The 111,167-nt window shown below is 45.5% G+C and overlaps 1 protein-coding gene across 2 annotated transcripts; it reads left to right on the top strand.

The window, feature by feature from the left end:
• The first annotated feature begins 34,977 nt into the window (after positions 1–34,977).
• UBE2H (ubiquitin conjugating enzyme E2 H) lies at positions 34,978–106,853 on the top strand. 2 transcript variants are annotated; one of them, XR_010561398.1, is made up of 8 exons: positions 34,978–35,033; positions 69,634–69,710; positions 70,456–70,530; positions 84,938–84,977; positions 87,232–87,284; positions 92,563–92,691; positions 102,591–103,927; positions 104,846–106,853. XR_010561398.1 is itself a non-coding variant. In XM_065404473.1 (7 exons), exons 1-7 carry the CDS (start codon positions 34,981–34,983, stop codon positions 102,713–102,715), a joined length of 552 nt encoding a protein of 183 aa, XP_065260545.1. In that variant the 5' UTR covers positions 34,978–34,980; the 3' UTR covers positions 102,716–106,853. The 2 variants fall into 2 exon arrangements, 1 of the variants encoding a protein (XP_065260545.1); XM_065404473.1 differs by having other exon boundaries at positions 102,591–106,853.
• Positions 106,854–111,167: the final 4,314 nt, after the last annotated feature.

The following is a 111,167-nucleotide window of genomic DNA, read 5'->3' as shown; positions in this document are numbered from 1 at the left end:
CAGCCCTCCACCACTTGAGCTAAACTGCATAGTCAATTGCTCGACTGCACTTTGACATATGTGCAAGAGCCCAAATAGCCAATATCAGTCAGGTTCATTGCTACAGCCCAATGACAATACGGTGTGACAGAGTGCAGGGAGTGAGTAGGTGAGCCTGCACTCTGATCACTTACAGCCGGGGTTCTCAAACTGTGGGTCATGACCCCTCAAGGAGTCGCGAGGTTATTACATGGGGGTCGCGAGCTGTCAGCCTCCACCCCCAAACCCTGTTTCGCCTCCAGCATTTATAATAGTGTTAAATGTAAAAAAAGTGTTTTTAATTTATAAGAGGCTCGCTGTGCGAAAGGGGTCACCAACACAAAAGTTTGAGAACCACTGACGTAGAGGCTGATTCGGGCTCTGGAAGAAGCTGATTGGGGTAATTATCTGATCGGGCTGGGTGAGGTAAACATTCAATTGGCCCCATCATACCAGTCTCCAAGAAGCCATCTCGTGCCGTGTTGTTACATCCATCTTATGCAGAAGGTGGGCGCCCAAAGTTAGACCCCTAAAATCAACTTTTTATACCTAACCTATTCACAAGTAAAAGGTACAGTGTACATCATCTGAAACTAGATTCAGCCAATCAGCTTTCTGCCTTGTTTTTCTGGGACCTTGGTGTACCCTCTTATCTCTTGGTTCTGAACACATGCATTCCAGGTCCCGAGGGGCGTGAAGGCACCTCCTAGGTCTGTACGGGGGTAGAACAATCATAGTCTTATCCTTTTCCTTCAGGACATTCCAGCACAGACCTGTGAGAATAACTCCCTTTCTGTTACTATGGTAAAGCGCTCATCTGTCCTCATCCTGACAGCTTTGCTCTAGCCAAAACTCACTTCAATGAGTGCAAAGGATTATGGGATACTTAGCAGAAGTGTGCAGGGTTATTTTAAAAACACTGCTATTCTATTATCATTATGTGTTTAATACATACTCATACATGTATGGTGCAGATAATACGTATTGGTAACATGACATAAGAACATAAGAACGGCCATACTGGGTCAGATCAAAGGTCCATCTAGCCCAGCATCCTGTCTTCTGACAGTGGCCAATGCCGGTGCCCCAGAGGGAATGAACAGATCAGATAATCATCAAGTGATCCATCCCCTGTCGCCCATTCCCAGTTTCTGGCAAACAGAGGCTAGAGACACCATCCCTGCCCATCCTGGCTAATAGCCATTGATGGACCTATCCTCCATGAATTTATCTAGTTCTTTTTTGAACCCTGTTATAGTCTTGGCCTTCACAACATCCTCTGGCAAGGAGTTCCACAGCTTGACTGTGCGTTGTGTGAAGAAATACTTACTTTTGTTTTTTTTAAACCTGCTGCCTACTAATTTCATTTCGTTACCCCTAGTTCTTGTGTTATGAGAAGGAGTAAATAACACTTCCTTATTTACTTTCTCTACACCAGTCATGATTTATAGACCTCAATCATATCCCCCCTTAGTCGTCTCTTTTCCAGGCTGAAAAGTCCCAGTCTTATTAATCTCTCCTCATACGGCAGCCGTTCCAGACCCCTAATCATTTTTGTTGCCCTTTTCTGAACCTTTTCCAATTCCAATATATCATTTTTGAGATGGGGCGACCAGATCTGCACGCAGTATTCAAGATGTGGGATTTATATAGAGGCAATATGATATTTTCTGTCTTATTATCTATCTCTTTCTTGATTATTCCCAATATTCTGTTTGATGTTTTGACAACCGCTGCACATTGAGTGGATGTTTTCAGAGAACTCTCCACAATGACTCCAAGATCTCTTTCTTGAGTGGTAACAGCTAACTTAGACCCCATCATTTTATATGTATAGTTGGGAATATGTTTTCCAATGTGCATTACTTTGCATTTATCAACATTGAATTTCATCTGTCTTTTTGTTGCCCAGTCACCTAGTGTTGAGAGATCCTCTTGTAGCTCTTCGCAGTCTGCCTGGGACTTAACTATCTTGAGTAGCTTTGTATCATCTGCAAATTTTACCACCTCACCGTTTACCCCTTTTTCCAGATCATTTATGAATATGTTGAATAGGACTGGTCCCAGTACAGACCCCTGGGGGACACCACTATTTACTTCTGTCCATTCTTAAAACTGACCATTTATTCCTACCCTTTCTTTCCTATCTTTTAACCAGTTACCAATCCATGAGAGAACCTTCCCTCTTATCCCATGACCGCTTACTTTGCGTAAGAGCCTTTGGTGAGGGACTTTGTCAAAGGCTTTCTGAAAATCTAAGTACACTATATCCACTGGATCCCCCTTGTCCACATGCTTGTTGACCCCCCTCAAAGAATTCTAGTAGATTGGTGAGGCATGATTTCCCTTTACAAAAAAACATGTTGACTCTTCCCCAACAAATTACATTCATCTATGTGTCTGACAATTTTGTTCTTTACTATAGTTTCAATCAGTTTGCCCAGTACTGAAGTCAGGCTTACCGGCCTGTAAGTGCCGGGATCAGCTCTGGAGCCCATTTTAAAAATCGGCATCACATTAGCTATCCTCCAGTCATTTGGTACAGAAGCTGATTTAAATGATAGGTTACAAACTACAGTTAGTAGTTCTGCAATTTCACATTTGAGTTCCTTCAGAACTCTTGGGTGAATCCCATCTGGTCCTGGTGACTTCTTATTGTTTAATTTATCAATTACTGTTTAGTTTATCCATTTGTTCCAAAACCTCCTCTAATGACCCCTCAATCTGGGACAGTTCCTCAGATTTGTCCCCTAAAAAGAATGGCTCAGGTGTGGGAATCTCCCTCACCTCCTCAGCTGTGAAGACCAATGCAAAGAATACATTTTGTTTCTCCGCAATGGCCATATATACAGTAGCCCACTATATATTAGTCAACACAAGGGAGCTGGTAGCAGTAGAAGGTTATCATCTTCCATGTGGCCCTGCCACTAAAGGGCAATGGTGATACACACTTTGCCAGTGGGTTTCACATCTATTTACTAGAGCAGAGGAATGTGGAGGCGCATGAATAAAAAGTTCAAGTGCTGCACAGAAGTGTTCACTCGTGGTTAAACCCTTCTGACCTGTCCCCGCAACTTCTGCTCATTCCCCCAGACCGACTCCTGCCTACGTCTCCCTCCTGCCCCTGTCATCTCTCCCAGCCCCTGCCATTGTCCCCATCTCCCTCTCTGCTGCTACTCTCCCTAGCTCTGGCCCTTGCTCCTCCCCCCCATCCCTGCTCCCCTCACCTTCTATCTCTTCCCTCTTCCCCCCATTTCTTGCCCCTCTGCATTCAAGTCAAGCCACTTCTTCAATCTCCTCCATGCTGCCTGGGCACTGGCAAGGGGAGCATTGAGAGACCATCTCCCAGCTCTCTGGTCGGGTCCAGCAGCCCCCAGGAGCAACAATTGCTGGGAAAGTCCTTCTCAGCTGCTGCAGCCCTGGGCTGGAGCACACTCTACACAGATGGAATCTTTGGCGAACGCTGCTGAACGGCAACGGAGATTTTCTGCGGCTCCCAAAAACGAGGTCACATTTGGGCAGATTTTCATGGTGATGACAAAATGCACCTCCTTGGCCCCAGCTACATCGCGGAACCATTTCAGCTGAAATTTTCTCAAAGCATTCAGTCTGAGGGAGACACCTGGCGTGGGAAATTTCGGCTAGAACAGGGTAAGTTTGGCAACATAATAAGCAACTGGGGTCTTAGAATGGAAAGTGTCAGGTAACCTTAACTAAAGGGGTCGTTACCTGCTCTGCCTATAATAAGATGTTTATGAAGCACGTAAAAGCTCATCTGGGGGGTTAGCTTAACGATGTTTCCTGCCTTTTGCCATGCGCCACAATCTCCAGAATCAAACTGAAATGTCACTGAAGCATGTTCTTGGAGAAGAAGGATCATCTTGTGATTAAGAGCCTGGCCCAAGACTCAAGAGATTGGGATTCATTTCCTGGCCATGCCAAAGACTCCCTGTATGACCTGGGGCAACTCACATCATCTCTGTGCCTCAGTTCCCCATCTATAAAATGGGCTTTTAAGTGCTCCCTTTTTTGTCTATTTCGACTATGAACTCTTCAGGAGAGGGATGTCTCTTTCTCAGTGTTTGTACAGCACCTTGCACACTGGGATCCTGATTTTGGTTGGGACCTGTAGGTGCTACCATAATACACATAATTCGTACAGCATCCGCCTAAAGGACCCTTAGCCCCTTTCCTCTTCGGAGCCGCAACAATGCCTTGTACTGGGAGCCAGGACTCCTCAGTTCTATTCCCAGCTGTGCCCCTGACTCCCTTTGTGACCCTGCCCAAGTCACTTAATTCTAGTGCCTCGGTTTCCCCATCTGTAAAATGGGGAGAACACTGACCTAGCTCCCCAGGTGGGAGTGTGAGAATTAATGAGTGCTCAGCCAGTGCTTCGAGATGTTTAGAGGAAAGGATCAGTCCAACTTCATTACCCATTTCCAGGGAGAGCACCCCCCGACTTTCCTGCATCACCTGAAAGTGTCGCACAGGTCTCCCTTGCCAGCAGTGAGTGCTTAGCATCGCAGAGCTGGTAAGAGTACAGAGAAGGGTCTGTTCCTTTGACATCCACCTGTGCCTCTATCCCAGGCTACAGTGTTCAGCCAACTGTGTTGTGTGGGGCTGTTTGGGCGGCCTCTCTTGTCCCAGGGGTAGTTATCATCTGACAATCGGGGCCTGTTTCCCCGTCGCCGCTGAGTCATGGAGCTCATTCAGGCCCAGTGCTGACTGCACCTCGGCTGATTCACCCACCGTAGCAAGTCCTGGTAAGATCAGCCCCTCTCAATGTGCTCCAGGGCCACAGGCTGTGGCATCCCTAGTGGGGACCAGATCAGAGACTGAATGGACTAAGCAAGAGGTCGCCTGAGGTCCTGATTCTCACTGGAGTTTGGGGCCAGCAGAGCCCAGATCTCCCAGCAAAAGGAGATCGCTCCTTATTTTGGCCCCATCAATAGCTCCCCAAGGCACTACAATGTAAACCCAAATTCAGACCCCAGCACATGTTGGCCTTTTGCTGCATCCTGCCCTTCTCGGCCGCGTTTGGGCTCCCAAGGAAGCTCGGCTGCAGCCCTGTGGCCCTGGGGGAGACCCTCTGGCTCCCCATGCCTCCGTTTCCCCCTCTGCGAAAGGAGCAGGATGATCTGGACTGACTCCTGAGGGCTGGGAGGTTCCACTCCCTGATTGTGCAGTGCGTGGAGAGGGTTGGCTGATGGATGCCAGAGAAGGGCAGAAAGGGGGGTCAGGAGCCAGGGGCACGGCTTGAAAAGAGTTGGGGGTAACCCTGGCCTCCTGAAGCAGGTTGTGGTAGCCCTGGCCTGGGTGAGAGGGTGCAGAGCAGGTCTGCGCTGTCTGTGGTGTGGGGTTGTGCAGAGACTATGGGGCGGGGCCGTGGGGCTGGACTGTGAGATAGCCATGGGGCAGGTCTGTGAGGTGGCCACAGGGCGGGGCCATGGGATAGGTCTGCATGGCGGCCGTGGGGCAGGTCTGTGCAGTGGCTGTGGGGTGAGGCCATGGGGCAGGGCTGTGAGGTGGCCAGACAGTGCGGCCATGGGGCAGGTCTGTGAGGTGGCCACAGTGTGGGGCCATGGGTCTGGTCTGCATGTCAGCTGTGGGGCAGGTCTGTGCGGTGGCCATGGAGTGGAGCCACAGGGCAGGGCTGCGAGGTGGCCACAGGGCAGTGCTGTGGGGAAGGCCTGCACGGTGGCTGTGGGGTGGATCTGTGGACTGGCCGTGGCATTGGCAACAAAATCCTGAGTGGCTCCCGCAGATGGAGCGGGTGCGAAACCTGCCGTCTATTTGCCCTCCCAGCACACTGGCCTGTCTGAGGGCGAGAGTGCACTCTGCCCCCTTCTGTACTGCATGGTGGGGTAGAGATTGGGGTCAGCTGGCACAGCAAGTCCGCACACCCCTGGGCCATGGAATTCGAGGGGGCCAGCTGGGCCGGAGTTGTACTGGTGCCACCGCTGCCAGCTCCCCTCCAAATCCACCTCTTCTTGGCCCATCTGCCCTCCCACACTACAGTGTATTCAGGATCCAGCCCTGCAGAGGGTCCCTCAGGTCCAGGGCTGTGGCCTGGAGCTAGAGCCAAGGCATCATTGCAGGTGGTGAGGGAACAAGGGCCAGCCTCAGGCCAGCAGCACTGTTGAGAGCCCAGGGGCTGCCCAGTCAGCCTAGGGGCACAACTCCCCCCTGCCCTGGAGGGGGCCGGTCAGGCAGCACTGGGAAGGGGTTAATAGCGAGAGCCGGGCAGTCTGGCAGTAGAGGGAACTGGGCGCATCTGCAGCAATTGCCTGGCTTTTGTTTCACGTGTGGCTGGGACGGCAAAGGGCGGGGAGGGGGAGCCCAGACAGGTGTTCACGTGGGCGAGAGCTGGGGCTGATTTTGTCAGCACAAGCTGACACAAGGCCCCATATACCCCTCCCCCGGTGACAGCTTAATATCAGGGCCTAGCGCTAGGGTAATTACAGGCGGCGCTGCCACGCGCTGCTCTCCATTAGAAGGGTGTGGACACTTGGTATGTGTACATAGGCTGCGGTCTGACACGCACACAAACGTACATATATAGGTGACCACCACCCAGATCCACTCCCACACAGCAAGCACACCCCCACCCACTCCTGTCGGGGGTGGTCTCTCTCCCTCACACGCCTGTCAGCAGTGATCTCTCTCTCTCTCTCTCTCTCTCTCTCTCTCTCTCTCTCTCTCTCTCTCTCACATGCCTGTCGGCGGTGGTCTCTCTCTCTCACATGCCTGTCGACGGTGGTCTCTCTCTCTTTCATGTCTGTCGGCGGTTATCTCTCACACTCGCATGCTCACACGTATATCGGTGGTGCTCGCTCTTTCTCTCCCATGCACATATGTATGTCAGTTGTGGTCTCACACACGCATATGTGAGCGGTGTTCTTTCTCTTGCACACATGTATGTCAGTGGTGATTGCTCTCTCACACACACACACACACACACACACACACACACACACACACGTATGTTGGTGGTGCACGTTCTGTCTCTCAGACACAAACGTATGTCAGTGGTGCACCTTCTCTATCTCAGACACACACATATGTCAGTGGTGATTGCTCTCACACACACACGTATGTTGGCGGTGCGCCTTCTCTATCTCAGACACACACGTATGTCGGTAGTGATTGCTCTCACACACACGTATGTCGGTAGTGCACGTTCTCTCTCAGACACACACGTATGTCGGTGGTGATTGCACTCACACACACACACGTATGTTGGTGGTGCATGTTCTCTCTCTCAGACACACACGTATGTCGGTGGTGGTCTCACACACATGGCGCAGTGGTCTCTCTCTCTCTCACTCCCACACACTCATGTAGGCAGGGCCATCCTGGGGTGTGTGTGTGCAGGGCCCAGGACAAATCAGCCTGTATGGGCCCCCCTTAACATTTTTTATACAGGTGAAATCTGGTGTGGGGAGGGGACACCAGTGCTGGGGGGGCGAGAGATGATGGAGAGTCACAGAGTGGCATCTGTGCTAGGGGCAAGGGGGCCCCCTGTGCTGGGGGGTCCCGGAAAAAGGAGGGGTTCGGGGCGGAGGGGCAATGAATGGGGTCAGCCTGGCGCTGGCGTGTTCTGGCGGCGCTAGGACGCTGGCGGCTGGTGCGGCGGCGGGCGAGCAAGAAAACGAAATACAACACGTGCTTCCCACCAGTGAGTGCAGGCCAGACCCCTGCTACTGGTGCCAGGCCCCCTGCTAACCCCCTGGGCCGGCATGGCCCCCTGAACCCCTAACCCCACCCCCTTGGGCCGGCCTAGTGCCCCCCACATGACACACGCCCATTGAAGCGCGTGGCCCCCCAAAGCACGGGGCCCGGAGCGGTCGCCCTGATTCACCATACCCAAGGGACGGCTCTTCATGTAGGTGTGGGTCTTTCTCTCTCTCACACCCCCGCATATATTGGCATGTGATGGGGTGTCCCAGCCCCATGCTGGGGAACAGAGAGTTATGGAGCAGCTCTGGGCTCGGGAGGCTCTGCCCGGCCTGCTCGCAGTGGAGGGGGAGCTGGAAAGAGCAAGGCACAGCTCGGTCAGGGTGGGCAGTGCCAGGGAGCAGAGCTGTGCAGGTAACTCCTGTAGAGACCCAGCAGGATTCCCTCACTGCCCGGAGCAGACCCCAAGTGGGAGCTGGGGAGAGATGGTGTAGAGCAGCCAGACCCTCTCTGGGCCTCTGGAGAGGCAAGGGTGTGTGTGGTAGGAAGTGACCTGGGGAGCCGGCTGAGGGAAACCATTGCCCCTGGAGACACATCTGAACTGCAGCCCCAGGGCCCTGGGCTGGAACCCGGAGCAGTGGAAGGATCTGGATTCCCCTACTGCTCACCCACAGGCGTGGGCCACTAGGCGCTACTGTCAGACCACAGAGTACAGCCACCAGAGGGAGAGTGAGCTAGTGCTCCGATCACTAGGAGCCACTCCCCTCGCACACGTGTGCAGGTGGCGGTCTCTCGCACACACACACGCACGCAATTGTAGCAGTGGCTTAACAATACTCCAGTTCCTGGTGCACACCGGCCCGGAATAGCGACACGGTTAGAGGAGAGGATCTTCACCCTCCGGCAGGGGCCCTGGCAGATCTCACCAGCTGGGCAGTGCTGAGCCTGGGAGGCCTGGAAGGAGAAGCCAGGCGGTACGGGGAGGCGAGGGTTGTGCGTTTTCCCGAAATCAGCTTTGCCTCCCTCTAGCACCTTCTGCCCAAGGATCCCAAAGCACTTCGAAGCCAGGGGCCAATTCAATGAATCCCACAACCCCCAGCAGGTACGTCAGCATTATGATTCCCCTATTACAGATAGAGAAACTGAGCTTCCCCCATAGCTCCCTTGATGTCTCTCAGTCCCAACCCACAGCCCCTCTCCCTGCTCCCCAGTTATTCCAGTGCTGGGCTTTCCCCACACGCAGCTCTGCTGATGCCCCTCAATCCTGACCCGCATCCCCCCTGCTAGTCTAGTCCTGGGCTTCCCCCCGGCCCAGTTCTGTCGGTGCCAGGCTGAGTGAAATGCAGATAGCAGTGATTTGACCCAACTAGTTGGAGATGCAGCACGAATAATCTTCTCAGAGGGACCCTGACTCGTGCTGCCCTTTCAGGCCAGGAGTGGGGTTTCAAAGAGGAAAAGACCAGTGTCAAGGACTGAAGACCCTGACAGCTTTTCCACTCAAACCCTCCCGCCTGTGCCCACCAGGGAATATGGGGCAGGTAACATCCCCATCACCAGAGCCAACAGAACCTCCCTCATCCTCTCCGCATGTCCCCAGCCCAGCCACATGGCAGGATGTGACATGCCCGCCTGGCCTGCTTTGCAGCTTGTGCCAGCTGGGTGGAGTTTCCAGCCCGGTTGGTGACTCATTTGGGTCTGACACTGTGAAAGTTACCTGGTGCTGGGACAAGGAGAAATACAGGAAATACAGGCGCTTAGACAGGAAACTGGCTGCAACCAAACCCCTGGCTTCAAACCTCCTTGGGCTTTGGGGAGTTTGGAGCCAGAGCTGGTCCCAATCCAAACTTTGTGGGATGGACCCATTGGTGGGTTAGAGTGAGCTCCCGGAGGAGAGAACGCACTATGGAACAAACAGCCTGCATGGGAGGAAGTATGGTCTAGTGATTAGAGCCGGTGAGTGGCTGTCAGGACTCCTGTGATCCACTCCCAGCTCTTCCACTGACTCACTGTGTAACCTTGGGTAAGAAACTTCACCGCTCCCTGCCTCGGTTTCCCCATCTGTAAAGGAGGGGTCATGATACCGATCTAGCTCCCAGGGGAGTTTTGAAACGTGGTGAATGTTTGCCAAGTGCTGGGGCACCCTCAGCTGTCTGGTAGGGAGAACTAGGCCAGAGAGAAGGGAAAGGGCTTTGTAGGCCAAAGCGGACACTCAGAACAGGGCCAGCTGGAGAATCCATTCTCCTATCTTCCACTCCAAGGAGGAGTAGCTCAGGGGATTGGGTGTTGCAGCTGAAGCCACCATGGGCCTTTAAATCATAGATTTGATCCCTAGAAAGGCTCCCTCATTGCTATGGAGATAGACTGGCTTCCATTCTGGGGGCGGGAGAGCTCAGTGGTTTGAGCATTGGCCTGCTAAACTCAAGGTTGTGAGTTCAATCCTTGAGGGGGCCACTTAGGGATCTGGGGCAAAATCAGTACTTGGTCCTGCTAGTGAAGGCAGAGGGCTGGACTCGATGACCTTTCAAGGTCCCTTCCAGTTCTAGGAGATAGGATAGGATTCAGTTTAATGTATTTGTTACGTGAGGCTTTAAAAACACAGCCGTGTCCACTCTGTAAGAATGGTAAGGATCCCTGGGCTTCTCTTTATAAGGGATTTGCCCCACTGTTCTTGGCTAAAATTCTCCTTCCTTCCCCCAACGCTTGTGTTCTGCACTGGCGATAGCACTCCACCCCAGAAGTGGCTGCATTTCAAGGGTGTTCGGCTACTGCCGTGATTGCGGCGATGTAAGTACCTAAATAAATAGGTCAAAATCCAACCAGGCCGTGATTCTGCGTGGTGCTGAACGCTCCTAAAGCTCAAGCCCTTCGCTTGTGAGAGGCCTAAGGGCCCCAGCGAGATAAACATGAGCTTATGTGGAGCAGCTTTTGCTGCCATACCTTACTGCTAGTAAGATTGCTGCTCAAAGGATTTCCTGTGGGGCACTCCCAGCAGAGAGTCACTGTGGCTGTAACTAGAATGGCACCAGCACCACCCAATATTTACTGCTTGGGACATGGAGGGTCTGGTATGTAGAGCAGTGAGCTGGGAGCCAACATAGCAGGGTTTTCGGGCTGGCTCTAGGATAGGAATGTATGTCTAGTAGTTAGAGCAGGGGGTTGGGAGCCTGGGCTCCTGGGTTCCGTTTCAGACTCTGCCACCGGCCTGTTGGGGGACCTGGCGCAAGTTGCTTCCCTGCTCTGCACCTCAGTTTCCCCACCTGTAAAATAGGGGATGGTTTTACATCTCCCAACTTGCCGGAGGGCTTTGAGATCCTTTGAGGAGGGGCCTCGAGAAGAGCAAAGCACTGTTCTAGCCCGTCCGCCCAATCTGTCCGGGCCGAGACCCCACTCCATGTGCTCTGCCTTCTTTTATTGTGCTCCACATGGAGGCTAAGGTGTCCCTTTCCCACAGACTGGGTCTCTCAAAGCTCCTTAGAGACCTGCCTAGTTTCCCACCTTTGCTCCTGGTGTGCAAGCCTCCCCCCAAACTGTGCTTGGAGGAGCACCCAGTGCATGGCCCCTTCCCCATGCCCGCTGCCTAAGATCCCAAAGCTGGGCAGAATATTCCAAATAACTCAGCTCCTGCATCCGGGGCCAGATGTTTCCCCAGAGCTCAGGACCCTAGCTCTGAGCTTCCCCATGGGGAGCCAAGGGACGGTTGGCATGTCTGGGGGTCGCAGCTTTCTCTGGAAAGTTTCCAGGCTCTGCAGCAGATCGGTGACTCATTTCCCCCCCCAGGAAGGGGAAGGAGAAGATGAGCAAGTGCTGGAGCTGTGTCTATGACTCATCCTGTTCCTGCCTTTCTCGGGGCGGGAGCGGGGGGTCCCGCCTGGGACAGCGCAGCTTGCCACGGGGATGACCTGCCACGTAGCGAGTCCCCGGTGTTCGTGGCGCAGCAAGGCATCCCCACAGGAGGGCGCTGCGCTGGCTCAGGACGCAGTGCCAGGCTCTGGAGGGGCAGGTGGCTGGGTTTGCTGGTGGCTGGAGGGCGCCTTCTCCCAGCAGAGATTCCTATGGGCATTAAGTATCAGAGGGGTAGCCGTGTTAGTCTGAATCTGTAAAAAGCAACAGAGGGTCCTGTGGCACCTTTAAGACTAACAGAAGTATTGGGAGCATAAGCTTTCGTGGGTAAGAACCTCACTTCTTCAGATGCAAGTAATGGAAATTTCCAGAGGCAGGTATAAATCAGTATGGAGATAACGAGGTTAGTTCAATCAGGGAGGGTGAGGTGCTCTGCTAGCAGTTGAGGTGTGAACACCAAGGGAGGAGAAACTGCTTCTGTAGTTGGCTAGCCATTCACAGTCTTTGTTTAATCCTGACCTGATGGTGTCAAATTTGCAAATGAACTGGAGCTCAGCAGTTTCTCTTTGGAGTCTGGTCCTGAAGTTTTTTTGCTGTAAGATGGCTACCTTTACATCTGCTATTGTGTGGCCAGGGAGGTTGAAGTGTTCTCCTACAGGTTTTTGTATATTGCCATTCCTGATATCTGACTTGTGTCCATTTATCCTCTTGCGTAGTGACTGTCCAGTTTGGCCAATGTACATAGCAGAGGGGCATTGCTGGCACATGATGGCATATATAACATTGGTGGACATGCAGGTGAATGAGCCGGTGATGTTGTAGCTGATCTGGTTAGGTCCTGTGATGGTGTTGCTGGTGTAGATATGTGGGCAGAGTTGGCATCGAGGTTTGTTGCATGGGTTGGTTCCTGAGTTAGAGTTGTTATGGTGCGGTGTGTGGTTGCTGGTGAGAATATGCTTAAGGTTGGCAGGTTGTCTGTGGGCGAGGACTGGCCTGCCTCCCAAGGTCTGTGAAAGTGAGGGATCATTGTCCAGGATGGGTTGTAGATCACTGATGATGCGTTGGAGAGGTTTAAGCTGAGGACTGTAGGTGATGGCCAGTGGAGTTCTGTTGGTTTCTTTTTTGGGCCTGTCTTGTAGCAGGAGGTTTCTGGGTACACGTCTGGCTCTGTTGATTTGTTTCTTTATTTCCTTGTGTGGGTATCGTAGTTTTGAGAATGCTTGGTGAAGATCTTGTAGGTGTTGGTCTCTGTCTGAGGGGTTGGAGCAGATGCGGTTGTACCTCAGCGCTTGGCTGTAGACGATGGATCGTGTGGTGTGTCCGGGGTGGAAGCTGGAGGCATGAAGGTAGGCGTAGCGGTCGGTGGGTTTTCGGTATAGGGTGGTGTTAACGTGGCCATGGCTTATTTGTACTGTGGTGTCTAGGAAGTGGACCTCCTGTGTAGATTGGTCCAGGCTGAGGTTGATGGTGGGGTGGAAGCTGTTGAAATCATGGTGGAATTCTTCCAGGGTCTCCTTCCCATGGGTCCAGATGATGAAGATGTCATCAATGTAGTGTAGGTAGAGAAGGGGCGTGAGTGGACGAGAGCTGAGGAAGCATTGTTCCAGGTCAGCCATAAAAATGTTGGCATATTGTGGGGCCATGCGGGTGCCCATAGCGGTGCCACTGGTCTGGAGGTATATATTGTCACCAAATTTGAAATAGTTGTGCGTGAGGATAAAGTCACAGAGCTCGGCAACAAGTTGTGCTGTGTCATCATCAGGGATACTGTTCCTGACAGCTTGTATTCCATCTGTGTGTGGGATGTTTGTGTAGAGAGCCTCTACATCCATGGTGGCTAGGATGGTGTTTTCTGGGAGGTCACCAATGCATTGTAGTTTTCTCAGGAAATCAGTGGTGTCACGGAGATAGCTGGGAGTGCTGGTGGCGTAGGGTCTGAGTAGGGAGTCTACATAACCAGACAGTCCTTCAGTGAGAGTGCCAATGCCCGAGATGATGGGGCGTCCAGGATTTCCAGGTTTGTGGATCTTGGGTAGTAGATAGAATAACCCTGGTCGGGCTCTAAGGGTATGTTGATTTGTTCCTGTGTTAGTGTAGGGAGTGTCCTGAGTAGATGGTGCAGTTTCTTAGTGTATTCCTCAGTGGGATCTGAGGAAAGTGGCCTGTAGAATTTGGTATTGGAGAGTTGTCTGGCGGCCTCCTTCTGGTAGTCAGACCTGTTCATGATGACAACAGCACCTCCTTTATCAGCCTCTTTGATGATAATGTCAGGGTGGTTTCTGAGGCTGTGGATGGCATTGCGTTCTGCACGACTTAGGTTATGAGGCAAGCGATGTTGTTTTTCCACAATTTCTGCCTGTGCACGTCGGCGGAAGCATTCTATGTATAGGTCCAGACTGTCATTTCGACCCTCAGGAGGAGTCCATGTGGAGTTCTTCTTCCTGTGGGCATTGTGTCTCAGGCAGGCCCCAGGTCCAGAGGCCCCTGCTACACTCTATTACAGGGTAGAGTCTGCATTTCCCCCCCACTGCTGGCCGATGTCTCCTCACCTGTGGGGGGCTGGAGGCCTTCCCCGCTTCCCTCCCTAGCACCATTGCCAGTCCCAGACTGGAGCAGACCTGGTGCTCCGAGAGCAGGGGGACTGGCCCTGGTTCAGAGGCCCGAGCGGGAGTGGAAGGTGCTTGCTCCTCCGTCAGCTACACGGCTTCTCCGAGGGGCACCACAGAGCATGCGGGGATCAGGCGGGCTGCTCCCAGCCATTCCCATCCACTCGGCAGGGCAGGGAGGGCCAGGGGACGTGCTTTTTCCAAGGCAGTCCCTCCCCTCCTACTCTTTTCCTGCCCAGGGGACAGAGGTGACTCCCTGGAGGTGGGAATCGTCTGTTTCTAGGGCCCATCAACGCAGTGTCTATGCACTGCCCGTGGATCTCAGCTGCCTTTCCCCATGGCTTTTCCTGCTCTCATCTGCCCTCCACAATGTCTGGGGGAGGGGGTATTGCAGCAAAGGGGTTATCGATACCAAATGCAGCGCAATTTCTATAGCACCGCCAGGGCCGGCTCCAGCTTTTTTGCTGCCCCAAGCGGCGAAGAAAAAAAAAAAAAGCCGCGGCCGCTTCATTCTTTGGCAGCAATTCGGCGGCCGGTCCTTCCCTCCGAGAGGGACTGAGGGACCCGCAGCCGAATTGCCGCCGAAGACCCGGGCGGGCCGCCCTTTTCCATTGGTCGCCCCAAGCACCTGCTTCCTGTGCTGGTGCCTGGAGCCGGCCCTGAGCACCGCCACCAGGGACATCCCTAAGACTGCTGACAACGAAAGATCCAACAGAGAGACTAGAACCCCTCCGAAACCAGGGGCCCTTCAGTCCTTCCCCCTTACAAGGGCATGTGGGGCAATACGTGGCCTCAGAGCCCATCACTCCAGTGCTCTGTTCCTTCCGTTGGTTCCCAGCTGGCTTCTCTAGTCAGTCCCAGGTTCTACTCTGCAAAGCCTTCAGTGCGGCAGAAACCAACGTACAGCAGCATTTCCACCCACGGCCTGCTGTGCTCCTCCAGGCCAGAACGAAACATGTAGGAGCTGGAGATGAAGTGCAGCCCACAGGTCAGGGTATGCTAGGGGTCCCCACCTGAGCCATCAAGGATATGAGTACTGCCCCAGCTGCAGAGGCTGTCTCTTTAGCTCAAGCGGGGGGTGCTGGCTCTGCAAAGACGGGTGCTTTTAGCTTTGGAACTCCCTGGTTCTATCCCCAGCATCAGCCAAGCTGGTGGCCACAACTGCTGCCGGGTTGGGGAATTCAGCTGAGCAATACGTTTCCAGAGGAGGTTAGCCCAGGGTCAGAATCCCTTTAGGTCCTGTGGCCAAGACCTTCCTCTTTGCCAAAGCCTTTTTCCCCCTGGCAGGAATAATTTATAATTACCCTGATATTTATACACACTCCAAGCAGAGCGGCTTCTAAGCAGGGAAGGGAGAAGAGCTGAGACTTCAGCGGGTCCACCAGGGACCTAATTACAGGCCAGTCTGGTAGCACTGCCTATTATTAAGATGCCTAACACTTCTCATTATAAGACTCTGTTTTCATTTATGTATAACTTCACCAAACTTTAACCCACTGGACTGAAATTTGCCACCCGAGGTGTCTGCCTTGGGCTGAATTTTGTGGAAAATTTCAGCCACAGTGGTTCCGCCATTTCTGAGAACGAGGCTAGGGAAAAACACACTTTATGGCCTGTGTTAAAAAATTCTAGTGACCTTTTATTTGAAAAGCTCTAGTGCCCCCATGCTCTGGAGCAGGGCATTGACATTTGGCAGGAGCGGGACCTTTGGGTGAGGGATGTGCCTTGTGCCATCCCCATGAAAATCTGGCCAAGTTAGAGGCCTTTGAAAAACTGCAGTTTACACGTGCTCAGTAGAGATTACTTAGACCAATTAAACAGTAATATGTCACCAGGACCAGATGCTATCCACCCAAGAGTTCTGAAGGAACTAGAGTGAGCAGATGTTCCAATTTTATAGGGACAGTCCTGATATTTGGGGCTTTATTTTATATAGGTGCCTATTACCCTCACCCCCATCCTGATTTTTCACCCTTGCTATTTGGTCACCCTAGAAGGATCTCAAATATGAAATTGCAGAATCACTAACTGTGGTATGTAACCTATCACGCAAATCAGTTTCTGTACCAGGTGACTGGAGGATAGCTACTGTAATGCCTATTTTTTAAAAAGACTCCAGAGGCGATCCTGGCAATTACAGGCCGGTAAGCCTAACTTCAGTGCCAGGCAAATTGGTTGAAAGTCTAGTAAAGAACAGAATTATCAGACATAGATGAACACGATATGTTGGGGAATAGTCAACATAGTTTTTGTAAAGGGAAATCATGGCTCACCAATCTACTAGAATTCTTTGAGGGGGTCAACAAGCATGTGGACAAGGGTGATCCAGTGGATATAGTGTACTTGAGTGTAAGCCTTGCACGAAAGGAAACAGAGGTTAACAGTGGACAAAGCATGAATTCACAAGTGGCCTTGTAAATAATATGTTGTTAGAAGATAAAGAAATAGTAATCAGAGTAGTGTGTGCTAAACTTACAGCAGCAGTTTTGTTTACTGGCACACTTTGTAACACGTTGACAGCTCATGATCTATACAGGGATTTTTTATAAACGTAGTAAACCAATCATAAAGCGTGTCATACAATATAGAATGAAATGCACATGTGTTAGTCTGTTTTAGAATATGTATATAATCTGATTTATTATGTACTGTGGAGTTGTGGTGTATCCTAACCTACTTCCCCCCCTCTCCCTACCTGAGCCTGATCACTCAGGTTTAGCTTTATGAAATGCCAGTAAAAAAACCTCAGTGATGCGTCCAGATTTGAAGTGAGTTTTTGCATTCCAGAGAACTGGATATAGTGTTCTCCCAGAACTGAACAAGGTGTTCTGGATAAACTGAGTGGAAAAGGTCTTGTAGGGAATCCCAACAGAGCAAAGGTCCTCTCATGGATCAATAACCGGTTAAATGATAGGAAGCAAGAATAGGAATAGATGGTCTGTTTTCACAATGGAGAGAGGTAAATAGTGGGGTCCCCCAGGGATCTGTACTGTACCTCACTAGGACTGGAACACTTAGAGGTTGACAACTGCTGTCACTTACTCCAGTAGCTCAAGTGACAGAGGTCCGTGTGGTGGATCTAAAGGTTCCAACCCTGTTGATGACCCAGGTGGGTGCCAGGGTGATGCCACATGATGAAATTTCTGATTTTTCAGTTTGCTTTTTTAAATAATTTAGGAAATTACGCCCCAAACCCTATGTCCTTTTAACATCATTGAGGTTGTAAAGTCTAGCACTCAAATTAGGAAATGCCAGAATTAATGTTGTCTGGACAACCTTAATTTGCCCGCCCCCCAGGTGCAGATGCATCATGATACTTTAATTCCATGATCACGTGCTAGTTTTTCCACAGCCTGGAATCCACTGCCGTTGACACGGACAATTCACGCTGTGATCCTTCTGGACCTCTTCTAGCCTCATTGTTACGTGTTTATAATGGGAAAGGAAAACAATCACAGTAAAAGCACTGAAAAACACAAAACCCTCTTGCAAGATTAGAGATGAGATGGGTCAAAATCAGACTCACCATTGTGTGGGGGAGACGCTTTCAAACTAAAAAGGGCTTTAGATCCCTTCAGAAATGTAGGCAAACAGGAGACCTCTCTAGGAACATGGGAATGGCCAGACTGGATGCACGGTATGCACCCCATGAGAGGTCTAGTCCAGTGTCTGACAGGGGCCAGCCAGGGCCGGTGCTTCCATTTAGGCGACCTAGGGCAACAGGATTTGGGGGGCGGCAATTCTGCGGTGGGGGGTCCTTCCGCGCTCCGGGTCTTCGGCGGCAATTCTGCGGCAGGTCCTTCACTCGCTCCGGGACCCGCCGCCGAAGTGCCCCGAAGACCAGGAGCGCGGAAGGACCCCCCGCCTAGGGCGATACAAACCCTTGCGCCGCTCCTGGGGCCAGCATAAGAAGCCCCATGGACAGTTATGATCCAGAGGCCTGGGACTGCAGGGGCTGAGATAGCTGCTGTCTGTTTTAGGTATTTTTATGACCCCTATTACCATAGGATCTGAGAGCTGTACAGTATACAAGTGATTTAGCTGCACAACACCCTTGTGATAGGCAGCGTTGTTATAGCTGTGTCAGAACCAGGATATTAGAGGCCAAGGGGGGTGATATAATATCTTCTATTGGTGAGAGAGACAAGCTTTCAAGCTTACACAGAGCTCTTCTGCAGGCAGGACTGTTATCCCCATTGTACAGATGGGGAACGGAGGCACAGAGATCACGTGATTTGCCCAAGGTCACCCAGGGGGTCTGTGGTGGAATTGAACCCAGGTCTCCTAACTCCTTACCGAGTGCTCTAACCACTGGACAATGCTGCCTCTCCACATGGACCCCTGGTGCCTCTCCAAACCCTCCAGACCAAAAGCCCTGCTCTCTCTGGCCCCGGGAGAGGTCAAGACAGCCCTGGGGCTGGTTGAGGGCCTGAAGCTGAGAGAGGTGCAGCACTTAGGAGCCAGACGATTCAGAATTCAGACAAACAAAAGCACAGGGGACTGGCTGGCTCAGGGAGCGACACAGGCCACTTTGCCTTGAGCCTAGGCTGGCAGTGACAGGGCGCCGGTTCCCTCTGCGGTGGCCCATGTGAAACTGGGTGGTGAGTCTCAGCCCAGATCCCAGGGGGACCTGAGTCCACCTCACAGAAAGCACCAGCACAATTGGCTCCCTTTGTCGGCAGCCTCAGCAGAGAGGCCAAGGGCTGCACGGGCCTAGAGGGAGCTCCTCCTCTCCTTGTCGTGCATGGCCAGGGGTGGGGGCTGCCCAAGGGCGGCTTGCTTTGCTGCTATCAGCGCCGCCGTGTCTGGGGGAAGAGCTGCCTTCCCACATGGACCACTGCTCTGACTCAGGACAGCAATTACTCCAGGCCAGTGGTTCTCAACCTGCGGCCCGTGGGCCATTTGCGGCCCAATCAGCACACAGCTGCGGCCCATGTGACATCCTCAGGGCCATACAGGTAGTATTGGATGCGGCCCACAATGGTAAATAGGTTGAGAACCACTGCTCCAGACCTATCAGGCCCAGCCCAGCGCCTTCTGTGGATCAACTGCTGTCAGCAGGGACAGATTTTCCTTTGTGGTGAGGTGGAGGGCGGCGACTGGCAACCTGCTTTTATCCTGCACCGCACCAGACGAAAGAAACAGCTGGAGGCCGCACTCCGGATTGTGCTGCTCCATCTCTCCGGAAGGCTCTGGCTCCCTTAATTAGAGGAAGGGCTTCATTAGCGGGTGTTTGTACAGATGAGCTTCAGTGGTGATTATTCCTCCCTTCCTCCGAGCTACTGACTCACTTTTCCTGCTCCCTTTCTTCACAGCTCACCTCGAAACCTGCCTTTGCTCCGCAGCTTGAATCGTCTCCTTCTTCCTCCTCGGCTCTCTGTGACACTTAGCAGCTCGGATGTCGGAGACTAGAAAGGGCCTGTTAGCTCATTCAAGCCATCCTCCTCTGACGGGGGAAGAGGACCCTGGCCCCCACCCTGATGGCTCATTAGGATTAGCTCCCTGCAGATCAGACGGATTCTTTGTGCTCAGGTGAAGCGGGGAGAGAAGAGAGAAAGCAAGAAACATGAGTGAGAGGCCCTGAGATAGCCCCAGACTGAAGCAACTGTGGGTAATCGTTAGCTGTATAGGGGACTGGGCAGTGGATTGGGGACTAGGACACCAGGGTTCTACCCCCAGCTTTGCCACTCATGGGCTGCGTGGCTTTGGGCAACTCACTTCACCTCTGTGTGCTGCTGCTTTCTGCTCGCTCTGTGTCAGTCTTGTCTATGAGCCCTTTGGGGCAGGGACAACCTCCCTTGCTCTGTGTTTGTACTGCACCTCGCACAATGGGGCCCTGAACTCAGTTGGGCCCTCTAGAGCAGTGGCGGGCGACCTGCGGCCCATCAGGGTAATCCACTGACGGGCCGCGAGACAGTGTTTATATTGACCGTCTGCAGGCACGACCTCCCACAGCTCCCAGTGGCCGCGGTTTGCCGTTCCCAGCCAATGGGAGCTGTGGGCGGCTGGGCCTGCGGATGGTCAATGTAAACAAACTGTCTCGTGGCCCGCCAGCGGATTACCCGGACGGGCTGCGTGCGGGCCGCAGGTTGCCCACCACTGGTCTAGGGGCTACAAAGTGAGGTTTTTACCCATGAAAGCTTATGCCCAAATAAATCTGTTAGTCTTTAAGGTGCCACCAGACTCCTTGTTGTTTTTGTAGATACAGACTAACACGGCTACCCCCTGATAACTGTGATACAAATAAATAATGACAGTGCGGGGGTCAGGGGTTCTCATGTAGGAGGCAGGGAATGTCAGAGGCCATAGGGGGAACAGAGAGCAGGATCATACCATAGAGCCAGAGATGGCAAAGGCCCACTAGGTAGCCCTGTACGGCCCTAACCCAACCGCACTGTTGGAGGGGACCAGGACTGGAGGATCCATGCCATGGTAGATGCTTTGGCCCCAGGCCACCTATGCACTGCCCCCTGTGCAGTGCTGTACAGGGACCCCTCCCTGGAGCTGCAGAATATCCAGTTCTGGTGCTTCAGGGTCAGTGAGATGGCGGGGGAGGGGGGGAGACTAATCCTGCAGTTTTCACACATACAGACTCCACAGAAGTCAGTGGGCTGCAGGTTCAGGTGCCAGGACAATTACTGCTCTCAGGTGATGAGTTAGCAGATCCACCAGCAGCCTGAGGCAGGATGAAGTTCTTGGGACCACAACCCCGACATTTATACTCTGCTGTGGCCTCTTCATGGCCCTGCCTCGCAGAAGAACAGCAGTGGTCTGGGAATAGACTTTCAGAAAGCCTTTGACAAGGTCCTTCGCCAAAGGCTCTTAAGCAAAGTAAGCAGTCATGGGATAAGAGGGAAGGTCCTCTCATGGATCAGTAGCTGGTTAAAAGACAGGAAACAAAGGGCAGAATAAATGGTCAATTTTCAGAATGGAAAGAGGTAAATAGTGATATTCCCCAGGGGTCTGTACTGGGACCAGTGCTGTTCAATATATTCATAAATGATCGGGAAAAAGGGGTAAAAAGTAAGGTGGCAAAATGTGCAGACAATACAAAATTACTCAAGCTAGTTAAGTCCAAAGCTGACTGTGAAGAGTTACAAAGGGATCTCACCTAACTGGGTGACTGGGAACAAAAGGGCAGATGAAATTCACTGCTGAAAAATGCAAAGTAATGCACAGTAGAAAACATAATCCCAGCTATACATACAAAATGATGGGGTCTAAATGAGCTGTTACCACTCAAGAAAGAGATCTTGGAGTCATTGTGGAGAGTTCTCTGAAAACATTCCCTCAATGTGCAGCGGCTGTCAAAACAGCGAACAGAATGTTAGGAACCATTAGGAAAGGATTAGATAATAAGAGAGAAAATATCATATTGCCTCTATATAAATCAATGGTGTAGTAAGATGAGGCCCTGAAACATAAACCCTTATCAGAGGCCCAGTATGAGGCCTGAACTAAAGTAATGGTCAAGACTTTGCTAACATAAAGCAAAGTTAAGCTGTGAGCCAGAGGCAGGCCCTGCTCACAGAAGTTGGCAAGGAAAGGGTTAATGCTGCAAAAAGAGACATACCTAAAAGGTACTGGACATCAGATATCAGAACATTCGCATACTTGTACATTCCACACACAACAAGGAACAGGCTGACCAATCCCAAAGACAGGGCCAAAAGGGTAATATGATGGATAGAGTTGTTTTGGTTGAACCAACATGTACAAGGTGAGAGGCGGCACCTTGCTACGTAGTGGGGTTGTACCTTGCTATGTAGAGGGGTTGCACCTCAATACGTCAGGAGTGATGTGTAACTTGTTTGTACCTGTGTATAAGAATGAATCCCTGGGGCGGTGTCTTTGTCCAGCCTAGGGGGCAGTGGAAAGTCCCACCACTGACTGAGCTGAGTCCATTGTCAAGGGAGCACATATGTACTGGCTAGCAGCACCTTGGACTTCGTTTGCCGGGGAGCTGGAGACTGTGTATCTCTAAAGGCAATAAACCTGGCCGACGTGCCTTCGTACCTTACTAGAGTCTGTGGTCATTGGGGGTTCTCTCGGGATCTGCTGTGTCAGTGATCTGCGCAGAACTGGGGCAGCACACAGAGGGAACACACGCACGCAGCCGATTGATATCAACATTGAACAGAGCAGAGCACCACACCGGGAGTGTCTGACAACAAATGGTACGTCCCCATCTTGAATACTGTGTGCAGTTCTGGTCGCCCCATCTCAAAAAGATATATTGGAATTGGAAAAGGTACAGAGAAGGGCAACAAAAATGATTAGGGGTATGGAACAGCTTCCATATGAGGAGAGATTAAAAAGACTGGGACTGCTCAGTTTGGAAACGAGACGACTAAGAGGGCATATGATAGAGGTCTACAAAATCTTGACCGGTGTGGAAAAAGTGAATAAGCATCTTAAAGAGCCTCCTTTAGTGCAATTACTAATTTAGGGCATAAAGGGAATGCTGGGGGTGACGTCTGGGTTTCCACCAGGCAGCCCATGCAGAGCCACAGGGGACTTGGATGAACACTGAGGAGATGTATGGCAGAGCATGGGTGAGAATTAAGGGCCTGAGTCTCCTCTCACTTCCACTGGTGAAAATCAGCAGTAACACCTCTGAAATCAGTGGGGCCCTGCCAGCGTCACGCTGGGGTGAACGAGAGCAGATCCGACCTAGCAGAATAATTATTCACGGCACACTGGCCACATGAGGAACAGTATAGAGCAGGGCAATGCAGGGGTTAATAACGGGATCCACATTGTTTAGGGGCACCATCCAAAGCCCACTGAAGTCAATGTCAAGCCTCTAATTGACTTCCAGGGCCTCTGGATTCAACTCTAAGCAGGGAGGCAGGGATGTGATTAGAGTATCCAGCTCCTGGCTTTGTCACTGATGCTCTGCGATGTTGGGTCCAATCCTGCAAGGTGCCCCTGCACACCCTCAACGCCCACTGACATTCACGGAAGTGGGGGGCGCTCAGTACCTCACAGGCAGTGTCAGGGCCGCCATCTTGGGATTGGTCCTGCTTTGAGCAGGGGGTTGGACTAGATGACCTCCTGAGGTCCCTTCCAACCCTGATGTTCTATGATTCTATGATCTCTCTGTGCCTTGGTTTATTGATCTGGAAAATGGGGATAATGTGACCGGCTACACCTCCAGAGGCGGACAGTGAGTTGAACTGAATGAATATTTGTGCCCGGGGTCCACAGGGGAAGGCGCCAGGATGAATGTCGAGGTTTTATACTGAGTTGCTGCTAATCGAAGCTAGAGCTTTTCCTGAGCTGTCTAGAGCATGGGTGATCCAATTTGCCGGTGACTCCAACATTGGAGGAGAAAGAGATGCGAAGGCGCAGGGCAGGTGTAAACCACAGAGGGATGCAGGGGGATGAGACCAGTGGATGCCATCTGGGACAGGAGGAAAGTGGACATGACAGGGCACAGGAGATCCTGCACTCACCGAGTGGGGGCTTTGGTGGCATGGGCACATGGAGTTGTGGGAGTGGGGGAAGTCACCTGAGGGCAGGGAGTGACTCCCAGAAACATATGGGCTGGTAGCAACCAGGCTGCGAACTAAGGCTCCCTCCCTCCCCCCTTTACCTCTACCCTGAAGGTCCCTGGGGTTCCACCTCCTGAGAGTTGTGCGGGGGGGGGGGGGTTGGAATTCCTCCCTAGAGCTTGAGGGTGTCTTGACTTGCCTGCCCCCCCCCACACTGTGGAGCCCCTCCCTCCTTTTGGGGGGGCAGATCTGGGGGAAGCTGTGGTAAGGAGAGCCCCTGGAAGCATGACTGTGCTGACCGGGCGGGGGGGGGGGGGAGGGCAGCGCCAGTGGATCCAGGTGGCAGAGCAGAGGCAAAGGGCATCTGAGCACATCCTCCGCCCTGTGTCCTGAAATCTGGGTGGATCAGCAGATGAAGGGGGCGCAGCCCCCAGCTTCTTGGGCAGGGAGATCAAAACCTGGCCCCCCATGGACGAACTGGAAGGAAACTCCAGGCGCTTTGCTCCCCTACCCAGGCTTCTCCTGCAGAGGGGCCTGTGAGTGCGACTCGCAGGAGAGGCAGAGAAGGTGAATCTGACTAGGAATGCGCGGCGTGACTCTGTCAGTAAGAAGCCAGGGCTGCTCTCTGGGAGAAATTGCCTGGAACAAACTCGAGGCAGGTAATAGCCCTAGTGCAGCCACACCCTGGCATTTCCCACGGCCAGACCAGCTCCCCGTCACCTCGGGGGCATATCGGGACCATGCAAAGAAAGGCAGCAGAATCGATTCATGGAGGGGAGGGAGAGCTGTGGAGCCACGAAGGCAGCTAAAAATATAGTCATGTCTCTGCAGGGGAGGTCATGAGAGTCTATAAATACCAAGAAGGTAACAATATCAATAACGAGAGGAGGGAATAAGACACAGTCTCAGAGGATGAAAAGCAAAGGAGAGGAAAGCTTAGCCAAGACACCAGAAGGCAGGTCTCCGTAGGAGGAAGCGTTCTCTAATGGTTAGTGCAGATGACTGTGCCCCAGGACTCCTGGGTTCTATTCCTGGCCGTGCTACTGACTCACTGGTGACTTGGGCCAAGTTACTTCACTTGCCTGTGCCTAAATTGTTCCATCTGTAATTGTCACTGCACCTGGGGTGGGGGAGGGAGGATAGAAGGGGTGAATTCATATTTGTAAAGCAGCCTAGCCAAATCTTCATGAACATCCTTACAGTACTGACGACGATCATGAAAAAAAAAAAGCGTCATATTCTGCTTGCTTGTTGGGTAAACATAATCATCTGACCACCCTCAGGTTAATGGGACTTTATAGGGCTGCTGTAGAGCCTTTTCCAAGCAGCACTAGTAACGTTTAATTGTTAGCATTATTTTATTATACACAGAAATCTATATTAAGGTTGCATAGTTAAATACACAAAAGTTAGGAAATGCCAAGTTAAGGTGGCCCACATAACCTTAACTCTGCGCCCTTGTATGTCTCCATTACACTACAGTCTGCAATTATGTGATCACAAACTGGACCAGATCTTCATTACACCTACTTTGTCCTTCTCCTGTGGCACAAAGCTACCAGAAAACCAGTGGAATTGGCCAGCTCAGGATTCCCTCCTGCCTCCAGGTAGCATAGAGCCATTGTAGCCAACTCTATATCCCCACCTCCCTGCCTCCAGCACAGGAGATGTGTCTAGGTGGATGGGGAGTGGCCAGCATGAGGGTTTTCTCTGGTATAATTGCATCAATGCAGTACAACTGGTGAGAATTTCCCCAGTGTAGACAGGAACCATAACTGCTTTCCTCCTAGTGCAAAAGTGGATGAGTGGGTAAATGCGAAGGGGATCAGAGAATGAGAAAAATGGCAAAGACAATGGAAAAAAGGAAGGTATGGGGAGAAGCAAAATTAAGCAGAAAGCAAAAGATAAGCTATTGACTGGGGGAGTGAGGTCCTTGTGGTTAAGGAATTAGACAATGGGGGTTCTATTCTGGGTTCTGCCACAGACTCTCTGTGTGACTTTCTGCAAGTTATTTGGAGTGCAGATCCACTCTGAAAAGTGACTCTCTCAAAAGGATGTCGGGGCTCCTGTGTTTATTGTGTCTCCAGAACAAATGCCCTGTTTTGGGTAGTTTATTGTTCTTAGCTGCCAGCCCAGCAACCCCCACATGGGATCTGAGACTCAAGCTGGGTTTTAGCTTCTGTGTGCATTATCATTGCAGTTGCTCAGATACTACAGGAAGGCACAACCTGAAGGACCGTGGCAAGATGTGCTAGATGCTGTGACCCCGTCTCATGCCCACACCAGTGCAGAAGCTGGTGCAGAGATGGAGGTGGATGGCCAGGGGCCAGTTTGGGGGACTTAAGTGATGCATAGGCCTTCTGCTGGACCTCTGCATGGGGTGGATTCCCACAGTGACTGGTGTGAGAGTGTCTGGAGGATGGGAGGCCTGAATGTTACTAGCAGCTGGCCCTGAGTGCTAGGAGCAGTTACAAAAATGTTGGGTGGGATTTTCCAAAGTGCTTAGTCTTGACCTAATTCTGCTCCCAAGGGAGTTAATGGCAAAACTGCTTGAGTATGTCTACACTGCAGCTAGGAGCAAGCCGCCCAGCCCCGGTTAACAGACTTGTGCTTGCAGGCCTCATGCTAGCGTGCTACAAACAGCTGTGTGGATATTGCAGCCCTGGGGGAGGCTGGGGCTAGCCACCCAAACTTACCCCAAAGGGTGGGGTGGGCTTGAGCTCAGATGGCTAGCCCAAGCCTCTGGCTGGTGCTACAATGTCCACATGTGCTTACACAAGCCCTGCTAGCACAAGTCTGTCTATCCAGGCTCACGCAAGCTGCAGTGTAGACTTACCCATTACGACTTCAATGGGAAGATCAGCATCTGGAGATGCTGGATGCTGTAGACTTCTCCCAGCTGCTGAAGAGTGTATGGGAATCTTCCCGAGACAACTTGGATTTGACACATACCAAGCCAAGGAGGCTCTGGAAACACTGCACAGCAAAGCCAAGCTCTGTGGAGTAGGCAGTGTTTCGTGGTGACCACTTTAGGGCCGCAACATCACAAGGTATTTTAACAAATCTGTGGTCACTTTGTGGACCTTCATGCTTGTCACCATGTGCTGCACACCAGGCCCTCTCAGAGGTCCAGAGAGGCCCGGGCCACTTCCAGCTTTTGAGGCCCCTAGCCATAATAAAAATAAAAAATGACGACACATGAAAACAAAATAAGGAACCAAAAAAAGAGTGAGACATAATTTGAATGTTTTTTTATTTAACAAATGCTTTTCTAGCCTTTTTCTGTGCAAATGCACTAATTATTGAGGAAAAAATCTAGCTTTTGTGCAATGTCACAGTTGATATTAAGCATGGCGAGCCCATTCAAATGCTCTTGTCCCATAGTTGAACGGTGATAGTTCTTTACCTGCTTCAACACGCTCACCTGATGCAGGCAAACTGACAAAAATATGCAATGCAATTGTGATATTAGGAAACACCCCAGAGAGTCCAAATTTGAGTATTTCTTGAAGCAATTCCTTTGGCTTGCAATCCAATTTAAAATTCGTGGAATATCATAGAATCATAGACTTTAAGGTCAGAAGGGACCATTATGATCGTCTAGTCTGACCTCCTGCACAACGCAGGCCACAGAATCTCACCCACCCACTCCTGTAACAAATCCCTAACCTATGTCTGAGTTATTGAAGTCCTCAAATCGTGGTTTAAAGACTTCAAGGTGCAGAGAATCCTCCAGCAAGTGATCCGTGCCCCATGCTGCAGAGGAAGGCGAAAAAACCCCAAGTCCTCTGCCAATCTGCCCTGGAGGAAAATTCCTTCCTGACCCCAAATATGCCGATCAGCTAAACCCTGAGCATGTGGGCAAGACTCACCAGCCAGACACCCAGGAAAGAATTCTCTGTAGTAACTCAGGTTTCAGAGTAGCAGCCGTGTTAGTCTGTATCTGCAAAAAGAACAGGAGTACTTGTGGCATCTTAGAGACTAACAAATTTATTTCCATTCTATGCATCCGATGAAATGGGCTGTAGCCCACGAAAGCTTATGCTCAAATAAATTTGTTAGTCTCTAAGGTGCCACCAGGGGCGGCTCCAGGCACCAGCGCTCCAAGCGCGTGCCTGGGGCGGCAAGCCGTGGGAGGCGGCCTGCCGGTCGCTGTGAGGGCGGCAGTCAGGCTGCCTTCGGCAGCATGTCTGCGGGAGGTCTGCTGGTCCCGCGGTTTTGGCGGCAATTCGGCGGCGGGTACGCCGAAGGCACGGGACCGGCAGACCTCCCGCAGGCATGCCGCCGAATCCGCGTTACCAGCGGACCTCCCGCAGGTGCGCCGCCGAAAGCTGCCTGACTGCCGTGCCTGGGGCGGCAAAATACATAAAGCTGCCCCGGGTGCCACAAGTACTCCTGTTCTTTTTGTAGTAACTCAGATCCCACTCCATCTAACATCCCATCACAGGCCATTGGGCATATTTACCGCTATATATATTTGTTTGAGGAAGATGACCTCGTCACTGAGATCTTTTGAGATTTCTTTGTTGTACTGTTGCTGAAATTGTTCAGCTTCAGAAAGTAGATCTTCATTACTCAGTCTGTTGAACTGCCAAAGAAACCCAAAAAGTGTACAGATTAGTCGCAGTGACTCAAATCGATGTGTAAGACCTGATTGAATAGAGGCAAGGATGACAAGGAAGACATTGACCCTATAATGCTGCTCGGCATCGGATTCAGTAGGTAAGTTGCGATTGGTGGAGAACTCAGTGAAATGCCAATATTCTGTGCTACTAATTTGGACTCAGTCAGGATCGCATCCCATTGTTCATGAATCTGTTGAATGTCATTGATAAGACTTTCAATGTTATCCCTCTCAACATCAAGTGTAGCATTGCATGCTTCCATTACCAGATTAGTTTGGTGGATCATTGTAAGTAGCTTCATCCACAAAGATGACATCAGAATGCATTCAAATTTGGACATGTGCTTCTGAACAGACTGAAGTTCAGTTCGAGCCTGTGCAGTGAGACTGAGAGATTCAAGCTCATTTAAAGCCTTTCTCACAGAAGTCAAATGCCGCGCAACTGGTTGAACACCATCAATCCGTGCAGACCATCTAGTTTTGGACATCCCATGCAATGAAACAGGAAGAGATTGCTTTAGAATTTCCCACCTTTGTGGACTGTTATTGAAGAGATTGTACATTTGCTGAACAGTTCCAAAGTAAGTAATTGCCTCCTTGCATGATTCAGCACAGTCAACACCTACAAGGTTTAGTGTGTGGTTTCCACAGCTGGAGAAAATGCAGTTTGAATTATGCTCAAGCAGAACTGCTTGTACACCTTTGTACTTCCCAGCCATATTAGATCCATTGTCATAGGCTTGACCAATGCAGACTTGAAAATCTAACTTAAAACCTTCTAGAATTGCTAGTACTCGAGCCAGAGGCGTAGCGAGCGCCCTCCGTACCCTCCGACCGGAGGGGGCCCCGCAAGGAAGGGGGCCCCTAAAAGTGGCAAAATAAATACCGCATTCCAGTTTCTGCATTGTAAGGGGCCCCGCCCGGACATATGTTCGGAGGGGGTGTCAAGGCTGTATCCCCACTTTGAACTTTAGGGTACAAATGTAGGGGCCTGCATGAAAACTTCTAAGCTTATCTACCAGCTTAGCTCTGGTCCGCTGCCACCATCTTAAGAATTCCCTCCCTGGGAAGCCTTGAGAAACCTTTCACCAATTCCCTGGTGAATACAGATCCAAACTCCTTGGATTTTAAACAAGGAGAAATTGACCCTTCCCCCCTCCTTCCTTTCACCAACTCCTGGTGAATACAGATCCAAACCCCCTTTGGATCTTAAAACAAGGAGAAATCAATCAGGTTCTTAAAAAGAAGGCTTTTAATTAAAGCAAAAGGTAAAAATCATCTCTGCAAAATCAGTATGGAAAATAACTTTACAGGGTAATCAAACTTAAAGAGCTCAGAGGAATCCCCTCTGTCTTAGGTTCAAAGTATAGCAAACAAGATAAGCACTCTGGTAAAAGGTACATTTACAAGTTGAGAAAACAAAGTAAATCTAAGACGCCTTGCCTGGCTTTTACTTACAATTTTGAAATAAGAGAGACTTGTTTAGAAAGATGGGGAGAACCTGGATTGATGTCTGGTCCCTCTCAGTCCCAAGAGCGAACAATCCCTTAAACAAAGGACACACACAAAAGCCTTTCCCCCCCCAAGATTTGAAAGTATCTTGTCCCCTTATTGGTCCTTGGGGTCAGGTGTCAGCCAGGTTACCCGAGCTTCTTAACCCTTTACAGGTAAAAGGATTTGGAGTCTCTGGCTAGGAGGGATTCCATAGCACTGTACACAGGAGAGCTGTCACCCTTCCCTTTATAGTTATGACAGGGGGCCACCGTTCTGAGGGGGCCACGTTCTTTGTTGCTACGGCCCTGACTCGAGCAGCAATTTCTTTTCCAGTTTTTCTTGTGAAATTATCAAACAAAATAAACCTTTCTTCAATTGAAAATATCGAATAACCATAGTAGTCTGTTCCTTGTGAGAACAATCTGGAGTGGCATCAACAACGATTGAAAAATACTTGGCATTTCGAATCTCATCAAGAATTGTGTGTACGAATGACCCACCTAGCTCAATAAACTTGTTTTGTATGCGTGTGGAGAGATAATGAACTTGCATGCGCTTGACTCTCTTGCGATTCTCAAACACGTTTAACATGCTCTGATAAAAGTGGGTCATATTTGCTGAGGAGCTCAACTATGCCTAGAAAGTTTCCATTTACACGATCACCAATACGTTGACTGGAACTGAAGAAAGCCAATCCTCGCTCAGAAAGAAAAAGGATGGCATTCAGGATGCGCTTAAGAAGTTTTTTCCAGTTATTAGTTTCTGTAGAGAGTTCAGTTAAGAATAAATTCTCAACTGAATTTTCAGCTGATGCTGCCCTACTGGCTGATTTCCATGCAACATAGTTTTCTTTGTGTGACATTGAACGCTCATGGGATGGTATTCGGTCTTTCAACTTCCTCCAACCTCTGTGGATGCTCCATCCTGATTGATCAGAGAGAACTGATGCATTTGCAGCACTTGTTCAAAATGAAGCAGGGTGCACAGTACAGAGATTGTTTTTCCGTACTCCAGCATAACCAGTCTCTTGTGCAGGTCTCACCATTTGGAAGAGTTTTTGTCAGCAGACGAGTAGGGAAAGCAGGATTATCAGCATCTCGGGGAATGTTACTCGGAATTTCAAAACAACTAATTTGAAGAAAAGATTGCATTTAGGCAGCATTGCTCTTGTCAATAATTCCAATGTCAGTCACAGTCAAACCTTTAGTACTCATGCATTGCTCTTGCTGCGTAAGATCTACATGTTCCTGTTGCTGTTGAGTGTCTTGATCGTACATACACAGGATCTTCTGCTGCATCTGTTACTGTTGGCACACCTCCTTCTTGACTACTGTCCTCATGTTCAGGTATTGGCATTGAAATATCACCTGTCGCAGTTGCGGAGTTTTCATTATTTGTAGCATTGTTTGTTGGGCAAGGTGTGTTTTCCAGTGGTTTGAGAAATGAAGTTATTGGCTTTGAGCTCTTAGCTGCTGGTTCACTCAGTTGTTTTTGCCATCTCTTGCTTGCACCACTTTGAAATCTCCTCTTCATAGTGATCTATACGGTTATTATGTAGCCTATCCACACTTGAAATATTCTTCTGTAAATAAGTAGCTTATCTACACTTGAAATCTTCAACTGTAAACATGTACGCAAATGCTGAATGGTACACAAATGCTGAAAAGACTTAAAATGAAGGAATACTAATTAAGAACACAAAATGAAACAGTCAGACAGGTTATTATCCTTATCACTGAATCAAAACTCAAGAACTCAAGGTATAATATAACAGGCTGAGCTAAAGACAAAGGGATGACATATATATACACCTCTACCTCGATATAACGCTGTCGTTGGGAGCCAAAAAATCTTACCGCGTTATAGGTGAAACCGTGTTATATTGAACTTGCTTTGATCCACCGGAGTGCACAGCCCCGCCCCCCCGGAGCACTGCTTTACCACGTTATATCCAAATTTGTGTTATATCGGGTGGCGTTATATCGAGGTAGCGGTGTAGTAAATGCAGACCCGGATACAGATAGAGGGATAATGTCCAAAAATTTCAAACGTGTGTCCTCACAAAACTCACTGTACAAGATTGTCCTCACAAATTTCCGCTTGAATCTGGGCCTATAGACTACGAAAGCCTATGATGATGGCCAAGCTGCCAAGCTAGGGCTCAACCAACCAATCAGTCACCTCTTTTAGCTACCATATGAAGATAATAATGAGGAAGTCTCACACATAAATAATTCCTTAGTCAACTAGACGTGAAACTATAAAGACACTAAAATGTAACAATTCTCTATCTTTCAACACGCACTTGATCCAGCACCAGCCACTAGTAGTGGTTTGTGGCACTTTTAAGACTAACAGATGTATTGGAGCATAAGCTTTCGTGGATGAATTCACCCATGAAAGCTTATGCTCCAATACATCTGTTAGTCTTAAAGGTGCCACAGGACTCTCTGTTGCTTTTTACAGATCCAGACTAACACGGCTACCCCTCTGATACTTAGTAGTGGTTTGTTTATATAATCAGCTGATCTGAGAGGACACGGTCTAATCTTGTGCCATCAGAACCGATATATTTTTATTAATATTTATGAACATTTTTAACTCTTTAATATGACAAAATCTATATCAGTTAACAAAAAAATTATGTCTTTTACCAAATCACATCTCTTATTTGCTGAAATTTGCTGCTCTAAGCTGAGAGAGTGGGTCACATTTTGGTCTGATAAGGATGTGCGTAAAAAAAAGTTGCGAAACATATCAAACGCCAAAAAATTGACAAGTGCCTAAATTTGAGGCCCCCTTTCAGCTTGAGGCCCAGGCCAAATGGCCCTCCTGGTCCCCCCTCTGATTGGCCCTGCTGCACACTACAGACACCTCATGCTATGTCCACACTTAAAAAGCAACAGCTGCAGTGCCGTAGCATGTCAGTGTAATCACTTACTACAGCGATGGAAGGGCTCTCCCGTCGCTGTAGTTAATCCAGGTGGTACCTGGGTCGATGGAAGGTTAGGTCAGGGGATTTGGTCCTCTTAACTATGTCCCTCGAGGGTGTGGATTTTTCACATCCCTGAGAGACGTAGTTATGCCCATGTAAAATCAGTGTAGACCAGCCCTCAAATCTTCACAGCGATGGCTGGAACAGAGCTCTGATCCACCTGCTCTAAAGTACCAACCCCCGCCACTTGAGCTTGAGGAGAATCTCACTTAGTAGCAATCTAGGACCTCTGAATGCACAGTACCAATTCCATCCAGTAGAAGGTGCATACACACGCTCTGCAATCTTCATACAATGTTTACATTTCCATAGTAACTTTTATCCAACGATCTCAACATGGTTTGCAAACTTTCATTAACTTAGTCACACAATCCCCTGCTCCAGGAGGCAGGTAAGTATTATTAGCTGTATTTTCCAGGTGGGTAAACTGAGGCACGGTTAAATTATCGGCCCAAAGTCCATCGCAGAGGTGGGAGTAGAACCTAGGCGTTCCAGCCCCCATGTCTAAACTACACAGCCTTTCTTTCCACTTTGGCATATTAGCCAGAATGTTATTAATGTTGCAGTAGAGTCAATTGGAGAAGCTCATTCATTGGTAACATTCGACTCTGCTCTGTGTCCCTGTTCCTGCTCCGCTAACAGCCTGTATATAAAGAGTTGGACAGGCCCAAGAATACATTTCCCAGATCGCAACACTCTAAGGTCACACAAGGTCGAACAGCTGTTTGCTCCCATTCGCTGCTCAGTTGTACCTGATTATGAGAGATATCACTCATTCCAGTCTCCCGCTCAGATCGGTGTCCCTTGCACATGGACCCTGCATTACTTCTCTGTAAATTATTGACAGCCGGAAAAGCAGAAACCAGAAACTGAGCTGGTGGAAAATGTGATAAACCTCCTGGAACAAATGCTGAAACCCTGCTATTGGGGCTGCAAGACTCTTCCCCATGTCAGGATGTGTATGGAGTCAATAGTGAATTTCTTGTGTGGTGTGAATACAGTGTATATTGACAGTCCAATAATACCCAGATTGCAACAAGATATTGCTATATCTATTATGCCTCACAAAACCTGTGTGAGGAAGGTGTGGCTAAAAGTTTATTTTTACAGAAGACTTAGAGACACACTAAAAGTTCACAAACCAGGGGTTCAAAAAATACGGACAGCATCAGGCTGAGGGACATAAACGAATATGGGAGTAAAGAGAGTTTGGAAAACTGAAGTTTACAAAAATGGGATCTCCCTGCAGTATCCTCATATTGCAGATGGGGTATAGAGTGGCTAAGTGACTTGCCCAACAGCAGTCAGTGATGGCATAGAAGCAGGGAATCTAACTGCCAGACTATCCCAACCTCAGAAGGGAATCCAGGGGCCCATGACTTGTCTCTCACCAAACCCCAGTGCTATCAGCTAAACAGAACACAAACAAGGATGGAAACCATGACTGCATACAGATGAAATCTGGGCCAGCAGCAGGCTGTCATTGTGCAGACACAAGGTAACATCTTTTATGGGACCAACTTGTCAGTGGGTGAAAGAGACAAACTTCCAAGCTCCTCTGCAGGTGTCAGAATGTACGTGCACCTGGCTACCAGCTTGCTGGGAAAACCTGGGTCTCACCCTGCAATTTTAGGCAAGGGGAACAGGAGCTTTAACACCTGCAAGCGCAGGTGCTGCAGGGAAAGTACTCAGCTGTATTACAGGGGACAGGAAGGGACAGGCCTCGAGCCGGCAGCCTTAAGAACCCTAAACTGCTTCTAACTCGCTGCTCCCCAAGGCTGGGCCACACACTTCGCCGACAGCGCCTTACCCCAGCGCTCAAGCGCATCCTCCTCCCGGAGGGGAGAGACTACAACTCCCAGCAGTCCGCGGGGGGCGGCGCGCTCTCCGCGCTTGCGTCACGCGCCGCCCCGCCAATCGGAGCGGGCCTGGGCGGTGAGGTCACTGTGGGTGACGTCAGGGGTCCAGAGAGAGGCTCTCCGGCAGAGGCGAGCGGAGCAGGGCTCGGGGCTGAGGGGAGAGCGAGTCGGAGCTGGGGGAGGCAGGAGCGGCCAGGCCCCGCCAGCCGCAGGGCGCAGCAGCAGCAGCAGGAGGAGGAGGGGGCTCGCCAGCGGGTCGGTGCCCGGCGCCCCCCCCCCGGGGAGCCGCCCCTGCCGGGTCCCCCCCCCCAGCCCGGAGGAGCCGGGGCTCTGACAGCCCGAGAGGAGGAGCCGGGCAGCCGGGGGCACCATGTCCTCCCCCAGCCCGGGCAAGAGGCGGATGGACACCGACGTGGTCAAGCTGTATCCTTCCCGCGCGGGGGAGACCCCCTACAGCCCCTGTGGAGGGGAGGGGAGAGACCCCCCCCGGTCCCTCTGTGGGGGGGGGAGAGACTCCCCCCATATTGCCCTGTGGGGGGGAGACCCTCCCCCATCCTCCTGGGGGGGGGAGAAAGAGAGACCCTCCCCCGTCTCATGAGTGGGGGGGGAGACGTCCCCCATCCCCCTGTGTGTATGGGGGAGACCCCACAGGGAGGAAGGGGGTGAAAGGCCTCCCCCATTCGACAGTGGGGGGCGGAGAGAGAGAGAGAGTCCCCATCCCCCTGGGTGGGGGAGAGAGAGACCCCAGTGAGGAAAATACCCTGGGGGAGAGACCCTCAGCCCAGGGGAGGGTGACACCCCCTTATCCTCCCCGTGATGTACGATTGCCAGGGTCAGTCCCTCTGATCTCCCATGGTGAAGGGGAGAGAGAGTGCCCCGTGAAACCAGCTCTATCTGTGGGGGGAGAGGGTGAAACTCCCCTAGACCAGCCCCACTCCTGGGGGACCCCCTTGCAAACACCTCCCAAACACCAACCCTTCCCACTCTGCTGAGGAGAGGCCTCCTAGACAAGCAGATCCCTCTCCCCCAGTCCTGGGGACTCCAGATCTCTCTCCCAGCCTGAGCTCCCCCACAAACACCAGATCCCCCAGCCTAAGGACTGAAGGCCCTTTTAAACCACGGAGACTCGGCCTGGGGGATAGAGGCTACCCCAACCACCTATCCTGGGGGGAAATTAGTACCTTTAAGGACTGGGGCAATAGGACAGGATCCTTCAGTCCAGCCTAGGGCAACTCCTTTTCCTCCCCCTGGGATTGTGACTCCCCCCAGGGTAAGGGAGAGATGACCCCCCCCCCACCCATCAGATATTATGACAGCTGGTGGTCAGCCTCGGAAGGGGTATTTCAAAGGAATATCCCCCCCACTTCTAGATGGCTCCCCTCTTTCCCCCAGCCCCCTTCGGAATGTAGTTCTACAGCTTAGGGTGGTGAGGAGTGGGGCTGAGAGAATGGGGAGGCCTTGTCTAATAGCCACAGCCCAGAGAAAACCTTTTGTGATGTTTATTATTATTTACTCCATGGTTTCAGCCTGCAGTTCCCAAAGCTTCTGGTGCCAGCCTAGGGATTTGTGGGGGTTTTATTTTTTTTTATTTTTTTGGGGGGGGGATAGCCTAGTTTGCAACAAACCAAAAATAAGGTGCCATGGAGTGAGAAGAAGGGGTTTCAGTGGGATTGAAAAGTCTCTCTCTCCCCCCCCCCCCCCCTTCTTGCTAGAGGTTTTGTTTATGTAACACTCCAGTTTAGGGTAGGTTTTTTTCTTTCCTAATGGATCTATTTTTATTTTTCTCAGTATTTTTATTCTCGCCCTTCATAGGATGGTGTATCCCTCTCTTTTGCTGTCTGGAGTGTGGGTGGCTTTTGAAATATCGTTGGGAATTCGATTATAGAATTGTTTTATTAATAGTTTTGTTTACAAGGTGGTGGTGGTGGGGAGAATCGACATAACCAACTGAAATGCTTTCAGAGATATTTTTTCCCCCAAGAGAATTTAGGGGTGAGGGATCTGTTTTTTGATTGTAGTAGGAAGGTTGGGGGTTGATAAACAGATCTGATTTAGTTGCTAGAGGCAGAGATAAACAAACTTATTTGGTTTTGTTTTTTAAAAGAAGGGGTGAAATCAACAACACTAATGTTTATGGCATGAGGACAATTTACCCAAAGAAAACTTGATGATGTTTTGTGTGTATGTTTTTATACAAAGCTTCTTTATTTTTAATGTTTATAACCGATAGGAAATGACTACCGATCATGGTAGAATCTGTGCTATTTTTATTCTGGAGTTTAGAGTTACAACATGTCATACCCTCCCAAATGCAAATTTCAATTGATGGTTAATTTCACCAGGAGGAGGGTTGAGAACTCCAGCTGTTTAGTGGAAATAATCTTCATTGTGTATAATTTTTGAAGAGGACTGTGCTGGAGTGTGGATGAGGCCCATTATGACCTGATGCATTTTCTCCCCCACTTTTTTTTTCCTGCTTGGTAGCTGACATCTAGAATGACTACAGCATTTTAGGCGACAAAGAGCAGTTTTTTGGTATATTATGGCTTGGTGGTAGATGAAGAGCAGTAAATAGGTTGACATTCCTCTCAATTCCAATTAGTTTCCGATCTCCTGCTCTTTTCCCCTGACAAAAGAATCCAGAGGCTTTTAAAAACTGTAGCTTTTATTATTGTTACCCCAATGTTCTTGGTATTTGAGACAGAAGGGTAGAGCGGTTTGTTTCTTGTGGACAGTAAAGTTAGGAAGTTGTGTATGTCAGATGACTCTCTTCTCTACCTTCCTCCTTCCCCAGTCTTTTTGTTTGTCTGGCCTTCCTTCGTATCTCTGGGCCTACACTCTGATTCATCCTAAACTACTGAACCACTTCATTTTTCTGTGTAATCCTCCTATCTGTAAACCGATCTGCACATTATCTGAAATAAGTGTGTGTTTGAGGGGTGCGGGTGGGGTGGGGATTGAAGCTGGTTATGGTGGTGAGTAAATGAGAGAACTGTACTGAAGGAATGTACTTGAATGTGGCTTGAATTTTTTTTTTGTTTGCTGCCATTTTCATTACAATCTCCCGTTTCAGCCTCTCTTTAATGTCTCTAGTATATAATCATGGCACAGATTTACAGCCTGCCAAGAGCTACCTTGTCTAGGAAGGGACTAGAGAGCAAGTTACAAGTCTGCTGCCTTTTACTGCTCTGACAGGTTTAGGAGAGGAGTGGAGTCCTTCTTTATTATTCTTATTTTCAATCCCAACACGTCCATGTCCTTTTGTAGATGTTTCTTTGTGACCAGAGAACGGGAGAGGTTGGTTGCTTGTGCTCGCTCTCTCTCTCTAAATTGCAAGGGGGAGTGTTTTTTTTTAACTGATGTTTAATAATCAGCTGGATGATTATGTTCTGACACTGAGTCATTCATTGTTTCTCTTCTGATCCCTTCTCTAAACGCTGGAAAGAGCCTAGAAGCAGGGATTTGCATGGCATGTTGACCCTGTTGGATTGATTGTCTCCTTCCCCACACCCCTCTCTTGAGTGTCCTCACTGCCTAAATATCAGACCCAGTAGAGTTGTTCTCTTACATGCAGTGCTGTGCACAAAAGATCAGAAGCTTCCTGTGCCCCCACTGGGGAATAACTTTCAAGGAAGTTTTATACCCAGAATATAGGGAATTACTCAGATTACCTGAGATCTGATACTGGTGACCATTTAATTTTTTTTTATTTTTTTTTTTTATGATCAGTCTAGGGATGTGCATAAGTTTCCCCCTCCCTTCCACCCCCATACTTCCCCAGGTAGAGGGGGGAGCTTGTGCAGCTCACTATGTCCTGAAGGCTTGTGGGACTTGTTCCCTCCCCTGTTGCATGGCAGTTGCAATCCCCCCTAGCCCTGGATGAGCCAGTGCCCCCTGTGAAATGACGAGCTGCTTGTTTTGGAAAAGTGTTTGCAGGCAAAAGGCCTCAGGCAGAGCTTGCAACTCAGCCGATTGGTTGCTCTGTTACTACCCGGAAACTGAGGCCTGGGCGGAGCAACACGAACAGCTGATAGAGTGTGTGACAAGAGTGTGTTTATATACTGGAGAGTGGGGGCTGGGGAAAGAGAAGGAGGCCCAGTGGAAGCCTTTGAAAACAAGCACAGGGCAATCTTTGGAGGAATGGGGTTTTTTTTGGTGTGTGGGGGAAATTTCTTATATAGGCAAATGAGTACAACGGGTATTGGGTATCCCTGAAATGTTAATCTGTGTGATTTTTGGAGCCCTGCAATTACATTTCTTGGAGGTGATTCTGGTAGGATTACAATAGTATTGAGGTTGGGAGTTTATTCTGCACCAGTATAGCAGTGTACATATGAATGCAGTTTATTTGCAGACTCTATTTGAACTCAATTTTTCAGAATTTTACTTTATTTCCCTTTTATATATAGCGTCTTATGACTTGATCACACTGTCTAAACTTTTAAGTGTCAGAGCTGAAGTTAGAAAAGAATGTCACACCCAGTCCATGAAAGGAATTATAAATACAGCCACATTTAGCTTGGTGAATCTTTGTTTTTTTGGCCATTGGGACACAAATGGCTGCTGCTGCAGCAAAAATTTTAAACTGCTGAAACTTTGTGAAGAACAGTTAATTGACTGAGGGATGACTTTGTTAGAATGAGATCATTTAAAAGTTATTCCAAAATTATTTGAGGCTAAAAATGAAAAATAAATGCTAAGATCTTTCTCCATTTACCTGTGTATTGATGGATGATTTGTTATTGCAAAAGACAGTAATATTGGGTTATATCAGTTGTTAGATTAGCTGAATCAGAGGACAGAAAACAGCTTATGTTCAGGATAAATTTCATTTTAAGCTAAAACTTTCACAAGGTAGAGTGTAAATCCTGAAAATGTCTTGGGGAAGTTTTTGTACCTTTTGGTCTCCATTTTAATTGACTGAACGGATGGGAGAAGTCGTGATACTTTTTCAAACAGATGAAGACTTGGAAACAAAATGCTTAGAATTAGGGCTCGGGAATATGTGGGGTTTTTTTTTGGCATTAGTAGCTTAGGCTGTGGTAGCAAACAAGATATTGTTACTTATCTCAGTTGAACAGTGACCAGTATGCCTCATATTCACAATCTGAGTGCATGTTCTCCTACCTGCCATTTTAAGAACTTAACCCCATGTATCATTTTGCTAAAACAAAAAATTCTCACAGCCTCAAAGGCAACCTTCAAGAGTATCATCTTTGGTTCAGAGCTGAATTTACCTCCCCTAGCTAATGAATTCCCCTCCCCCCCCCCCCCCCCATTGTTGCCTTGTCAGTCTGATTGCAGAGGTCATTGAAGCTTAGACTTGCAACACAAACCTGAAAGGGTGCTGCACCTGCTTAATAATATAATTATAGTTTTATGTCAATAACCATTGTACAATATGAATTTGGTTAAAACTTTAGATTGTAAAGCTAGAGGAGACATTTTAATCTGACCCTATTTAAAACAAAGACTTTGTGGATTTTTCAGCATTTGAGTCGTGTTAACTACTTGTGTCTACCATACTACTTGGTTTCCGAGCAATGGTTTTAGTGGACTGTATGCCATTGCAGTCTTTTTGGGGATTATGTTTATGGTTCTCAGAAGCAATTCTTGGTAAAACTAAACTGGAATTAGATTGCTGAGAATTGAGTAAAGTATACTTTACTAAACACTTACTGATTAAACAAATCTTGGAAGCTGTTACTTGGTAGTAACAGTAAAAATATGTATGTGTGCTTTTTAGAAAAGCTAAGTGGCTTGCTTTGTAAAATCGTGTCTTTATTTTTATTCCTCATATTGCCATGTTTAGAAAGGCCTACTTTTAACACGAGTTAAAATGCTTTTATGTAATGTGAGGGCATTCTTCTGTAAATTGGTAAAGATTCAAAGTCAGTTGTGGATAATTTTGTAGTATAGTCACTAACTCTTAAAAGGGAAGCTCTTGCTATGATGAGAACCCCAAAATGTGTTAAAAACCATTTCTTGGCAGAAAGCAAATAACCTCCTACATCTGTCATGGCTGTGAATCACTCTCACACTGGTAAATTTCAACATGTAGGAGTAGCCATAAGATGCCCCCTGTTGAATCGTTGCCGTCCCCTCTCTGGGTTCTTTGGGTTATGTTTCCATTTGCCTCTGAGACCTTAGATGTAATGTCCTAAGTAAAAGAATGGACTGCAGAACACTGTTTTCTGTTATCAGTGCTACCGTAGAATCAAAAATAGCTATGCTCTCTCAAAATCTTCTGAAAGGCATACTCATAAAATTGAAGCCTTGAATCTTGTGTTCCTGCACTGTTGCTATTGAGGTGCCCAGAAGAATGGTGTTGGAGTGGTGTTACAGCTCTTGAGTGCTGTTGGTACATTACCTTGCCAAACTTTAAGTCTAAATCAGGTCGTAGTAACCTGGGTTTCTGCTCGACAACATAGTATGAGGCCTTGTGATTCATTTCCATCCAATAGAGGGAAAAAGTCAGTTCATTATAGTAGATGTAGATCAGCATACAAGTTGAGCTTTGTAGGGTAACATCCTCAAGCATTACAATCTGGGGGTTTTTTTTAAGCAATTTAAACCAGCAGGAGTGGGCAACAGCAGACAATTAAGAGGTGAGCAGCACAGCAGGAAGGGAACACATGAACACTGCAGTGGTATAGAATGATCACTCACAATTGCTACATAACTTGTCATTCTTAGCACCTGTTGCTATTTTGTGCACTTTTAAAACCATGTAATTGACCACCATAACCAGGCTATATAAACAACAGATTACTATTAAAAGTAGAAAAGTGCCCACAATTAAAGGGGCAGGGGACAGTATGGAACTTTCTACTAGCCAAACAGCTATCCTGAATTATGCCGATATAGCCATTGTTAAGCTGTAAGTTTGAAGATGGTAAGAGACATTTCTGAGTACTCAGTAGTCGTTTCCCCCCCCTCTTTCCTGGAGTCCTGCCCATGCTCCTGGCAAGAAAGATGAATAACACATTTTTGAATGTTAGATGAAGCTATATATGTGGATACATGTGTAGGTATTTAGCAGTTCATTATTTGCCTTCTCTTATTGTGTGTGCTCAACTCCCCTGCTTTCAACACATTTTTCAGTGGCCTCTGTCCATATGTTTCTGGAATAGCCCACATACATAGGGTATTGCTGTTTGCTTCTCCCCACCAAATAGTGCAGGGATGACTAAAGAATCATATGATCTTACTGTCTCTAGTTCGAATAGGTCATCCAGTGTGTCTGTGTGCCAGCACCCTGTTGATCCCTACAGAACACTTGAAATTGAACTGCAGAAAACACTAGAAAATGTACCAAGTGATGGCTCTACCTTAACAACACTTGGGTGACTATTCTATAGTCTAATAGATCTTGCTGTCAGGAAGTGTCTCTATTTTTGTTTGAAATTTTCACTTCTTTAATTTAATCAAGGTTCTCCTTGTTCTACCCTCTTACAGCACCCAAAATTCCTCTGTCCTTGATGTTGACACACTTCAAATACTACTAGGCTGTAATTTTCCCCACTCCCAGGTTATTCATCACTAAGCCAAACTGTCCATAGAGATGCCCCACAAATCAATCTCTGTAGCATTCTGATCACTTTTATTTATATACCTAAGTGTTATATTTAGCAATATTTTTCTGGTAATGAGGTGCCTGGAACTGAAGAGGGGATTGCATGCAGTGTCGGGAAGGAGATATCTATGTTTGCGCGGCCTTCAGGCCCTCTGTTCCCATTCGTGTTTGCAGCTGCGACTGATGCCAGCTTCAAAACTAGCGTGGTTTTAACTGCTGCTGCTTTCCGGGCACTATTTCTCATGGTGGTCTTGACATTCTAATGACCTTAAATCACTTGCCTTGTTCTCCATAGCGATATGAACGCCCGGAATAACAAGTTGACTTAGTCTCCAGAAAGAGACCAGGTTAATGATGCTCTTCACACACTGTTGTTTTTGGTTTGGGATACCATATCTCACCCATTGCTCAATGGAAGCATCTTTGTCAGCAGTATCCTTATAATTGCCATGTTGAGTGACAGATCTACTATAACTATAGATTACAGGGCACGTTTTACACACAACATGAAAGGTATGTAGTAAAATACAGAAAGTAACATCTCTGACTTCAATTTCTATTTAATCACTTTGAAGGGACTTCTAGTGTAGCTGTTTAAATTATATTCTTCACTCTGTAATGATGAGTGTTGCTCTCCCACTCCAGAAGTGGCTGCATTTCAGTGGCATGTACTTGCTTTAATTAAAGTGCAGTGGGATCCTTTAGAATAAGGGGAAGAGTATGGGTGTAAAAATAACTTCCATTACAGTATTAATACAAATCGTTAGTTACTATATTGATCATGCTAAAACATTCTGTAATACCTATGAAAATTTGAGTCTGCAAATTTGGGTTCATTCTGTGACGTCAGCAACTACACCTCTACCCCAATATAACGCGACCCGATATAACACGAATTCGGATATAACGTGGTAAAGCAGCGTTCCGGGGGGGAGGGGTGGGCTGTGCACTCCGGCGGATCAAAGCAAGTTCGATATAATGCGGTTTCACCTATAATGTGGTAAGATTTTTTGGCTCCCGAGGACAGCGTTATATTGGGGTAGAGGTGTACATTTTTATATCAAATTTTGGCTAACACCTTGTTAGTAAAATTAAGTAAAATTCATTGATAGTAACTGCTTTTTAGAGGCTTTCCATTCTCTGTGAAAGTCTGAGGTGTGAGGCTTTAGTTAAGTTATTGGTCTAGAAGCTACCAGTTCAGCCTCTGCAAGTCTTTCAAGGCCCTGTCTACTTTGGTGCTAGATCTATGAGCTCTCTTTTGTTTAAGCACTTCCCTTGCTAATGACAATTCACTGCAAAATTTACTTAACATTATTCCTAAATTCCAGTGTGTTTTATATGTGGCCTTGAACATTCATAATACGTGTTGAGGGTGAGACCTGGAATCTAAGTTACAAATTTGCAAATCATTGCTGCCTTCTTGAATGCAAGATAACGTTGGTATAACAGCTGGTTGTTTCTAGTCAATTATTTGTGGAGCTCTGATAGACTGGATATATTAGAGAGACGGTATACATAATAATGAGTGGTGTTGGGGAGCAGATTGGACACTGCTATTCATCCCGTCTCATAATATAACAAGGGAACGGTCAAATGGAAATACGCTAAATTTAAAACTGATTAAAAAAATACTTTTTCACACAACACACCATCTGTAGAACTTGCTGCCACAAGATACCATTGAGGCTAAGAATTTAGCAGGGTTTAAAATAGGATTTGGCATTTATATGAGTAACAAGAATATCCAGAGTTGTTATAGAAAAGGTGGAAAAAACCCCAGAGGGATGTCTACACAACCCGTGTCAGCGAGTCTCCCAGTCTGTTTGGCAGATTTGGGCTAGCAGGGCATGTGCTGTGTAGAAGTTGGTGCTCAGGCTTTGAAGCCCACCCCCTGCTCCCTAGAGCTCCGGCCTGGACTGCAAGTTCAAAGTGCTGTCTACACAGCTATTTTTAGAGTCCTAGCGTGTGCCCTGCTAGCTCTCCCCAAGCCCTGAACCTGCCACGGCGCTCTCCCCAGTCCAATCCCGGCTGGGGGGACAGGTGCCCCTCCCGCCGGACCTGCTGCGGGAGAGGCGCCTCTCCCCCCCAGCCCAGGTGCTGCTGCAGGGACAGAGAGCTGGAGGGGGTGGGGAGTCCTCTCTTCCCACTGTAGCACCAGTGAGCCCCATTGCACCCAAACCCCTCATCCACAGCCCCCCTGAGCCGTGCGCCCCCCGCACCTCAACTCTCTGCTGCCCCAGGCCTGAGCCCCCTCCCGCACTCCAAACCCCTTAGTGCCACCCCGCCACATGAATTTTATGTGCACCAATATGGAGCTCATGTGTCACACATCACTTCCATATTGGTGCACGTAACAAAATTCAATCCCCACATGGGTGGGAAAAATTAGAGGGAACACTGGCTGTGGGATATACCTTAAGCGTTCTGGAAGGGAGAACCATCCCTATTCAGGGCATGAGCTGACTTCTAACTAATGAGGGGTAGGAGAGAAGCTTTCCAGGGGCATATTCTCTCATACCTGCTTACTGCCAGGTTTCTTGCACCTTCCTCTAAAACAGCTGGTACTCCCCAGTGTTGGAGGACAGGATATTGCATGCACTGGACCCGATCTGATCCAGTATGGCAGTTCCTATGATGGTTCTTGGCTGCTCCAGTCCAGAATAGAATAGAAGAGAATTCTAGACTTTTCTGTATAAAGGAGCAACTAAAAGTTGCAAAGTATCTGAAATATTAATTCTGGATGTCCTTGGTTTACCTTCTATGCAGTGGATTAATAGAGGCAAAATTGAAATGATTTATAAAATATTAACATAAGCTCTTTGGCGTCTTAGGAGACTAAGTGTTGCTTCGTCTGTCCTCACAGTGGCAAAATCATGTGCCCTAAAACTGTTAAGGAAAAAGCCTGGAAACGAGAGAATGTCATCAACAAATCCACTGGTTTGCCATGGAATAACTATGGATAATGAACCTAGATCATCTGCAATGTATTGTCTGCAAAGACTTGACTGAGCTTTAGAGCATTTCTGATCTTAAACAAGGCCGTCTGCAGAGCTGAGAAGTTCTATTTTTAAACTGTGCAGTGAATAAAGACTGAAACTTTGAGGCTCTAGTTTAGTTATTAGTCTAAGAGCTACAAGGCCCTGTCTACACTCCGCTGAATCTGTTATCTCACTTCTGTTCACGTATGTTCCTTGCGAATGGGGTTTCCTTGCTCAGTGATGCTGAGCCACAAAAGGCTTGAGTAACTTTGACTTCTATTGTGTGAACAACTTAAATTGAAAGATCTCTTTAAAAAATAGGTTGGGTTTTTTTTGTTTAAAATGTGCTATTTTGTTGTCTAGGTTCAAAAATGAAGACCAGCCTTTGGGATCTGCAATAGTGGGACCCTGTAGGCGTTGGCTACTCTTTTAAATAGTCTCTAGTCCTCTTTGCTGTAGAGAGCGTAACATAAGCAGATTGCTGGTATCTTTTATAAATTTCATTCATTTACAGCCACCTAGAGCTAGCTAGCCTTGGAGCTCATAGCTGTTGGTTCCTGGTTTGGTGGGGAGCTTGCCAGTTCTTGGCTGCTTGGGTTTCTTGTGACAGCACTCAGACTACTGTATGCTCCCTCCTAGCAGGCTACTGCAACAGAGGTGGCTCCTCTGAGCTCCCACTCTGACCTCCTTCAATGGTGTAGGGGCAGTTCCGTGTAGGAGCTGGTTCACCTGATAGCATCTTACATGGAGGAAGTGTGGACCTACTCTCCATCCTTCAAAGCCACAGTGCTTGGATACTGTTGTGACGGGCACAGTGTAAGACCCTAGATGGATAGTAATAGCACCCCTTAGGGAGCAGGGAAGGAGAAAGGAGGCAAGATAGGGAGGATCTCAAGATGGGGCGTTGCAAAGACCACTGATAGTGAGGGGGGAGGGGAAAAGGTGGGAAGAGCAAGAAGAATGGGACAGAAGGGGAGAGCAAAGGGGAAGAAAAACACGAGCGAGCAAGGAAGCGAATGTTGGAGAATGGGGACAAACACAAGGAAATGGGATTCTAGGTTTTCAAAGAGAACAAGACGACAGGAATAGGAATGGTAGGGAGGGGGTGTGATGGGGTGCCTACCCCACACAAGGCCTGGAGGAGTTTAAGTGACTGGCCAGGCCAACTAACTGCCCAAGCTGCACGTGAAAGAGACAAAGAGCAGGCCACTAATTGGGAATGGGCCCAGCTGGGCACAAACAGGAGGGGCCTGTATAAAGCCCAGGAGCTATGGGCAGCAAAAGACTGCAAGGAAGTAGTCTACAGTCACTCCCTGGAGGAGGGAGCTTGGGCTGGCAAACCCAGAAAGAGAGGGAAGCTAGATAAGTAGGAAGAAATGCAGGGAAACAGCAGTAAGGGGTAGGGCTGTACAGACCGTGGCTGCTTGTGGTCCCTGGGCTGTTGGGAGGAGGGCTGAGATTTGTAATTTTGAGCACTTTGAGGCATCTCCTGAATCGTGAGTAACCAGCATTAATTAACTGTTGCAAGACTAATTTAAAACTCCCTAGAATGTCCTAGTTGCTTCCAGCTTGTTTGGGAAACGCTTCTGGGGTGTTTGTATGGAATCTCAAGTATTGGCAACTGTGCCTGGGACAACTTGTGCTTCTGTATCAGAGGAGGCTGGCGGAGGCCCAAATGTTTCCCTCCCCCTTTTTAAATTAAGCGTGTGAGGGTGGGGGACTAAGGTTAAATGAAACACGTTAAGTTTGAGACACAAGGGCAGAGAAGAGAAATAATCTTGCTGACATTCCCAAAATCTTTAAAGCTGGCCCTACCAAAAACCAACATGTGCTGCTGGGTATTGGTTACATGTAGCAGTGATGCAAGTATTAAACCTTACAATAACTGGGCAGCTTTCATGCTGTGCTACTGCCCTGGGAGAGTGATACATCCATATCAGTGGTACCTAGGAATAGTTTTGCATGGGTTTTGCTACTATACTTAGTCAATTTGCATAAAGTTATTTTGTGTTTGGCTTACAGTAGTTGCACATTTGAAAAGGAAGGACAATGTACTACGGGTGAGCACTCACTAAGGTCTGAGTGGCATATTCATCCTTCATAATCCCTTAAATCAAATGCCAGTATTGTAAATTAAATAAAGGAAGAGTAAAAACTCCAAAAAAAATTAATCTCTTTGCATCTTGGAAAATGTCAAATCCACACTGATGTGACTCAGCATAGTCGTATTGTCTTAGTCCTGAACTCTGTTTAAAACATATCACACTTTTGTCTTTTAGGCTATAGTTTTCAGCATGCCAATGTGTCACCTCTGAAATAAGGGATGCTGTGAAAACAAAAGGAAACTAGAAATGATGTGGCATTAATAAATTTAACACGCCTGACATCATAGAAAACTTAGGTTAGTCCTTCTGATTTCAATAACTACCACAGTTAGTTACAGAAAGCCCATGTGTGACAGCGGTGAGATGAACGTGGATCCAAAATGAAGAACGTGGCATTTAGATTTGGTGGTCTCTTCAGTTGAAAAGTTAGGATAGTGGAGATCAGATCCTTGTAATTTAGCACCAGTGTCCAAGTACTTTCCCTGGGCTCCTTGAAAGGAAAGGTATTTGAGGAGAGAGGAGTACTAGCTCAGTCTCTATTGTAGTAGCAACTAGATCAAACAAGTAAAGTTGGTCTTTCATCACTGCTCAAGATAGGAGAAGTTTCAAAGCAGTGGAGGGGGTTGTGGCCCGGCCCCCACCTCCTATCTGCCCCCCCCCCGGGACTCCTGCCCCATCCAACCCCCCCCCCCCGTTCCCTGATGGCCCCCTGGGACCCTTGCCCCATCCACACACCCCCACTCCCTGTTCCCTGACCGCCCCCAGACCCCTGCCGCTTCATCCAACCCCTCCTCTCATTCCTGATGGCCCCCCCGGGACCCCTGTCAAACCACCCCTTCTCCCCGTCCCCTGACTGCCCCCGGAACCCCTGCTGCCCCATCCAACCCCCCCTTCCTGACTGCCTCCCCGGGACCCCTGTCCCCATTCAACCTCCTGTTCCCCCTGACCCCTATCCACACCCCCGCCCCTTGACCACCATCCCGAACTCCCCCGCCCTCTATCCAACCCCCCCGCTCCCTGCCCCCTTACCGCGCTGCCTGGAGCACCGGTGGCTGGTGGCGCTACAGCCGCACTGCCCGGCTGGAGCCAGGCCACGCCGCTGCCACCACGCAGCTCAGCGCACCGGGTCAGGCTGGGCTCTGCAGCTGCGCTGCCCCAGGACCTCACAGCCCTGCCGCCCAGAGCATTGCACCAGTGACGGAGCGAGCTGAGGCTGCAGGGGAGGGGGAACAGCAGGGGAGGGGCCAGGGGCGAGCCTCCCAGGCCAGGAGCTCGGGGGCCGGGCAGGACGGTCCCGTGGGCTGTAGTTTGCCCACCTCTGGTCTAGTAAGTGTTTCTCTGTAGAAGTGCTGTTTTTTATGAAGAGTAATTCATTTGAAACTAAACTTTTGACTGTGGTACCATTCTTGGATTGCTTCATTCACAAAGCAGGCACATGGCTCAAAATAAGAATCAGATGCTTACATTTCTTATTACTAATTTTTTGTTGAACAGAATTGAGTTCAGTTTTTTAATCACTAAAAGGATGTCAGGTTTCTTATTATCTGACTTTTTATAGAATGTTAAATTCATGTTTATGGCTTAGTTTTGCCAGCCATTATGATTTTTATTATGGTTGCCACAATATTTAGTGTTGTATTTTTTTTGTTTTTTTTTTCTTAAAGCCGCAGCTCTTGGAGTCATGGGAGTATGTGAGAATCTCAGCTTTTATTTAAAAATAAATTTTGGGGGCCTGACTTGTGATTCTCTAGTGCTTGGAGTTGGCAATATTGATATCTTCATACCTAAATAGTCTGATTATGAGTTTAAACATTTGCTGTGTTTGGTGGGGTAAGCAGTGAGAGACTTAACGGTAAATATTTAAGCCCTACTATACATAGAGTGAGTGCAATGCTCTGGGCATAAATTGAGAGCAGCAGCACCAGTAATGGCTGGAAAAATGCCCACAAACTAGGGTTGTGGTTAAATATGAGACTGAAACGTGAGGGTGTATTTCTTAAAGTAATCACTTAAACTAGAAGCCCTATTTATGTTACTAATTTGTTGATATTTAATTTTTCTCAACAGGGACATTGAGAATTTTTACATGTTTATTGACAAGATGTAAAATTTCAATGATTAGTTATAGGAGAGGATATCAATGTTAGTGATCCTCACATTCAAAAAAGAGGAACCATATTTCCCCATTTAAAAAACCTTCAACATATAAATGCAGACATCTCCTTTCGAGGAAATAAGATACTTTAACTAAATTTAAGCATTTCATGTTCAGTCTCCTAGATTTCAAGGCCAGAAGCAACAATTAAGTCATCTAGTTTGACCATCTTTCTCATTTAGCTCATACTACTTTTTAGAGTGTAAAAGTGAGTTTTTAGGAGACAAATATTGATGGCCTAACTCATGTCAAGATTGAAAACAGACCGTTATAGATTATAACAATAGCCCAGTGTTACATAAATGAGTCAATTTGTATTTAACATCTGGGCTGCTTTCTCAGATTTGTCCAGATCAGGTTTCGTAGAAAACAGATGAAGACTTGGGGCCAAATCCTCAGCTGTTGAAAATCAGCATAGTTCCTTTGACTTCATTGGAGCTACACTGGTTTATATTGCCTGAAAATCTGCCCCTTAAACTGCATTGTGTCAGTTCTTCAAATGTCAGTTGATCTGCATGGGAGGGAAAGAGTATTTTTGTCAGTTTACCCTGGCACTTTGGAGGAAATCAAAGAGGAAAATTCAGAGTTAAGCAAGACCTATTGGATCTTCTTATTATTCACTCATGGCACTAAATATACACATAGCAACCACCACACTTCTTTACGCTACATTGTGGAGATGTCATGGAAGACCAGACAATTTGAGACTGGGCTCTTTAGATGATGTCACAAGTAACATAATTGAATACAAAATTTATCAGCGTTCCTCTCGAGAGCATCTTGAATGGGGGGGGGGGCAGAATGAGGGGGTCTTTCTAGAAACTCACTTGAGGCCTTGGTCCTGTCAGTTGGGGTTACTCACTTGAGTAACAATCATGTCTGAGGACAGTCTGGTTGGGTCAGACCTTTAAACAGTCCTTATTTGCATCTCTACATTGTTACTCCCCAACAGTTAAAGATACAAGTGGTAACTCTCCATAAACTGCTTAAACAAAACCTACGCCTTCACTGGAAGGTTGAAATTTCCTTTCACAAATCTAAATGTCCTATATGTGCAAGGATTCTTCCCAATATATTTAGGGAATAGTCAGGGTTCTCAGGCTTTTGTACTTGTATTCAAAAACATTTTGTCAAAATATACCTATTCTAAGTGTCTTAACAGTGGTTCCAAATTCTCCCATGTAACTCTACAGCCTTCCCAAGACATTGACTTCTCAGCTGTTTCTATCAGAGGTGCAGTTCATTAGTCCCGCAAAGTGTCCATTTTTTAAGTGTCCTATCTTGCATCCTCTAGAGTTCTGCATAAAGTTTGTGATCTGTAGAAGCCTCAGCATAATCACCAGTAGATAGTAAGTTCTTTTTCAAACTGCTGTGGTACCAAGCACCTGCCGCCATGGATGGTAGTAATCCTTGGGAGTCTGTTGTGGCCAGGCAGTTGCACATAAGATGGTCACCAGTCCAGGGCTTTGATGCCAACATATTAAAGGTTTGTCTTCTTGCTGCTTGGAACTTCTTGTAGAGCTGTTCTCCTCCAAGGTGGAAGGCAACGAGGTGGTGTGGTGCCAGAGCACAGTCTGACCCAGGCAGTACAGTAATAGGCCTGCATATTTTGGCCGTTATGGCTTTGTAGCTTTTAGCCAACTTCCCACCTATACACACACTTAATTTGGTGTTCATGTAAGGGGCCATGGAGAATGAAGTCGTCTTTATCCACAGGCTAGGTATAGGGTGGAAATGATGATAGAGAAGTTTGCATTGCTGACTCAGAGGGGTGCTATCTAGGCATACGCTGGTTACCAGTGTCCATGCTCTCTTCAGTTCTTGCTACCTTCTGAGACTACTGACAGGTTCACCAACTGGTATGCTAAATATGGAATATAGACACTCTGAATGAGATCCACCAATTTCTTCCACATAATCCACAACTATCAGTTAGTAAAGAGCTCGCTACTGATCTGGGCTAAAGTCAAATAGACAAGCTAGAGGTGTGAGGCTCCATATTCCAGTCCCTTAGCTCTCCAGTCCCCCATTTCTAATTTTTTTTTTGGCCAGGGCTGGTCTAATATTTGCATGCGTAAGACAACAGCTTGCGTATGCATTGGACTCACTGAGATGTGAGAGTCTGCAAGTACTTCTTGATTTCCACATAGTGCAAGTATGTTGCATATTAACACACCCTGGACTATGTTTGTAAAAGCACTAAAATAATACTTTATACAAAATGGGTGGGGGCTGAATGGTTCAGTGAATTACTAATAATGACATTTTCCATCTCTTTAATTACTGGCTTGAATCCAGCCCAGGTTAGTAGTGACTAAGAGGGGATTGGTGTCTTATGAAATGAGTTGATCTGTCCAGTTTCTGAATCGCAGGATATTTGTTGGCAATCTCTGCAGAGACCAGAAAGGGAACTCCTTGCACCCTTTTTGAAACCTGCTGGTTATTTGTGGAAACATTTCTTTCTCACTTCAGGGAAATTGGGGAAAACCATTATTTTCTTATTAATATGGTGAAATCGTTTTAAGGAGAAAGGGATTTCTGCCTCCCTGCTTTCTAATTTTTTCTTTTTTTCCTCACCTATCTACCATCCTAACGGCTTTAATGGAGAGATGTATAGGAAGGGAAGCTGAACGAAAGATTTCAGTAAATGCAAATGTGCTTCTGGATCATGTGGCTTGGAACGTTTGATCAACTCTATTCCTTAACTATTTTACAATTAGGAAATTGAAACAACTTTGAAGGGGGGGGGGGGGGTTGCACTGGCTTAATAGCTACTTCCTGTTTAAACTTAGTTGAATGTTGGAGGTATTTTGTTTATTTGCAGCAGCACAATGGTTAAGTTTCTGTACTTGATTAGTAGATATTCTGTAATCAAAGATTGTTGAAGGTGTCAGGTTTGTTTCTAATTTTGATTTATTACTGAAGGCTGTGACAAATGCTTGTCTTTGAAATTGTTACCGATCTTTGTGAGGTCACCTGTAATTCATAGCATCTGGTGTAAGTTCAGCAGTAGGTCTCTTACTTTGATGCTGTCGTGTAAATTTCTGCTTTCAGTTTACCTCTGAAGGTAGAGAAATTCAAACTCATTGATAGGAAGCCACTTACAATGAAGGCAACTGTGCTGTAGAACAGCGGTTCTCAAACTTCATTGTACCGTGATCCCGCTTCTGACAACAAATTACTACACAACTCAAGGAGGGGGGACCGAAGCCCGAACCCTCTTCCACCCCGGGCGGCGGTGGGGGGCAAGGTCGAAACGCAAGGGCTTATGCCCTGGGCACGGGGCATGTAACCTTAGCCCTCCTTCCGCTTGGGCGGTGGTGCTTGGGCTTTGGCTTCGGCCTCGGCCTTAGGCCCCAGCAAGTCTAACACCAACCTTGGCATTGTGACCCATTTTGGGGTCCCGACCCACAGTTTGAGACCCCCTGCTGTCGAAGATTTAAATTCACTCTAATTAGATTTCAGAGCAATTACAATGGTGTCATTTGTCCCTGGTCTAGTATTGACCCAAAGATAAAATGTCAAGGTATACGCTTCCTATCATTGTTCGTCAACTAATTGTAATTAAGCAGTATTTCTTTTCCTCAGCCTCCGAAAGAGTTAATAGAGTACAAAGCTCAAACAGAGTACCTGGGGGTCCAAGCAATGAAATTCCTTTACGTTGGCATTACAGTTGATAGCGCAGATTAGATTACCTTGATGTATGCAAAATTTAGTTACAAAGATAAGTTATTAAACTGAGGCTGTTCTTTTGATGTGTAGAACAGAAATGTAGCCTATTGTTGCCCTTCGGGAAACCTTAGGGTGAACTCTTTCCCTCTGGCTATTGGAAATGTGTGGACGTGCATTTCAATTGTTAATTTATAAAAATCCCTAGAACTCTTATCTTCAGACAAATTATATGCCTCTCACTAGGGGATTGGGAGGGAGGAAAAGCCTGATCTGATATACCAGGAACAAGGTCTGGTAGCTGAAGCACAGGATTGGAAGTCAAGAGGGCCTGGCTTCTATCCTTTGGGCAAGTCACTTCAATCCTTTCTCCCTGTTTCCCCACCTTTGAAATGTGGACAGTGATACTTCCTGCCTAATAGAGTTGAAGCTTAATTCATCAATATTTGTAAAGCACGGTAGGATCCTCAGTTGGAAGGTATCATTAATATTATTATTCCAATAACTTGTCCAGCTAAGGTGAACTCCTGAAACTTTCTCCATGGCAGTCTCGAGACTGTCATCAATTTATCCCCCCTCAGTTCATTCACAAGGCCCAATGTGTGATGTCTTTCAGATGGAACAGCAGCAAACAACCAAATGAGGTTATGGGATTCCCTTTCAGAACGCTCAGTACTGCTTCACTAATGGTTGACGATCATATTGAATGATGTGATATACTACATATCTTTAGCTTTCCTCATCCACTGCCCACGTGGCAGCAGCTGCCTCCATCATGCCAAGTTTAGTTTTTAAAGGGAGTCTCTGCCTTGCTGTTAGTATCATTTGTGGAGGCTGTGTCAAGGCTAAAGGGAAAGCCGCAGTGTTTGTGCCGTACACAGAACATCTTGCTGACTGTTCTGGATGCAGCTGTTTTAATTATTGGCTTGTGGTGATCTACTCAGCAAGTAAAATGCCATTGTGTGAATTAGAGGTTGAATACACCCAGTACTGCTTTCGTTCTGGTGCTAGGACACACTACATACTGGAACGCATTGGACAATGCTGTGAATGTTGTTTAGATTTGACTAGGCATTGTTAATGATTTGTGAAATTTCTGCACTGGCATATTAACTTGTAAAAACAAAGTCCAAAATACTTTTTAGCTTTCTTCTTTGGCAACATTATTTTAATCTCTGACGCTTGTCTTTCTGTTGCAGTAGTAAGCTAATGTAGGGACCATTGTTACTGAAGGAGTCACACTTCTAGAATTTGAGACTAAGTCAGCATTTGTTTAAAATCAATACCTCTTGAACACAGCAGTGGACCTTTTGTCATAATGAAAACCTCTTTAGGAAAAGCCTTGTAGTGTTCAACCCCTCTGGATTTGTTTTAATTTTATTTTCCCAAAAGGCTGGTTAGGTGTTTTTTAAACACTTGCCTTTAGCAGGTATCCTGATATTTAACTCTTTGCTACTAAATCTGTCAACATGGATTGGATAAGAGATGAATAGCTAATGGAAAAAATAGTCAAAGCAGCAGACTGAGTTACTGAAACCTCATGGGAGAATAAACAAGTGAACTCTTTTCTTGCAGGTGGTTGAACTATTAGCTGAAAACATGGCATAGCTTTCTTGGGTACATATTTAGCTCCGTGGATAGGAAATGATATGTAACTACCATGTGTGTGACCCTGAAAACTTGCAGCTATTAGTGTTTGCTCAGGAGTGATATGTAAAACGGAAGCCATTCTGACTTTTGACCTAAGTTTTCAAACCAGATGTTGGTGTAACAAACCAGAAATCTGAATGAGAAGCGTCCTTATAAATTAAATCCTTAAAAACTGATGGTTGAGTTGATTGAGAAAATGAGGCAAGGGCAAAAACTCTTATCTTGTGAGTCTTGTCTGTCTACAGCTAGCAGCAGCTGAGACTTCCCATCTCGAAAGCTATTTAAGAATGTCTATTGGAAAGGTATTGAATATGTTGCAGTGGTGGGTTATAGTTACTGTATAGAATGATAGCGGACAAGAGCAGTTTGTTTGTAATAAGTGTCTGCATTTGCTTGGTTTTAAAAACTGAGATGCCTATCTGCAAAGGGTACCAAGCAAACTTCTGTATAATTTTTAAAGCAAAAACAAAATACAGTCACTTGTTGGATTATAAAATCATATAGCTCTTCAGAACTCTTATCAGGTTTCGGGTTAAAGGTGACCAAAAAGAAGAAAAATTGGGCTTGTGTCCTCTTGCATCTCTGATGTATAAAGAAGGCCTGATACCTGCTTACCCCCAAATCTGTTTCTTTTCTCGTTCTGTTTCTGTATTAGAAATTCATGTGTTGTCTACTGAGGTAGTCTCTGGTGACTGGAGAGAGCTTACCATATTGTGACGTAAGAGGCTGTAAGATGAGCAATTAAATGTGTTGGGGACGTTATTTGAAGTTTTGTGAAACACACCTGTTTAGCTTTGATGCCAAATGAATGCTTTGAAGAAAGGACATCTTTGTTAAAGATTGGAAACTCACAAATCTCAACTGGAGTTTTCCAATAAACATCTGACATCCCAAGATGTCCTTCAACAGTACCAAGGGAAAGATCATACTTTTCATTTCTGACATTTTTAAGCTAAAGAGCAAGCAGGAAAATCTCTTAAGCCTTTCAGGACTTCTTTATACACCATAAAGAAGCAAAAAAGAGTCTAAATTAATATAAAAAAATCTTTTTGCAAGATACTGTAAATATCAGGGGAGGGATGTAGTCTTCTCTTAAACCCTGAACATAAAGTTCATAAATACTCTTAGTTACTGTGTAGTTGCTACATCAAATAGGCACTTTGCCAATTAACAAATTACTTTGTTAGTCACCTGTATAAGCCATGGGTGTTGCCAGCGGGGAGAAGAGACAGACATCCCCAAACCAGTGTTTGTTATAATTTTTCTCTTTATTACCAGTCAGTGAACCAGTTAAAATGGGGTGCAGTTTTGCTCATGTAGACAAAAAATTAACTGAGTATGGTCTTAGAAATTCAAGGAAAAGCAGAAACAAATTTGCTTTGAAAGAATGTAGTTCAACCAAAGTGACTTGAAAGGAACTGAAATGAGCAGGTGCCTGGAATATGATCTACCCTGAAACTAACATCCGTATTTCTTGTAGTGCCTCATGCATTACTTCAAATTTGGCATTAATGGCCACAATGGGAAAAGCTAATTTCAGCCAGGCACTGACTTTTCAACAGGTTACTTAAGGTCAAGAGAACTTTTTTTAATCGCTGACTTAATTCTTTGTAATGCAATTTGTAGTCTTCCATCCCCTACAATCATGCTAGAGAAAAAAATCTAATGGGTTCTTAAAGATTTTTGTTACAAAGTTGCTTCCGAGTGAGGCTGATAAATCAGGGTCTGGGCTTTGGCTAGCACATCCAGGAAGTCTGAATCAAGCAGTGAAGCATTTTGTTGCAGCACAAACACATGCAGACCATATCCTATCCTCACACCGAGATGGGCCAGAGACTCCAAGAAGTCTGCTTGACAATAGCAAGGTCCCTATCTGTTTTATATGGAAAGTGCACAGATACGGTTTTGTATTACTGCTCATCATCAAAGTAAGTTACATCGTACATAGAGCAGTAAGGCATTTCTGAAGCAGAGCTTCCTTGTCTCTCCCATGATGCACCACAAGAAGTCATGAAGAGGGCAGGTTGTGATGCGTCTTGGGAGATTGTGTAACCAGGGAGCCTGGCTCATAGGGAAGAATGGGAGCATGAGGCACCTGAACTGCAACTCCCATGAGGCAACATAGGTGGATGCAATTTAATGCCACACTGCCCTGAAATGCAAGGTTTTGATTTCGTTCAACAAACTGAACTATTTTATTCAGATTATCTCTACTTGAAACAAAGTATTTGTTCAACTTTCCTGACAAACTTTCAGTTTTCAGCCAAAAATTTTGACTTTGTCGAAATCCCAAAACTTTCTATGGAGAAATATTAGTCAAAATGACTTTTTTGGGTAGGGTTTTCCACTGGGGGAAATTCCCATTGTTCCCTGACTTCTGGTCATAGCTCAACCGTTAGTTGTTTATGTAGCGCTGTGGATTAGTTGTGGACACAGAATATCCTTGCCCCAAAGAGTTTACAATCCAAGAACAAATGTACGCTAAATTGTATTAATCTCAGCTCTTGTTCAGCTGTCGTCATAGTTGAGGTTGTTAGGCTTGATCACAATTCCTAAATGGTTGTGTAGGTTACTTAGGGCAGAGAAGACATTAATGGACTCTAGTAGAATTTGAAAAACCTCCTGGCAGAAAGAGGCCACATTTTAGAAATATGTGTCTTAGGCAGTCTAAAAATTGTTTCCAGTCTGTTCCTTAGAGAGAGCCTTTTGTTCTGAAACAAAAAAACCACACACACACACACCTGTCTGACCAAAAAACTGAACTGGTGACCCTTTTTGCAAACTTTGACTAGATTTCAAATTAGCAATGACCCATAACAATTTAAAAAATAGTCTCAGGTACCACATCTTCTCCTGGGTTTTCCGGCTACATTTTGCAGTTTTACAATCACATGTTCATCTCTCCTTCTCTGTCTGTCTGCTGGGTTGGTGTGGGAAGCGCCTCATGAGCTGAGACAATGGCAAAAATAAAACTGAAAGACCATTTCTCCGTAATCTTTCAGTTACAGTTTCAGTTCAGTTACTCACTCACTCATGCCCATCACCCCAATTGGGTATGGGCCGCCAACCACAGATCTCCAGAGTCCTTTATCCTGGGCCATTTGCTCTAGCTGGTTCCAGGTATAGCCCATTTTTATGCTATCAGCCTGAAGGTCGCGTCGCCAGGTGTTTCTTGGACGGCCTCTTTTCCGCTTGCCTTGGATGTTCCACCACAATGCCTGTCTGGTGATGTTGGTTGGCTGCTTGCGTAGTGTGTGTCCTATCCAACCCCACCTTCTCCTTCTAATTTCTTCCTCTGCTGGAAGTTGACGGGTCAGTCGTCTCTGTCCAGCTTGCGTCCATCTTGTCTCGCTAATGCCTAGTAGGGTCAGGTTGTTGCTCCTCATCTCTGCTGCGACCTGCGCCGTCTTTCTTAACTCGTACATGGTCCTCATGTTCCATGTACCGATGGTAATCCTCCTGGTTGCAAGGAGGGTAATTGGCTTAGTGGCTTCCTCACGACTTTCACCACCCAGCGTCATGCGTCTTTGAGTTGAAGACCCTTCTTTTTCCAGGGTAAAAGTCTCTGTTCTCTATTGTTGGCGTTTCTGTAGCAAGTTGATTTTTTACGGGGTGGAGTTGCTAGCCCCACGCCCAACCCTCCTCCTTTATCCTGACTTGGGACAGGCAGATGGCCCCAAAGGACCTCTCTAGTGGAGTTTTCAGTTCAGTTACTTATCTAAAAAGTTTGACCTATGGTTTTACAAGTGTGAATTTTAAGTTGACTATCACTTTATTGGAAAGATTGAAGTGTGTAAAATCACTTCGGTAAAGATGTTGTGTTTAACTTGCTAAATGCTTTAACACCACAAATTGAGTTTAATCATCCAGTTTGGAGACAGTTTATATGGCCCTTTAAACTCGGTTTACTGGTGGGCTAGTCTGTAATAATTTCAGATCCGCCTTCGGTTTCTTCTAGGTGTAAATTCTGTTTCCTTCAAATTAACTTTCAACATTATAAGTAACAAACTCAAGTACATTGTGTGGTGTGACTTCATGGTTCTTGTGGCTGCTATGAGTCGGTCTGGCAATGCAATCTGACTGAGGTGAAAGGACTAAGATGGCCTGTATGAGCAGTATAGCAAAACTATAGCTCTGGTATGTCCCATAATAGTTCAGATGTTTTTGCCTACTCCCAGAGCCAGCACCCCATACCCAGTCCTGACCCCCCTCCCAGAGCCAGCACGCCATACCCTCTCCTGCACCACAACACTCTGCCCCAGCTTGGAGCCCCCTCCTGCACCCAAACTCCCTCCCAGAGCTTGTACCCCAACCTCCTGCCCCAGGCTCAGCCCAGAGCCTCTTCCCACACTGTAAACCTCTTGGCCCCAGCCCAGAGCCTGCACCTGAATCCCTACCCCAGCCAGTGAAAGTGAGTGAGGGTGTGGGAGAGTGAGCAACAGAGAGGGGGAATGGAGTGAGTGAGGCGGGGCCTCGGGGAAGAAGCGGGGTAGATCCTGGATTGCCCTTAAATTCAAAAAGTGAGCTTGGGCGTAAAAAGGTTGGAGACCACTGCTGTAACACAAATGGGTCAAATGAAAATCAGTTATGACTCCCAAACCAGTTCCTCAAAGAATGCCAGAGGGGGAGAGTTTGAGAAGAGAAGAGATCCCTTCCTTTAGAAGACCCTGGCCACACCAACAGGGTCATGTTTGATACCTGTTCACTTCCATAGTGTAATCATACTTATCTGTTTGGCTGATAACCCTATGACAGGGGTTCTGGTTGCTCTGTGCTTCACTCTTGGGATGATATTTCCCATTTTAAGGTTGTCATTCAAAAGGTGCATATGGAAGGATTATTCTATAGTTCAGAATGAGCCGTAGTCTCAATAAAACAATCCTTGCCTGATTTCCAAACTAATTAGGCTAAAGTCTGGCGTAGAAGTGCTCAACGCAGGGACCTTGTCCAATGGAAAGAGGAACAATTTATGATTAAACTTCACCCTTCACTCCTGATCTCAGTGATCCTCCTTTCCTGGCTTGGCAATAGAATATAGGAATGTTTGCTAGATCTCTGTTGCTCTGCTCATATATTATTTAATGGACATGCCCAGTTCTGTTCAGTTGTCTCCAAACCCTCCCCCCCACCACCCCAAACTTTAACCTTCCATGAAAGGGATACCGTATGGAAGGAAATGTACATATGGAAATGATTCTCCCTTGAAACTGAAACACAATTCTTTATATAAATAATGTCACTTCTTCTCCTTTCATAGCCGATGCCTTGTTAAAGTAGATATGAGTTGTGTCATCACTGGCAATTGTTATGCTTTTTAAAAAATCTGTCCTTGTTCAAACAGGAATTTTGGGGAAGTTCTATGGCCTGTGGTATACAGGAGGTCAGACTTCACTAGATGATCACAGTGGTCCCTTGTGGCCTTGGAATCTATGAATATAAGTGGTGTGTGAATCTTTTTAGAGTGAACTATTGATTAAGGTTTCTAACAGGAGAATGTGTAGATGCTTAAACAAAAAACTAATTTAGGTTACTGTGTATTAGAGCTGCAGTATCCACTGACTGGCATTTGACTTACCCTACTCCAAGAGATCATGGTACAATCCACAGAGTTGAAGAAAATAAATAACTAGATAGCAGTGATAAACCTTGCTATAATAGTTACCTTGGTTTTAGGATGAAGCCATCCTTAAATATGGAGTCAGAAGGAACTTTCATTCTGTCATGTTGGCAGGAGCTATGTGTGGGAGGAATTGGGGTCTTTTCCTTTTAGCATTGAACAGGGATCAAATGGGCATATTGTACACACTTCTGTCATTGTAGTGGGAGGTGGCCACAGATGAACTGCAGTCCTTACTGTCTTATTTGTTTCTACCTTAAGTTACTATGAGTTCCGGATTTAAGTTTAAATCCTATTTACTAGTACATCTGCCAGAATAAAGTTGGAAGTCTACTAGTAAACCAACATCTTCTCCCCCCCCCCCCAAAAAAAAACACCTCATTGTTGTTGGTACATCAAGTCACCTTAGCAATGTTCTGGTAGATCCTTCCACCACCTCTATGGATTGGTACAGAACAGATGACTAAGTGGGTAGGTCAGGAGTTGTGCTAGTTAGGGCTCAGAGTACTTGGGAAGTGTCAAAGTTCTTTGATTTGGTTTCAAGAAACAAAATGCTGAAAACTGGAGGCCGTGAGTCATTAGATGCAGGGAAAAACCTGTCAATCTTAATTTTTTAGCCTAGATCTTGGGGAATTTGTCTAGAATGGAAATTTAAAGATGACTTGCAAAGGAAACAAAATGTGTTGTCCCTTGCGGCTATGTGAAATGGTAACAAGCATAAGGGGGAAAAACTTTACAGTTAGAAGCTCAAATTCTGACTATCCTGGTTTGTTTTTTTGTTTGTTTTTGGTTTTGGTTTTTTGTTTTGGGGTTGTTTTTCCTGCCACACTAGTAGGATTTTAACATCACAAGCATAAAGGAAGTGAAACATGATTGATTAAAGGGAAAATATTTTAGTAAGAGAGGGTAAGACTTAATATTCTTGATATTTAGTGTTTAAAAGCAACCTTTTTTTAGACCAAACCTTTCGGCATGTATCCCTCAGAGCAAAACTCAATTGGTTTTTCTTTGTAGGTCACTTCAAAAAAAAGTGAGTTTTTTTTAAAGTGAGAATAGTTATGTTGCAAAATTTTGTGTGCATACTCCTAATGGCATCAAGAGAGGTGTGAATTCCTGTTTTACTGAGCTGAGTACTGGTTCCTGCACCAGAAACCATGAGCGTGACTGGCTTTTCATGAGGTACCTGGCCTTTCACAGTGCTATCACTTGTAATGCTTTTTGCAAACGAAAAGTACCATATAAACACTACTAATATCCTCCATTGTTAAATATGCAGATAGTGAGATGCAATGTTGACTTATCCCTTAAATAGCTGAGGGGTCCTACTGATCTCTTTAAAAAGTAAGCGGAGTGATATGTTCATTGTTGTCCTCCAAAATGTAAACACCTGTCATCCATCCAGCTGTCTTCCACTGGAACAACAGCAGTTGTACAAAGGTTCTTCAAAATATATACAGTAACTCCTCACTTAACGTCCTCCTGATTAACATCATTTTGAAGTTGTCACTGCTCCATTAGGGAACAGGTTTAAAGTTGTGCAATGCTCCCATATAACGTCGTTTGGCTGACTTTGCAAGGGAGCATTGCACAAATTCCTCTTCTCCGCCTCCTCCCCCTCCCTTCCTCCCTCCTTCCCAGCGCTTCACAGGGCACTTTCCCCTTCAAAGCCAGCTGGAGAGAAGCAGCGCTTTGAAGGGGAAAGCACTGCTTCTCTCCGGCCGCTGGTTGCACGGCTGCCCCTGCTCCTCCTGAGTCCTCCGGCTCGTGCTCGCAGGGCTGCATTCCGAAAGAGGCTTTAGAGCTGCTGGCCAGGGCCCCGGGGCCCCCTTAGCCCAGGGCCCTGCAGCCCCTAAAGCCCCTGCGTTCCGGGTGGCCCTGCCTGCTGGGGGGAGGCAGCTCCCAGAATCGCGGCCATGGGGGCGGTGCCGTGCTGCACAGAGCCACCTGCACACCCCCTGCACTAAACAGGAGCTGCCCCAGGTAAATGCTCTGCACCTCCTGCCTGCCCCAGCCCTGAGCCGCCTCCCGCACCCCCACCCTGAGCGTCCTCCCCCAACCTAAGCTCCCTCCTAGACCCCGCACCCCCACCCTGAGTGCCCTCCCACAACCTAACTCCCTCCCAGACCCTGCACCCCCAGTCCTGAGCCCCAGGGGTAAGCCAGGGGCACCTCCCCACATTTACATTAAATCTTATGGGAAAATTGGATTTGTTTAACATCGTTTCACTTAAAGTTGCATTTTTCAGGAACATAACTACTATGTTAAGTGAGGAGTTACTGTATAAGAAATGGTGGGGGGGGGTGATCATTAAAGTTCCAACAATAATGAGGTGGACTGCCAGGAAGAGACTGGAACCCCAAAACTGAATTCAGACTTTTGCCAATTTTGAGATGTTTCAGCATTCTGAATGTATTGCCTCTTCAGGGCAGGAACTGTCTTTGACTGTTTGTACAGCACACTATCCTGTCTGTCTCTGTCTGTCTGTCTGTCTCTCTCTCTCTCTCTCTCTCTCTCTGTAATTAAAAAAACAAAAACAAAAAAAACAGTCAGTTGGCCCTGGCACTTATGGCATGCTCTTAGTCACTGTACAGGAGTTTGTAACCAGTTGCAACAAAAATCCCCTCCCTGTTTCCCTCTTTAGCAATCTCTTCACAGCTGATATTTCTAAATGAGGTTTGTCTTCCAGATTTTCAACACTTCAAATTGTTAAAATTCTCAAGTATCTCAGACAAGGATAATTATCTTCAGGACTTAGTCTCCTCTCCACTTTTTTAAGTCTTGAACTAAAACTTTTGAGCCTTTTATCCATTACTAACAGAAACCTGAACTGCATCTAGGCTTTTGGTACTTTCTGCTGACTTTTTACTAACTGAATATGAGACAAAGTCAAATTCTTATCTTTAGATAAGACACTGAAACCAGCAAGGGCAAAAAGATCTCAGAGGCTAATGGAAACAAAATGAAAACAGTTCAAGAGACCTGGGTTTATTTTTAAGCCTTGTAGGATGTCTGATGTGTTACAAGTTAGGTACTTAGTGAAATAGGAGACTCATGACGCTTCCTTTGCAGATCCCCATTGTAGGAGTTGTGTGCTCTGCTATGCAAGCCAAGAAAGCATTTCAAAGTAGTATAATCCTTAGTCAATATTCTGGAACAAAGAAATGTAAAAAGCCTCTGTCCTCTAATCATTTCTTATTTCTCTTTCTGGTGCTCTGAGTCCTCTCCCTTGGTCTGACTGTTAGGATTTGGCAAGCTTTAGCTATATAGAGACTAAATCAGTGTTGGTTCTTTGTAGTTCTAGGAGAGCATGTCTGTTCAGATGGACATGGAGCCGGAAATTAGGTCTAAGAGTTAGTGGTTTTGACCCATAAACTGTCCACTTTCAGACAAGAGTCCTCCGTGGTCAATGGTGTGGAGAATATGAATAAGGAAGTGTTGTTTATCCTTCACATAACACAACCACCAGGGGTCACCCAATGAAATTAATAGGCAGCAGGTTTAAAACAAACAAAAGGAAGTACTTCTTCACACAGTGCAGTCAGCCTGTGGAACTCATTGCCAGGGGATGTTGTAAAAGTCAAAACTATAATGAGGCTCAAAAAGAATGAGACACGTTCATGGAGGATAGGTCCGTCAATGGCTATTAGCCAAGATGATCAGGGACACAGCCCCATGCTGTGGGTATCCATAGACTCTGACTGTCAGAAGCTGGGAGTGGACGACGGGTTGGATCACTCAGTAATTGCTTGTTCTGTTTGTTCCCTCTGAAGCACCTGGGATTGGCCACTGTGAGAGAAGGCAGGATACTGGGCTATAGAGACCAATGGTCTGACACAGCATGACTATTTTTATGTTCTTATGTGCTTGAAAAATTTGGGTGAGAGGCACTCAACAAGACTGCTTTCTGTGCAGATTTTATACCCAGTGTCTGATGAAAATGTAGGTGGACTCAAGGTCTGTTTACAGAGTAAGCCTTGAGTACTCCTGGACACATGCAGCTCTCCTGAAAGAGTTGTTACAGATTTTATTCAAAGTATATGGCATCACAAGACTCTTAGAAATCCTTGAATTAATATCTTAGATCCTTCGCTGACAGATATGAGGACAGATGTGTCTTGAGATGGATCCAAAGTCATAAGATCCTATTTCTGTAGGTTGAGCTGGTCAGTCTTCGAGAGGCTCAAAACATTCCTTCAGTGCCTCTGAAAATGAGGCAACATAGGCAGGCACGCTGAGGATCCAGCAGCAGGAACTACTCCCCGTCAGGCTAGCTCTTGAACCAGCGGGTTGGTTCTGATTGTGCCTTGGCACAGGTAGACTCCTTGGGATCCTACAGGTCCCAAAAGTGGCAGGATGTTCTTGAATCTGAGGCAGCCATTCACTTGTTGGAGTCTTCGGAACTGTCTTCTCATTTAAGATTTGGTTTTAAGGCCATGGAAAGATGTCTGAAAGCAAATAATTAGGTCAGAGTCTGAATTCTTCACTCATCAGATCTGGTATTTTAGCTATGGTTGAATTTTCTCTGGAACGATCACCCCTTAGGGACACAGTCCTGTCTGGTACAGTACCTTCTGGTCCTTCTCAACATGATTTATGTTTTGTTCTTTATCTGAATAGATTTTTCCCTAGTGATTCTACACCTGAGGCGATTTTGGCTTATTGGCTCCACTTTGACAGCATAGTAAGATCTTTTTTGAAGCAAGAGGCCCTAGTGAGGTCTATCCAGATTGGTAGGGACCACTTCCTGTCTCTTGTAGTCATCTCCAGGATCATGTGTACAAAGGGATGATTTTTGAGACTCTTTAGGGAAGAAACAAGCAGGACAGTTATTGGAGGTCCTCAGTCTTCCATGGGTGATTCTTCTTGACCGCTCTTTCCCTAGGTGATGACAGGGCTTGTCAAGGTCTGATAGGCAAAATGGTTGAAATCTTTGGCATCTATGTAGCTTACGTTCAAAACGAAATTGAAAACCCATCCAATTAGAGTTGAGGGAAAGGCAGAAGGTTATATACTTCAAGTGAGTGACAGACTCCTGGAGCCATGCTGAAATGTGGAGTCACTTTGTGTCTGTCCCATGTGTGTCCTGAAAGCCTGATTCCTACAAAATTTCTTGTCTTATGTGTGATAAAATGTATAAGGGTCTTCATTAATGTACTAATACTTCCAGTGAGAATGTCTTAATGCTAAAAATTCATCTTACTACTTTCCACTAGATTTCAAATGTTCATTTAGTCACATTTGTTGCAGTTCTGTATACTAAGATAAACGGTATAAAATTATGCATAAAAACAAAGCATAACAGGTCTCTTGCCTGAATTCTGTTCAGCTGTCTTTGTTTTTTGAGAGGGGAGTTTTATCTATAATGACACTTGGCAAGCAGGTACAGTAATTAGACATTGCACCATACAACTCATTTTGCTTACTAATAGCTTGTGAGCATCACAACTATTGCATACCTGTGCTCAAACAGGCTTAAATTTATGGTCAGTGTGGACTTGCAAAGTGTACAAGTTTGTGTACAACAGATGCTTCAAAAGTTTGGTTCCTAAAGTCAGACTCACAGGACTTTCTTACTAAGTGATGTTTGATTAGTCTTAACTAGATCCTCTTGTATTAAATGGACTCGGAAAGCCGAATAAATGTGAATATGCTCTTTTAATATGAATGTTTTACTCTTATGCTTCACTCTGACAGATTCATGTAAAGGCCCAAACTTCCACACCTGTAGTTCATGTTTATGGTGTGGGAGCCCTTCTTGCCCTGTGAAACTGAACCTCAGTGTGTCAGTGCTGAGCGGCAGCAACCATTTTTCTGGAAGGTGGTGGTGGAATCTCTCTCCCTGTATACACATAGACCCAAAATAAAAAGCTGACAGTTGTCCCTTGATATGAATTCCTGTTAGCTTGCTGCCAGAACTTTGCATGCCAACCTTTCTGAGCCGGTGAGACAGCAATATTAGCTACCCAAAGTGAGAGTCTTCCTGCTACCTTTATCACAGGAGCCATTACAGGGCTTTCCCTGTGTTGTTTACCACTCTGACTTTTCAGGTGCCATCTGAAAACAATGTTTCTCTCCTGCCCTAACAATCCTTTTAAGAATTTGACTTAACACTTCAGGTTACAAGATCAACTCTTAATGGAATATTTTTGATGCTGAGGGTGACTGTTCTGAAGTAAATAGACCAGGGGTCTCAAACTCAATCTACCTTAGGGTCAGTGCCAGTCCTCAAATCCTCCCAGCGGGCCAATAATGTCACTCATGCTGCCCAGAACCTGCCCCCCAAAACTCCACCCCCCCATACTCCACCCCCCACCTGCCTAAGGAGGTCTGGGGTAGGGGATTGGGGTGCAGGGAGTTTGGGTGGGAGAGGGGGTCTGGGGTGCAGGCTCTGGGATGGAGTTTGGGTGCTAGGTGCAGGCTCTGGGGCTGGGAGTGCAGGAGGACGGGGAGGGGTGCAGGCTCTGGGAGGGAGTTTGGGGGCAGGAAGGGGTGTGTGGGGAGGGGGAGGGGGTGCAGGCTCTGGGAGGGAGTTTGAGGGCTGGGCGGGGAGTGGGGAGGGGGTGCAGGCTCTGGGAGGGAGTTTGAGGGCTGGGGGTGGTGTGTAGGGGGTGCAGGCTCTGGGAGAGTGTAGGGGGTGCAGGCTCTGGGAGGGAGTTTGGGTGCAGAAGGGGTGAGAGGGGCTCTGGGAGGGAGTTTGGGTGGGGGAGGGGGTCTGGGGTGCAGGCTCTGGAATGGAGTTTGGGTGCCAGCTGGAACGGGGTGGGAGTGCCGGAGGAGGGGGTGGGGTTGGGGTTGCAGGCTCTGGGAGGGAGGAGGGGGAGGGGTGCAGGCTCTGGGAGGGAGTTTGGGGGTGGGAGCGGGTGTGTGGGGAGGGGGTGCAGGCTCAGAGGGAATTTGAGGGCTGGGGGTGCAGGCTCTGGGAGGGTGTGTAGGAAGGGGGAGGGGGTGCAGGCTCTGGGAGGGAATGAGGGCTGGGGGTGTGTGGGGAGGGGATGCAGGCTCTGGGAGGGTGTGTAGGAAGGGGGTGGGGGTGCAGGCTCTGGGAGGGGTCAGGGGTGTGGCGCTTACCTGGGGCTCCAAGGCGGGGCGGGCTGGGGGGCCTTCGCGCACTGCTGCCCACAGGCACCGGCCCCGCAGTTTCCATTGGCTGCAGGGGCGCTAGGGGTGGGGGCAGTGGGCAGAGGCTTAGCCCCGCCCTGGGGCCACAGGGAGGGGCTGGCAGCCACGTGGAGCAAGCGCACAGGAAGCCGCTCAGCTCCGCTGCACTGCTGGTGGTGGGCGGGGCCCTGGGCCATTTTAAATCGCCCGGGGGACACGTGGGGAGGGAGCCCCCGGGGGCGGCAGGCGGGGCCAAGGGAGAGACCCAGCCCCAAAATTGCTGGAGCTCCGCGGGCCACATTGGGGAGGTTCTTGGGCCGCAGACGGCCCGCAGGCCGGGATTTTGAGACCCTTGAAATAGATTTAACAGCGTGTGGTCTGGTGGATAGAGCAGTGAGCTGGGAGCTTGGGAAGTCCCTAATTCTAGTTCTAACTCTCTCTCACTCAGTAGCTGTTGGTAAGTTTTCTAACTTGATTTGAACCAATCAATAAAATGGGTTTACTTATGTCACCGGGATGAATGGAGGATTGTTTTCACAGTGCCTTGAGATGGAAAGGTGTCAGCATAAATATTTATATTTTAACATACTGTTGAGTAGAAAAGCTTCCTGTCTATTGGGGGTGCTGGGAGCTCTTGGAGGATAGCCTGAAGCATCTCGCTTGTAAAAATGGAAATTCTCTCCATGTCGTGCCTTCCTTTTAGTCTAAAGGAATGTTTTGACCCTTATAGTGCTCAGCTCCTCTCATCAGAAGCTTTCAAAGTGCTTTGCAATGAAGGTTCCCCATTTGTAAAATAGGGGCAATACTTAAGGTACATAAGTAACTAACTGAAGTTCATATGGGAGTAGAAGCTGGATTCCCTGACTGTTAATTCTCCTGATGCCTCCCTCAGAACTCATGTATTAAAATTATTGATTAAAAGCAATTGCTGTTGGGTCATATTCACAATCGATTAACACTGCTTTATATTGGAGTACTTCAGCAGACTAGGAGACTGAAACATCACTGTTAATTGTTTTAACTTGTTACTGAATCCAAAGCTTTTTGCCTCTCAGTGCCGTATTCCCTTCTCCACAAAGCACTGGCTGCTTTGATTTTTTGTAAGTTAATATAACTTAATGTTTAAAAATAGTTCTTTTAGTGTTGTACCAGCACATCATAATCGGCCCCTCTGCCATCTCTCTAGAGACCTCTTGTTTTTTTGGCATTGCAAATCAAATTAACTTTAGATTGCCATAATTTGCATTCTTTCAGTGGGAGGCCATCTGACAGCAGTAGGCAGCCAAGTAGAATTGAATGCACCAGGACTTGCCATTGTCCTAGAAGAGACATGTGGAAAAACTCTGCTTAAAAGTATAAACAGTTAATACCAACTTAGAAACTAAAATGTGATTGGCAAGAAAAGTTGCACTCTTCCTGATTAGTGGATGTTGCCCCGATGCATTTGAGTGGGGAAGAGGGTTGTCTTTAAACCATGGCCTTGCCCCATTGAAGATGGTCATCCTATGGTTCAGACTTCAGTGTGGGCAAGTGCAATCAAGGTTTCATCCTTTCATATCTGAGCTACCATTGTTTCTAAATTTTAATTCCCCTGCTCAGCTGCATACCAGTCACTAAGGTGGTGCTGACAAAGAGTTCAGTTTTTAATGAAAGCATAGATTCTGCAGAAACAGATAGCAATGGTCCCTCTCCTCCCCAACTTATCAGAGAGAGCTTCCTGGAGTTTTCAAGTTCTGAACACTGTTACCACCCCAATGTTAAAGAGAAAAGTATGGGAAGTTTACTTTGTTCTACTTAACAGGGGGGTAGGAGTGGAGGCAGGGAACTCCCTCTAACACTTATGGAACTAATGTCCATTAATAATTGGATTGTTCAAATATATTTCAAGGCTATTAAATTTCATGTCTGTAAAGATCAGTGGTTCTCAACCTAGTTACCATTGTAGGCCGCATCCCATACTATCTGTGTGGCCCTGAGGATGTCACATGGGCCGCAGCTGTGTGCTGATTGGGCTGCAAGCAGCCCATGGGCTGCGAGTTGAGAACCACTGGTAAAGATATTCTGAATATTAAGTTTTAGACTGTTCAGTGTGCCAAGTTTCCAGTAAGAGTTATGACTATTTGGGTTAATATGTTGTCATCTAGACTTAACGTTTTCCTTTACTTAATACATCAGTATTGAGAGCAAACATGAAGTCACAATCCTAGGAGGACTCAATGAATTTGTAGTGAAGTTTTATGGACCACAAGGAAGTAAGTACATGTCCTGTGCCATTATGATGTCTGGAAACTGGAAGTTGGAGCAAGAGGTCAAGGGATGTCATTGCACTTAGGTTGCATCTTGACCACAACCTGTCCGATTTCTCCCAGCTGACAATAGGGGAAGATGGGGATGAGCGCTGAATTTCAAACCTTAATATTGGGTGAACATCATCCTCTCTCTTAGCTGAATGGCAGGTTGGTAGTTTTGACTGCTGTGCAAAGCCACAGCATTATCTTAAAATAGAGCTTAAATTTCAAAGGTCCTGAGTGACACCACTCCTGGGGTTTGGCACTTTGGAAAATCTGGCTTGTCGGTCGAATTTTATAAAGTGCTTGTAAACAAGATTGAAGGCAAAGATAGATTTTTCCAAAAGAATTAGCTCTCTTGCTGGATCTCTAATGTGTCTTAAATTAGTAATGTCTCTCAGGGTAAGTAGATTATTCTAACTTTTTTGTGGTCTGAATAAGACTCTTGGCCCTTTGTGTTGAAAACTAATGTAGTATCAGTTAAAATCAGAGCCTCAATAGAGACCAATGCCCTTCACACCTTGGGGGAATGGCCATTACTATAGGTCTTTCTATCTGTGCTCTGTGTCAAAGAAAGGAGGTTTGACATGAGGGCTTATTCTAAATGGTAATTGTTTTTCCAGGTCTTTTTTTACTTAATGCCATTGTGCTTTTATTCTAGGCAGAGTTCTGCAGTATGTCTAACACCTGCATTTTTCTCTGATTGCAGCACCATATGAAGGTGGAGTGTGGAAAGTTAGAGTGGACCTTCCTGATAAATACCCTTTCAAATCCCCATCTATAGGTAACCAATCATCGCTTCCAATCTAAATCTGTCTTGTTGCTCATGTAGTAGAGATGCTAACTACTATTTTATAGCATTTACCAACAATTACTGTAATTACTTTTTCACTGATTTTTATGTAGCGACTTTACTGAAGTCAGAGGCCTTCTGCAGGTTTCTGATAACCTTAACATTAAAGCATAATATTAACATTAAAGTATAGAAGGATGGTCTTGTACTTAAATTACTGGACTGGGATTTAGGAAGTCTGGATTCAGTCCCTGACTGAGCTACAGACTTTCCTGTGATATTGGGCAAGTTACCGTCTCAGTTCTGTAAAAATGGGGATACTTTCCTATCTCCCAGGATTGTAAAGATAAATTCATTAATGTTTGAGAAGCTCAGATGCTTACAGTGAATGCAGTGGGGTGCACTCACAGGTATCTAGATAGCATTATTCATTAACGTGCCGTACGGTCTGTGTGCATTTTATGATGTAATGTGCATTCTTGGATTGATCTCAGATTCAGAAGTAGGCTATCGGTGACCTTCTTTCCAGCAGCATGATTTGGAGGCCTGAAATACAGAAGCTGAAACCTGGTTTTACTAATCTTCTTGGTTTTACTAATAACAATGTTCTTGTAGTATGTGAAACCATGTAGTTCTCTGTTGCTGCTATGGTCAGAATAGCAGCAACGCTATAAAATTGGGTCGTGCCCATTTGGCTGACGTAGTAATTATCCTTGTTCACACTGAACAAATCAATATCTTGGTAAGCCAAAGTTCTTATTTTAGGGCATGTCCATTGTGTCTTTCAGTCTTGAATACCGGTGATCTAATTTCAGTATTTTTAAACTTCTCCAGTAGTTTGAAAATGATGAATAAAAAATAGCTAGTATTGTTTGAAAAACTGAATCAAATACAGCTACATGATTAGGTTTCAACATCCCTTTCTTGGGTTATGAAATAGGTGCTGCTAACTGATATGATAGTTGCCCGTTGAAAGGGCAAACTTGTAGTTCAATCCACTGAAGTATTTTGCGGAGTCTTCCATCTAAAGAACTGAGAACAGCTTGAGGAAAATTGATATGGAAACTTGACAAAGTGGGTTGGAGTAGATGGGTCCCTTCCAATCCTAACATCCTGATATGAAGACAGTGGGTATTTGCTGATTATTTAATGCTCTTACGTGGAGACTGTTTTATTTAAAACCTTTGCCTCTTGCGTGCGAACTAATCTTTCTGGTCCTTCATATTAGCTATGCCCATTGTGTATAGACAGTATCATTATTCCGCATCTTGTATCTTTATCTTTTATATAAAAATTCTTGTAGGCACGTCTAATCTGAATAACCACATGATCTTATGCTACCACCATTTGGCCTTCCTCTCACTGTCTGTCTGTAACACCAACAGACCCCGGTTCTCGGCAGGTGGGATTGAACCAGGGATCTCTGAAGCTTAGTGTATGAATCTCTACTGCATGAGCTAAAGTCACATGGCTCCTAGCCAAGGCTGTGGCAGACTTATCAATCTCTCAGTGGTTCTCAACCTACTTACCATTGTGGGCCGCACATGTAGCTCTGTGTTATATGGGCTGCATTCACACAGTATATATACTACCTGTACATCTTTAAAAAATTAGGTTTACTATTTGTTATATGACAGCAATATGATTCAAATCGATACAGTACCTTTCATTTCAACACTGGCAAATGTCTATAAAGAGCTTTTTAAATTAGCAAAATAAGTCAAAACATTAACTTTTCAAATTAATTTACTGTAAGGGTGGCATGGCATGGTGTTTGCCATCCTCACTTCTGCGCTGCTGCTGGGCTGAGTGCACAAAGAGTGCAGCTGCGGAGCTTGTGGGGAGCCCTGGCCAGGGCTGGACGCCCCCCAGCCAGGGAATGCCCCTCATCACCCAACTCCCCTGGGACTGTCCCCTCAGCATCCAGATCCCCCCCAACACTGGGCCTGTACACATGCTTTCCCTGCAGAGACAGGGTGCCCTGTCCAGGACAGAATGGCTCTCCCAGGGACAGCCCCCTCCAGCATCTAGTCCCCCACCCAGGGACTGCTCCCCATCATCTCCCAGCCCCCCCCCAAGGACTGCCCCCTGGCACTCAACCCCCCCATCCAGGGATTGTGCCCCAGTACCTAGCCCTCCATCCAGGGACTGCCTCCAGTCCCCCCACCTAGTCTGTCCCCCATGCACTATCCTCCTCATGCCCACTGGTCTCTTACCTCAATTGCAGGTAGCTCAGTTGCCCTGCCTGCCTGCCCCTGCAGTTCTAGTGCTGGGGAGCCTGCTCAAGCCAGGGTCACTCGACCTGCGGGATCAGGGGGTGCTGAGCATCCTAGCCTCCTGCCGGGTGGGGGGAGGGGACTGAGGCTGAGCCCGATCCTGGGCTGCCCCATTTTTGCAACCAGCTCTGTGCCTAGCTTCGTGCCCAGGGCAGGTACCCCTCCCACCCTGTCCTAGTTATGGCCCTGAGGATGTCATGTGGGCCGCAGGTGTGTGCTGATGGGGCTGCAGGTTGAGAACCACTGCTCTACATGGTCTAGATGCCAATAGAGGGGGGGCAGTGCCACTCCAAGCAGGCATAGGTTATATGTCCACCCTGGAGTCGTCATATCTTTTCAATTGTAAATTCTTCAGGTTGGGGCCTGTCTCTGAGAAGTGCAGAACACCCAACAGGGTGCTATAAAATCATTCTCCCATCAAATCAGACTCCCACCCCCCAAACCCTCCCATAAATGATTGTATCCGTTTGCAGACTATAAGTCTAGTGCATTGCCATGCCAGCAATTTTAGATGTGAGTGAGAGGCTGCCCTCGACAAATTGCCGTAAGCGCACAACCTCTGCCCATCTTATTTAATTTAACACATTGATAAAAAGTTTAATTCCAAAGTGTAATTCTGCTCTGAAAACTCTCACTCAACGGATCTGCTCCTTGTGTGTATTGGAGTCACGCTGCTGACTTAGCTGCAAAAATAAATTTTGCTCCCATAAGCCCAGCAGAGCCTACACAGCTAAAAGTAAGCCAGATTCTATTCCTTGTACATCAGGTGTTGGTTAGGTTCCAGTCAATTACATGGAAGATAGTGACATGGCACTGGTGGTGTTGAGGACATCATTTCTCCTGGAGAACCTTTAGTACTGGTGGTGCTCTGACAGGTAGAAAACAACCTGGGATCAGAGACTGAAGTAGACTGAATTAGCAGAGCTGACAATTAGAGAGAACATCTTTTTTGCTTGCAAATGGAGCATGTTTGATTGTAAGTTCATTGTCTTGATGAGTCTCAAGTAGCCCATTCTTACCTCACCAGATCCCCTCTTGCACTCATACTCTGCCTCACAAATACCCTCTTGTGGCTGTCAAAGCACTTCCTCCCCCATTGAAGTGTCTGCTGCTCTGGGGTCCATCCTCTCCTCTTCTTGAGAGCAGGCTGCTAGCAGCCCAGGTTACCGGCTGGGGGGAGTGGCATTGAGCAGTCTCTCCAGGCTGAATAAATCATAGAATTGTCGGGCTGAAAGGGACCTTGATAGGTCAACTAGTCAAGTCCCTTACCCCGAGGCAGGACTAAGTATTGTCTAGACCGTCCCTGATAGGTGTCTAACCTGCTCTTAAAAAAACCTCCAATGTTGAAGATTCAACAGCCTCCCTACGTAATTGATGAATGCTAAGATAGCTCTGAGACTAAACCAAACAGACCTGGCACAGTGAGCTGAATTCCTATCAGCTGCTCAGCACAAGAACTTCTGGGAGGAGGGAGCTTCAGCTGGGAGTGGAATTGGGCAATCACTGCCAGGGGGAGAGTACAGAAGACACTAGTATCCAGAGGAGGCAATAAGGCAGCTGCAACAGGGAGGAGGTTTGTGTTTTCATTGGGTTACATTTCTGCCACCTGTTACTCCTGCACCTCAGTCTGGCTTATAGGCTAGAGCCAGAGCTGAGTGAACTTTTGGGCCTTCTCTCCAGGGACAGCAAGATTTCAATATAATGCTCTTGTGGAGAGAGGGAGAAAGTACCTCACGCCATTCTCTAGTAACGAATCTGACTGATGCAGGGAGTGATGGAAGCCTTGGAGGAGCTGTGTCCAGTCATCCTCAACTAGAAGCTGTGCCAGGTTTGAAGGAGGCTTGTGAGTAAGAGAGTCAGAGGAAACACAGCAGTAATCTACAACTGGGTTGTGTGCTGTTCAGCCAATGGTACTCTCTTCAGTTCCCATGAGGCAAGAGGTAGAAGACACTATTTGCCCTACCCCAAGCCTGGGATCACTAGAATTTGGGGAAATTAATGAATATGGTTTAACTGGCAAGATTCTTCTCTGGTTTGGTCTAACTAGTTTACTGATCTGTAACAAAAGGAGAAAAGGCAAGATCATTTCAGTGTGATGGCGATTCCTATGAACAGATGACACGACTGCCTATGACAGACACAAGAAGTTTAGTCACTGCACTCACTAGAGCACTAAGGATATGGATTACACTACGCCAGTTGCATGCAGAAGGCAGTGTAAATTGTCTGTGCACATCAGTGGATCATATAAAATAGAACCAGTTCCCTTTTCGCCTTAATAAATTATACCTTGTATGTTGAAACTTTAAAACGAGTGCTCTTTTCGCAGCTTTCCCTGTTTCTCTCTAGTGCTGTGGAAGAACTTGGGTATAGTCCATTCAAGTTTTAGAAACCGTTAATGTGAACTGGAATGTAACACATTTTTCCAACAAAGTAGCATAGTGGCTTGGGGAAGTGTATTGCGTATTCCAAGGTGCTCTTGATGAAGTGTTTAGTCCTTCCTGTGCTTAAAGTGGACTCCAGTAGACAGTTTCCAACCTTTTAGAAACCAGCTTTTATTCCAACATGGCACAGAGTAAGTGCACAAGAATTTGACCCACCACACTACTGGGAGCTTCAATGTATTCTCCTTAGAGAAGTGTGACTAAAATAACTTTGTTAAACAGGGGTTGGGCTGGGTTAGTACCCAGAAGGTGAACCTCAATGGAAAATCCAGATGCTTCAAGAAGTGGTGTAGATAATTCATATGTTGCTCTTCTTGATTTAATATTAAACCACTGCTCCAGGCAGGTATTAGTGACTCTGTGCTGCTGGAGAATCTCTTTCAGAATAGATTTAAAACTGAAATCCTGCCTGCTTGTCTTTGAAGATCATATGGCACTTCTTGCAGGAGAAGTATTAGCCCTGGTGTGGTGGCTGCTTTCCAGTTTTGGTCATTGTTTGCCTTATATAACTGAATGTGTGTAAGGAATTACTTCCTTTCCTATTCAGCTTTGTAATATTGTTGTCCTGTGTTAAATAATTCCTCACCCCAGAGGTGGCACTCTCCCAAGTGCTTCCCATTTATAGCTTATAAAGCATCCTGGGCTCTTCCTGCATGAAAGAAGCAATAGAAATGGAAGTTGTCATCACTAATGCATTTGCAGCTTTCATTATCTTGGCCTGTGGGTACTTGCCACCTACTTCTGACTATGCATATTCATGTTATCTTTGTGCCTGTCATATAACTCACTGAAGCTACCAGGCTCAAAATAGTCGTGATGCAAGATCTGATTTTTCTTTCAAAGCAAGTGCATTTTTATCAGAAACTGGCATTTCCTTTTAGAATGCATGCATATAAGCCCAACATCCTTGTGTCCGGCTGGGACTCTGATCTTGAGGCTTCAAGTGTGGAAAAAACTGAGCAAATTTACTCAAGGGCCAGGATTTTAGTGGCAGTGTGAGTTAAATTGAATCCACCCAATTCAGACAACTCTAAAACTTGCAATATTTTTTAAGTAGTTGATTTTGCCAGAAATTTGTATAGTTGGCTTTTGACATTGGTTTAAGCTGCTTTTAATCGTGTCCTTGGCAGTTGGTTTCATTATTCCACCCCCTGCACATTTATTTAAAAAAAACAAACAAACAAGTTCTGTCAGACGTAGAAGTTGGTTCCTTCTCTTTCTCCGGTGGGTGATCTGTTTTGAGCTGTTTACTATTTCAAATACCCCGTTGGCCTTTCATTTTTCCTTTAGGATTTGATATCTTCAGGAGAACATGCTTTTTAGCTTCTTCCTGTTTTTAAAAGGAGAATTGAGAAATGTTTTTAAATGTACTGTTTCAAGATCCCAAATCATGAGAATACTTGGTGTAAATGTAAAAAAATAAGTAATTATCTCTTAAACTTCCAAAGGCTGAGATTAGGATTTAATGGGTCTCTGTTCTGGATGCCACAAACACACAAACCCAAGACAAGTATTTCCTGCCCTACTCAGATGTTAAGTGATGTTGCCAATGACTTGTAGAAGAAATGGAAACCTAGGAGCCTGAATTCCTGTTTTGGCATCTAAAAGCTTCTCTGTTTTGCTGGAATCACTTTGGTTCTTTATTACTATCTTTTCTCTGTAGTGTTTTGGCTATAAGTGCACATAATATTCCAAAAGACCACAATTATATCTCAAAATAACTTCCATATATTAATATATCAAGTCCTTGGTTCTCCTCCAATTCTGTGGCTTGTCTAATTTAGCCACAGTATCTTGCATTTATATAGCACCTTTCATCCTGTAAACTACCTGCTATATATAGGGATCAGTGCAGCCACTTCTGTTGTGAAACATGGTAGCTATTTAATAGTACTTGGCAACACTATACAAGTTCAGATATCTCCTAGGCTGTACTCAATTTTTATTCTTTACTGCAAATTCTATTTTTACTTCCAGCTCCTAGCTGGATTGCCTTACAATTTGCTACTTAAAATTTCATGAGTTACTTATCACCCCTGATCATTATGAATTTGCTCTTGCACGTATATACCAGTTCTTATTCTAACCTATAAGAAACTTGAAAATGCCCATTCCTTCAAATATAGAGGGAAGGATGAAACACCAGAAGGCAATATGTATCCACTCCTCCATTCTGTTCTGTTGACACATACTGAACACTCAGTACAGCTTCCCTGCCACAGTCAGGGAATTGTGGAAACAGGTTGACAAAATGTAGAAGCTGCTTTCAGCATGACTTGGCACAGATTCACAATGTCCTTGTGCCAGTCACTGAAGCCTGTGTCATGTGACAGTTTACCTAAGCAATAAGGTGAATTGACTCTTGGAACAATTCTGTGGCAGTTCTGCAGGTTTTGCTAGATTTTCTAGAATCTGCTCTTTAACCTTGATTTTAGTTAAATTGGTGAATAGTGTCTTCCTAGTTAGGAAAGGGATTATCTAATGATTAACCCAAGACTAGGAGTCCTGAGATCTCAGGTCTGCCACTGTTTTGCTGTGACTAAAGACAAGTCATTTAACCTCTCTGGCTGAGTTTCCCCATCTATTTATACATCAAAGCTTGGAGGTATAATGTTGCAGAAGTATCTAAGATACTGTATTAAAAATGCTACAAACGTGAAAAGTACTGTAATAAAAATAGCTGTGGGACAGTTTACATTACTTGTGATGGTTGCAATCTAAACTGTCCCAAGCTGTTTTGTTAGTGATTTGGTGTTATAAAGCACATTTCACACTTAGCTTAAAATGCTTAGAGGTAAACAAACAGCCAAATCCTGTACTAAAATAGGCTCTGTGGTTCAGAGCTGGAGTACCAGATTCCAGGACCTCTGCCGTTGTGTAATGAATGCCTCTGTGCTAAGGTAGTGCAGTGCAAACAGCACTATTTGTCTGATATTACCAGTTAATATGCTGAATAATCTCTTAACCTGAGACTCCTTAAAAGAACCTTTATCCGTAACTTTTACTGGCAAGGGGAAGAGGTTACCTAATCCATCCCCTGTGAGGTGGGTAGTTACCCCACTTTACAGCCAGGGAAACTGACACAGATGAAATGACTTGCCTCAATCCACAGAGAAAGTCTGTGATGAGCTGGGATTAGAATTGAGGTCTTGGCTTCTAGCCCTGTGCTTGGTCCCCTCTAGATCACACTACACAGTTTTTGAGAGCTCTTCTGGAAGATGGCACCTATAAATACTGGTATTCCTCCCTCCCATTCTTTGTCTGCATTACATATGACCCTAACTTCATTCTTATTTGTATTCTGATAGCATCCACCACCCTGTTGTGCTAGGCACTGTACAAACACAGCACAGAAAGATGGTCCCTACCCCCAGGAGCTTGCACTCCTAAGTATAAGACAAGACGACAGATAGATACAGACAACAAATGGGGGAATACAAGGAAACAATGATACAGTGTTGATCAGCATGATAGGCAGCAGTCCCAGCACACCAGAAGCTTAACCACTGTATGGTCTGAACCTACTACATCTCGGTCCAGAGGCAAGAGCACAACCACAGAGTTGTGCTATAGTCTGTCTGAACCATTACATCACTCTAACAGGATGCTAAAATCACAGCTTCCTTGTGACAGTTTGCATGTTAACTACTGCGCTGAGATAATGGGTCAGGAATGGCCAGCTCGTACCGAAGCTGGTTATGGTATTTGGCTGTCCATGTGGCAGTAACAGAGGCACGTTACATAAGAGAGATGTGACTCTGCTGCCATAATGGGTCAGGCAGGAATGAGGTTAAAAAGTCCAACTGGCCTTGACTTATGAGATGAATACCCCCATGGGGACCTGGAAGGGAGGTATAAGGTTGAAACCAAAACCAAGTGGATATAAACTGGCTACACTTCTGCTAGGTTCCTCTGACATGGACTGAACTCCTTTTAAAGGTGGCATTGCTTTATTCCTGGTGCAGTTCAGTCCCATAAGGTTGTTTCCTTGTCAAGAGGGAAGAGACAACTCTGAAAGTTGAAACTTGCTATGTTTGTGCCCTTTTCTTGTCTTGTTTGTGTCAGCAGGGCTACCTCTCCCTGCTCTTGTTAGAGGGCTGTACTATGCATCAGAAAAAAAGTCTTCATGGGACCTCTCACAACCTACCGGCTAACTGGCTGTACTTTGAGCACAGATAGGTGATGGGCTGCCCTTTGAGGCAATGCATGGTGGATTGCAGCCAATTCCTGATATGGAGGGGAAGTAGCAACTGGGGCAAGAATGCTACAGGCTAGCACTGCAGGTAGTTTGTGCAATTGCAGTGGTGGAAGGGATAGTGAGACAGCTTCCAGTCGATGTTCCCGTTGATTCTTCCTCCTGCACTACCATATTTCCAGTACCAAAGCAGACATTCCACCTGAAGAGGTGGACAGTTGGCCCTGATGCAGGCAGGACAGTCTGTCTCAAACAATCCGTGGTGTTAAACTCCAAAGGCATGTCTACACTGGAAAGAAGAACTCAGGATACAGAGTCTCAGAGCCTGGGGTCAGTTGACTCTGGCTTGTGAGGCTTACACTGTGGGGCTAAAAATAGCAGTGTAGAGGTTCCCACTCGGGCTGGAGCCTGGGCTCTGAGACCTGAAGAGGGGGGTGGGTCTTGGAGTCCGGCTGCAGCCCGAGTGGGAACGTCTAAACTGCTATTTTTAGCCCCACAGCCCGAGCTTAAGTCAGTTGACCTCGGCTCTGAGACTTGGCACCACAGTGTTTCTTTCCAGTTTAGATATATCCTAAAGTTTGAATGACCTAAAAAGCAATTAAAATATGAAATATGCCTTCAACGGAAAGAGCTTTTGGCTCCAGTTCATCAGGTAGGACCAGGACAGTTGCCTTTCGAGATAGCAACTAGTCATCTTGGTAATCTTGCTCTACCTCTAAGGAAAAGTATATCTGAGAGAAGGTAGTTTGTGATGGTGAGCAAGCACTGCCAGTACTTTAAACCCTATCTTTGGGCTATTCATAGCCCCATCTTACTTGGCTGACCACTATCTCCAAAAACCATCCTTGATGTCTGCTTAAAGAAGTCTTTAAAGAAGAGACCAAGGACAGGGTAGGCCTGTTACTCAATGGGGGGGGGGGAACAATAACAGAAAATGTGGAAATGGCAGAGGTGCTTAATGACTTCTTTGTTTCGGTTTTCATCAAGAAAGTTGGTGGTGATTGAACGTCTAACACAGTGAATACCAGTGAAAATGAGGTAGGATCAGAAGATCCTAAAATAGGGAAAGAACAAGTTAAAAATTACTTAGATGAATTAGATGTCTTCAAGTCACCAGAGCCTGCTGAAATACATCCTTGAATACTCAAGGAGCTGACCGAGGAGATCTCTGACCCATTAGCGATTATCTTTGAAAAGTCCTGAAAAATGGGAGAGATTCCAGGGGACTGGAAAGAGGCAAATATAGTGCCCATCTAAAAAAAGGGGAAATAAGGACAACCCAGTGAATTACAGACCAGTCAGCTTAACTTCAGTACCCGGAAAGAAAATGGAGCAAATAATGAAGCAATCAATTTGCAAACATCTAGAAGATAATAAGGTGATAAGTAACAGTCAGCATATGGATTTGTCAAGAACAAATCGTGTCAAACAAACCTGATAGCTTTCTTTGACAAGGTAACAAGCCTTATGGATAGGCAAATGCAAAGTACTCCACTTAGGAAGGAACAATCAGTTGCACACCTATAAAATGGGAAATGACTACCTAGGAAGGAGCATTGCGGAAAGGGATGTGGGGGGTCAAAGCGGACCACAAGCTAAATATGAGTCAACAGTGTAACACGGTTGCAAAAAAAGCAAACATCATTCTGGGATGTATTAGCAGGCGTGTTGTAAGCAAGACCCTAGAAGTAATTCTTCCACTCTACTCTGCACTGATTAGGCCTCAACTGGAGTATTGTGTCCAGTTCTGGGCACCACATTTCAGGAAGGATGTGGACAAAGGATATGGACAAAGAGAGTCCAGAGAAGAGCAACAAAAATGATTAAAGGTCTAGAAAACATGACCTATGAGGGAAGATTGAAAGAATTGGGTTTGTTTAGTCTGGAAAAGAGAAGACTGAGAGAGGGGACATGATAACCGTTTTCAAGTACATAAAAGGTTGTTACAAGGAGGAGGGAGAGAAATTGTTTTTCTTAACCTCTGAGGATAGGACAAGAAGCGGTGGGCTTAAATTGCAGCAAGGGAGGTTTAGGTTGGACATTAGGAAAAACTTCCTAACTATCAGGGTGGTTAAGCACTGGAATAAATTGCCTAGGGAGGTTGTGGAATCTCCATCATTAGAGTTTAAGAGCTGGTTAGACAAACACCTGTCAGGTATGGTCTAGATAATACTTAGTCCTGCCATGAGTGCAGGGGACTGGACTAGATGACCTCTCAAGGTCTCTTCCAGACCTGTGATTCCTTGTGGCACATTGCTGTGAATACTCCATTCAGAGGGCCATCTTTGCAAGGTGTCTGAGTTCTATGGCATGCTACCATAGTGCATGTTTTTAGTGAGGGTTTTGAGAAAACGAGAAGCCAGTACCCTGAATGCACAAATCTGTCCATAGAAGCCATCTGAAGTAGATGACAGAATTTGGGAGTCTGTCCTCAGATACAGAAGTCTGTAGCTTCTCATACCAGAGAGGTCAACTGGTTTCTGTAGAAGTTGTCCCTTGTGAACTTCAATTTATTTTGACTATCAAGATAGCTTCTTACTATAGCCGCGTAGTCCGTATAGGGTGACCAGATGAGATGAAGAAAATATCGGGACACCGGGAGGGGGGGGAAGCCGAGTGCTGCCAGCCGGCCGAGCGTAAAAAAAAAAAAAAAAAGCCGAGTGATCCCGGTGGCGCAAAATATCGGGACAAAAATTGCGGTCCCGACCAAAGATCGGTCGGGACGCGGGACAAACAGCTCAAAATCGGGACGGTCCCGATTTTATCGGGACATCTGGTCACCCTAAGTCTGTAAGACACAAGTTCACTTATGGCTCCTTCAGTGAAGGACAAACTTTTGTAGGTTCAAAAGTATAAGGTGACTCTGAGAATAGTTCACAGATTTAGGCTCATATTTCTAAATTTCAGACATCAGGATACCACTTCACTGTCATTCTGCCCAGAGAGCCAAAATCTCAGAGGAAATTACATTAAGGTGCCAGGAGCCCACTGAAATCTGTCCAGTTCTTGAAATTTTACAGATCTGTTAGCTTACTTTGTTTGGCGAAGCCAAGAAAAGACTGGCAGCCTCGAAGTTGTGTATATAAAGGAGGTCTGTGCAAGAATAAATTTGTGTATGGTTGGGCTCTGTCAGCCAAAGAAATGGCTACTTCAGGGCTTTCAGGGAAGTATCAAGAAGACTTTTGCAAGGAGCATGTTAGGCACAGTACATACATGTGCCTGATATCAAGGGAGGGCATCTTACCCTCCTCTTCTAATTCTCATCTGGCTTCCTCCCCTCACAATACAAGCCTATTCTGGTCTCTTCCAGCCTAAAAAGGAAAAAGTCCTTGACCCCATCTGCCTCTCTAACTTACACCTCATCTTCCTTTCACCTTCAAACTCAAATACAGTCTACATCCATTGCCTTCGAGTTCCTCCGTCTCCACCCTTGATCCTCTCCCATGAAACTGTTCTCTCACCCAGATATCTAATGGCATCTTCCTGGCCAAATCTCTACTCCAGGGGTCGGCAATCTTTCAGAAGTGGTGTGCCGAGTCTTCATTTATTCACTCTAATTTAAGGTTTTGCGTGCCAGTAATACATTTTAACGTTTTTAGAAGGTCTCTTTCTATAAGTCTAATATATAACTAAACTATTGTTGTATGTAAAGTAAATAAAGTTTTTAAAATGTTTAAGAAGCTTCATTTAAAATTAAATTAAAATGCAGAGCCCCCCGGACCAGTGGCCAGGACTCGGGCAGTGTGAGTGCCACTGAAAATCAGCTCGTGTGTCGCCTTTGGCACGCATGCCATAGGTTGCCTTCCCCTGCTGTATTGTATTATTTAAAGTTATGGTTATGGAGAACATGCCAAAGTTCTTAGCCAACTGGAAAAGAGCTTTATATTTAAGACGTATAGCTTCCACTTCACTGAAGGATCATATATATAGTCATTTCAACCATGCCTAGTCTTTATTTGGAAATATAGACGACATTCATTATACTAACTCAAACGGTAACACATCTCTTCCTGTAATAGTGCAGGACTAAGTGACTGCACAATTTCAAGTAATGTGTGGGACTTGAAGGGCCTACTCATCAAGGACAAAATGAGGAGGGCATGGGATGGAAGTATCCTAGAATGCAGATGGCCTAGAGGAAAAGATGTCTGAGATGGAGGACAAGTCCTGTGGAGAATCTTTAAGATTTGGAATAAGATCTTAAAATGGATTTAGGAAGCTAATTAGGAATGTGGGCAAGGGGAATGGGTGTTTTGTGTTCCTTCTTGCAGAAGAGACACTCGAAATTTGGAGAACTTGAGCCTTAGGACATCATATAAGGGAGGGAGTGGCAATTTTCCAGTCAAGAAGCAATGAAGAAATGAATAAGTCCTGGGAGAAGAGTGATCAAGATGTCAAGTGTGGGTGGTGCTTAGATAGACAAACTTGCCTCTTCACCTGTACAATTTTGGAGTTAGCCTGGCCATCTAGGCATATAATGAGCAGAGTGAGTTTGGTAGACCAACGTGCTGACCAACATTCTCATTTTCTTTCCCTGCCTATACCTATCTCTTCTCTTTTACTTACATTGGAAGCTCTTTGGGGGAGGGACAGGCTTTTTGGCCCGGATTTGTACAGCCCCCAGCACAATGGGGTCCAAGTCCATGACTAGAGATCATAGGTGCTACAAACAATAATGAGGTTAATTTAATCTTAGTTCGCTAACTGTTGAAAAATGTGCCCCTGGGTGCTGTTTAGCAGATGTAATCTTAAAGTGCAAAGCAAGTTAGTTTATTGTGACACTCTTGTCACTGTCAAACCATAGAATTTTTCATTTCTGTAAACTAGAAGTCAGAACAAAAAGCATTATCAAAATAGTAACTATTTTTAGTTCAGACCACACTTCTTAGACTGCCTGAGTCTTGAAATTGAAACACTTCTGTTGCTGTGTTTTCTAAAGACCTGAGGTATCAATTGTTCTCTTGCTGTATTGCTACTGAATGTTGACAAGTCTTAACTGTATGTTTCTGCAGTACCAGATGCCTCTAAATGCCTTACGAAAGCTGCTTAATATTGAGATTGAAAGTTTATAGAAGACCTTTGTTGGAAAGACCATTTTAGAAAAAGTTTAATCCTAGAGCAAATGTTAAGCTTAGATCTTTTTGTTTGTTCCAAAAACCCTAAAGCTTTGTAAAGCATTTTATCTAAAAAAAAAATCATGTGCTTAATGGTTCTGATGGGCAATATTTTTCAAGATAATACTGGATGCAAAACCTTGAAATACAATTGTCCATAAACAGGGGCTTTGGTGAAGTGAACAGCAGAGAACACTAGGGTCAAATATGACTTGTACATTTGAAAGGTCACATAGCTATATATAGCTAAGCCAAGGTTTCCATTGAAATTATTCAAATGAGGGCTCACTTCTTTTCTGTAAACTGCTTACCAAGTGTGCTCATTTTTTGTGGCTACTTTCTGCTGTTAACCACTCTCTCTCTTTACAGGATTCATGAATAAAATTTTCCATCCCAATATTGACGAAGCGTAAGTAAATCCTTAGTCTGTGGGATTTCTGATTAGCGGTATTATTTAATTATTTAATTCTAGTTGTTGTTTTGCTTTCATAGGAAAGCCAAAGCGGCTTTTTCATAGTGTGCTAATAGGGCTGGATAAAGCTGTCATCTAATCTAACACTAACAGTCCAGGGTAGTGTGTTTCATAAAACTACCCCACAGGTAACTTTTCCGGCAGAGTTCAGGCTGTATGAAGTACTGGGTAGGAAACATACTGCAGAAGTTTTCCTTGTGTGATCTATGCATAGGCAACATTGGGTGCTTTTATAAATAAATGAGGCACATGTTGTGGCATAGAAGGACCAGGGTTGCTAGTTCCCCTTTTCAAAGATACCTTCTCAAGACAATAACTCTAGCTAGACTCACCAGCCCCTCTGTCGGTAAGCATTAGTCCATAAATTATGTAAAATACATACTAGAAAACCCTTCTTAAAGGAAATCATAAAAATCTGGTCACTTCCTTATAGTCAGATATCTGTTGAATCAGGGGTTCTCAGCCTTTTTCTTTGAGACCCCCCCCACAGCATGCAATAAAAATTTCAGGGCCCGGTGGGGGGGACTAGAGGCTCTGGCCTGGGAAGGGGCTTGGGCATAGGTGTAGTTTGACTTCTGTTGGGGGGGGGGGGGGCAGGGGCCAGGAGGGCTTGGGCCAGCTCTGCACGGTGGGGTCCAGGGAGGGAGTGCCACCTCCACCCCCAGCTCGCTTCAGCAGGCCACCCAGCCTGTTTGGGTTGTGGGGGGGCAACTAAAAATTATAACTCAAAGGTGCGGGGCTCAGCTCAAAAAGTTTGAAAAGAGCTCAGAGTGCAGGGAGAGGGGGTGGCTAGGGGCTGTGTGGGCAGAGGGGTAGCTCTGGGTGCAGGGAGAGGGGTAGCTAGGGGCTGTGTGCAGGCGGGGGGGGGGTAGCTAGGGGCTGTGTGTGGGCACGGGGATAACTCGGTGCGGGGAGAGGGGTAGCTAGGGGCTGTGTGCAGGCACGGGGATAACTCAGTGCGGGGAGAGGGGTAGCTAGGGGCTGTGTGGGGAGGAGGGTAGCTCAGGGTGCAGGGAGAGGGGTGGCTAGGGGCTTTGTGCGGGCAGAGGGGTAGCTAGGGGCTGTGTGTGGGCAGGGAGGGGGTAGCTCAAGGGCAGGGAGAGGGGTGGCTAGGGGCTGTGTGGGCAGGGAGGGGGTAGCTCAGGGTGCAGGGAGAGGGGTAGCTAGGGGCTGTGTGTGGGCAGGGGGGTAGCTCAGGGTGCAGGGAGAGGGGTGGCTAGGGGCTTTGTGCGGGCAGAGGGGTAGCTAGGGGCTGTGTGTGGGCAGCTCAAGGGCAGGGAGAGGGGTGGCTAGGGGCTGTGTGGGCAGGGAGGGGGGTAGCTCAGGGTGCAGGGAAGAGGGTAGTTCGGGGCTGTGTGCCGGGAGGGCTCCCCTGCTGGCCCTGTTCCCCGAGGGCTCTGCCAGCCATGGAGTCGGGTCCCCCCCACCCAGGCGGCTCTTACCAGCTGCGGGAGCAAAGCGGTTCTGGGAGCTGAGGAGCAGCAGCATCAGGAGACGAGGAACGCTGTGGCTGCCTGCTCCATGGCACCAGCCAGAGCAGCAGCTGTCCCGCACTGCCTGGCTCTGGCTTCCCGCCTCCGACCTGGCCGGGGGTTGGGAGAGAAGGAAGGTGGAGAGGGGGCTGGAGCTGCCTCGGGACTGCCCTTCTCTTGCACTGTAGTTTCAGGGAGGGGGGGAAGAACGTCCCCATGTCCCCCCGCAACTCTGCCCAGGGGCTCAGGGCTTCTGCCCCGTGGGGAGCACCGGGGCTTGGGGCTCCAGAATTCAGCCCTGCGGCTCCCAGCTTCAGCCCGTGGGAAGTGCTGGGGCTCAGGCTCTGGGTTTTAGCCGTGGGGCCCCGCAGCCCCCCCTGAAAGGGTTCGCAGACCCCCCCGTTGAGAACTGCTGTGTTAAATGAAGCCCCTCCTTCCTTTCCAGTCTCTTAGTCTCACAAGTGAGATCCCCCCTGTAAATACTGGCTCCAAGTTACTGTGCCCTTTCTCTTCATCCCTTCCTTAGAAAAATCTAGTTTCTGTACATAGTATGGAAGCTCTCCTACTCACTATGGCTGCCCTATATTTTGCTCTAACCAACGTGTAAATAATTGGTCCCTGATTGGTGGTGAGGAGTGTGGGGGGTTAAAACTGTTAAATCCTACAAGTATTTTGCTAACTTGTACATGTTTTAATTCCATTTTCTACATCTGTTTCAGGTCAGGAACTGTATGTCTAGATGTAATTAATCAAACTTGGACAGCTCTCTATGGTGAGTTCGGCAATCCACTGTGTGGTGACACATTTCATCATTTATTTGGTTTTAATACCCTAATATAGCTTGTTGGAGGTAAGTGCTCAAAGGTCTATTTTGGAAAGTGTGAGCCAAATTGTAGGGTTTTTTCACTGAACCAAGTTCAGTTTAGTAACAAAAGCTTGATATGGAAGTATTACTTACGCATCTCCTTTCATCCCAAAGATGTTGAAGGATTCTGTAAACATTGTACTGGAATCACTCAACCCACCACTAAAGTGCAGCCATCTCTGAGGTGGAATGTGGCAACTGCTCAACAGTAACGCAGCAACACTTCAGGATAGGAAGTGAAGAATTCATCCAGATGAAAATATGGGGGAAATTTTTAAGTAACCAGACTGCAGTAATCCAAATTGAATTTTAGATAGGAAGGGTGAAAGCATTCTTTGACGCTGGTTGGGACCTTGATCGATTTTTCTTTAGAAGGTGGCTTCAGAAACACTTATTCCCCTTCACCATCAAATTGAGGCATTGTTTCAAAACAACTTAGGAGAAATGATACCATCTACTAATTTGTCTACACCACTTCCTGCAGAACTTGTTTTCCTGGGAGGTCTCCCATCCAATTACTGGCCAGACGTGATTCTGTTTAGCTTTAGAGGTCTAACAAGATCAATTTATAGTGACAAGGACTCAGGAAAATAATAATTCTTATGTAAGTCTGAAACTGTTAAACAGAACAGATATTTAATAGCTCATTCTCTTTGTGTGGCGGGCTGCATCAAACTTCTCAGGGTGTAGTTTATGGACACTATATTCACACTTCGATGTATAGAGTTAAGCAGTATGCACACAATATAAACGCTTTACCTTTGACTTTTCACCTTGAAAAGTTGTTTTCTCATCTATTTCTAGTTTCCCTGGTTTCTTGACTGTCAATGTTCTGAACCTATTGCCAAAGTAACAGATTACTACTTTAAAGACCAAACTGCTTTAGTTTTCTTACAAACTATGCAATGGAAACAGTGGATCCAAGAACTGGACCTACTACATACCTGTAGTAAAAATGCCGAAGTACTGAGTTGGGACTGCACAATGAAAAACTCATGCTGTTATGTTGCAACTGCGGCTAGGGGTCAGGTTTTCTATTATATGTATTTTTTTGCTGAGGAATGCAGGAAAGATGAGTGGTAGTTTATAAGGTGAGGAGAGCTTTCTTTTACTTCTACACTGATCGTACCAGGAATGTTCATTCTCAGCAGTGGACTTTACCCTGAGAAAACCCAACAGTGGGATAAGTAGCCAGAGTACTAAATGAGCAATGTGCAGTTTTGTTCAACAGTCTTAAAGCAGCTGCAGATGACGTGTTTGACTGACAAATTAGAATTGCTTCACTGTGTTTGCTATTCTGATGTTGTACACTAGCAATCTGGATACTGGTTTGTAAGCTGTGCAAAAATAGCTTCCTGTTTTGAGAGATGCTACTGTGGACTGTTGCAGCAGGGTTTCTACAGTATTTACGAACAAAACCAATTAATTTCTGTAATTGGTTTCCTAAGAATGCTTCTGTATTTTTGGCGTTTTTGTGGACTGTAAAGGGAGGGAAAACAACTGCAGTACTTACTGCTCTTCTATGATGTGTAAAGGTGATCTCAAAGCTTTCAAAAATCTAGTATACGTTACAGACAAAATCAGGATGTACTGTTGGTATGCCAACAACTTGTCAAATAATGCACTTGTTTAACGCCATTCATCTTATTCCAAACTTCCTTATTTTTTCTGGAGGATGCTTTGGAACGCTGAAGAGGTAACTCCTTTTTGTTCTTTGATTGTGTTGCTGGTGTCATAGTCTGCATTAGACCTACCTTTTTTGCCACTCCAGTTATAAGTCGTCAGTCACCTTGACTTTTAGACACACAGCCATATACTCAAGGAACACAAGAAATTTCTCTCTGCAGCAGAAACACAGAAGGATCTAATTTTGGAGGGTGAAAGCAATCTTGGAAAAAAATCTTCCTATATAAAGTAATACAACTATTTTGTTATGCATTTGACCTTTAAAACAACCTATCCTGTATTGGTAGAGAAGGTACGGACTAGCTGACCCAATAGAAATTAGATGGAAAGTTCTTATGATTGCTACCAATAAATCCACTAGATTTAAGACCATAGTTTAGTAGATTCCTTTTATTTAACTAGTAAAACACCAAACCCTTCTTAGCACAATAATGTCTTCATTTTAGGCATACTGTGCACATCCAAGCAATACTAAAAATGAAGCATTGGTTTAGTTGGGACTTGGAAAAGCGAGAACTGGAAAAGGCAGGGATTTAAACGGAAAAGGGGCTATTTTGAGCTGTCTTTCATTTGGGCTTTGTTGCTCTGTCGCTAACTAAACTCCCCTTTCCATTTAATCTTAAACTGGGAAGCATTAAATATTTCTAATTTTCCCAATGGCAGCTGGGTTATAAAATAAGTCCACATAAACTGAAGCCATGTCTACACTTACCGGGAATCCACACAGCTGTGATCAATGCAGCGGGGGTCGATTTAGCGGATCTAGTGAAGACCCGCTAAATCGACCGCAGAGTGCTCTCTGGTCGACTCCGGTACTCCACTGGAATGAGAAGAGTAAGGTAAGTCGATGGGAGAGCATCTCCCGTCAACGCAGCGCGGTGTAGACACCACAGTAAATCCATGTAAGCCGTGTCGACTCCAGCTATGTTATTCACATAGCTGGAGTAGTGTAACTTAGGTCGACTTGCCTCGTTAGTGTAGACAAGGCCTAAGAAACAAACCTGTTGCTAATAATGTCTTAAGTGCTAGAGTAGACAGAAGGAACTACACTGGAAAACATTCTCGTCTTCGCTTGTGCCACGCTATTTTTGTGATCCCTTTTGAGAGTAGGACTACACTTCAAGAAGCTGTTGCACTTCAGCCCACAAGTAGCTGACGGTGACAACTGGCATCTCAATGCACCAGCCTTAGCAAACTTGGCCTAGAGACATTTGTGTACTTCTTAAGAGTGTTTCTTGTAGCCTTCCTTTCTCTATCTACCTGCCCTTGAAAAGGGCAATGGCTTTTCTGTTCAATAGAAATTTTTAAATTTAAAAAAAAATAACTGGCATTTTAGAGACTGTCTCTTGTATCGCTTAGCTGCAAATAACTAAGGGCTGGTCTATGCACAAAGTTGCATTGGTTTAACTAAAGGGGTGATGTTGCACTGGGTTACTTAAAACTGTGCAACTCCTGTGTGTAGGCAAACCCGAATTTCCGTCCCTGCTATGCCACGTTCACGCTGAAGTGACTCAGCTAGTCAATACCCTGGAGTTTCTACATATGCAGGATGTGTTAATGCAGGAAGGAAGATTTGACAATAAGTCTCTTCCTCGGTGCCATGTCCAGGCCAGAGGTTCCCACCGTGCGTTCTGTAGGAGCACTTGCAGGTGGTCTGCAGAGAGCTAGCAGTTCACATGGTGCTAGTTCTCCTAGGTTAGGTCTACACTGCAGCTAGACGCACGCAGCTGGCCTATGCCTGATGACTCAGCCTGAGCCCCACGAGCCGAACGGGCTGTTTAATTGCGGTGGAGATATTCAGGCTCCAGCTGTCCAAGCTCTGGGACCCTGCCACCTCACTGGGTCCTAGAGCCTGGGCTCCAGCGTGAGCTTGAAAGGTCTCCACAGCAATTAAACAGCCCCTTAGCCTGAGCCCCACGAGCCCGAGTCAGCTGGCACAGGCCAGCCACGAGTTCTTAATTGCAGTGTAGACCTACAATGTAAACCAATAGGGGTAAGATCCAGGTGCAGGATATGTTTAATCTTGGCCTATTTAATAAAGGCCTGAGAGGTACAGATCTGATCCTAGTGCTGTCTCCATCAGGATCTGATGTGCTGAGAAACTGTGGGTGGGGTCTCTTCCTGCCCTCTTCCCTCCCCCTCTCCCCCCAAAAAACCCCTCTTTTGATTAGCAGCAGTAAGAGACATTTTTGTCGTTCTTTGTGCTGTAGCTACTCCATCAGGTTTTCTTTGCCACCAGAAAGGGGGTGAAGGATGAGGGGAGCCTACGTACTACCCAGATGAAAAGGCGATGCTAATAAACTAAAAAGATTGAGTATTTGAAAGGGTGAACCTGCTTTTTATTTTAAAAAAAATTCTACATGCACCTGCTAGTCTTTAACTGCTGAAGTTAAACTTTGCAAAATCACCCTCCTAACCACACACTGAGGGCTTACTCTTCCATCTGTGTGGGCGAATACAGCCCTTCTGGCGCCTGCCTGAAACATCCAAGAAAGAATAGCACAGTCCGTTGCTTCACACCCGCATCTTTGAAGTATGGTGCATATGTCTCTTTTGGAGGTGGGGTGTGGAGCATGGTTTCGTGTGTTCACAATCAGCACCAGAAACATGTTTCCCTGTCATGGATTATTAGTGGTAAATGCCAACTGGCAGTAAGGAATTAATGTGAATCTCTTCGCATGCTGTTAATTGTTTTGAAATGGGAGAATGAACTTGTTGGGTTGCTCTTTTTATTATCACAAGTGTCGAAGCTCTGTAGAAATTGTATTATGCTGAGATGTGTCAATTTTAAGTCTAGGAACCGACTTATTTAAAGACAGTAATGTGAGAGGAAGCATGGGGAATTTTGGTGTGGGGCAAATGGGAGGGAAAAGTGTCCAAAGTTTAAAGCATAAAAGAATGGTCTGGGTCTAATTCCTGCTATACTTGCTGTATGACTTGGGTATATCATTTAACCTCTGCCTCCATTTCCTTAAGTAACAGTGTTTCACAAATCTCCATAGGGATGCTGAAGAAGTTTTTTGTGTTTGTAAAGTGCTTTGAGATCTTCAGATCAAAGATGATATAATTAAATAATAATAATATAATTAATGGAGATATCCCATCTCCTAGAACTGGAAGGGACCTTGAAAGGTCATCGAGTCCAGCCCCCTGCCTTCACTAGCAGGACCAAGTACTGATTTTGCCCCAGATCCCCAAGTGGCCCCCTCAAGGATTGAACTCACAACCCTGGGTTTAGCAGGCCAATGCTCAAACCACTGAGCTATCGAAGTGTAAAATACTTTGGGCATAAAGTATTGGAAGCTCTATTATCACACAAATGCTCAACTATATGAGCAGTCTAGGACAGGAAAATGTATATGAATTTAAGCTTCCATAAGCTTTACACCGTCTTAATATCTGACTACAGCAATACACAGTTTCACTGATGTTTAACTTGGTTGTCTGTGGGTCTGAGATGTGGATGTGCAATGTGACTTTGTGTTAATTTGTCTTGCAGATCTTACCAATATATTTGAGTCGTTCCTGCCCCAGTTGCTGGCCTATCCTAACCCCATAGATCCTCTAAATGGTGACGCTGCAGCCATGTATCTCCACCGACCGGAAGAATACAAACAGAAAATTAAAGGTAAGAGAGTCAATGGAATGTTGAAAAATTAATGGTATCACTTTGATCTATTGCTGTTTGGGAGAAACTTGTTCTCTTCACTGTACATCTTAAATACCTTTTGTCTGGTGACCACTATTGCTCTAAAATAGATTTATTTAATTTTAGAGCAGGATAGTCTTCTGGGAAGAGTGGATGAACCACCATCATTTTAAATTTAAAGCTGGTCTGTAGAATACAGTGTTGGGAATGGTTCTGCTTAGCTTGTATGTGGGGAATGTCTTGGCAAACTATTATAAGTTGGAAACAGAAAGGAACTAAGTTAAAGGCTGTTTTCCCAAGGTCCCCAACTTTAAAAGCAAACTTCAGAAGTTTGGAGGAGTTAGGAATATTTTTGTAGCTAAAGTAGCACAGAAAATTTTCTGGCTGTTTTTTCCCTGGGGTATTTTATTTAAAAGTAAACAAAAAATACGGATATTCAAAGTAGTGCACCAGTCATGCCATTAGCTCACCCCATTTTGTATGTGTTTGCGCACGCATGTGCATACATGTGCCTGTCTGGCTTCCCTTAAAATAATGTAGGAATTGTCATGTTGGATCAGTGCTAGATACCTCAGAGGAGGTATAGGAACCCTTCAATAGAAAGATGTTGGATAATCTGACCCCATATTGGTCTCATCTGGGTCTCTAATAGTTAGAGATTGGCATAAACCATGAAGCACACAGACAGGGAAGACCTATTACTCAACGAGGAGGAAACGAGAGAAAATGCAGCAATGGCTGAAATAAATGACTTTTTTTTGTCTGTTTTCACCAAAAAAATTAGCAATGATTGGACGACTAACATAGTGAACATCAGTATAAATGGGGTAGGATCTGAGGTTAAAATAAGAAAAGAACAAGTTAAGAATTACTTAGACAAGATAGATGTCCTCAAATTGGCAGGGCCTGATGAAATATATCCTAGAATACTTAAGGAACTGTCTGAAGAGATCGCAGAAGACTGGAAAAGGGCAAATAGAGTACCTATCTATAAAAAGTGGAATAAGGGCATCCCAGGGAATTATAAACCAGTCAACTTAATTTCAATACCTGGAAAGATAATGGAGTAAATAATCACTGCTCTACAGCCAAAATGCTTCTGAAATAAATGTAGTCAAACTTTACTAATTCTGGGTCACTGAGAACGAAAATGATGCTTAAAATTGTTGATTGGCTCTAGTTTTCAAGATATGCTATTGGGTCAGTATATACGACCTTTGACTTGGGAATGGCGGAGGATAAGTGAGTTATAAAGGGAAGGGATCTCAATTTAAACCAGAAATGACTAAAATACATCTTTGACTTGGTCTATGAATAAATCTATGACTGGGTTTGGACAGTACTTGCTTTTTAGGCAAAACAATGAATGATGCAATCTGAAGCTGGTATTGCGTCATACATGATATGAATTGCATCCTGTTATTCCTAGAAGTCATGGATGATGCAATCATAACGAAGCTTACATCACTCTGCTGAACAAATTGCCCTATATCAGCTCTAGAAATCATACAGTGTCGTGCTCTCTTATTTGTCAGTGTTTGATTTTGCAAAGGGACACATTTCTGTTTAGACAAAGTGAGCAGAGATGCCTCGTACTTGTGTGAACAGTGCAGATAACTTCTGCTATGTTTGTGGTGAAGTGACTTTTGCATCACAAAAGCGCAGTATAACCACTATGGTTAAGAAAGCCTATCACCTTTATTTTGGCTGCAAAATTGGAGCTCAGGACAAGAGGTGGGCCCCACACATATGCTGCAACACTTGTGTAACAAATCTTCGCCAGTGGTTGAACAGGAAAAGGAAATCTATGCCTTTTGCAGTGCCAATGATTTGGAGAGAGCCAACAGATCATACCAGCAATTGTTACTTCTGCATGGTGCCTCCAGTTGGGAAAGGTGTGTCAAAGAAGAAAAAGTGGACTGTGCATTATCCAAACATTCCATCAGCTATACGCCCAGTACCCCACGGAGAAGGACTGCCGGTTCCTGATGCACCAGAATCATTCTCACTTGAGTCAGACGAGGAAGAGGATGAAACTTCTGGTCCTGAACCATTAATGTCACAGGACCCACATTTTCTCCCATCCTCCTCCTCTGAACCACACCTCATAACACAAGGTGAACTGAATGACCTTGTCAGGGATTTGGAACTACCCAAGGGTAAGGCAGAGCTGTTGGGCTCCAGACTACAGCAGTGGAATCTCCTGGCAGGTGATGTTAGGGTTTCCATGTTCCGTGACCGTCAAAAGGATCTTGTCCCATTCTTCTTCTTGGAAGGTGATCTTGTAGCCTGCAACAACATCGATGGTGTGATGGCAGCCCTCAACATCGTTCACGATCCAGATGAGTGGAGACTGTTCATTGATTCATCGAAGACGAGTCTTAAAGCTGTTTTACTGCATAATGGCAATGTTTTGCCATCAATTCCAGTTGGTCATGCAGTCCATATGAAGGAAACCTATGACAACATGAAACAACTTTTGAGGTGCGTAAACTATGACCAACATCAGTGGCAGCTTTGTGGCGATTTGAAGGTTGTTGCTCTCTTGCTTGGTCTGCAGACTGGATACACAAAGTACTGCTGTTTTCTCTGCGAATGGGATAGTCGTGCAAGAGATTCCCACTACATCAAGAAAGATTGGCCACTCCGACAGTCATTGGAGCCTGGGAGGAAAAGTGTTCAGCATCCACCACTTGTTGAATCAAGGAAGATTTTGTTACCACCCTTACACATCAAGCTGGGTCTGATGAAGAACTTTGTCAAGGCCATTGACAAAACACAAGCAGCTTTCAAGTACCTCCGTGGAAAATTTCCAAGGTTAAGTGAAGCTAGATAAAGGAAGGTGTCTTTGTTGGTCCTCAGATTCGTGAACTTCTTCGAGATGATGCATTTGACCATGCACTGCGTGGCAAGGAAAAGACGGCATGGAAAGCCTTCCAGTTAGTGGCAATAAATTTTCTCGGAAACAACAAGGCAGACAACTACAGGTTGTTGGTGGAAAACCTCCTCAAGGCATACAAAAGCCTTGGTTGCAACATGTCACTAAAGATACATTTTTTGCACTCTCATCTAGATTTTTTCCCACCGAACTGCGGAGCAGTGAGCGACGAGCACGGCGAGCGATTTCACCAGGACATTGCAACAATGGAGAAACGTTATCAGGGCAAATGGAGCCCATCAATGCTTGCAGACTATTGCTGGACAGTGACAAGAGATGCTCCATTGAATGACTACAAGAGACAAGCCAAGAAGAGCCGAGTAGACACTGAATAGGACTAAACTATGTACATAATAGTTTTTTGCCTTTTGTTTCATAATAAATTTTATTTATATAACCCTTTTGCTGATTTTTAAAGTGTTACATAAACAGGACAGGTGAAATATTATCATGTAAAGCAACCATAAATATATGAAAAGACCTAGGTTTACAATTTATGATTAAAACTCTATCTACACAATATACATAGACATAAAATGTAAAAACTTAAATATCTTAGAAACAGTAGCCAATCAGTTGTTTTAATTGTCATATTTGAATTCAGCACATTAAAATACATAATAAATAGCACATTTTATCTCTGAAGCAGACGACTTCTCAAAAATTGTAGACCAGTGTAATCAAACAATCAATTTGTAAGCACCTAGAAAAAAATAAGGTGACAAATGTCAAGAACAAATCGTGCCAAACCAGTCAAACCTAATCTCCTTCTTTGAGATAATAACAAGCCTTGTGGACAGGGTGAAAATAATAGATGTGATATATCTCAACTTTAGCAAGGCTTTTGATACTGTCCCACATGACCTTCTCAGGAGGAAACTAGAGATGAACCAAGATGGGTCTACAACTGGTTGGAAAACCATACTCAAAGAGTAGTTATCAGTGGCTCACAATCAAGCTGGAAGGGCATATCGAGTGGGGTCCTGCAGGGATCTGTCCTGGGTCCAGTTCTATTCAATATCTTCATACATGATTTGGATAATGACATACTTATAAAGTTTGCAGACGGTACCAAGGTGTGAGAGATTGCAAGAGCTTTGGAGGACAGGATTAGAATTCAAAATGATCTTGACAAACTGGAGATACGGTCTGAAATAAATAGGATGAATTCAATAAGGACAAATGCAAAGTACTCCACTTAGGAAGAAATAATCAATTTCACAAATACAAAATGGGAAATGACTGCCTAGGAAGGAGTACTGTGGAAAAGGATCTCGGGGTTATAGTGGATAACAAACTAAATATGAGTCAAGAAGATAATACTGTCACAAAAAGGGAAACCTCATTCTGGGGTGTATTAGCAGGAGAGTTGTAAGCAAAACATGAGAAGTAATTCCTCTATTCTACTCAGCTCTGATAAGGCCTCAGTGGGACTATTGTCCTGTTCTGTGCACCTCACTTTGAGAAAGATGTGCACAAATTGGAGAAAGTCCAGAGAAAAGTATTTTGCTGATGCAGACTAACACGGCTACCACTCTGAAAAACGATTAAAGGTCTACAAGGAAAGATTGGGGGGGAGGGGCAAGGGGTTTGTTTCATCTGGAGAGGAGAAGACTGAAGGGGAACATAACAGTCTTCAAGTATGTAAAAGGTTATAAAAAGGAGGGTGATAAATTGTTTAAGTTTAACCACTGAGGACAGGACAAGAAGAAATGGACTTAAATTGCAGCAAGGGAGGTTTAGGTTGGACATTAGGAAAAATTTCCTCACTGTAAGGGTAGTTAAGCACTGGGACAAATTACTTAGGAAGGTTGTGGAATCTCCATCAATGGAGGTTTTTAAGAACAGATTAGACAAAGACCTTTCAGGGGTGGTGTAGATAATACTTAGTCCTGCCTCAGTGCAGCGGACTGGACTAGATGACCTATCGAGGTCCCTTCCAGTCCTACATTCTGTGATTTACTATGCCTTCCAAACTTTAATCAATTCATCTTATGTAGCGTATGCATAAGAGTCATGCGTCCACTTTGAATACTCTGGCTTCTTACCAGTTTTGCATGACAACCATAAGATAGAACTGAACACTGCCATTCTGTGAAATCCCTCTTTGTAACGGTAATATTTAAAAAAAGTCTTGGACGTGCTGGAATTGATGCAATGGATTCTAGCAACTTCTTTGCTCTGGAAAATTAAGTACTGTGAATACATAATTTATCTCCTCTTCCCTTTACCTCATTTTTTAGTTATGAAAGCATAAAATATCTGCTTGATGTGTGTGTTGGGGATTGCTCCTAGGACTGACACCTGGTACAAAGTTCTCAGCCTGCCACAATCCTTATGAAGAGCAAAACCCTTAAAGATTCATAATGGAACCTATAGTTGTCCATTGGTGCGACTATTGTGTATACAGCTGGAAAGATTTTTGTTTCACACTAGTACAGCTTTTCACTCTTCAGATATAAAACTTGTTAATGGCCATAGAGGTAAGAGAACCTTTTTAGTCTTTCCATCCTAGAAGAGAGGAAATTGGGGGGGTAGGGGGGATATTTTTTTTCCAAAGGCACAAAGAGCCAGTTAAGCAATCAACTTCTATTGAAGGTCAGTGGGATTTGAGTGCTTAACTCCCATTTGTGCCTTTTAAAAAAATAAAATAAAAAAAAATCAGGGCTGGCACTTGATATTGGTGCATAATTTTAGTAAATGGTTAAATACTGATAGAGCTGTGAATGGGGTATAGATATAGCTATTTTGCATTCCTTTGGGGCTAAAATATTTGAAGCAATGTTGGTTCTTTCTTGGTATGAAATCTTGATTTCAAACCTTTATGCTAGACACTTGAAAATATACTTCCTGTGGTATCTACAGGGCCAGCAGAATGTACAGTTCAGTGTCATCTTTCCTTAATGGATTGAAAAATGACTAGATCCTCCAGTGTAACATGAGTTTAACCCAAAAAGAGGGTTAATTGTTTAGACATGAAAGTTCCCTGGAAGTCAGGAATTTCCAGAGGTTAAAATGAATGGCCATCCTGCTGATGGCTAGGCGTTCTCGCCCCAGTTTTCTAGTATGGCCTAGCAAACGAGTGTCAAGGGTTTAGATGTGTTGATGAGTGGTAAGTATCTATTTGAGCTAAAGTTGCCTCTGTGCTTTATAAGCTGTGGGCCTTGGGTCTTTGGAGCACTTTGAGAGTCAGTGAAGTGGCGGGTGGTCACATGGCTCCTGTCCTTGTTTTTACCTGCTAAATGTCAGGATGACAGCTAGCTGCTGTATCTAATTGCTTTCCTAGTATTAGTCTCCCACATAAGCAGGAGTGGTAGTGAACTCAGGGATATTGTGAGGTTGCGAATGGGAAGAGGTGTTCACAAGACTATCTGAGGTGTTGTGTGTGATCTGAAATTTCTAGAGAAGAGGAAGGGTGGGATCCTGTTGCTGGGGTGTGAAAGGTGTGTGTGTGTGTGAGAGGTTTATCTGGGCCAATACCACAATATTTTTTTATTGGAAGTTCAATTGATAAGCAAGACAGACCCCAAAACGGGCACCCAAGAAGTTAAATGCTGCTTTTGAGCAGATCATTTTTGTTAGTATACAAGATCCAGTTGCACAGGACCAGGGCACTTTCCTTTATCACATTATTGCATTCATGATATGGTTTCCAGAAGGGTAGGGAGCCTGACCGTCTGAATGTCTTCACGCTGCATGCAGCATCACTGCAAATGTTCTACACTTCCTAGTGTTTACAGAACGATCGTTATTGAGCTGTTTGTGCAAGTTCTCATGACACACACTTCAGCAACCTCTCACAGGTGAACATTGCAAATTAAACCATTAGAGAGAAGCTGCTTGTCATTAGAAATCAGCATGTGCCTCCATATGGGTTTGAAAGCCCCTTTTAGCCATTTGGCTCAAGTACTTTAAATGCAGAGGGTCCCTGTAGTTCAACAGCACTTCAGAGTCTATTCTTGTAGCAGGTATTAAAGCATCTAGTGGCCTAATTCCATAGCCTCAATTCCAGAAACCTTGGCTTCTTGCAACTTAGCCAGCTGGTGCCTGTATAGACAATTAACTATTTGAAGATGTACTGTGGGTAGCTGTACGTCATGCTAGAAATAAGCACTGCAGAAATTTGGAGGCAGTGGGAAGAAAGATGTTGCCAAAGATTTAACATCCAGCTTAACTTTCTCTTCTACTGAACTGAAAGATGCAAGTAGATTATTGATGTTACTTAAGAAACAAAACTAGCTTTTCAAATGCAAGTTTCTATGGTCATGTATGTCTGGCATCTCGCATTACAAGTGACCTCCCACAGTTTCATAAGCACATCTCTCTTGGCATGACATGAAACAAAGGATGGCCAATTAGCAATGTTTTAGGCCAGTGGAAGGGAAAATACAGTGTGCAAGACTGATCCTCCCTCCTTTCTGCCCCATGAAACTCAGTTAAGGAAAAGAGCAACACTTTCAAGTCCTTTAGGCTGGGATTTCTTGATACGAATTGGAATTCATTAACACCTTCTATTGTGGGAGCTAGACATCATTAAGCATAAAGGAATGGCTGCTGCTTTAAAAAAATCTGTTTGGGGGCTTTAGAAGCAAACCATCTTGCCTTCTGCTCATGTCCGTCCTGTGAAAACTGCCAGATTAGCAACTGAAATCTAACCACGGAGCAGGTACAGCATAAGAAATGCTCACCTCACCTTGCTCATGTACCTCGGTCCCAAACTAGAGGGATGTACCAGACTTAGATAGCTCAGGTTACATAACCTGTTCACCTAGATGGTGTGGCATGTTTTCCCAGTGCCTAGTTGAGAATAGGATTTGAGAGCAAGCTGGCTGAAGTTCAATCCAGACAAGACAGTCTGTTAATACTGCAAAGAAAAACCCACAACACCAGGTCTCGGACTATGGGTCAATTGACTCTGGCTTGTGGGGTCAGGCTGCAGGGCTAAAAATAGCAGTGTAGGCAGTCATGGGGGGGAGGGATAGCTCAGTGGTTTGAGCATTGGCCTGCTAAACCCAGGGTTGTGAGTTCAATTCTTGAGGGGGCCACTTGGGGATCTGGGGCAAAATCAGTACTTGGTCCTGCTAGTGAAGGCAGGGGGCTGGACTTGATGACCTTTCAAGGTCCCTTCCAGTTCTAGGAGATGGGATATCTCCATTAATTATATGCTCAGGTGGGAGGCTGGATTCCAGGACCCTACCCCCTTATCTCAGGCTGCAGCCCAAGCGGGAACATCTACGCTGCTATTTTTAGCCCTGCTGCCTGAGACTCAGTGCCACAGGTTTTTCTTTGCAGTGAAGATCTACCCAAAGATACTGGGTTGGAGGAATGATCCCCGCATGTACACCCTTTTTCAGGAGGTTTGCAAATTCGGGACATGGCTGCTCTTGGAAGGTCAGGTAGCGTCAGCCAAGATCCTCCTCTGTAGGCACATGTAGTAAGATGATTGTGACCCTCAAATCTGGACATAGTCTCAGTAATCCTGCTCCTAAACTGGATTTAAACTGGATTACTACTGTGCATTCTGCATGGAGCGACACTAGAAAATTGCAAACGCCACAGCTTGCACAAAATGCATTTGCCTTCCAGAATCCTATTAAACCAGTTTTGTGACCTGTGCTGGCTCCTTAATTGCTTTTGGTTGTAATTCAAGGGGTTGATCTAGCTAACTAGAGCCTTGCATGGTTTGGGTCTTGGCTTTGAAACCTCATCTCTTTCTAGGAACCACTGCAGTAGCTGAGATTGGCTGGGGTGCTTGTGTTTAGAGCTCCTAGAATTAAACGTCTGGAAATTGATAGCTGGGAGTTCCTGGGGAGCGCCCTCTAGAATTTTTTCTCTGCTACTATGACTGCCCTTGTCTGATACTAAAGCATAGTGCAAGGCCCCTCTCTTGGGGGATAGAGAGGTGGGTTGTTGCGGTTTTATTCTAGGGAACACAGGTTTGCATTAGGTTAAAAGCAGTAAATCTGTATTCCAGCTTTTTCTCCAACCGTCTTCATCTCCTCTCATCTCTTTCCTTCTCTGGAAGTTATGCCAGTATCATCAGTCTCTAATTCCATAAAGCAGTGTTCAAAACTTTTCCATAATGTGGGTTGTATCTTGAGAGGGTCTCCGATTCTCCTTTCCCCTTGGTACTGCGCGCACTGCATTGCCTCCCGTTCACAATGGCACAGCCACACTGTGCTACTAACAGCAATTGCTGATACATAATATGAAAACGAAGTATTCAAGATACTGTATTATAGGTCAGCAGGACAGACCAGTACAGTAGCTCTCAGCCTTCCTGCCCGATGACCAAGTATAGCCCTTGTAGAATATCCCAGATTTTTCTTCTTTTCCAGGAGACCTGGATTCACTATGACCGTGAATTTTCACAGCCTAACCTGTTGTGACCCTAATGGCATTGTGGGCCAGCTCTTATCTCGGGTTTCATGACAATATGTTTTGGTGGGGGGGGGGGGTTTGGAGGGGGGGGGAAGGCTGAGCTCTAGGTTGGATTTTCTCATTTGATCACCTTTAATATGGGATGACTTTCCATTTTTATAGCAAATGGGTTCTGAACATGAGGCTTTTAAACTGGTGTATGTGCAGAAGTAGAAAGGGTACTGGCTGTTTCTAACTCCAAGTCTAGTGTTCAGTATCCTAACAATGTGTGTGTTTATCAACATATATGCCTCAGGACTTCATGCATTATCCAAGGGTCTTGCCTTTGATGCCTCTAATATGGCTGTGGTCAGACGAGATTGACCTTTGGTCTAAACCGATATGGCAATCCCTATGTTAATTTATATAATCATTATGTTTTATTGTCCATATATGGCACTATCCCACCGGCTGTCACATTAATTTCTTATTCAGCCATGCTCAGTACCAACCCATTTTTATAAACGGCTGTGAGAGTTGAACATATGCTGATTGTACCCTTTTCTTTCCTCACATACAGAATACATTCAGAAATATGCAACAGAAGAAGCACTAAAAGAACAGGAAGAAGGTACCGGGGACAGCTCATCAGAGAGCTCCATGTCTGACTTCTCGGAAGATGAGGCCCAGGATATGGAATTGTAGTAGAAGAAGCAACCTGCTTTTCAGAGAGACTATTATTTCCTAACCATGAGAAGCAGACTATAATATTCATATTTAAACAAAGCAATTTTTTTTATTACTAAACAAGGTTTTTATGAATAATAGCATTGATATATATATCACCCTTTAGATCTTGATTTCTTGGTCATTTCTCAAACCCAAGGTATATAGCATATTCCCACATTCCATTTTGGTAGCAATATGCAGCCCGAATGCATGCATTCATAATTCCATTTGGCCAAGTCAGCTTGTGTGCTACTGAACTGTCAACTCAAACAGCTGCTCTGATAGGTAGGGACTTAGAGATTTCCTTGTTATCAGTGGTTCCACAGCTACCACCTTGGATGATAAGATGGAACAGAGCTTTCTCAAAGTAAAAAGTCTAGGGGATAATGTAAGAACATTTTTAGATCAGACATTGAAATAAAAAGTGCTCCTTCAGGTCAAACTCGCTATCATAGTTTATGTGGAGTTGCATTTAAAAAGTGCACGGAGTTATTCAGAGCATCGAAGCTTAAAAAAATGACTTGGATTTTAAGTACACTTTTATATTGGACTTCTGCCCACCCTCTGAACTGTAGGGACCTACAACCACTCATCTATTTGCTTTTGGGACTTTGGAAAGCCTTCATCTGGACTTTACTCATTTTCTTGGTCTGGATTATGAGCTGTTCCCTTTTTTCGGGGGGGAAAAACACAATGCTATATGAACAGTGCTTTAATTTACCTGGAGCACATACAAAGGCAAACTCTTTGTCATAGTTTTGAAACTGCTACCCTGTAATAGCTTCAAGCTTTCCTTCTTGCTTGAAGTATGATCAAACACCTTGCAAACTCTCTCTATCTCCTAAAAGAGGGTTCTCTGACCAGATGGACTAGCCTTGCTGAGAGCTTCAGACCCATGAAGATTGGCCCATTGGCCATAGTCCATGAATCCGTTGGCACATTCTCTTTCCCATTTTTGTTTTTCTGTTTTCCCTTCTGCAGCAGCTTGGTAGCCATCTGCTTGTGTGTACAACAGACCAAACTAAAGTTTAACAAAGAAAAATCCTCTAAGAATATTTGAGATTAATAAAAATAAAAACCATAAATTGGGGAAACAAGCGAAAAATATTTTCAAGAATTCTTCTGAATGAAAAATTTGATTTCTTCTGGTGTATTTCAACATACTAAGTTTTTTATTTTTATTTAATGGTAAGAGAACCTAATACAGTAAACGCCTACCTGGGTTGCCAGTGATACTTGAATTTGGATAATTGTGCATTTGAAATCCTAACTAAGATGGATTTTTAAATCTGAATGTTACTTGCTGTATTCTTAGGGTTTTCTGAGGGGTTTGGATAGACAGACAGATACTTTAATATTTTTTTGGTGAAACCTTCAGGATAGTATGTGGAATTCAACCCACGCTGAGTGACTCTTGAACAGAGAATTTTGAATGACAGACTGGATTGAGTAAACACTTTTTTTTTCATTGTCCCACAAATGTTTTTCTTTTAGGAATGCCACCAAGTTTTGAGTTGATGGGGTTGAAAGATACAATCCTTTTTTAATCCATAAAGCACAATCCGTTTCTTTTTCCTCTGTTTTTTTGTTTTGGAAAAAGCTATATGAAGTACAATTTTGCTTTAGCATGATTTTCCTTAATAAAAATAACATACAAAGGGTTTCCTTATTTTATGTTAATTACGGGCATGAAGCAAAAGGTTTTTCTTTTTCTTTTCTTTCCTTTTTTTTTCTTTTTTTAAAAAGCAGTGATGTAGGACTGTGGTTAGTTACTGTGCTGAAGTTCTCTATCTAGCATTTGTGGCTTGTTGGAAGGGTAGTATTAACTATTTAACATGTAATGGTGTACTTTAACTCTTATCTAGCACGCTGTTTTCTCATTACTTTGGGGAGGGGGGGCAGAACTGTGTTGGCACTGTTTAACTTGCTTACCTGCTGAACTAGCAGTTTGCTTGTGCTATAACCTTTAACTGTAGGTGCTATTTAGGGGTAGTCTAAGTGCTGGGTGGTGATATCAGTTTAAAAACAACAAAACAATAAAAATTTTGTATTTTTTCAATATTGTATAAAAAATAGTGTTCTAATTACCTCTAATTTTTTTTCCAGGTAACTGTATTACTCTTCCCCCAGTCTAGTCAATGACCAGGTTTAACACAGTGAACACTTCCATGCATCTCTCTCACTTGAAGAAGCCAGTTTTCTAATAAAAAGGTGTCCTGCCCTAAGCTTCCAAAAGAATTACAATTAGAGCTGCAAATCTAAGGTAGACTCCTGGAAACGTAAGCGCACGTTTTACCGCATTGATTTTCTAGGTTGTGAAGATGCAGTTTGGCTTCTATTAGTTGTCCAAGTTGCTCTGCTTCCTCTGTACGTTACTTTGTGCATACAGGCAGCGGAAGCAAGGTATTGGTGGGTATAGATCTGGAACTTCTCCAGCAAGATGTTTCCTTGGATATTAATGGAGCTTTACACATGAAATCTCTAGCATTGCCTGCAGCATGTCGAAAAGATCATCTTCTTGGTATATTTCATGTTTGATCATTCTCCCCTGTAGTGATTACAGCAGGAAAGGAAGCCTACGGTAAATTGTCAAAACACCTGCAGTTCAAAGGAATATGGCCTAGTGTAAAACTCTTGTAGGGAATAAATGCGAATGGATTTCCCTTCTTTCTAGACTGGAACAGCTGCTTATTGCCTCATTCTGCCCTTTCTCCCATCTTTCACCTCCCTCCCCATCTCAAACAAGAACCGTCTGTAAATAAACTACACACCCCTAGTCTGGAAGAGAAAAGTGGAATCGTTTTGAAGCAGGATGCCCAGGTTTTTTTTTTTTTTTTCAGTTCCAGTTTCTTTTGAAATGCTAATGTTCTTTTTCTGAAAGAACCACTGCCATTCTCTTCCCTGTTCAGATGACTGAATCTCAAAGCATCAGCCAGGTGGAAATTAACAAGCCTACTCCAACATGACTACGATTGATCCACTGTATGTAGATTCGTGCTCTCAATGAATCCCTGAATATGAAAGCTTGTTAGTAACCTATTCTCGTTGTTATGGAAGTAGGCTCTTTGGCTTCACGTCTGATAGCTTGTCACCTTGTTCTTGAGCTTTGTGTGACCTATACAAATTGAGAAATATCAAAGCTGCCCCAGATCCGCAGAAGTGTCTCAAGAAGCTACCTACGTTGCCAACTAGGTTAATCTTGAATTTCATCAGGCGTGTTTTCAACTCTCCTTGAGGTTTCCAAGTGTATTTTCTTGGTTCATTTGACTTTCCATCATGACAATTTTAGACTTAAAAAATTAAGGAGGGGAGTCTTGGCGAAAGCTAATCTTAAGCGAGTGGCATCTCGATATGAACTGAGTGGAATAATGCTTTGTAAATTAACTGGTAATGTGTAAACCCTCAGTCAGAGGGGGGGAAATGGAAGTTAAATGCTATTTCTGTTACCTCTGATGTTCAAATTGGCCACTTAGGTTTATGGGAATACTACCTACATTGTCACTTCTGTAATCTCTCTTATCCATGTTTGATCACCACCCCCACATTATCTGCCTGCAGTGCACACAAACCAGGGAGATGGAGTCCCATTTTTCCCCATAAGGGATGAGAAATGCTGTAACCTGTGCTGCAGTTGGGTTGCCCTGGCTTTTTTTCCCCTCCCAGCAAGACTAATCACAGGGCATTCTGATGTAAGTGGTAGCTCTCAGGTATGCAAGGACACCCTCCACCCCCACCCTGCACCTTTGATGTCAGATCTATACCACACCACGGAGAGGGCAGGGCTGTTGGTTTGTTTTTCTTTTGCTTCTTTTTGCTCATCTGAATTCCGCTGGCACTTTAGCAGGAGCGTGTGCAGCATGAGAAATGGCCATTATTTTACTGACTGTATTTGATACCTGTTGTGTGATACTTGAAGAGATAAAGTATCCCTTCATTTGAGTCTAAGCTTTTTTCTTTTCTTTTCTTTTTTTCCTTTTTTCTTGCATTGTGATGATGTAGTGGGCATGCTTGTCACCATGACAAATGCCTCTTCTCTAAGAATATAACCTCTCAAATAGTTGTGTATAATTAAAGAACTGTAAACTTTTTTAAATAAAAGATGTATATACCTTGACACTTGACTGGTACTTGATCAGTAAGGTCTCGCTCTCATAGGCAGCATCTCCAGTGCCTCCCGTCTTTTAAACCTCCAGCCCCTGAGATTCAACAGCAGCTGTTAACCAGACTGCCCAAGATTCTGCCTTCAAAACCAGTCCAGGTGTTTTCTATAGGAGATGCTCTGGTAGAAAAACGTCCCATTGCATATGCAGAGTGTCTGACCGCAGTGTTTGATGTAACAAGGTTATTATAAGTCAGGCAGTTTGTTAAAAATAGCTGTACTGTACCATTGTGATGGGTGCAGTAAAAGAACCTAATTAAACTAGTATAAATTGGTTTCTTTGGTTGTAGGCCCATTTGCAGATAAGGTTTGTGAAACTTGACTCTGGCCAACACTAGATGGCACTATTTGCCACATTCTCCACAAAGTGCTCTGGCAGATTTTAGTAAAGGGTGTTTCAACCAAAACTGTAAATTCGAATTATGCTGTAAATTCAAATTATGCCCTAAATGTGTTGGTAATGTGAGCAAGCAAATGAGCAGGTTTCTTCATCTTATTAGAATGGATGTTAAGTGAGCTCTTCTAGGAAAATACCTAATGCATTATATGTACATAGATCATGCCAAGTACTTTATAAAATGTGAATTGGGGGAATAGGGGAGTGGTTCCAAGGTGTTTGCAATTTAAATTGGCCAAGGACAATGTGGACACAACAGTGCCAAAGTTAGAAAGCTGAGACCTCAACAGTGAGATCATCTATACAGGAAGGCTTTGGGGAAAGTGGATTTGAAGGGTGGGTGGATATAAAAGTATTAACTTACAGGCACAGTGTGTCAGTCATTCCAATTTTACAGCTAAAGGACATAACCAATGCTCTTTCAATAAGTTCCTCTAAATGTAAGGAGAAATGAAGAGGTCTGTACGTTTTTCCTGAAAACTGAATCTGAAACATATTAAACATAAAAGGAAATGTCCTGAATTCAGAAGCTAGCACAGCCATTCAGTAACCAGTACTAGGATTCCAATTGCTTGGTCAGCAGGTGAAACACAGTTTTTAGCTTCAAAATACATACTTGTCCTTGGAGTTTCTGGTTTTCTACGAAGCCAGGGCCCTATTAAACATGCCTCACAGTAGTTATGTTGGATGTGCCAATGTAATCTGGGCTTTGTGCAGGGCAGGAGAGCCCTATGTCAAATGTGTATTAAACATTTCCACCTGCCTTGGGCTCACGCCTGTTCATCACAATCTGTTAATGGACCCCCTTCATCTCGTCTGTTACCCTTTGTTGTGTCGTGTCTGAACTAGATTGTAAGCTCGTTGGGGCAGGGACACGTATCGAGTGCGTATGGCATTGGACAATGCTCGAGACACAATATTTGCAAAGATTTTTCCATAGCCTTTCCCTTGCAGATCTGCTTCTTGTGGTTTCATTAGCTAAATTCACATCGACCAGGGGACGTCGCTTGCTTATTCTAAAAAAGCCAGTGGAACTGCTTTTAGCTCTCCAGGGAAATATGCCCGTGGTTGAATTCTGGAGAAAATCCTTTACATTTTCCAATAGTTGTGATTGTCTTCGTTTGTCTGGTGTTTTGATAAGGTATGTGTGTGCTGGGTTTATTCCACTTACCGGTCTACCTGAATTCCCCCCTCTATTTTCAATGGGAAACGCTATTTATTTCAGCCCTATCCTAAGCAGCCATGGTTGAAATGCATGGTTTAGCAGCTGCCTTGTTCTACTCAGTATTTGTATTACAGTAGGGCCGGCCAGGTTGTCCCACCAAGAGCAGGGCCCCATTGTGCCAGGGGTTATACAAACATGCTAGGACAGTCCCTCCACTAAAGAGCTTAGTCAAAACAAGATGCAACAAGTGTTTGTAATGGAGGAGAAAGGAGCATGTGGTCACATAAACCACCAATGGCTGAGTCCATTTCTTAAACTGTGGTGCACCTCTCAGGATTACACTACAGATCTATTTAAATCCTTACCACGTCTACAATGCAATGCATTCTCCTATTATCCTGTTCAGTCCTTTTCTCACTCCTGCCACCATATATTTCTTGTATGAACTGATAATGCAAACGTGACGACAAATATTTACTCAAAATCATTTGAAAGTTAATTCACTGCAGTGTCTTCAGCTGGCAAATGGGTAAGAGACATGAGATGTAGCTTTAAATTCAGAAGAAAAAAAGTAACTGCTGTTATGACGTACTTTTTTAAAGGCTTTTGTTTGTATTGTTTTGTTTCTGAAATCACGGGACACAATACGGTATAAATAGATAAAACGATGGCTATTTTATTTATCTTCCTAGCTGCAGTGTAATTGTTATGGCGAACAAGCACTTTTATTCATGAATGAAGTTTTCCCTTTTCCAAACCTCTCAGGTCTGGCTTGTTTTAGAGGGAAGATGCTTATTTTACAGCAAGGCAAGCATTACAGATAACAATACTTTAGACGTCTATTACAACTGCTGAACAATTAGTGTCTTGGGCCTATAGTTCTCATTGAGTTGGTCATTTCATTGTAATTTAATTGTCTCTGGTTGATCATAAAGGTGTTGAATTTTTTTGACATATTAAATTTGCTTGTTCATGACCCAAAAGTGGAGTTTTTGGTAATGTCTGTAGAAAAACAACTGAGCTCTTGTAATGAGCTGGAACTAAACTGGTTTCTGATTGAGGCCTTTGGACACTACTGCAATGTGAGGGTTTGAGTGGAGCAGGGTGAGATTAGTAACAGCTTCCAAGTCCTGAGTCCACATTTCCGTCATGTGACTTGTGAAATTCCTGAATCTAAACAAATTAAATTGCACTTGAGAGTACCATCGCTTGTTGGGGGATGCCAATGGAAGGTAGACCTCATTGTAAATTCCTTATAACTGATCAACTAGAGTGCAACCTATGGGTCAAGTGGCTAGGCCAGTGAGTGTATAGACCTAAAATGACTTCCTAGAGAAGTTAGGAATGGGGTCAGGAAGACAAAACGATAATCCAATTTGCCATGCAGTTCTGCCTCTCCAGTGTGGGAGGGGAAGTGTGTTGCATTGCAAAAACCATCTGTTACATTAGATGCAGAAGCAGCAAGAAGATCTCCATAGATTTGAAGGGGATGTAGCTGGAATTACTGCACTTCCTTCTGGGAATGTCAGTTGCAGGAAGTGCCAGATACACTAAAAAAAGAGTTTAGAAACCCAACAAATTTTATGAGGCTGGAGTGATTAGTCTTTATAATGAAAGATATACATAGAGCTCAGGTTTCCAATCCCGGGTGGTATGAAATCTGCCTGGAGTGGGGTTGCACCTCCAATCTTCACTTGTCCTGGCAGCGCCAGAGCCAGAGACAGTGCAGGCCTGCGATACCTCTGCTGACAAGAATCCTGTCGACTCCGAGCTGGGATTATAAAGCCACCATCCTCACCGGTATGCCCTGAGGTTGCAGTGGTACTGCCTCTGTAAATGCACCCTGGGTGCTTTGATTATAAGCATCTATAAATACAGGGAGCGTGAACACCAGTGATTAAGAGGAATGTGGGATGATGCAAAGGGAGTTACAACTAGGAGTAAAGGAAATATCAGGAAGCATTTCCTAGCAGAGACCTGTTGGCCTCCCACTGCTCATGTCTTTTACTGAAGACTGGATAACGAACGTACTGTTGGGAAAGCTCCTACGCTAGCCAGATGGATGGATTACTTGAGCTAAATAGCTGCTTGCGATCCCGCAATTGTATGAATGTTGGTTTGTTTGCCCACTGGTTCCTCTTGACTATTGCCACTTGAGAGCGCTATCTGCATTCTCTCCTAGAGCAAGGTTTGCCTTCTGCATGTGCCTCATCTGTTCGCCTTGTGCCTTTAAAAAATAGAACATTTGGTTTGAGGAACACCGAGTTTCAATGTCTCCATGGCTGGCATAGGCCTTTCAGAATCGGTGGTGGTGGTCCCTTTTGTGTGTATTTTTGTCCTTCAGGAGTTTCCCTCTTTGCAGAAGATCAGGGAGCCAGCCGGTGAGCTTTCCAAAGTGTCCCAAATGCAAGCTGGAGACTGGTCAGAGGGACTCGTGGCTGTGGTCTGCTTGAGCCATTGGGCTTTGGGGAGAACAGGCTGGTTTCTTGTGAGATCCCCTGAAAGGTGTTTCAGCTTCTTTGCATGTAGTTGAAGGGAACAGCAAAATGTCCCAGCTGGGAGTCAGTGTTCTGCATCAGTTGCTAGATTCAGCACAGGCCTGACTCGCTGAGCTCTGTGAGTGCTGCTCTAGTGTCCTGGAAGCATTTAACCAGCTCCTGTATAGTGGAGTTGGGGCAATGGCCGAACTGGACATGCCCCGATGGAT

Source organism: Emys orbicularis, chromosome 1, assembly GCF_028017835.1.
Source record: "Emys orbicularis isolate rEmyOrb1 chromosome 1, rEmyOrb1.hap1, whole genome shotgun sequence".
NCBI lineage: Eukaryota > Metazoa > Chordata > Testudines > Emydidae > Emys > Emys orbicularis.
The sequence above is the reverse complement of the archived record's forward strand: the minus strand, read 5'-3'. Positions and strand labels throughout refer to the sequence as shown.

Bases quoted from the DNA above. Each gene is read 5' to 3' on its own strand.
- UBE2H (XM_065404473.1), top strand. From the start codon at position 34,981: ATGTCCTCCCCCAGCCCGGGCAAGAGGCGGATGGACACCGACGTGGTC. The intron at 84,978-87,231 runs GTAAGTAAATCC...CATCTGTTTCAG, and splicing joins CATCCCAATATTGACGAAGC to GTCAGGAACTGTATGTCTAG. The intron at 87,285-92,562 runs GTGAGTTCGGCA...TTTGTCTTGCAG, and splicing joins AACTTGGACAGCTCTCTATG to ATCTTACCAATATATTTGAG.